The sequence below is a fragment of the Crotalus tigris genome, unplaced genomic scaffold, assembly GCF_016545835.1.
Source record: "Crotalus tigris isolate CLP2741 ecotype Arizona unplaced genomic scaffold, ASM1654583v1 scf7180000024115.3125172, whole genome shotgun sequence".
NCBI lineage: Eukaryota > Metazoa > Chordata > Lepidosauria > Squamata > Viperidae > Crotalus > Crotalus tigris.
The window spans coordinates 1,483,243-1,627,421 of NW_024100392.1; the positions used below are offsets into that span (position 1 = coordinate 1,483,243).

Consider the following 144,179-nt stretch of genomic DNA (forward strand, 5'->3'; position numbering starts at 1 on the left):
GCCCTGGCCTGACGAGCCCGGTGGGCAAGCAAGCAGGCCAGGCATCGGGGCACAGTCCTTGGAAGGCACCAAGGCAAAATAAGGAGAACAGGCTCACATCTCCCTCCAGTCAGGAAACTCATGCTAGTAACCCAGAGCTGAGAAGGTCACAGAGAGCAAAGAAATCTCCTAAGTACCTAAAGGATTATATAACATTGCTGGCAAGGCAAAAGCCAGCAAACAGTGGGAGCACTGGGGAACGGAACATTGTATAGAGTAAATGATTATATGTTGGTAATAGTTTTAGCCCGGGGGAAAGGGGTGTTATGTCCCGAGCCTTGCAAACGGCTCGGGCGTTTGCAGGCAGTCCCGGGCAGGTGCAAAGCTGCCCGGGACCAGACAGGCTGTCGCCAGTGCCATGCACATGCGCGGGTGCTGGCGCGGGAAAAGTATCGCATTTACCCGGGAAATGTCTATATAAGAAGCTGGGAGGTTTTGGGAGCTGCTGAAGCCATCTACTTGTAAGCTGAACGCAGAATAAAGAAAACTGAGAACTCCAACTGCTTCTCGTGTCTGCTTTGCGCCAAGGACTCAACAGTCCATTTTAGAATCAAAAGACAGGAATATGGAGACCACCCCACACAGGAGACAGCCAAGAGAGGAGAAGGGCAAGAAGCAAGGGAATGACCAGTCTTGGTCTGTAATGGCTATAGTCCAGAGTAACCCCAATTTAGCCCTATTGGTAATCCACAGCTGAGAGGCCTAGCTATAGTGTGGAATTATCCTTAGTATTAGAAACTAAATGTATCTACTTCCTCTCTGTAGGGTTTTTTTCCCCAGTTGAAGGTATAAAGTCATTTTAATGAATTTGGAATTACTGTTCAGTGGTGGGATAATGGTTCAACTAATTTTTCTCCCAGGACTCAGAAAGAAATATTGTATCTTGCTAACTCAAAAGTACTTTTGTTATTTTACCTAATTCGACTTGGAAATCTGAAAAGTACTTCTTCCTTGACAAATGGCTCTTTGATTATTTATTTAATTAATTTTAAAGTGTGGCTCTTTATTTTTGATTTTTGTTCTGGCATTCACAGAGTACATGCAGTATATGAAATTAGCAAAAGAAAGCTTCTCATTCAGCTTCCTTACTAACCTTATTACCTCTTGTACAGTTAATAAGGTTTTTTCTTGTCTTCCACTGAAAGGATGCCATAAGCCAAATGTCTTTCTTTTCCCTTTAAGGCTGGCAAATTCAAAAAGCAAGAACCATGGGATTTATAAAATCAATTTTATTGTCAGTAGGCTAAGGTAACAGAATCCTTAAAGCCTGCCAAAGCAGTGTAATTAAAGCAGCATTCCTCTGAGTCCTTTGCTTACATTCCTGCACATAGACTATCATTGTATTGCATCCCCCTACTGATAGTAGATATTGAATTATTATTTATTTGTTAGATTTCTATACTATCATTCATTCAGAAGCTCACTGTAGTGTGCTTCCTAAGCACTATACCACATTGATTCTCATGAATTGTTCCCAGTTTTCAATATGTGTTCTTATCTAACAACAATATTGTCATTCATGCTCCTAGTTTCCAATTATACCATCTCCCAGGGACATTGTGAAGATTATATTGGAAAAAAGTTGAGCTATAAATGTACTAAACAGAACTTCTGCAGCATTGTTTTGTTCATAACTGTTTTTTCTTAATTGACTTACAGTATTTCTCTTTTAAAGTGGTTATTTCAAAATAGTTATTTTATTGCTTTCAACTGATGTAAGAAACAAATCTTAACTTTATGATTTATCTAAACATTAAGTAAACTTTATTTCTAAAATACCAGATACTCTTACGACATTCTTACATGTAGCACAGATTATCCAAATCTAATTGAAACAGCACATTTCTTCAGATGACAAGGTAACATAAAGGTTCTGATCTGTTTGTTCCCTGCATAAAGGACATTCTGTGTTGCTGTGTCAAAGACATGAATGAATACAATTTTGAAATATCTGGCTTTTGTTACAAACCTATTACGCTCTAATTAAAACACTTGAGAGTTTTTTTTCCTTTCATAGAGACATGAACATGAAAGACACTATAATGAAAAAACAAATATCACTTGAAGGAAAACAATTGGACTTTTGGAATGCTTTATTTCTGAAAATTAAAAAGAAAAGCATGAACATTCTTCTCACTAAAACAGTATGTATGTAATTTATAGTCATCACTATTTTTTATGTTAAATGAATCATTTTCCTCCATCCCTTCTTTTTGATGTGTCTTTCAATTCTTTGAAAAAATGCTTGCTTTGACTCACTTCAGTTTTGGTAGATGACATTTAAAGTTCTTTCCATAATAACTGTGATATTTATGTGTAGTGATCATATAGATTGGCATTAAAAATAGTGACCAATATTCCAGAATTATGCAGTATCCCTCTCTACATTATAACTCCCATGAGTCATCAACAACATAAAAACCAATAATTTAAAGAAACATATTTATTTATACATACTTTTATTCATTTGTATCCTGCCCATTTTCATGGATTCAGGGTATAAATAAATAATGCAGTTCATGTAGAACACATTGCAGCAACCAAAGCTGAAGATGATAAGGGCATGAGACACAGTTTAGAAGCTTGCAACTGGTGCACCAGTGAAACCTGGGTGAAAACCATCTATTGCTTGAACGAGACCTCTATATCCAGAAGAATCCTGCCTCCCTGCCAAGACACAGACATATTGTTTTAAAGTAAATTGCCCAGAGCTAAAGAGATTCTGGTTTCAGGAAAAATCAATCATTATAAACTCTATCTTGCTTGGATTTATGCTGAGCTTGTTACAACTTAATGACTCCTTCACAGGCTCTAGACATGTGTCAGAAACCCCATAGCATCTTTAGAATAGCTCGGGATGTCAATTGATTGTCAACATTGATTATGGCTTACCCCTAACTGATGGATAACCTTCCCCAGTGGATTCACATAGATGTTAAATGACATAGAAAAATGGCTGATATCTGTATGAGTCTACGCAGAAACACAGTCATATTTCTCCCCACATACACACTAGTTAGAACCATCCATTTCAGAAAAAAAGTATAAACATTGCAAAATGGTGCCTTCAATATTAAATCATTGCAAGTGGTTCAGCAGGATCATATCCAGCAGGAGGTTCTATGTTTCCATCAGAGGTTATGTATAGAGCAACTTATGCTGTTTCTATCCTGAACCTAGGACCAAACTCCAACTAGAAGGTATCCAAGTAATTCATTTCTTCTTCTAGGATGCTCTATAATTGTAACTCTAAACTCCTTCTTTAATATATTATCAAATGTATTGAATTCAATTTCAGTAACTGTTTAAAAACTCCAATATTCAGATCAAGAAAGAGAAGATTAGTGATTGGTCATATATTAGCAGTCTTTCTTTCATCGTATAACCATACAAAGCTTTGCTTAAGAGTTTTGTGAAAACACAGGGCTGATCTATTCATATTCAATTGTCTTAGTTTTTGTTGTTAATTTTGTTGCTAATGTTAATTTTCATATTTATTATTTTATTGTAAACTGCTCAGAGTTAATTTGGATAGTGAGATTGAGGGCATATAAATTTAATAAATAAATAAATCTTGTTTTTCTGTACAGTAAAATTATCAAGCATTTTTAAATTCCTTGTGGGGGGGAGTGATGTTCATGCTTCTTTTTTTAAAACCTGTGTAGTATTGTGAATAAAGCATGTGAAAAGGAGAATATGAACATATAGTCATAAATTCCTGTCATCCCACTGGATTCCTTCCTTTTATGTAAAGAGTGAAGCAACCAAAGATATAAATGCTGAACATTGCAGTGACAGAAGAAAGGAAGTGTCCTGATAATCAGTATGATAATACAATATGTATGACACAGCTGCTTCTAATCCAAATGATACCAATCATAAACCTAAACTTACATCTGATCTGTTTGCATTTTGTCTTTCATCTGTTGAATCATGATACATTTTGTACTCTAAAATCTGAAAGCACATTTATGGCAGATGTCAGCAAAGAGAGATGAGTGAACTCTGGCCCAGTGGGGACATCTAAAAGAACTTTCCTGTCCTTGCTGCCCTGTGCAAATGTGAAGCAACCAAGATGGGACAGAAACCTGCCTAGAGATATTTAATTTGGAACCTCTGCAAAATAAACCTGTATTTCAGTCTCTCCACATTTTCCCCAATGGACAAAAGCACAGGACAGCATACAGTATTTCCATGTTTTCTCTGAATATTTTCCACTGACAAGATACGGTACATTATTCAATGGTAAAGGAAAGTTCTTCTATACAAAGCACAATCTTTTAGGCAGGTAGAGATGGGGACCTGCTCTGAACAGTTGAGAATAGTAGGATGAGAATAGATCTTGGGAGGGTAGGCTAGATAACCTGGCCAGGTGGACCAAATATCTTTGTCATTGATTCTAAAGGACTGTTGTAAAGTAGCAAGAGATTCTTATACTGAATTTTATTTCTTCTGCATTGGGAAGGTAATTGTTAGAAATTCCTGTGACACATCAATGCAAAAAACAAAACAATAATAACAATAACAACACAACCATCTCTAAAGCAACTGCCTTTAACGAAAATAAAAAGGTATGGAAAATAAAATAATTATTGCATAACTTGCCAGAAAGTGCAATGATGATGATGATTTATTTTTAGAAGGTTACCAAATCATGAAGGCTTTATTTAAAAAAACATATCTTTGCAACAGACTTATGTAAGGTCATATCATAGGTTGACCATATATTTCATTTCATTTTGTTTGCTTGCTTACTTAGAGGCTTCATATGATGGCTCTGAATGGCTTAGGTATTCAGGATGAATAACGATACAGGACATAGTACTAGAGATGAATAAAGCTCTGTATTCATGAAACTCCAGATTACAGGAAGGAGCAGCAACAGCACCCCCAATACATGTTGAAAAATTCAGGTTTTTGATGGCTTTTTGGAAACCCAGCGGCGCAGGTCTATCTTTCATCCTTTTCCCAGACTATGTTGTTTCAGCTGTTTCATGTGGATTTTTCCCATAGTATCTTTAGTCCTTGTACTTTACCTGCAAGAATAATGCAAAGCTTAGCAAAATACATACTTGTTCTTTCATTGCAAGATGTCTGTATTTCTGAACATACAATAGGTAGCCCCAAAAGAGATTATATACTTACAGTGTATTTGGATTTTGTTTTTCATTTTTTCATTTTTGTATTTAGATTTTTTGGAGTGAATTTCTTGATGCTATATGAAAGTGAAAATCATAGACTACCAGATCTGGGCTGGAGAGGGGGAGAGAGAGGCAGAGAGGGGAAGAGTGAGAAGGAAAGAAGGAAGGAAGGAAGGAAGGAAGGAAGGAAGGAAGGAAGGAAGGAAGGAAGGAAGGAAGGAAGGAAGGGTTTCTGTTGCTTCTTGCCAGCTTCCCACAAAGTAATTCTATGGGGAAGCCAGCAGGAAGTCAGAAATAACTCCCAGTCCCACTAATTTTTTCCCCAGTAATGATTCTGTTTAGGTAAAGAAATATCTCTGAAATAATATTAAGTGGGTCATGAGTTGTCAAGTAATGAATAACCTCTTGCAGACTGAAGTATGGCACATCTGCAGGGCCAAATGCTGCTGTCCCCGATTTAGAAAAATTCTGATCCTAAAAAAAAAAAAAAAAAATTCTTCTAGCAGTCTAACTCTGGAAAGCATCCTATGACTTGAAGCCTGAATAGTATTAACTCACCAGCTTCTGAATGAATAATAGATTTCAATTCCCTCATCTTGATTTTTGCCAGGAAAAAATAGTGTATATATAAAAGTGAACATAAAAATAACATTAGCATACTTTGGAGTTTTGTGTAATATATAATTTTATAAGCCTAAAAAACTCCACATCCTGAGTTATTAGTAAATTTAATAATAGCAATTTTATAATAACTTAGTTGTCATAACTATGTCTTCTTAATATTTAACATTAATTAATCTAGATCATCTAACAAAACTACTATTATCTACTTATATCATTTTGAGTTTCGAAATTCAGGCACACATTTTGATTCTAATTGCAATCTTTTCTATCTTGTATTCTTACATTAATTTATTTTATACATCAAACAACTTTGGGGTCAATATGCATCATTGTCTTAATAATCATCCTATTCTGAAGCACTAATTTTCATACGCAATTCTTACAGTAGCTTCTTGTTTGTTGTTAACAACTCTGATAAAAATAGTTATGTCTCCTGTTGCTTTAATATATTTCACATTTTGTGAGTTTTGTCACCAAAAGTGAGTATTAATTTATAAATCTACTTACAGTATAATCTTTTCAGCTTCTTTAACCTTATTTCCCTCTATGAGTTCTTCTCCATGATTATTCTTTATTGTCCCAATGTTAATTATAATATATTATATATATTTTTTGTGATTTCTCTGAAGCTCTAAAAACATTTCTCACTTCCCCTTCCTTGTTATTTTTTCTATTTGTTGATGTTCTTATTTGAAATATTGTCCCATGTTTTTTCTTGCTTGACAACTGAGTTCAGCTGTCGTACATTCTTGTTGCCCAATTTTTCCCCTGGTATTATACTAGTTTGTTCTAAAAGCAACATGTTTTTATTAAATTAAAAACTCTTCAAATTCACATCTCTATAAATTAAAGATTCTGAATTTTTTCTTATATTTATCTGAATATATTTTCTCCAGGTCCAATCTTCAGTCATGTTTTAATTCTGCAAATCTCTTGAAACTTCATTTATAACATATACAATTTTACAATAAATTTCAGTTCATATGATTAGACATTAACTAGCATTCGATTTATGAATTGATACATATTTTGTTCTATTGATACTCTGGATGTTTAAAATGTATGTCAGCTAAGCTGTCACCCACTAACTGCAATTATATGATCATTTTAACTAACTTGAACATGGAAGAGCATTTTTTTGTAAATATTCTCTTTTTTATCCGCTGAAGTAAAAGAGATGCAGCAGAAGTTCCATGTTTCAGAAAGCTTATATCCAGCCATAAAAGTTTTGAATATAAAAATTTTGGTTTAGGAAAACATTATAAAGATTTATGTCTTACTACATTTCCGTCCAACATCAAGAAAATTATAATGACTATATATGTATGTACATACTCTCAGACTTACCTGAGTACTATTTAGGCTATACAAGTCATATCCTTTGCTTCATAAAACATATAAAAGTCAGTTTTTCCCTTGAGCATCTAGCTTGCCAAATTCTTTCAGCAGTAATGCTTCCATTAATGTCCAACATAGTTCAACCATCCCCCGGTAGAATACCTGGGAACCACATCCCTTCCCCAGGCACAACTGTTAGAAAGGGCTTGTGATGACTGATTAATTTAATTGCTTCATAACAGTGAAACGGGTTTGGATTCACATAAGGGGCAAACAGTTGTAGCATTTTCTTCCCATCTCATATAACACTATGGAAGATTCTCAATGTTCACAAAACAGACAATTGACTCCTTTAAAATGCTTCCCAGAAGAGATTTTTTTAAATTAATGTTAGGTGGAACATCTATATGTGACATATGTATGCTTAAAAATGTTTTTGCTGATAGATGATTGTGACATGCTGTGTTTAATTTATAATGTTATTTCCACATTATATAAAATGAGTTCTATTTTTTTAATATATAGTATTCTTTTATTTTATTCTGGCTAAAAGCAACAACTTTCCAAGTCAGATTACAACTATTCATATATCTAAAGAACATAATGAAGCAATCTTGAGAATGTGTCAGTAAACTACATAATCATCCTAGTTAGTGGCATTCAAGTATTTTGAAGATTAAAGTTCTGAGTTTCCCTAGAAGAGAATGATCACATCAGATATTGGTTGCATTGGTGTCTTATTAGCCAAAATACGACAAAAAGGATTGGTACTGCCTTTCTATTATACATGACACTGATGCAACTAATGCTGTAAACATGCCATCTTTATATTATTTAAAAGCATTATATGAAATTATCAACTGACTAAAATTGCAGCAGAAATCAATATCTATAGCGATGATAGTAAGCTATGGAAAATTACATATACAAAGACCATGAATTAAGAATAAAAGAAAAATGGGTATATTAATTGTGTTTGAAAGCAAAAGGGGAATGAAGAAATAGGTGTGAATGAAGGCAGTTTGATTTTATGGAACGAAGTTGGCAAATATATGTGGAAATGAAGATGTAGTTTTTAAAAAAATATTAAATATATGTAAGAAAGGATGAACTGTTATTTTGTAGGATATTATGGATGCATATGAAAATAAGAGGACAGAGCATGCTGATAATTGCAATCATATGTATCATGAATAGTAACAATGAAAAAAAAGAAGGGGTGAAAAGGGGATAAAAGAACGTAGGAAAACTAATTGGGCCATGGAGAAATTCCAGAATGAATGAAAATGGAGACTAATAAGTGACAGCTTAATAAAAAAAACTACGTCAAATATGTAGTTCACGTATGTTTATTCTTATGGCAAATATAATCTAAAACCATAGCTGATTTGATTGTTTAAGATGAAAGAATTTCTGAATATGGTAAAGACGATCTTGACAGTGTCAGAAGTATATCTTGGCAAAAATAGACATGGGGAACAAAAAGGAAAAATGGGAAAGAAACAAAAACAAAAGTAGAATGTTTCCAGGAAGGGAAAGCATGAATCCTACACTTCAAAAGCATTAAAGACGATTTAATCTCCCAAGACAATAAATGGAAAGTAGTTTTAAGAAAGAACTTATGGAAACTGTGTGTGAAAGTAATTACATTATTAACTGCCAAAAAAGTACATGAAGTTACACTAATGGGAAATATGTAAACGTACACTTAATGGAATGATAAAGTGAAAGATCCAAATGAGAAAAATGCCTGTAACAAAATAAATAAAAATGAGAATGAGAAAATAGGTGTGTATGTGGGAAACAATATAGTCAAAGGGAGAGCAAAAAAATCTGTGAATTAAAGCAGGGATAAAAATGTATATAACAATAAAAAAAATTGTTTTGGAAATGACTGAAGATTTGCTGCTTGCTCTTTAGTTTGGATGAAAGAGTGGGTGTTTCTAAGAAATAGAAAGTTCTTGGATTTAGAAAGTCATGATTTGATATTTGTGGCATGGATATGTATAATATGATAAAATTAAGATGATTGTAGACTTTAAAAACCATTAGGTTAGATGGGATATTCTTAGACTATAGAATAAATACAAACTCAGGTTTTGCTTTATGTCTTTCAGCACAAGAAGCATTTTATAGATGGGAAATGATGGTTAACTTATTAAGATGTTTTAGAATTTTCTCAAGGGTATTGTAAAGTGAAATCCAGAGAACATTTGATAATGTAAGCATATTCTTGTCAATTGTTTTCTTATGTACAATTACTAGATAGGTTTAAAATGGACAAAAGATTTTATGGTTTTGAACAAAATAAGATTGAATTTGAAATAGAATTTTGTGCTAATGATAAGCATGTTACTGCTAAAATATGAAATATGAGACATAAGAACAAGTAAAAGAAGAAACAAGTCTGTCACCAGACAAATTATATTTTATTTTATCATGTTTGTGGACATGTAAAATAACAAATACATGTATGTGTATCCAAACATTTTGAATACTCATACATGCATATACAACTCAGAACTGTATGGGTATGTAAATCTGATAAATAAATAAGTTGAAATAATCCACTGTCATCCTTATTGCAAAACCAGTCCAAGACTTTTCTGAACAACAACAATTCAGTTAGTATTATAATAGCACTGTAAATTTAGTTTCACTCTGGTTTGGAAAAAAACAAGTACATATTCAAGTTAGCTATTGACCTAAGAATTAGCTTTTCCAAAGATTGCCTTTTCATACAAAGTAGCAACTGATTTTTTTAACTGTGGATGTTAAATGTTGAAATTATGTAGTTCCATATGTATGACTTAAAAGTAACTTTTAAAGTGTCAGAATCAAGAATTAATTACTTGATCTATTATTTATCATTTTTCCTCACTGGTAGATTCATATAGTTTCATTCATTTAAATATTAAATGTGATGTAGATTTAAATATTTACCTCACTATCATCACTCTACGACAATGTTTACTTTTAATTTCCATTTTGTTAACATTATGGAAAGATTTTCACAAGTGACTAATATATTAATATATATCACTTGCTTCGTTATCAGAACACATTGTACATGTTCCAAGCTGTGCTTCTGGCTGTTGGGACTTTTTTCCAGACAACCCTCTTTTCTAAACCCTGTTGAATATAATGTGATAATTGTAATATTTTATATTTCATTTCTGGGATATGGTTGATATCCATTACATAGAGTAGAAATAATTCAATTTACAACAACACCTGTCCAGTCAAGCTTCACAGCTAATATTTCAGTTCCTGGTTTTAAAAAAACTGACTTTGTTCTTCTAAATCCCAAATCATCTATAGTATTACATGGTCTAATGGAAGACTGAAGTTGAAATAATATTTATGCTAGAAGATGTTAACAAAAGGATGCTGTCACATTCATTTGCTTCTCCAAGCAGTAGCAATTATCGCTTATTCAATGTTGATCCAAACACACAGATTTAATCATAAAGAAAGGGTGTTCCAAACCATTTGGGTTTGATTACACAGCTGGGACCTTTAACACATTCTCAAAACTATTACTTATACCCAGAAAAAAACCCAAAACAAGGGGGCAAACTTTGAATTTGGTGAGCATTGAATTATTTATTATTATTATTAATCATCATCATCATCAAGTTGGAAGGGACCTTGGAGGTCATCTAGTCCAACCCTCTGCTCAGGCAGGAAACCCTATACCATTTCAGACAAATGGCTGTCCAGTCTCTTCTTAAAAACTTCCAGTGTTGGAGCATTCACTGCTTCTGGAGGCAGGTTGTTCCACTGGTTAATTGTTCTAACTGTCAGGAAGTTTCTCCTTAGTTCTAGGTTGCTTCCTCCTTGATTAGTTTCCATCCATTGCTTCTTGTCCTGCCTTCAGGCGCTTTGGAGAATAGCTTGACTCCCTCTTCTTTGTGGCAGCCCCTGAGATATTGGAACACTGCTATCATGTCCCCCCTCGTCCTTCTCTTCATTAAACTAGACATACCCAATTCCAGCAGCTGTTCCTTATATGCTTTAGCCTCCAGTCCCCTAATCATCTTTGTTGCTCTTCTCTGTACTCTTTCTAGAGTCTCAACATCTTTTTTACATCGTGGTGACCAAAACTGGATGTAGTATTCCAAGTGTGGCCTTACCAAGGCATTGTAAAGTGGTATTAATACTTCATGTGATCTTGATTCTATCCCTCTGTTAATGCAGCCCAGCACTGTGTTGGCCTTTTTGGCAGTTGCAGCACACTGCTGGCTCATATTTTAGTGATTATTCACTAGACTCCGAGGTCCCTCTCACAGTTACTACTATTGAGCAAGGTACTCCCTATACTATACCTGTACATTTGGGTTTTTCTTGCCTAAATGTAGAACCTTACTTTTTTCACCATTGAATTTAATTTTGTTAGATAGCGCCCAGTGTTCTAGTCTGTCCAGATCCTCCTGTATCCTGAGCCTGTCTTCTGGAGTGTTGGCTATTCCTGCAGCTTGGTGTTGTCTGCAAATTTGATGATTTCCCCATCTATCCCCTTGTCCAAATCGTTGATGAAGATGTTGAAGAGCACTGGGCCCAGAACAGAGCCCTGGGGTACCCCACTACACACTTCCCTCCATGTAGATGCGGTTCCATTGAGGACCACACGCTGAGTACGGCCGGTCAGCCAGCTATGGATCCATCTGGTGGTGATGCTGTCTAACCCACATTTTTCTATCTTATCAAGTAGTAGGTTGCGATCTACTTTATTAAATGTCTTACTGAAGTCCAAGTAAATTATATCCACAGCATTCCTCTGATCCACTAATTTTGTCACTTGGTCAAAGAATGCAATAAGATTTGTCTGGCATGATCTGTTTTTGACAACCCACGTTGGCTTTTAGTAATGACTTTGTTTGCCTCTAGGTGTTCGCTGATTCGTTGTTTGATTACCTTTTCCAGAATCTTCCCAGGTATCGAGGTCAGGCTGATAAGTCTGTAATTTCCTGGGTCCATTTTTTAATAATATATCTTGGCTAAGAATGAAATGATGGGGTCAAATTGAAATCTATCAAAGCATGCAGAAATATTTTCATAGATTACTGTAAACCAACACCCCACCAATCTATACTGGATCTTCTCAGAATATTTATACAAGAATTGGGCATAAAATATATTTTCCTATATGGTTAACAGGCTTTACAAACATCAGAAAGATAATGTTACATTTTTTGCAATCACTTATAGTTAAAAATAAGAATTTAAAATTTGCTAGATAACCCTTACCTACACCATGATCCCAAATTCCATGATCCCATATCTTTAATCTCTACCTGCACTGACACCAAACAGCACCAATTCAATTGGAACAATACAAAAATCATCAGCCGCACTACCTCCTGCCACTCTCATGAGTTCATAAAAGCCTGGCATTCCACAAACAATTCCATCAACAGACATATTAACCTACAACCAGCCTACGAACCCCTCAGAATCCAAATCAACCAATAGCCAACCAGAGACAACACCGGCCCTCAATCAACCCACTCAAGCCCCCCACCACCAGCACTTCACTTCCCAATGACCCTCAACTGATGTACTCTCCCCATCACAAGACTCTCACTGATGACTCACACCTGACCCATCACAAGATTCACTGACCACATGAAGCCCATATAAACAGAAGAACACTGACTCTGACATCCCCTAAATGAGATATTACCTAGCCTGGTAGCAAAATGTTCAGAAACCAATCCACAAGCTCGGAGAATGAATCTTTACCCTCATCCTACACCTGAGCTATAGATATTCTCCACTATTGCAAACCTTTACCTAACCTGATGCCATTACTTGAATTGGACTTGGGGTGGAGACAGGAGAGGCTATAAAAGGAGGCAGTTTGGGCAGGAGAGGAAGAGAGAAAAAAAGCAGCAGCCTTGGGAGGAAGTGGAGTCAGCTGCACGGAGGAGGAGGAGGAGGAGGAGGAGGAGGAGGAATCAAGCAGGCTGAGATATCAAGCAGGCTGGAGGAGGAGGAGGAGGAATCAAGGAAGCTGGCCATGAGCCGATCTACAACTGCTTTGGCAGCCACCTGTGCTGGCAGCAGCAAACAGGCAAGAAATGCAGCAGGGGGAGGGGTCGCCCTCCAAGAGCAATGAAAAAAGGCAGCAATGGCTGGAGGTGAGGCACGAGGGAGGGAGATGGAGAGTGGAAGGATTCTTATGTGCTTTTGTGACTTTGAAGTTCTGGGATTTGTGCAATGTGGGCTTTGTGTTCTTAAGGAGTGTTTGGCAATTTCTATTTGGCTGATGTCTCATGTTAGCTTCTATTGCTCTGCTGTTAGCTGTAAGTTTTGCTGCAAGGGATTTTGAAGTATTTTTCTCCTGAATGGATTTTGCCTGTAGCATTCTTTACTTATGAATGGAGCCATTTGGGGAGGCTGCCTTAGCCTGCAGCCAGTACTTACATTTTTTTTCTTCCTTAAGTGCTGGCTGTGCTCCTTACTTTCCTTTCTAGCCAGTAGCTAATTCTTAAAGAGGAATGTGCCTTTTTAAGCTAGTTCACTCAGCAGCTTGTCTTTTCTGTCTCTGGAGACCTTTCCTTGTTTGATCAATATATGGAAGAGGGAAAATATGGGGGGGGGTTCAAATTCTTCCTTCAGAAGGAGATGGGAATGAGAAAAAGGGAGGCAGGGAAGGGAGGGAGGAAAGGAAATCCCGCCTTAGCACTTGGCCACCAGCAGCTCTGCTATTGACTTTGCTTGTCAAAAGTTGCAGAAAGGGATCACATGACCCTGGAACACTGTGACCATTATAAATATGAATCAGTTGCCAAGCATCCAAATATAAATCACATGACCCTGGGCATGCTGCAATGGTCATAAGTGTGAAAAATGGTCATAAGTCATTTCAGTGCAATTGCAACTTTGAGCAGGTTTTTTTTTGTCATCAAGTTTTTGACACCTTGCTAGGTGGTACTCAAATATTGCCATATCCTAAAAGTGGTACAAATGGTAAAAAGGTTGAAAAGCCTTGCACTAGATGGCATAAAACTGCTTTTGACATGTTTTAAATTGTAGGACTATGTGAGTCTTTGGTTTAGAATTTCTATTTGAAGTGGATTCAACTGACTTTTGGAACTGAATTGGAAAGTTAAATCAAACTACAGAGTTAATCAATTAATTAAAATTAATGCCTTTGAGTCAAAAGTTTCTGTGCTACATTCCCACTGTCTGGAATTAATATGGATATTAAGGACTGTGAACTTTTCACACATAGATTCATGCCAAAAATTTATTATAGAACCCTGGTATATTTATTGATCGAAATAATAGATTGTTGAAATGTGTTACCTGTCAATACCTATCTGAGGAGGAATTTTAAAAAAATGTTTGTAAAGGGCCACACTATTTTTTTCTTTTGGAGAATAAGAATCAAAAATAATAATAAAAGGCTCTATTAGCCACCATTTTTATTCCTTTTGTACCTCCATACCTTCTTAGAATACCCCAAACCATCAAAATTCATTTTCAAAAATCCCACTGAAATTATATGGCAAAATATTTCAGTTTTTATTTTGCCAAAATATAAAACCAAGATTATTTTATATAACCTATCCCAAACTCCCCCAAATTTCAGAAATGTTCATGGTACCCCAACTGTTACACCATCACAACAGCTCTAAATTCCCTGGAATTCTTGTAAAAGAAATCTATTTTTAAAATGCAGCTTTAGCAACAAGAAGGTTGTTGAACTTTAGAATACAAGGATCTCTCTCTCTTTCTCCCTCTCTCTCTCCCTCTCTCTCTCTCTCTCTCTCTCTCTGTGTGTGTGTGTGTGTGTGTGTGTGTGCATGTGTGCATGTGTGTGTTATATAATTTTCCCATGTATAACTTGTCACATTTCTATTTAGCAACAACTTTTGATTCAGGGCAACTCTTTTATGGCTGCATGAAATTCTGAGCTTTATGTTGGTTATCCCTGATAAAAGGTGATGAAAAACATTCTTACCCATTATTCCTGATGATGGTAATACAATATTGAGTAAAATGAATAGGAGAGGTTCAACACCTGTCTTCCAATTATGACACATTCAATTGTTTTTCTTTATAAAGTTATCTCCTTCCCCTTACTAATTATAGTAGGATGAACTCAGGCAAACTATTTTATTCAAATTTATTTGCTATTAGGAATAGAAGAAATGAAGAATATATCATGGTTTTGAGACCCTCCGAGCCTCGCGATAACCTGCGACTGCTCAAAATCAATTGAAGTTGCTCCGCCGATCAGCTGGCTGTCGCTCCGCCGATTGGCTGGCTGGTGGTGCAGTCGGAAGCCCAGAATCTCTCCTCCAGTCATCAGGAGTCAGCATTGGCTCTCAGAGAGAATATCACGATCTTGGGAATCGGAGCCTTAAGAGCTGCACTAGAAGAAGGGGAGCGTTCAAATGCACGATGGCTCATGCGAAGCCAGTTGCCTGGCTGGGGCAAGCAGCCGCCTGAGAATTTAAAGTAGGATCTTCCTGATAAGGAGTTCCAGTAATTCAATCAATAATGAAAATGTTCAGATAAGGAATTAAGAATATCTATGATATAAGGGCGTACAATTGTCTAATTTTCCTGCTCCAAGAGCTGGATAAATGTGTCTGTAGAGCAAGAGACTAAGTCTAAACTGGGGTGCAGATGGCACAGCAGAGGCAATTCTACACTTCAGACTTAGTCTTATTGGAGCAGGAAGATTAAGACAAACCATCCGTGGATTCTCCATCCAATCATGCTGGAGAACTGCATATACTGTAATAACTTACCTGGAGCCAACAGTTATCTGCAACAGAACAATGAGTTTTTGATTGAATCATTGACATAAAATTCTATTCTGTTCTATTCCATTCAAGCATCAAATGTGGAATCATATCCAATGAACAAAGTATATCTTCCAAAGTATGTCTGCCAAATGTTTATGCCTGAAGACTTCCTGCAAAGGAGACCTCATCTCTTCTTTATATTTGGTCAACTTTTCTAAGTAAAAAAAATAATTGCAGTAATATTGCTTCATCATAAAAATAATGTTAAGAGCTTTTATGAAATTTTTATTTCTATGCATCTTAATATTGGACTAATTTCTCACTGGAACAGCTACATGGGCAGATGTTTTCCCTTGTGCGCTATTCATACCACAATCAGAATAACTGAATCTGAACTATAACTGAAAAGACAAATGTGCTAAATCCATTAGCACATGACAAAGTGCTAAACTTTGGATAATCTTTTGGAAAGAAGCATCAGATGATGGTTGATACTGCTCTTTAATGAACTGTGCTAAAGATGTGAAGGAGAATGACATAGATAGGCAGGCATGGCTTCATGCCATCTGTTTCTATTTTTAAAAAATTCTTACCTTACCTTTTCTTTCCATGTATCTGGGTGTATAGACAAGTTTGCAATGGTATAAATCTATGCAATAATGAAATGCAGTATGTTTTATTTATAAGTAGTTCTAGACAAAATGACATAAACAATTCTTCACAAATTAGAATTTAATTTATATTGTAGAAGATAGTAGTTCCCACAAATAGCACAAGTTCCTCCATTGGGTCATCTGCTGCAATGCACAATGGGGAAATGGTCGGTGAAAAAGATGGCAAAATTGATTTGTCTGATTATAGAAAATACAAGACATTCATTTATTAGTGACTGGAAATGCCTTATAGATTTTTGCTGAAGAAAAAAAATTGTGATTTATGAGTTTGATGGTTGATAGACTATGGAAAAATGGAAAATATGATGTACTATTTTAGAGAGGATAGAATACAAATGCTATTGTTAATAAGATCAACTGCTTATTTATCATTTTTCTTTTCTTTTTTCTCACTTTTTATTTTATATCTATTCAGTATTTTTTCTTTTTTTCCTTTATTTCTTCTCTAAAAGTTGTATTGTTTTTAATCTGTTAAAAATTTACTTAATAAAAACATTATTTCATCTGCAGAACCAGTTTTGCCTAGTGGTTCAGGCATCAGATTAAAAAGTAAAATACTGAGAATTCAAGTCCTGCCTTAGCCATGAAAGCCAGCTGGGTGACTTTGGGCCACTCTCAGCCCAACTCACCTCACAGGGTTGTTATTGTGGGGAAAATAGAAGGAAGGAGATGTGTTGGATATGTTTGCCACCTTGAGTTTCATAAAAATACGGCATTCTAATCATTGCATCACAGGGCTCAGGAAAATATTTCTACATTATAGCCTAAAGTAAATTATACTTCAGTTTGTATTCTGTTGCTGTACTTCTGCTGGCCTCTGTAGACTGGAATATAGAGTTTCACATAGAAATACTTAATTTACAGCGTCCTCATATATGTGCCTTTAAAAAATGCTCCCATTGGTATGTTTTTCCTTTTTTTCTGGTCATTAAATTATGTACTAGTGATTATATCATCACTAATTAACATATTCCATCTACATTTTCCTCTTTCCTCTGCTTTTTTTCAGGTATTTTCTTGTTATCTTACATAATACATTCCAATTTTTTTTTCTCATGTTCTCAACCCTGGTCATCTCTTGTCTGGATTATTGCAATGCACTCTACATGGAGCTTGTTAAGTCCTTCGAACAATGGTGAATGATGAAGACACATCTTGCAGTAAACAGCTCTTTTATTCCTTTTCAGCCAAAACACTAACAACGAGCAAAGGCACACAGGCCTCTTTTTATCTGCCCAGATCCCTGGACAAAATGGCAACAAATGGAGCGTTTTCGCACCTCGTGCATGCGCGCAAGACTGGCGCCACTCAGTCTGGTCCTGGGCAGCTTCTGTAATGCCCGGGACCTTTGCAACGTCCCAAGCCTGCTTTTGCAGGCTCAGGACACAACAGAGCTACTCTTGAAATCCATTTGGAACTTTCAGCTGGTGCAAAGCTTGGCAGCAATACCAGTCTTTGATGTCCCTAGGATGGCCCATATTACACCTCTGCTCCGCAAATGTCATTGGCTACCAGTCTGCTTCTGAGAGCAGTTCAAGGTGTTGGTTATGACTTTTAAAGCCCTTAGTGGGCTACCTTGTCTCACTAATACAGTGGCTCCCAACCTTTTCTATACCCCGCACCCCTAGAATGCTTCTGATATATTCTTGCACCCCTTACAAAAGTTCAAAATAATGGTAACAAATTAGGCATATATACTATAATTTTGAAAACCCAACACCCTCTGGAATATTGTCTCACAACCCCAGGGGGTGCGAGCAGCCCCGATTGGAAACTCCTGCACTAGTACAAGCCTGTCCTACTCATGCTGACAGAAAAGTCCTACTATGAATCCCATCAGTCAAAGAACTCCAATTATCAGTATCCAGGAGGAAAGTCTTCTCTGCTACAGCGCCTGCACATTAGAAAATCCTACTTTCTAGGGTAAGGTCTGCCTCCACTCTCCTATCCTGAAAATCTGGCTCTGCCAATTGATCTGGGGATCAAATGGGGGAGTTCCACACTGGAGGTTGCTGCTGGATTGATGGCAGACTTCAACTCCCCCCCCCACACACACACACTTTGTTTTCTCTTTTCCACCCATCCATCTTCTTAGTTATTATATTGTTGTCTTTTTGCTGCAGGGTTTATTGTTTACTTTATTGTTCTATTTTATTTATGTTCTGTTTAAACTCTTTTTATTTATTTTAATTTTTTACTGTTGTAAGCCACCTGAAATAGCCTCACAGTAAGATAGGCAACAAATAAATTGAATAAATAGATACTTCTAAAAGAGCATGGGTTTAAATACTGTAATGTATGTACTTCTAAATATAATTTATATCTATAAAATTAATATTTTTTTAATAAATTTCTTTATTCATTCATCACATTTCTATACTGCCATCTCACCTAAGTGACTCTTGGCAGTTTACAATAAAAATTTGAAAAAGCTTATTATAGCATCAAATTATAAAAATCATTGCCCAGTTCTATGGGAACAGCTAAAGAACTTGATATGATCAAAATAAACTTGACTATGATGATTTTTTAAATCATTTATTTACTAACCTTAAGTGCATGGAAACAGAGAAGAAAAATTGTATAACAGTAAGGAATCTAGAACATCGCCTCTTTGTTTTTGAGTATGAGATGATTTAAGTTAACATTACAATAATGGTATGATTACATTAAAAAGAAAAACTATTTAGCACAAGTTAAGACAAAGTATAATATGTCCTTAAATCCCCTTTGCAATTATGTACACACGTTACTTACTGCATAACAATAAAAAGAAATGATTTAGAAGGTTTGACAACACAAGAACTTTCCATTCCAATGCTTATTATTTATATTTTGGCGCAATATATAGCATAGATAGACAGATGACAGATTATAGGGGATAGACAGACAGACAGACAGACAGATAGATGGAATATGCATTTGATAAAAAGGTTCATAACAAGAGATTTAGTGACAGCAGCTGGAAGAGCTCTTTAGAGGTCAAAGGAAAAAAAAGGCAGACTTTGTAAACTGAATTACTGTGAAAGAGAAAAATGCATGTTCAATTTACATATCTTATCTGCTTCCATAAAAAAAAGTGATGTGATGCTTTAAAAAAGGATCTGCTCTTGTTTGCTTCTAGTACTAAGTCCAAGTAAGGCTATAAACACTCACAGAAATCTATCTTTTCTTTTGGGAAGCTATCAGTAATCATTTATATTTATAAATATATTCTTATAAATTCATGGTAGCTCCTAATAATTTAAACATTATTTTTAAAGTAAAGAATGGGTAATAATTGGTGGTGTGGGTTCATAGTTATCATTTACAAAGACAGAAAAAATAACAGAAAGGTATGTTATATCATGCATATACATCATGTTTTTCTCTAGTTTTGTGAAGACATTTGTTTTACATATTTGTAAAAGCTATTTCAGGATTATTTTAGGGTTTATAAATCATAGGAAACTCAAATGATGATTTTGGATCTATGACTTAGAGCCATAGGGGGCCTTGCACCACAGGTAGTCCATCTCTGCTCTAAGTGCTCATTGACCACTAAGTGTTGTGGTATATCAATGTCTGTCTGATTGGTTTATCTTCAGTTCTGGATCATTTTTTTTTAAATGGGGCCCATATGTGCTTATCCTCATTCATTCTTAGATAATTTTTAAGTTCTTTTAAAAAAATTAGCCACTCTATAGCATCAATTGTTGACAGCCCTGTAACATCAGCCACAAATTCTTTCAATATCTTGGCATATAATTCACCCATAGAAATTAATGTTAGCAGTTCTGCATAAACACTACTCATCTATCGACATGAGTATAAGCACTATTATATGATCCAAATGCAAGTAGTCCTGCCCATTCTATTTGTAGCTCGAGGATTAGTAGGAGTCAATCTCATACCTTGAATGAGATCACTCCCTGCTTTTGCCCACACATTCGCTAATTGAATGTGTAGTTTGCTAAGTGCACAAGAGGTATTTCAGGGTAGGAAAGGCCATGGGGGGGGCCTAGTGATGGAATAGGCCCCCAAAGCCTTCCCGGCCCACTAAGATACTTTACGCTTCCCCCTCCCTTCCTGTCATGCTGGACTCATTACCTTGCAAAGATCTGTCTCCTCTGTGCCACTGTTTCTTTGCCTTTGAGGGAGAGGAAAGTCAATGGAAGCTCCTGGGCATGAAAAGTGTTTGTGGTGCCTATCTCCTGCTCCTCCTCCCCCCCAACTCATTTCCGCCACCACCAGAAAACGTTTTGCCCAGATGGAGACCTGACGAAGACTGGAAGCTTTATCTGCTTGCAAATGGGACACTTGGAAATGGATGGAAATGGATTTACTCCATTTTCAAGTGTCCCATTTGCACCCAGGTGAGGCTTCCAATCTCCATCAGGTCTCTGCCTGGGCAAAAAGTATTCTGGTGCTGGCAGAAAGGAGTTGGGGGGGGGGAGAAGTAGGAGACAGGCACCACAAATACTTTTCGTCCTGAGAATGAAAGTTTCTGGGATCTGCGATCTCGTGAGAGTTCAGGCACCCACAAGAGGATGGGTGCCTGAACTCTCATGATATTATGACACCCAGGAGCTTCCATCGACTCTCCTCTCCCTCAAAGGCAAAGAAACCGTGGCAGAGAGGAGACATATCTTTGCAAGGTAAGTGAGTCTGGTGTGGCAGGATGGGAGAAAGAAGCAGTTGTGGAGAGTGGGGGAGGGGATAGGGTGAATGTTGCAGAGCATCTGCAGTCATTCCTAAGAGTGAACTGCCCTGTGCTGCAACATTCGTAATTTTGGGACTTGTTCGTAAACATTAGGGGGCGCTTATCACGTAACTTCAAACAGGCTGCCTGTTTTCCCTGAGGGTGAATATAAATAGCCTTGTAGGAGAAGACTGAGATTAGAGTTAATTCATTCTAATTTATCTGAATCACCTGTTGAGTTTCACATCTTACTGAAGGAATGGAGCTTAAGTAGGCATATTTTGAGCCTCTTCTGCCACCTAGAGACCATTACATTTTATAAAAAAGCACTTTCAAACCCAAGTTTATCAAAACCAAAATTACAAATCTTATTAAATTATCATGAGTACAGCATGCAATTTTTTCACATTACCAGTCACAAGGCTGTAACTCAGAAAATTTGTGTCCTAATATAAAAATGGATATTTCTTCTCTTTTCCTCACCTTTGCCTGTCTTTATATCCTTAAAGATTAAACTGCTCAAATATTGTTAAAGATTAGATATGAAATCCTGACTTGGAATTCGTGTAATGGCTTTTGTGGTTGCTGTTTAATGATATTATTGATCATGGTTGAATGTCACCATATGATTAATATTCAGATCTATTTCTGACAAACGCCAGTCAGACTGGATTAGTGAGGTAACTGCTGACATACTGTAGAAGCAGCCTATTTTTAACCTGATGTTGGTCATCAAAGAGGATAAAGAATTTCATCTGACTTTAGAAACCTTATAATATATTTTTCCCCAGACATAGAAGACTTGGAGAAGAGACATAGAAATCCTAAGGAACAAATATTTGTTTGATTTATTCCACAATTTTCATGGCAACTTGATAATTCTTCAGTATCTTCTTTATTTTTTTTTAATTGAAAAGGAAGCAGAACCCCTGTCCCTTGTTCTTCATTCTATTATGCTAGCTGTTTTAGCAATCACTTAATAAGGGCTTAATCTGTTTAAGCCAAAGATCACGGATGACCTAATTGTTCAGGATACTTGGTTTGAAACCACTCTTAATAACATACGGTTGATGTAAAATGACTGGGTCAGAAGGTGAGCAGCAAATTCTTTTATAAGTACTTAATGAAGTCTACTATTCCATACCACAATAAGCCATTCAATTTAAAACCATCTGAGCAAAATGAAGATTTGGTATTTTGAGAAATATTATTAGTTTACTGTATTTAGTGTAATTTCTGGACTAAATTAGGATCTTTTAGATTAAGAGCGATAATCAAAATTACTAAAAATGTATGACATCTAAGGTGATTTGTCTGCTGAGTTGGGTGCTGGCTGAAGACATGGTACTTACACCCAGTCCCTGATGGCTGTTGGAGAAACACTGCTGTCATACCTTTGATCTTCTTCCCATACTTACTATGCAGAGGCAGTTCAACACCACCACCCACTTGCCTATTCCCCCCCTCCCCACCAATCTCTGCTCTTTTGGCCATCTTGCACAGTCCTTGGAAGTGATCCTGAGGCTACGATAGAGGCTCAGGGCCTTCAGCAGTCTCACTCAACCAATGCTGCCCCCCCCCCCAAGCATCTACTTCAGATCTAGTGCTGCTGCTGCCAATGCCAATGCCAAGAAGTGCCATTGTGCAGGGCAGCCAAAAGTACAGAGAGGATGGAGGAGTTGTAAGGCAGGGGGAGTTCAACAGTTACACACATACTGTGTGTGTATGTGTATTTGCTGACAGTTGAATGGCCTCTAGAAATTCAATGTCAGAAGTAACATTTTAACAAGTTTTGATCTTTTCTACATGTCTATTCATTATACTTCAGATTAATATGTTGCATTATTTTTTCCTGGTGATTTTATCTTGTTTTCTTATCCTGTTTTTATCATTCTTATTGCTTTATATTTTATTTCTATTCACTAATATTGTTTATTCAATTATATCCTATATTTCTGTTCAGATAGACTAGAGTGATGCATTTTTATTGTAAATATACTAAGTTTTTACAGATGGTATGGTTTGGCATCTTTAAGAAAGGGGCAACCTAATTCTCAGCCTCCCTTAGATTAAACCTCAGTCAGCCTCAATTTTAAAAATATATATTGAAAGAGGATGAAATAACTTGTTTTAGTCAGAAGAACAAAATTCAATGAAATAATGTGTTTCATAGAATATCTGTCATGCCTGAGAACCAAAATCAGTGTGAGTTAACATTAATAAATTATGTCTGCTATTTAACAAATTAAAATCTATTGTCCAATAGTTTATAGTGGTCACTGTCAAGACTTTGATGTTTTATTGTTTTACCTCAGTGATAGGATTGGCTTCACTGTCCATAGCTTGAAAGACTAAGATAATATTCTGATACCTTTATAATGCATTATGCTTAATAAAGGACCAGCTATTTAATCTTAAAGAACAATATATGTAGGTTCTTCCAGAACATGACAAAAATCATGCAGTTTTTTAAATCACTGAGTATATATTTATAGTTAAGATTTCCAAAATTCTTATTTAATTCATAATAGTAGTAAAGTTGGAAGGGACCTTGGAGGTCATCTAGTCCAACCCCCTGCTCAGGCAGGAAACCCTACACCATTTCAGACAAATGGCTGTCCAGTCTCTTCTTAAAAATTTCCAGTGTTGGAGCATTTACTGCTTCTGGAGGCAGGCTGTTCCACTGATTAATTGTCAGGAAGTTTCTCCTTAGTTCTAGGTTGCTTCTCTCCTTGATTAGTTTCCACCCATTGCTTCTTGTCCTGCCTTCAAGTGCTTTGGAAAATAGCTTGATTCCCTCTTCTTTATGGCAGCCCCTGAGATATTGGAATACTGCTATCATGTCCCCCCTTGTCCTTCTCTTCGTTAAACTAGACATACCCAATTCTAGCAACCGTTCCTTATATGTTTTAGCCTCCAGTCCCCTAATCATTTTGTTGCTCTTCTCTGTACTCTTTCTAGAGTCTCAACATCTTTAGATTTTGTGTTTTGCTTAGCATAAATGGTGTAACACCAGCCAAGGAGCTACATGAATACGATTCAGTGCTTATAATCATGCTACTGTGTAGCAGTGAACACTGCAAACATACCTTGTTGCTTCCATTGGATCCTCAAGTAATCATTCAGCAGAGTTCTTTGGAGACATGAAGGTCTTAAAATCATCTGTTCCACAAAAAACAATGTCAGAGTGTTCAAAACCTGGTATGATTTGTAATGCCCGTTGATGATAAAATTGAATGTTTGTGCTGTTATAAGGCTGCTGTAGATTTATTTTTCATTGAGACAACCGGCGCATCATCTAATATGAGATCACTTTCAGGTTATGAGAACTGATGATATGTACTTTTGCACTTATCTGATTGACAACAGATTTTCTTGATTTCTGTCCATCTTGGCACATTTGATTTAATCCTGGGGGATTAACTGGGTGGATTTGGGAAGTGATGAATCCATCTATGTGTAATAGGATTGGGCTGCCTGTCTTAAAAAAGACAATGGCTCACTGATTCCTGAAATAATTTCTCCGAGGATTTTGCCAACTATTATCCAGTCACAAATATCCCTGTGGGGATAATATGTGTTTGCAGTTCTTAAAAGATAGCAATTATTTCATTTAGTTTGAGTCAGGCCTGTTTCTGTGACAGAATCAACATGATCACTCTGCTGAATTGCCTTGCACAGTAAAGACACAAAGAGAAGGTGATTTTATTAAGCTTGCTTTATCTTTCAGTATTCTTTCAGTTGGAAACACCATGTTATAGTAATTCTATTCCTATTTACATTTGGGTAACTATACTTCTCGCAATGAAGTGCTACAAAGCAATTTCTATCCTTAATATTATTTAATATTGATATGAATTTGCTAAAGATGGGCATTAGGAATTTTGAAACTGGATGCCATCAATATGTAGATCATGCTTAGCTGTACTTTTCCATAAGTTCTTAATTTAAAAATATGTATGTCTCTAACATCAGTATCTAAATGCAGTGATGGAATAGATAAAGGCCAATTAACTGTGATTTAATCCTGACAAGATGGAAATGTTGTGAGTAATAATTCCCTGATTCAGATATTGGGGGGTATACTCATTTTAAATGGAATGAACTTATATCAAGAAAAAACAAAAATCAGGTATATTGTGAGTGGGATGTTCCTAGAGTTATCACTTTTATTGGAGGTCCAAATGATCTCTACAGCTAGAAATGTACAAATTTTGGGGACAATGAAAGGAAAGAATCACAATAGTAATCTCAGATCATTTGAACTTGGATAATACCTATCTGCTGGATCAAATAAATGGAATATTTGAATCTTTAATTCTGGCATATAAAAACTTATTATAAAAAGAACAAGAAAAAAGTATATTGATAAAAACTATATCCCTTTTTTAATGAAAAGTTCTGACAATTGTTGTCATTTACTTTTTTTTAAGAAAATTTTAAATTTGTAGAATATTTTGTTTCTATCTAAAGCTATTTTTCTATTGCACAAGTAGAAAACTAGTGAGCGCACAACTGACAGAAAAGAATAACCTCTAAGATATTTAGTTCTATTTCTATGGATAGCTTGAAAATCAATAATAACACTAGACGGGGAAAGTGGTAAACATTCTTTATTTACAGTATATTCGTATGAATGCAAAATGAATTGACACTGAACTTGTAAAACATAGTTCCAGCATAAGCACTATGAACTATGAGACTGCAAATTTGGGACAGTAATATCAAATAATAATAGCCATTTCTAATTTCTTCAGTCAAGAAGAATTAAGGACAATGAATCAATCCAGTAATTATTAAGATCCATATACCAAAACACCAAACTAAAACATGAACACATTAAAAGTAACTTTACAACCATATCTGTGTCGTCCCTGTAACAACAGTGTTTAGATTTATTTCCTATGAACATTGTATTGGATCCAGCTTTTAAAGCAATTTCCTGAAAAAATAAAGCATTAATTGTTTAAATCCTTGGCAACACTTGTATATCATGATCAAAAGAAGGAAAAGGAGAAAATCTGATATAAAGGAGACTTTATTAAAACTGAATTCAAATATATATTGAAGGATATAGTGTGTCAGAAGACAGAAATAGATATAAAAAGCATACTTACAATACATTAAATATACAGGATTATAGGGATGAACACAAGTACAATACAAATTAAATAATTTAAACCAGTGAGAATTGTGTACAAAGAAAATAGAGAAAGAGAGACAGGAATGGGTATCTGGCTTATAAAGGAAATAATGTAAATCAGTATTAAATGAATGATAAACAAATAGATAATGTCTATCAAAGTGAAATTCTATGTTGCATACAAACTCATGATGACAGAGTAAGCACTGCATGATTCTTGCACTAAAAGAAAAAATAATGCAACCCCTCAAATTAAGCCTAAATTGAAAAATGCAAAAAGTGAAAAAATAAAAAATAATAATATGGAATGAGAATCTCAGTTCCAAGTCTCACAAACAAGAAACTGAACAAAATACTGAGAATAAGAAGGCATCATGAACTGGCAAGAAATAGTATTGTTAAAACGAGAACACAAAGCTAATTTCACTCAGATTTAAAAATCATATAAAAACCATACATTATGCATAGTTAACTAAAACATAGATTTAAAATTAAAAAACACAATAGTATTGGAATTGGACTAGGCTAAACATAACTAAAAAGTGAAGGGAATAGAAAAGAAAATGTAACTTGGAATAACTACAAAACTACACAGAAAAGAAATAAACAATTATATTGAAAATATGACGACATCATAAACTGTCAAGTAATGAATATAAACTCCCACATTTGTCTATAATGTCAATAAAGTCACAATGGAAGTAAAAAAGCGTAGAGCTAGATTACAACAGACGTGTCATCACCACTTTGACATTGTGTTTAGCAACTGATTCCTATGTTGCTTGCCTTTTAAATGCTGTAATGTTTCAGTTGTTTTTCTATTGAAAGAAAATTCATGTTCATGTTCCATAACCAACCAAAGGATATTTTCTTTTGTTACCATATTTCAGTACAAGGATTCACAACAGGCTTCATTTATCTTGAAACTCTGTCCCAGAATGTGGTTTTATGCCAAACTATACAACATTGAAATAATTTCCAGAAAAGTATAACATGAATATTCTTCTGAAAATTATTTCAGTGTTATATAGTTTTAGCATAAAACCACATTCTGGGATAGAGTATCAAGATAAATGAATGTTGTGATTCATTGTACTGAAATTTGGTAAAAGAAAAAAATATTCTTTGGTTGATTATGGAACATTAGTGTCTTAAGTCTTGTTCCAAGAAATTCTTGTAAATACAGCTGAAAATATTTTCCACAATGAATATTTAAAATACCAAACATATCACGATGAACTATACAGTTGTATTTTCTTCAAGATAAATGCAGCTTCCATTTCATTACAATTTGACTTACTGGATGAATCAATAAAGGTTTTTCGTTAATCACTTGATAACTCCATCCTGAAAGGGCAATTCACAAGGCCTTATTTTAAAAGGATATTGCATTTTAATATTCATCATATTTAATAGGAGATGTTTTAACTGAATTTGTATTTAATATGAGAACTAATTCTGAATGAATAAAAAAAGGACCAAAACTTGTAGACTAGTTCTAGACCAATATATTAAATTAATCTGAATTATATTTTAATGAATTACTATCAAAGTTACCAAATATTGGCATTTGAAACAACCACTGGAATGATAAGTATACAAGTTCCAGTGCTCGCAATATTAGATGTCATGTTTTGATTATTGATTGAAAGTTATTTATTTATTACCTGGATGGAGGACTAATTCATAAGATTTATTTCTGATAGTTTTCAAATTTGTATTTTAAGGGGGAAACTACTAGTTATAAATAAGCAAACTGAACAGTCTTAATTGCCTATTTAATATTCTATTTAGCCTTGAACACAGGAGTAGTGGTGAAAGCTGGATATTTATCATATGATTTATTTGGGGGTGGTTGCTTGTTATAGGTAAATGGGATAGGAGATAAGGATGGGTTGGTCTGAGACAGAGAGAACCCAGGGGAGGATCACATTGCAGGAGATACATGAGGACTGGAAGCATTATTGGTACACTGATGGGCAGGAATGGATATGATAGGAAACCTATGAATGGCCTGCCTCAAGGATGCCAGGAATGTTCTTGGAAAGAAATCCCAGCATCTTGCCGTCAATATTTACCCTTGGGACCAATTTAATGGATCCTTGGTGGTCCTGGACTCTGGCTGATGCTTCTGAATGCAAAGTTGGTATGCAGTAAATCTGACCATTATCTTACAATGCATGAGTGCTGACCTAGTGTGCATATGATCTGAAGGGTCCTGAGGAAGGTTCACCTTTTGGAATATACCTACCTTGGTTTTGTGTTTTGTATCAGCAAAGTTCCCAGGGAGGGATGCACAACATACTTTTTCCATCAGCCCTCATGGACAAGCAGATGTAATCACAAAGAGGTAGTCCCTCAAATAATCCAGCCCTATGCCATAAAGGGCTTTAAAGGTTAAAAACAGCACCTTAAATTGGACCAAGAAATAAACTGGCAATCACTGCCAGATGTAAAACAGAGGTGTAATGTGTGCTGTTTTGTGGCACACATAATGGGTCTATGACAATTTGCCATGGCCAACTCGCTATGGCCAATTTGTCATGGCCAACTCACCGCAGCCAACTTGTTGTGGTCAATTTGCTGCAAGACAACTCACCACAGCCAATTTGCTGTAGGACAACTCACCGCAGGACAAGTGTTACACTAATATCAAAGAAGTAATGGAATAGAATCATTGAAAAAAGGATTCAAAAGGAGGGACAGAATGAAATGTGAATGGCAAAAATTAAAATATTTTTTAATTTGTTTTAAATAATTAAATAGAATTGTTAAATTGTCCCGCAGCGAGTTGGCCATGGCGAGTTGGCCGCAGTGAGTTGACTATGGCAAGTTGTTCCATTCCACACATAATTGCCTGTACTATCACATCCTGTATCATCTGAAGCTTTACAATATTCTTCAAGGACAGCTCCATCTAGAGGACATTACAGTAGTCCATGAATTGAATGATCATGAGCAGAGCCTCCTAATTCAGGAATGGGCACAATTGGTGCATAACACAAGCCTGTGCAAAGATCCTCTAGTCATGATGGTCACCTACTCTCTGAGCAGGATTCATGAGCCTAGAAGGACCCAAGATGCACATCCAGGTTCAAAGATGGCGAAGTCCCAAAATTAGCAAAGCCAAAAACCCAAAGCCATTCAGTCCTGCCAGGATTCAGTTGAAGCTTACTGTTCTCCATCCAGATCCCCACCACGTTGAGGCATCAGGATAAAATATCAATGGCATCACTTAATTCATCAGGGACATATATATATAAAAATTGGGTAACACCAATGATACCTCACCCTATAGTGATGGATGAGCTCACCAAATTCCTCATGTATTAAAGAGAGAAAACCATAACCTCAGCACCCCATAGAGTAGGGATCAAAGGCAGAATCACCATCACCACCGACTGGTATTGACTCCAGAGAAAGGAAGAGAACCAGCACAATACAGTGCCACCTACCCCAATTTCCAGAGCCTATTCAGAAAAATATCATGATTGATGGTATCAAAGGCCATAGAGAGATCAAGCAGAGCTAGAATGGATGGACAATCACCACCCCATACATCCCAGAAATCATCTAAAAATGCAATCAAGACCAAATCCTGGGCCTGGGCAACAAAAAATTAGCTACCAATTCTGCCGAACTGGTGTGAACCAGCTGAATCCCACCACTGGGTTGCATTCTAAAAATGTAAAGCATTTTAAAGTGTATGGAGTTTAATTTAATTTAAGCAAAACTGAATAACAATTGAATGAAAATAATTAAATGCAGGTGATATGGTCACACATTATGTACTAAATATTTCTTTTTACTTTTAACAATTACAATTCAAGAGCAATAAAGCACCAAACTCTATAATCAAAGCACTAGAGAGCTGAAGCAGCTCTAGAATCATAACTTAGCCCTGGACTAAAGAAGAAGTGGCTGCATCATATTTAGATGCAAAACACTTGGCTTTCCTTTATTTAAAAATGATAGTTTGTCTTTATTAAATTATTATTTTTAATTTTATATAACTTGCTATTTTTCAGCCCTTTTCTAAAAGCTTTGGACAATTTAGTTCTTTAGGTAGCATAGAAACTAGAGTAGAGTAGAGTAGAGTAGAGTAGAGTAGAATAGAATAGAATAGAATAGAATAGAATAGAATAGAATAGAATAGAATAGAACAACAGAGTTGGAAGGGACCTTAGAGGTCTTCTAGTCCAACCCCCTGCTCAGGCAGGAAACCCTATACCATTTCAGACAAATGGTCCAGTCTCTTCTTAAAAACTTCCAGTATTGGAATATTCACAACTTCTGGAGGCAAGTTGTTACACTGATTAATTGTTCTGTCAGGAAATTTCTTCTTAGTTCTAGGTTGCTTCTCTCTTTGATTAGTTTCCATCCATTGCTTCTTGTCCTGCCTTCAGGCGCTTTGGAGAATAGCTTGACTCTCTCTTCTTTGTGGCAGTCCCTGGGTTTTTGGAATACTGCTATCATGTCACCCTAGTCCTTCTTTTCATTAAACTGGACATACCCAATTCCAGCAACCATTCTTTATATGTTTTAGCCTCTAGTCCCCTGATCAATTAAATGAAACAAAACCCAGAAGCATAATATAAATTTAAACCATCAAAAGGCCGCAGTGAAATTCAACATCAGTACATGCAGTAGACCAATAGAGAGTATGTACAATATAATATAATGTTTTAGCTGTTAATAAAGTAGCCAACAAACATCAAGTAGAATAGTACTCATTTCACTATGGAAAGAAATAAAATTATATTCTTACATGCTTTCTTCTGAGTCAATCATGTTGCATAATAAACAGGTTCAAATAAAGAAAATTATGGAAAAAATACCTAAGTCACATCTGATGTTGTTTTACAAAGTCTGCAAACTGATGATCCTTGGCATAAAGTTCTATAATCCTTATTCTGTCCTGAATCTCCTGTAAAAGTAGGGGGGAAAATCATAGCAACTATACAATAATCCTAAATAAAGCACTATAGTTCACACTATGAGTGTTCTGTACCTATTCAGGATAAAATAACAAAATAGAAAATGCTATATGATATCCTTTTAAAATTGTTTCATTAAATTTGAATCCCACATTTTGACCTGATGTGGGATGCACAAAGTGAAAAATGAAACAAATACAAATTGATAAGCAGTTACATACCTCCTTACTTAATTCTCTGTTATCATAAATATGTTTGATCTCTTCACTGCTATATTCAGTGGAAGTCTCATTGCTTGTGGAACTATATGAAGTTAGCTGTGGACATCTCCGATAATAGTGGCTATATCCAGTGGTATCACTTTCATACATTGGGTTGTATTTGACTGCATATTCAATGGATGAAAGACTGTCTCCTTGCCTATAAAGAAAACAAACTGAACAAATGTCAAACAACACTGTTTGCATAATATTTCCCAAAATTGAGTTGACAGTAGCTATTCTTAGGTAGTCAGAAAAATGAGTGAGGATGTCCTTCACCCCAATTTACATGTGTTGACTGGAAAATCTGAAAACAAAGTATAGCTGAATTTGGATGAGCTACATTCCATTTTCCATCTCATAAATAAATTTCCATGGAAAGCTGTAACTGAATTCATTTGATTGCCATCTCTATAAATTTGTCCCATCAACACTGAAAGACTGGAGGGTGAGGGTGATGTTTAAAAACTGTGCACTGAACCCTATCCTTCACCCTCCAGTCTTTCAGTGTTGATGGGACAAGTTTATAGAGATGGCAATCAAATGAATTCAGTTACAGCTTTCCATGGGAATTTATTTATGAGATGGAAAATGGAATGTAGCTCATCCAAATTCAGCTATACTTTGTTTTCAGATTTTCCAGTTATCCATCATTCTGAGCAATAAATAATCAATATCTGTGCTGGAGAAGGTTCTACAAACTAGAACTCCATAACAAAGCAGAAAAAATAAAACACTGTTTTATTAGGACCTCGAAGTCCTAGTAGACAATCACCTAAATATGAGCCAGCAGTGTGCTGCAGCTGCCAAAAAGGCCAACACGGTGCTAGGCTGCATTAACAGAGGGATAGAATCAAGATCACGTGAAGTATTAATACCACTCTACAATGCCTTGGTAAGGCCACACTTGGAATACTGCATCCAGTTTTGGTCACCACGATGTAAAAAAGATGTTGAGACTCTAGAAAGAGTACAGAGAAGAGCAACAAAGATGATTAGGGACTGGAGGCTAAAACATATAAGGAACGGTTGCTAGAATTGGGTATGTCTAGTTTAACGAAGAGAAGGACAAGAGGGGACATGATAGCAGTATTCCAATATCTCAGGGGTTGCCATAAAGAAGAGGCAATCAAGCTATTTTCCAAAGCACCTGAAGGCAGGTCAAGAAGCAATGGGTGGAAACTAATCAAGGAGAGAAGCAACCTAGAACTAAGGAGAAACTTCCTGACAGTGAGAACAATTAATCAGTGGAACAGTCTTCCTCCAGAAGCAATAAATGCTCCAACACTGGAAGTTTTTAAGAAGAGACTGGACAGCCATTTGTCCGAAATGGTGTAGGGTTTCCTGCCTGAGCAGAGGGTTGGACTAGATGACCTCCAAGGTCCCTTCCAACTTTACTACTATTACTATTACTGTCTCCAGTATTCAAGACGTTCAGCTTTTCCAGTAGTAAATCCATAAAGTTGCCCAACAGTAAGACATAGATTTTCTCCTTCATTTATGAACCCACTATTTATAAACTAACTTATCTTTAGGATTTTATTAATATATAATTTTGTCTAGAGGAACAGTAAGATCCAATTTTTAAAAGGCACTGGTTCAGAAATTTATGCAACATTTATGCTCTGTGTACTGTGTGTTCGCCTGTCCTCTCTTCAGCACTAGTGAGTGATAATATAAAATAACTTCCAACTGATACTTACACAAAGGAGTCCTCAATTTCACTTTTAGTGTTCTGTTCTCGAAGGGTTCTGGCCAGGAAGAAAGTTACAGTACAGGCTATGAGAAGAAAGACAGCAACTGAAGCTATTGCAATTCCCACAACAAGTGGCTCTGAGACATACTCTTCACAACGCTCTCCTCTATACCACCAGTTTTCACCTACACGGCATCTAGCATTTGTTCATGCCAACAGGACAGTGAAAAAGAAAAACAATGATGAGTTAGTTATTCTACTGTCACCAGAAATGACAGAATGTCAAATGGTAGTCTTAGCTAATGCAAGATAACAACAGAACAATTGCTCATATGTTATACAATTATACAATCATAACTAAATTATTGAGACTAGTAGTTGAGGCACCAGACTAGAAACCAGGAAACTGTGAGTTCTAGTCCTGCCTTAGGCGTGAAAGCTGGCTGGGTCACTTTGGTTTAGTCATTCTCTCTCAGCTCAAACCCCTCACAGGGTTATTGTAATGAAAATAGGAGGAGGAAAAAACATTAGGTTTGTTTGCCACCTTCAGTTATTTATAAAAATAATAAACGTGAAATAAAAATCAGTACAATTAAAAAATATAATAGCTGTGATTTTATTCATTTGAAAACCAGTTGAACAACTATGCACTTACCTACATATTGCTCCTTGCCCTGGGATTATGTCACATTTGCCATCATTTTGACAAAAGTTACGTTGCAGAAGACAAATGCTATTACATGGCAATCCATTAATGCTTAGATAACCAGGATAACAAACACACTCAGCTTCTCCACTCCACTGGTTTACCAAACACTCCGAAAACTCATTGCATGCCTGGAACTTGCAAGGGTCAGCCTGGACTCCTGAAAATGATGGGGGGGGGGGGAAATGAATGCATTGAGAATAGCAGAAGAGTATACAACTTTCCCTATAGGAGTGGGGTTTTTTAATGTAAAAAATTTCATTCATATATTTATATTCCTCTATTCTGTTTTGGGACAAATAACTTTATCCAAAGGGAAAATGCGATTAAAAAAATAAATTATAATTTTAAAACTAAAAATCAATCTTTAAAATATAGTTATTAGCTCAAAGAAACTGACACATTAAAAACTTGTTGGGAACATGAGAACAAACTGTGGGTGAGGCAAGTATGCAAGTTAGCCAGATTCTCCTAAGAGGCTCATCAGATACACTTGAGAGGTCTACAAACCAGGCCTCTTTTGTCATTGTAGTTCCCATGCACCAAGTATATAGAAGTAGACTCTCCTGTGCTTTGATGTAGCACCCTATAATCAAAGCTTCATTGCTGCAGTACACTTGTTCTGTATATCAAGCCATTATTTATTCTTGCTAAATGGAACAGTATAAAATTTGCACAACAGCAGTTATATATAGTGCTGATCTTACTTTGTATCATGAGAAGTCTGAGGTCCAAAAAAATTGATATGGAATGATAAGAGCTGTGGTGATGCAATGTGAAGCGGTATATAAATTTAAGTGCTATTGCTATTGCTATAATTGGATACAATGGAGTGAGATGGAAAGGATTTTGATAGCATTCAGTTATCTAAATCTGTTGTATTGTTCTTGCAGTCTTAAAGTGTGTTTGGTAAAAATATTCTGCCTCAGTGAAAATAAGCTAATGGGACAAGCAAAAGTTCTTTTAATACCTGATTCAACATCAAGTGAGTACTTATCAATAGCCAGATTCATAGTTTGATAGGCCGTGTTGCAAAAATCTTCCAGAATCATGTACACAGAATTAGTGACATTGCGAGGCACAGGTCGTGCAAATTTCATTCGGCTGTTAACCACAATACTACCATTCCTGAAGTTCAGAATTTCCAGATTCTGGAAGCCAGTTAGGTTTGATTGCAAATAAGGAACCAGCTATAATGCAGGAAAAACAATATATAAATGAAATATAATGAAATATATCTACAAATATAAATGACATATAAATATAATGCATATATCTACCCATTCATTCTGCATTAACCCATTGCCCTAAACTATAAAGGGGTTCATTGGGTCTGTCTTAATATGATGCATGAGGTTAGCTTATATTGATTGTATATTATAAATTATGTTATGATTTAGTATCATGTGTGAAACAGGCTGCTCAACAAATCAGCAAACATTGGCTTAATATAGTATGAGGATTGATCCATGAGCTGTATGTGATAATGTATATTCCTGGTTAAATATCCCATTAAAAGAATAGCATCCATTAATGTGCCACAGGTGGAAAAAGCTATTTAACTTTATAATTGTGTATATTAATTAATTTTTACTAGTGGCCGATGTAGTGACAAATAAAAAGTACTTTTCCATTATGTCTAAATAAGACATATCAGGATATTCTAGGATAGGGAAGTGATCAATTCAGCATTTTAAAGGACCGCAAAGGGAACAAAATATCATAATTTTTAGGACAGTTAAATTCTTTTGCATGGGCAAAAAAGTAAAGTTAAACCATATAAGGCCAAAATATGTTTTAAACCAATAAGAAATAGATGTGCTCTGCTATGCATGTTTATAAATACCATAACCATCCCAACCCTAGTATCTGCTTCTACAGAGAGATAAAACAATTTTTGCTGAATAAAATTTCCCTTTACCTGCTAACCCTTTTTACTCATTGTTAGTATGCAATGGACATAATGGGCAATGTGCTGTATGTTGATAGTAAACAATAAAGCATATTTCAAAGCTTGAGTTAACCAATTCAACAATCAAAATAAGAATATGTCTGTAACAATTTCAGTTAATGTTAGTTCATTGAGTATCTATAAACAAGCAATATTAAGTTGGATATGAAGAAAGTAAATCTGATTGTTTGTATTTTTTTTAACTTTATAATTCTTTGTCTGTGAATTGTCTGTGAACAGGTTAAAGTGCAAATTAGCCATTGCATATCATTAAGTTAAATGTTACTGTCTTATGAACTGTCCAACAAAAACAGGATCAAGTATGCGCCTCTAACGGTCACATATGCTAAAACAATAGCCACTGGCAAAAATAGTATTTTTTTTCTTACCAGTTCTAGAAATCTTTGCTCCAGGGCTTTATATTCAGGGGAATTTTTGTTAAACAAATCTTCTGAAAAAATCATGTTAGTAACTCGAAGGCTAAAGAATACAACTAAAGCACGTGCAGGGATAGTTACATTGTTGGGATTTTCAGGAGTAATCCCAGATATTTTAACCATTTCAGTAGAATGGACATGGGTTAGTAGTTCTACATGACTGTCGGTCATAATTCCTTCTTCCTGGTTCATTTCATGCGAATAATAAGTTGTGACTTCATAGGTTTGCCCTGTAACTTCCAGTTCTTTTGTGACCAGGTCTTTTTCAAGTTCAGGCAACTGGATCACTGGGCTGTCCACAGTAGAATATGGTGATAAAATTATTTCCGGCTTTTCTGATCCTTTTATTATAATGGCTGTATGTGATTGAGTTTTTGATGACTGTTCTGTTAATACTAGGTCATAGATTTCTGTTGCTTCAGAAATGATTTCATCCTCCTCAGTAGAATGCTCTAATTTTATTGTGCTGTACATTTCAGTAGTTGTCACAACTCTTTCATCTGAGGTGACTTCTGTGTCAATAGATGATTGGGAAATGGTTGTATCTAGAATGTCCTGAATTGTATCATCCTTTGAAAAAACTAATGTAAAATATGTTTCATTATATTCATGCATACCAGATCCTTCAGTTTTCAACCAAGTCTCTACGTTAGCTTGTGGCTGTTGTCCTGAACCAGAACCAGAATAATCAATAGTATCCTTTTCTTTATTTATAGGAGATTGCTGAGTTTCTTCTTTTATAACACTTGTAGGTAATTCTTTCTCAGTGCTAGGCTCTATTGCTAAAACAGAAGCTGATGGAGATGTAAGACTAAGAGGAATTGCAGAATCACTTGTAGGTAGAATTTTCTTTGGCACAATATGAGGGAGAACAGTTGAAGGCACAAGCAAACCTTCCAACTCTTTCTCTTTTTCAAGTCCTAGAAAAAAATCAGTGCATAGTTAAGAATGCATGTTGTGAATGCACCTTATTGGAGTTTGCTTCTTAAGAGACCCAAGGATATTAATTGTTGCTCAGCAAATACTGAAGTTTCTTTAGGTCATACTCATTCTTGTATCAATGACAGAAAAATATATAATTCTTCTCTTTATTCAAAACCTTTAGGATAGTTGTATTAATACCAAATCAAAGTAAATGGAATAAAACTATACAAGGAGTTTTAAAGCATATATCCCTTTCATTTAAAAATGCTTCTAATTTAATTTTGATTATAAAATATACATATGTCTCAATTAATTCTGAAAGCAGCAATCAGTAACAAAATATTGCCATAATATAGAGTGGGGGACATTAAAAAAGCAATTGGAATTGTAACAATAAAAAAGCAAAACAAAATATTAACAAAATTTATATGCCAAAGGAATGGCAAGTCTGTTGACCAAGGTAATTTTTATTTAGCTAGAAACAATTAGTAACCTATGCAAATCAATCAAAATTGCTATAATATGTCTTGTAAATCCTAACAACTGCAATTTGCACCAATTACGTTCACAAGCTTCAGTAAGGATTCCCCTTTCCCCCAAGACAGACCTATGGAATACATTACACTAATCTACTTGTAGAAATTTAGAACATGAATGACTATGGAAGGTTGTTATTCTGAGCAGCTTTATACATCTAAATAAATAAATGTCAGGATTTAGTGGTGGATTTCCTAACATCAGTGTTTCTATTATGTTCTGAGAAATCAAGATTAAAGCAAAGGAATTTATGCAATTATTAAGGAGATATATTATATTATAATAAATTATATCTTTGAGAGAGATGGTCAGTTAAAATATGAAATATATTTCTGCACAGGGCTGCAGTTATAAATGTGACTCCTCTGTCAATGCAATTAAAATATTTTCCATCATAGTGCCAACATATGAGAATGTCTGCCTGATTATGAAAAGCTGTAATTTCAATTCATTCTTGAGGACCAATTTTGAAGTAGCCAATCAAGAACTTTGGCAAAAATACTCTGTCCATAAACATGTCTGAAAAATATACTATCCTAAGTCTTATAATTAACTTACCAATGTCTAATAAAGATAAATTAGAATGACTTTCCAAGTCTATATGAGAATCAGTTCCAAAGAACAGTGGTGTTCCAGGATGTATTTTTTGCTTTTCATCCATAAAAAGCAAATCTTCTGGGGAAATGGTGATATCAGTTTTTGAATTGGTTTTATCCACTCCATCTGGTTTTATCCACTCATTATTGTCAGTATCAAAGATTAAATCTGGTCCTGGCAAGTCAAATGGCAAGTTGTTGCTTGCAGTTGACTTATCGGCTGAAGGCCACTCAGATACTATGGCATGATCCTAAAATATAGACCCATAATGGTTATAAACAGTGATGATAATAATAATAGCTCAAATTACCTTATAGTTCACTCCCACATCACATTAGTTGTACAACTTACAACAAATCTATGAGCAAATGAGAACTCTAAATTTATCATAGGTTGTGACTGGTTAAATATGTCATCAGAGGCATCTGCAGGGATGGGGGGGGGCAAATGACAAAAGTAGTATCATATTAAAGTGGCAGTCTTACAAGGTAGACCAGACTAAGAAACCAGTGCCAGGTAAATCAGGACTTCTTTTACTGTAAGAGCAAATAATAACATAATTTTGCAAGTAGGGATGTGCTTTTCTATCCCTTACTTTATCTTTCTGTGGTCTAGGGAAGGCCTTGTCTGAGAGGTTAGCTTTTCTACTTTGCTACACTGTTTTCAGCTTAGTTTTTAACACCTTCCTGCATCTTGTATTACTTTCAGGAGAAACTACAAGTTGAATGCATCAAATTAAAAAAGAAACAAAAGAAACAAAACACCCTTAAACCCTCTCAGAAAATATTTCTGTACTTAAATGCAATGTTAAGAGAGACTAATCTGGACTAAAAGGCTTCTTTATGCATAACTGTGTTAAGATATTACTAGATTCCTATCCTATAAAGCAGACAAAAGACCTGCTTTTTTGTTAATTTAAATCCTTCTCACATGTTCAGCGATTAGCCCATCAATAATAACTATTTTTTATTCAAAATGCAAGAAATAAGTAATATAATGTAGGAGAACCTAGAGAAAATATGCACAATTATATTTCAAAGTACCGTACCCACAAAGACTGAGGACAATTATTTTCAGTAGAAATATTTGGACCATTTACTTACAACTGTCAAGAATTACAGTTCATTCTTTATTTAAATGCAGAGACATACTGATATTATTCAAAGATTTTCAAATCATTACAAAAATATAATATTTGGGGCATATTTTAGATTCTTTTATTCATATGTGTGTGTGTGTGTGTGTGTGTGTGTGTGTGTGTGTACATATATACATACACACATATACATTTAAAAGACTGTTCTGAAAAAATAAAATATTTTACAAAATCTTTTGCCAGTAAAACAACAAATTCCGTAATCTTTATACTGAATTTGTGTCAAATAAAAAGAATTGAACCTAAAATCTACCATAAATAATTAAACCTGAAGATTAAAAGAGCACGAGAATATTTGGAATATTGTTGACTTTTATCTTATATTGAGTAAATGTACATAATACCAAGAACTTCTAGAACAATTTTTTTACAAACTCTTAAGATATGAAATTTGTAAATTATGTGAATTGTAATCCAATTGGGAAACATTGTGCTGGAACAAGATGGCAATAAAGGAAAATCAACTTACATCATCAATGGGTTTAGCAGTAATCCATGATGGGATTTCAGTCACCATTTCCTTTACTAAGAAGAAAATATTAAAAAGCAGTTATGAAATATGTTGATTTTTAAATTGTTTGCGGTCCTATTTTCTAATCCTCATTAAGGGAGCATATGCAATTTAATACTGCCAGTAAGAATTTGTAGAGTCGGATCTAGAACAGATATACATATGGTAATTCAGTGCATCAAAGAACACAAAGGGGGGTATTGGATATATTAGATCTATGATCAGAGTAAATAGAGCCACTAAAAACTGAATACACAATTTTTTGTGTGCATGTTCTCTAGAATTTCACATAGAATATAAGAATTATACTTATACAGCATTTCTTAAGCACACAGATAAATAACTCAGACTCAAAGAGGTAACAAATGCTGGCAGAATAAGCTGGAACAGAAAGAATAAGTCTAACAATCAATATAAAAAGAATAATAAAAGTAGATACAACATTGTTTGTATGGATCTTTTCATGATGTTTTCAAAGTTGGTCTACTGCAGGGGTGTCAAACTGCTGGCCTGTGGACCGGACACATCATGATGAAACTGTGCCCACCCCATTGCCAGTTCCGATAAGTCGCGCGACGTCACATGATGTCATGAGTTTGACATGTCTGGTCTACTGGTTAAGGCACCAGATTAGAAAGCAGGAGACCATGAGTTCAAACCCTGTCTTAGCCAGGAAAGCCAATTGGGTGGCTTTGGGCCAGTCTGACTGCCGAGCAATAAGACTCTCCGATTTCTAGTCTGGTGTCTTAATTACTAGATCAAACAAACCACTAGATACAAACAATGCTGTATCTATTTTTCTTATCCTCTCTTAGCCCAAACCACCTCACAGAGTTGTTGTTGTTGTGGGGAAAATGGGAGAAGGAAGGTGTGGTAAATGTATTTGCCACTTGAGTTATTTGTAAAAATAATAAAGGTGGGATACAAATAAATAAAATAATAATAGTCTGTTGGTTGTGTCTGAGATGTTATTGATGTATAGCGATCCTTTTCATACCTTGTGTTGCTTGTGCTGTAATGGATTGAATAGTCAGGCACTTTTTGATAAATAAATGAAAGCAGGAGAAATACAAAAAAAGTAGTGGTTGATAAGATGATCAAAATAAAGAGAAATTTTAAGAACGCCAGGCAAGTGATATATGAAAATGGTAGTTGCAAGTAAAGATATAGTGTTGATATGAAGTTGTTTTAGCCATGTTTCCCTTTCTTTTTTATCTCATGTTTTTTATATTGTGCTTACTTTTTCTCCTTTTCTGTTTTTTGCTTAATGTTGCATACCTAAAAGGCAAAATAGTGCAACCCAGGATTTTTTAAAGTTATAAATCCTGAATTAACTCCTTTAAATCTTTCTTCTTTTATAGTCTTACAGTGGAGGTTCAAATATCACTGTTGGGTTTCATCTAAATCCATGAACCCTATAACACAGAAGCAATGGCAAGAACCAGATAGTCATCCATTAAAATAAAATATACTTTTAGAAATTGAAATGAGGTTTTTTAATACTGTAATCTATTAAATTCTTAAAGTTTTTGTTTTTTGCCTATTTTAAGAGTGAAATCATTTGAGTGAACTGAAACAATATTTATATACCATTAATAAGCTGAAGAGAACCAGGATCCAAGGACAATGAAGTATTTTCAAATAGAATGTTCTTATGGAGGATCTCAGCAATATAATGTCTGAAGTCACTATCCATATAAATAACTGTGGAGTTGTCTTCAATTTCTGAAAAGGAGTTCTGTTCCACTTTGTTTGGCTGAAGGTTAATCCAATCCCAGATAATATTGTTCATATCTTCCCTGTCAAAAACCACAGCATACAGGACTTTTACCCTGTTAAAGGGAGAATTAGAAAGATGTGTATTGTCATTTAAACTCTATATTAGCAGTTACAGCTTATGTTTTGTTTATAAGTCATGTAATATATTTCTTTACATCCTTTCTGATAATGACTATTTTTTTGTAATTTAAAGCTTCAGTTTAGATACTATTCTTATTGTATAGGGACAGCAATTACATCAATTATATTGCTTGATATAAAGTGTTTTTTAACCAAGATTCACACATGCACAGATTAGTTTTATATTAACTGTAATTTTCCTGAAAATAACCCTTTCTAAATTGCAATTAGATTCAGAAGAAAGTCCAATTGATACAATTATTAATGGGTTATTTCAATGTATTTAGTAATATAAACCCTTCTAGTGCCAGGATTTTTGTCAATTTTCCAACAAGTATCAGAAACATATTTTAAAGGACTATTTACAAATCCTTGGTTGATTAGTTGAATTCTATCTATTTCACAACATCTACCAAAACACTGAATTTATTACAGAATGCTAAAATTTATTTAAACAACTTTTTGCTGATTCAAGTTGGTTCTAGATATAGGAAATTTTTCTAGAAATAATCTGATTAAAAGAAAACAAGTAACTATCATTATGAAAAAAAGTATTTAGAAATTTTCTTTACCTGTTATCCTGAGTTGACCTAAATGTTAAGGTAAGATAGAGAATACCTGTTATAAATTAGAAATATTGCTCCCCAAATAAAATTTATAAATCAAATCTTCCCATAAAGCAAGAGAAACTGAGATTTAATTAATGGTGTCTATATTGTTTAGAATTTGAAGTTTAGTGTATTAGTCTAAATTTAAAGCAGTTCTTTTGAATTGGAAACGGTGCTTTATATTCAATATTGACTGTTTCAATCATTTTGGAAGTAAAGATTGAAACAGCTCATTTCAGACACAAAACAGCAGCTTTGAATTTGAAACAACTCATTCAACTAAAAAACCAGAGTGTTTTAAATTCAAAATGGTTTGAACGAAGTCTATTGCATACCCCTTTTAATAATGATTCTGATTTCATGCTTACTGAAGGTTTGAAAAAAATATAACTACTATTCTATTCAGTGAACTTTTAAAAACTTTAATGAATAAGGCCCAATCATGCTTTCCTTGCTCTATGATAAGCTTAGAAAGGTTTGAGTTTAGGAGTCCCTTAGTTTCTTTTTTTCTTTTCTTTTTTAGTTTTTTTTTTTCCTGTTCCCATATCCACTCTGACTTGGCTGTTCCCATGAAGTTGGCTCACTTCAAGTTAACTTGGCTTCTAGAAGAGAGGGATCTATGCTGGCTCTTCAAAAATAAATCAGACCTAAAGTATAAGTTGCTTGTTTTTCTACTGCTTTGATCTTGCTCACTGTGGCTTCCAACTCTGGCCATTAGTAAGTTATTCATCCGTGCTTGTTATAATCTAACTATTCTAGGGATGAAATATAGACATAGCTAATTTTCATCCTTTCAGACAGTTTCACAATCCGTATAAAAATAAATCTGTTGGACCTGAGCTTTCCTTTTATCAAAACCAATTCCATTTCTACAAGGAGTAGTAGGATGTAGATAGAGATTTAGAGTCTCCTCCTAGCTTTCGTTCTGCCTGGTCTTTATCTAGGAGGCTTCTAATCTCAGGATCTTGCAACAAACTCTTGTTCTCTTACTGTCCTCCTAATATAATATAGCCAGCTAGGTTCTAGTTTTGCATATTCTGTATTTTCATAAATAAGTCATCTTTCTTTTCAAATTATAACCTTGCTTGATTAATCCTGGCCCAGATTATATTCCTGCTCTTAGGAATGTTTATGCACAGGAATCTACAGAAATGGTTTCAAGCTTCCTCTGGATTAAGCAAGCCACAACCATCTCATGCACATAAGGCTTTTATATTGCAACCAGTGATGATTGCTTAGAGCTTTTGTTAAGATATTTGATTGTAAAAAATATTGCCTTGTTATTCTTTCAATTTGATAGCTAACAGAACATTTTTAACAGAACAAAAGAAATCGTACATTTAGAGCAGGATGACTTTCTCCCATACAATTTTCATATTTTTACAATATATTTTATAATATATTTCAATAGGCATACATTATGGGACCAAATTATGCATCTAATTATTTTGTGTATAATTATTTGAAAATATGTGTAAGAAACCAATATTTAAATAAAACAAATGAACACTGCCCAACATATACAGTAGCATTTAGGAGAGCAAACTAAACCAATTTTGCTTCTTTGATATATTTTTATTTCATTATTGGTAATCATAGCCATATGACTAATACAAATATACAATTGTATACTGTCTATCAACAATGGAGCAAAGATACTGCTGTTATATAATGGTCATACCACATTTTAAGGTTACATCAACTATATTGTATTCATTAACTGTAATGTTCTCAGTATGTTTTTCCAACAAAAAGAGAAAAGATAGGAGAAGAAAGTTTTGATTCAGCAAGGAGGTAAAATATGAATTTTCATATGGACATTGTTAGCAATATTATTGTAAGATGCTTAATTTTCATTGCTTATAAAATTTCATACCTGAATTCAGTTACATGGATATTCTTGTATCCAGGCAGTCCTTCATATGCATTCTGAATCTACATGAAAGATAGAAATATATATCCTCAAACTCTTTTATTTGCAGAACTCACTGTCTAATTAATTCTCTCTCTCTCTTTCTCTCTCTGTGTGTATGTAATAATAATTCAGCTTACTCAATTGTTGTCCAGTTTCCAGTTGTATTCCATCTAGGAATTGCTTTGCCATTTTTTTCCCTCGATCAAACTCCTGAGGGAATGGAATTTATCTACTCAGCATACAAATGTAGCATGAAGTGTAGATATGAAAACATCATAAACACTGTCTGACATAATTAGTAGAACATTAATTTTAGCAATAGAAAATTGTCAACATACTAAGAAACTAAAGTAAGATTTATGGAGGAGGAATTGGATAAAAAAAATAATGTGGACAATTTTGGATTCTTTGCAATGAGAAGCGCCATAGAAATATAATCAATTATTATCTTGAAATGGTCTTGGTAACATAATTATAAGGTCACAGAATTTGTCCCCCATGTGTACACTATTTGCAAATTTTTGAGAAGTTCTATCAGAGCATTGATTTGGAGATTAGCCATTTCTACTTACTAAATATTCCTCAGCAAATATCTATTTCTTTTTTTTTCTTCCAAAGGTGACAAATCCAATCTTTTTCATTTATTAAAATTCTCCAACTTTCATTAATTTCTTGTATGTTTCATTTAAAATTTATATTTTTTAAGCTGAAAACTACTATTTCCTTCTTGTCTAAATCACTTGTTTAACTATCATGTGGTTATTCTTACTCCGAATCCAGCACTCATTATAGTTAAATAAATAAAAATGAAGAAATTATGTAATCCACATCCCACATCAAGAATGTTTCATAGGCAGAAAAACAATTTGACTATCTCAATATTCCTTCTTTCCCAATAAAAAATGTCTGATGTACATATACTCTAGCCATAATTAAAACATTCTGCAGTAGAGAAAGATTGTCTAAGCACTGTAAGACCATGGCAAAAGATGAAGGAAGAAAACTGTAGCCAAGTTGCCTATCTGATCAAGCATTTATATTATGGCATGGCTACTTGGCTGCACAGCTAGAAAATGATGCTGTCTAGCTTAATCGAGCCCTGTTACAGTTACAGTGATTTTCTGTGATTACACTATAAATATTTTTCCCTATATGAAATGCTGTCAGAATACTAAATATGTATATTCATGAGCTTGTAAAAATATTGTAACCATTATTTCATAGATCACTCAACCCATGTTCTATTAAGTTGAACAATGGCACATATAAATCAATCCAGATTAAAAAGTGTATCTGACATTCAGGTTCAGGCCTGGTATAAAAATCTGTTTATACCAATTTTTCTAAAGAGGAAAAGTAAGATCTAAAACCAGTGCCTTCCCCTTTAGCAGATTATAATATAAATAATTGCAGCATTATGACCAAGGCCAGAAAATATGAGGAGTCAAGGACTGTTTATAGTTACAGCAAGAATAACACATAGAGCTGGGGGGGGGGGGGAATCTCTCTTCTTAAATAACTAAGCATGTGTGACCATTATTAATACAAGTCTGGTTTAGGAAAGCTGGATAAAACATACAGTTAATGTTTCTGTTTTTACTTTTTTAAATACCGAAATATGATAAACTTGACTGGTTATCCTGCATTTCTCTATTGGCATTTAACATGCTTATTCTGGATAGGAATAAAACAGGAATCCTTTCATTTCCAAGGCATCTTTCACAGAGCACTTGAAGCAAATATTATGAAGCTTGAACAGCAACAATGAGTGCTAATTGACTAACATTCTTAAATATATTGGGCTGCCATTCTCACTATTCAACTATTAGCTAACTTCAACTGAGTTATCATTTTTTGATTAAGACCTGGAAAAGAGATTGCTTAGACAATCTCTATTTACTCTTGCATATTATGAGATAACAAATGTCCTGCTCTAATCCCAATTAGATAATGATTTCCAATGTTTGTCTTAGCAAAGCAATCCTCACTAATATATAACCTTTTCTTGCTATTGTCTAAAACTAAGCAATTCTGGGGGTAATTGGGAGAGAGAGGTTGAAAGGCTATAAAACATGCCCACCAAATGCAACTCTTTGTAGGTCATGTCCAAGGATTGCCTACCTCACCACAATCCAAACTAATTGTTGTCTTCTGAGGAGAATGAATCTCTGACACTGTAAGTATAGGAACCATTATAATAAATGTTTATTAATGTTAAGAATCCTGGCTTCTTTTCTAATGTTCATCTTTCCTGATCTCTAACCTGCAAGAGCAACTCTTAAAGTGTATAGCAAAAATGTATAGGTGGTATAATTACTTCAGAAATAAATTGTTGAGAGAGTTGTTGATATTCTTCAGTGGAGGGGTCGCTTAGCTCATTGATGTATTTCTCTTCAGGAAGAAGAATACTGAACACAACCAACTGCTCATGAACAGGCTTCATTAGTTTTGTATAATCTCTTGTTATCTCATTACTGACCTGGCAAAGCACACAAGCAAAAGAACAATTTGATTTAATGAATTCTAGTCGTAAACAACCTCCCCACACTATATTTCTATACCCAGAGCCCCTTTGCACCATGTTCCTGAGTCAGATAGGGACTGGGCTTTTTGCTGAAAATAAAAGAAAAAAACTGGAACTGTTTGTACCATGATCCCAGGTAAGACTGGTTCTAGGCTTCACACTGCAGAAAGAAGAGAGAGAGAGAGAGAGAGAGAGAGAGAGAGAGAGAGAGAGAGAGAGAGGGAGGGAGGGAGGGAGGGAGGGAGGGAGGGAGGGAGGGAGGGAGGGAGGAGAGGGAGGGAGGGAGAGAGAGGTGCAAAGAGGCTTTTTAGTACACAGCAGCTCTGAGACTATTTTTTTGTTCTCTCTTTTTTTTTTTTTTTTTTTTGCTTTGAAGGTCAGCCTCAGCTTGCCCCTGCAGTAGTGGGAGCAAGAAGATGGGGAAAGTCAGCTGCAACAGGAGAGTGCAGGTCAGTAGAGGACTTGGGATGCAAGGTGCAGCTTCCTATAATGTGACAAGTAGAGCTGCACATTTCTGGAGCTGCTTGCCACCCTACAAGGCAGGGTGAAGGGTGGCCAAAGAGCAGGGATTGGGGGAAGAAAACTAGGTGGGTGGGAATTGGAGGCAGTCCCTTACCTTACTCAGACTTGGGGCTGGGAGGAACCAAGCCTAATATGGCTTCAATTGAGGTGGGTACTTATTTATTCCATGTTTAACAACAGCAACCAAGACTGTTGTTAAACATGGAATAAATAAGTACCCACCTCAATTGAAGCCATCACTTAGTGACAGCAATCTCAGCAACCAAGACTGCTGAGATTGCTGTCACTAAGTGATGCAGTAAATGACATTTAAAAAAAAAATAAGTGCATTTTTATCTATGGAAATTCCAGTCCAAATTGTGGTCATAAGTCAAGGATTACCTGGAGTAGAGAAACTGTTGTGGAAGGAACTGGCTGTGAATAAAGGAAGACTGCAAAGTTGTGTGAGAATATAGGTTCACAATAGGAAAGGGAAAAGAATATCAATTGGTGACTTCTATGGAGGAAAGGATGTCTCAGAGAGATGAAACTTCACCCAAGATCCAAAACAGGGAGGAGGGAAACAGCTGGTTATGGATATAGCTGAAATCATGGAAGTAGATCGTGATCAGAGAAGAGAACCATGTTTTGTTTTCATTAATGGGCTTATTCTATACCATTGTATATAGAGCTGGATTTTCAATTATTAAATGCGGCAGAAATAAAATAAATTCATTTTAAACAAAACTTGATGAATTCTGAATTTTAAAAAATGTTGAACTACTAGGCAGAGATTTTCAATATTGTTCTAATCTTGGTTAGCCTTTGAAGTAAAAAATAATAAAGGATTTTTTTAAACTTGGATGAAATTATTACTGCTCCAATACATATCAGGCAACATCTATAAAAATTAAAGCAATCTTATATAGCACTTAAGCTTACTTCATGACCTTCTCTTTTTTCAGTTCTCTCCAAATGACTTTCAGTTGAGACCACATCAGGAGGAGGAATAGTGGCAACTATTTCTAAAGAAAATAATAAGTGTCACTTTATTTTTAAATAAACTATTTTGTTAAATAAAGAACAATCCAAGCATGAAAAGATTAAGATCAAGTCAAAACAAAATAAGTCTGATTAAAGTTTTAGTCACATTTAACAATGACCCATTGAAAATTGGAATCTAAGTTATTGCAGCAAAATAAATATTGACTTGGCCCATCACTAGTGCAGCATTTCTTTGCACAGAAAATGTCATTCCTTTTTATAGCTAGGGACCCCAAACCACTTCTATGTACTCTGTTCCCATGCAAAACCTTAATCATCTTGCTCCATCCTTTTCACTAATTCACAAATCAGGCAGTGGACAAATTAAGCAGAACAGACCTCTCAAAGTGGTAGTATCACCAACTGGAGAAGGAGTTGACATCCTAAAATTGAAAAATAAGAAAAACAAAAAGAAGTGTGTCTATGTGTGAGCGAGAAGAAAATAGATTAAATATTTTCTTTCAAAAATAACAGCCCTTATTCCCATGGTTCTTTCAGAAAAGAGAGGTAAATGGATAAATAATCTAATGCTATTTGTAGAATGCTTTTACAACAAATCATGAGTGTATGTGTGCTTGTGTGTCTCACCATTTTTACTGTGATAATCTCACTATTAATGAGGAAAACCTGATCATGTGGAGATCATTAAATCCAGAAATTATCAATTATATTTTCATTGCAATCAGAAGTAACTTTTTATATTTTCTGTCTCAAATCTAGCAAAGATATGCTTGATATTTTCTGGATATGCCTCGCTTTTTCTTTATTGTAAGTTTATATACATGGTGTTTTAAAAAACATATTAATCCATCCCCAAGTCCTTAATATAACATTTCTATGGTGACTTGTACCTAGTTTAAAATGTATATCGTTTTCCAATAATAAGAATAATAACAAAATAGAAAAGAAAGGACCGAAAATAATAAAATACAAAGAAATGCAAACAAAAGTAGAATATCAATGGCAAAAAAGAAAAGAAGAAAAGACAATATTAATAATTATAGGAGCCTTGGGTGCAATCCCAAAACATCTGAGCATCACTTAAAACTTAAAGCAAAAACAAAAGCCAGTATTTGGCATTTTGTTGTATTTAATGCCAAAATTCTCAGAAGAAATCTTCCAGAAATTGAGATAACTAAATGTTATCTATTTATAAATAGATGATTATTCTAAAATCAATGATGGCACCTGAGAATACAAACTGAGCTATTTAACTGCCTCCATTTTTCCCTTAAGAGTTAAGACACTTTACAATTATAAACCTGAGAAATCTTTGTTTATGGTGATTCTCAGTCATCCAAGTCATAGGTGCTTTTTCAAAGGCAACTGGACTGTTTTTCCCCTTCTTCTCTTCTTCTTCCTCAAGGAAAAACAGTCCAGTTGCCTTTGAAAAAGCACCTTTGAGATTGAGAAAACTTTAAGTTCTACAGAATTGCTATTTTTATGAAACCCAAATCGAAGTATAGAGACTTGAATATTCCTGAAAATATCCATGCATAAATACATTATGTAGAAATATCTGTTTGTTTCCATTTATTTGACCTTTAATCTGAACCATTTATCTACAATTTAACAAAAACACAACAAAAAAACCTCTGTGGAATGGAGGATATGATGTGCAGTTACATCTGTGAAAACCAATGATTTCAGTAGAGGAAAAAAGTTTCAGGAGACTAAGATTAATTAATTCAGTCAAGATTTAAATCTAAGCAAACCAAGTGGAATAAAATAAAGCTCTAATATTCGTCATTACTGAAAGATCAAGTGTGACATGTAGTAGATATAATATACTGTAAGCCTGGGTTTGGAATATATTCTTTGACTGCAGAGGAAGGAACTCAAATCACTAGAGGAAATAAAACCTATACAGAAAACCTGCCATTTTACATTTCGTTTGTATATTGGCTTTCGTTTTAGTAATTTCCCAAATTACTATTCATTCATTTTGTTCAAGAAAAACAAAGTCGGATTTTAAAATGAATGTGAAATGAACTGAAAAGATCCTATATTATCAAAGGCATTTTCTCTGAAACAAATATAATTCTGATGTCAAGACTGCTAACATCGTATGTTCTTGCTTGCCATATATGAAGAAGCAAACCTGTTTTATTTAGCCGAGTAGCATTTCTAGAGTTAAGACAGATAGCAGTAGGTTAAGGGGTGGGAAAGTATGCAAGTTAACCATAACAATGTCTGGGCACAGTGTGGCCAAGGTCAGCTCAGCTGCAACGGGAGGGGCACCTCACGGTTCACATTAATTGGAGAATGTGATTGATGACTGTAAAATGAAGGAGTGAGTTATGCTTTGTTACAGATGCTTGGGGGAGGGAGGATTCAGTTTCTGGCTTAACTTTGTTAGTGCCGAAGCTATGCAGAATAATAAAAGATTCTTTTAGAGGAAAAAGCCTCAAAATTCTTTGAAAATCTGCTTTCTTTCGGAACCATGTCATCAAGCCAGAAACCACAAACTTTTAAATTCATTTAGGGGTCCCTTACCCCAGTCACTATCCCTAAGCTAACGGGGACAGCTGACAAAGAGAAGGGGAAGATTTTGCCATGGAAGGGAAAAAAGTGCCTGAGGCTGGCACCCCCCCAGCCGCAGCTTCTCCAGGAGGAACAGCAGCAGCAGCTTCTCCAGGAAGGGAGGGGCCAGCTACCCAGACAGTGGAGAAGAAACTCTGGCAAACTCCACAGCTGGGAGCAAGGCCAAAACTATCAGGAGAGCTGATTTGGTCGTCAGACTGGGAAGAAATAGCTATGGACTTTATAGTGGACCTACCTGAAAGTAGGGGAAACTACAGTACTTGGTACAATGGAAGGGATACCCATTGTCTGAAGCCACCTGGGTGACGTCCAGGGAAGTGAAAGCTGACAGATTGATCAAAAAGTTTCATGTTAAACACCCCAACAAACCGAAAAATAACCCTTGACCTATACTTATGTTTATATTCCAGGGTCTGTTCTTTTTGTAAGGAGGGCCGGATGTCAAGACTGCTAACATCGTATGTTCTTGCTTGCCATATATGAAGAAGCAAACCTGTTTTATTTAGCCGAGTAGCATTTCTAGAGTTAAGACAGATAGCAGTAGGTTAAGGGGTGGGAAAGTATGCAAGTTAACCATAACAATGTCTGGGCACAGTGTGGCCAAGGTCAGCTCAGCTGCAACGGGAGGGGCACCTCACGGTTCACATTAATTGGAGAATGTGATTGATGACTGTAAAATGAAGGAGTGAGTTATGCTTTGTTACAGATGCTTGGGGGAGGGAGGATTCAGTTTCTGGCTTAACTTTGTTAGTGCCGAAGCTATGCAGAATAATAAAAGATTCTTTTAGAGGAAAAAGCCTCAAAATTCTTTGAAAATCTGCTTTCTTTCGGAACCATGTCATCTGCATGACATTCTAAGATGCAGTTCTAGGCTTTAGGAATTACAATGGTTAGGTTGGCATTAATACATAATGCCAATAACTCTTATTATGTGTAGGTGCTACAGCAGTCTTCTTTACAAAGTCCTTATGAAATCATGTTTTAGCCTGTGCGCTTAAAAGCATACTTAACATAATAGCTGCATATACTGTATCTTCATTTTTCACTGTGTGCATGTGGGTAGTATGAAACAATTTTGGTTCAGTGTAAATAAGCTGCTATCCCTTTTTTCTAAAAGAGAAAAAAGGATGTAGAAATAGGAACAAGTGGCATTACAGTTATTTTTTTCTTTTACTGTTTAAATTTTATAACTGCTCTTTGAAAGAAAAAAAACTTTTCCTGTTTAATAGAAAGTACTACAATATCTTAACATATAAATAAATTCTGAGCTCCCTAAATACTATTCCAGTTGACTGTTTCTCAGTATGTCTCAACTTATAAAGAACCCCTGACATTCTTCTATTTTTCTGGGAAGGTAGTATTCAATTTCAATATTTGGGGATATATATTTTATGCTTCAAAAAACTTTATATTATAAAGACCTCTTCTGAAATTACCTGAAATTGTTTGTGGCATATGAACAGTGATTATTTTCAACAAATCTTTGAAATGATCTTGTATTTATCAGGCAGGCCACAATTAGCTCTAATCTTTATAATCAAGACCTAAAACAATCTAGAATTGTTAAGTAAAATGATGCCAAAAAATTGCAAATTGGTTTTAAAATCATAAATGCAGGAGTAAAACTGAAAGCGAAGTCAATGGAGGAAATTGGATTTGCTTAATGACCACATGGTTCACTTAACAATTGCAGTAATTCACTTGCACCATAACACAGCAAAGAGGCCATAAAATCAGTTACAACTGACTTAACAACCGCTTTGTTTAGCAATGGAAATTGTGGTTCCCAATTGTAATTGTAATTCAAGGACTACCTAAACTATAAAATATAGAATAATATAGATACTCACCCATCCATTGCTTCTTTAGTATAGGACAATTTCTAGAAAAATAGAAAACCATATTTTAAATATGGAATTGCATTTTATAAATTTATGTTATATTTTATGTTTTATATATGTGCTTTTTATTATGTGTCCCAAGCATTCTAGATAGCCAAGCCCATTCATTCTTATTTATTCATAAAAACGTTCAAAAGAAAGCCCCCAGTAGGCTGAAGACATATATGTTTACTGAAATAAATGCATCAATTCAATAGATGCTTAAATTTAATAGCCACATTATTAGGGAATAGGGTTATGTAAGACTTCAGATGAAAGGTCCCCATTTAACACATAAAAATGGGTGGGGCTTCAATTGCACTATCATGGCAACATCTTGATTTGTGTTGTCATGCCACCTCATTCACAGATGTCCGGTCACCAGGATTCAAACTTGAATTTCATTCCCAACAACTAATATTTGTTTTAAAAAGTAAAAGGTTTCAGAGAGATGTTTATTTTCTATTTATGCAGGGCACATATAATATAATGTGTTTATTTGAAAGTGAATTGCTTTCATTTTATATTTTTCCTATGTTGATAATTGCCTTAGCTGCTTGGCTAAACTGGAATATAAAACAAATATATGGGAATTATATAGTGTGCTGATTCAGATTAATTTGTACATTTAATTAAAGGAAAATCCATATATGTTATTAGTGTTAAGGCAAACAATGATTAGGCAATCTAACTTTCTTGATTCCAGTTGTTGAAAAATAGATACTGGACACTCTGAATAGTTATTATGATTTCGAAGGCAAATTAGAGAAGGGGAGGAAATTTGAAATATTTAATGTTCTTAAATAAGATTAAGAGTTATTTCTGTTTGCTTCCCAAGCATTCAAAATAGAATAATCAAACTAATGAAGATATTAAGCATAAGCATTGCCAATAAGAAATCATAAAGCAACATTCACATGCATGTCATTTATATTGTTGGGAAAATAGCACTAGTTAGATATATTAGGATGCATTGTTTAGGATATTTTAAAGATTATTTATAATATTATTATTTAGCAGGCATATTTATGAATGGATTCCCTATCTAAACAAAGAAATTCATTGAGAGAAATAAAATGTGTCAATGAGCAGATAAGAGTGCAAGATACCGATATACATATTTGTGGAAAAGTGCCATTTTTATTTTTATTTTTTTACTGGTAGGAGCAGAATTTATAACCAATAATTGAAAATTAATGGGGGAAATTAAAATATTTTTAAAAGAGAAATAACAGTTTAAATTTTCAAATATTGCAATTGAGGTAGCAAATGAGTAATACCTTCTAAATGATTGCATTAATGAAAAATCAGTTAGAAACTATCTGAATGGGGGAAAAGACATACACAGAAATCTGCCCAAATATTAGTCACTGATCAGCATATTTATTTATTTAGAAAATTTATATGGCTGCCCACCTTCGGTGATTCCGAATGGCTTACAAATCTCTCTTCCAGGTACGGAAACCCTTATATTATAGATGGATTCAAACAATGGGATGTAAATGCACATTTAAGGAATAATATACAAACATCACAAAAATTGCAGTGGGAATAGTCATTGTCAGAAATATGGTTGCCTATTTATTGCACATTTTAAATAAACAATTAAGTAAAATGCATAAACTTTGAAGTTTTCCTGAATATTTAGCAATTATTTGTTCATACGATAGCTTAGGTCAGCGGTTCTCAACCTTTGGGTCGGGACCCCATTTGGGGTTGAACGACCATTTCACAGGGGTCGCCAAACAACGCAGTCCGCCATTTTTCCCCCTTTTCCTTAGCTGTGCTACTCCCTTTTATTCTATTGGCTTTTGAAAGCCAATAGAATAGACTCTCTTGAATAGAGTCTAATTCTATTGGCTTTCAAAAGCCAATAGGAATTGTCCAGGATTTCTTTGCCCTGCTGAGCCTGCCAAAAGTCCCATTCTGCAAATGGTGCTGCAAGTTGTCTGCAGCGAAGGCGAGCGGTCTGGAAGTTTCCACCCCTCCCTGCTGAGCAACTACTAAAAATGTAAGTAAAAGAGGGCCAGGGGTGGGAGGTGGGAGGTCGGTGAGCGCAGGGAGGGTTGCTGATGTGCATGGGGCCCAGCGGGTGCCTTACCTCCCTTGGACTGGGCCAGCTGGTGGCCCAGCCAGTGGTCTCTGCAGCTTGCCAGTTACGCCTCGGCCGGCGCAGGGGGCGGCACCACGCATGCGCAGCACTCCCGGGCAGGGAAAGTCCTCAACTTACGACCGGATGGGTAGTCCTCAACTTATGACCAGTTGGGGTCGTGGCATTAAAAAGGTTGAGAACCACTGGCTTAGGTGGTTATCACAATACAATTCTGTGTTTTATCATTTTGTAAACTAACCACTGAATTCATATTCACCAAATATGAAATATCCACTAGTTTTGCAGCTTCTCAATCTTGACAATTTTAAGAGGTGTGGACTTAATTACCCAAACAGCCATGTTGAAGTTAAATTTGCCAAGGTTGAGAAATATTGGATTACAAGGTGCAAACTTGGAAACAGTGGGGGCGGGAGGGGGGACTCTGTTAGCCCAGGACACGTATCTGACTCTAAATCACTTAGGCAGCTGGTCTGATGAAAACCAGCAGGTTTAAAATAACACTTACTGGAAGTGTTTGGGCTAGATGGTAAACATAAGTATGCTGTCACCTTGGATACTGTGGGATTAAGGACTCGCTCCTGGTGTCTGGTTTTAGTATTTGAGCAGATGATTTTTACAGAGACCACAAAACAACTCAAAGAAATATTGATACTCTATTCTGGTCTTGGCAATTTTACTGCTGCATAGTAGGAGTGTAAGACTAAATGCAAATTTAGTCTATCATGGCAGAAAAGTATAACATTACTTTCAACAGCCTGTTATGGTTCTGATATGTTAGAACCATTCCACCTGAGCAAATTGAGATTGCAGAAATGGGTTGCAATTTATAACATTTGTAGTATGCCATACGTTTTTGTTTCTTTAACTTTTTTTTAAAAAACTGGAATAGTCAGCTTCATTAAATAGGTATGTGTTGATTAAATTGCTCCCAGATGCTTCTGAACAAAAACTTAAAATGACACTATTTAAATAGTTTGTTTTTTATTTCATTAAAATATAATCCCAAAACTCATTTAGAAGCCTTTATTAAAGACTCTTTATTTTTTAAAAGTCAAATACTACTAGAAGCATACATTATACAATCATTATATGTGCCTTAGCAAAGATATTACATTTCTCCAACCTTTTCATTTTAAAAAAAAATATTTTACTTGTAACTATCACTGCAGCCTTCACAGATGGTTGTCATAAATATTTCTATAGTTTTATGCAGCTGATTAAAATAACTAATTCCTTAATTAGATTTTTAGGTTTGTACAACTTTTGGAAAAAAAGTTTAGATAAGCATATATTTAATATCACTTTACTAATGTAGTGGATTTCATTTGATATCACACAATTATAATAAGATAATTAATTTGTTGAGTTCCAGCTTTTGTATACTTCCTTGCCACAAAGGATCCTCAGACTCTAACATTTTTATGAACAAAAAAAGAAATCAAAGGAAATGACAATATCACGGCATGGAATTATTTTGGGAAAATGCAGAAAATAACATTAAAATGCAACACTCAATTCAAAGACTAGAATCAGCAATCCATATAATTCATTTAGCCCCAATTGCCCATTGATTAAATCAAATATATTATATCAGAACATCATAGCAGTTTTATTATTGAAAAGTACAGTACTTAAAAAGCTACTTAACATTAGATGATACCAAGCTAATTTCAATTATTTATTCCTTCTGAACATTCAGCTAAATCAAGACTAATTCTAGCTGGCTTGATATTCAATTGCTAAGGGTATATAACAAATCTGCATATTAGCACCTCTTTGATTCAATTTCTGTATAAATGATATGGCAGATAAGTTGTGTTTTGTTTTATGCAAAACTGATGAACAGGTCAAGAAGCCACATTATGGACAGAGCATGGCAAACAAACATTCTGCAGGTAGCAAAGGAATGAGACAAGGATTTATACTCTTCTGTTATTTATTCAATCTATATGTTGAATATATTTGTACCATGGAAATCTGGATTGGAAAAAGATGAGCATGTTTTCTTTTCAACTGGAGGAAGAAACTGCCCAATGTTGACGACATTTTTCTGACAGCAAAAATGCAAAGGGTCTGCATGTGCCAGTAATAAAAATCTAGGAGCATGGTGAAAAAAATGGGACTAAAATTAAGTACAAAGACCAAAAAAATGACAGCAGAAAAAATAACCAGCCTTAAAATGAAATTTTTTTGGGAAGTGTTAGATAGTTTCTGCCCTTTAGCCTCAATCATCAATTGTAAAGGAATAAGCAGCCAAGAAATGCATTGCAGACAAGCACTTGGTACTGTAGCCATTTAAAAATATTCAAATATCTGGATGATCAGTAGCAAAGTGTATAGGCTCAGTTACAATGGCAAGAGGTGAAATATTGGAAGACTCAAAGGACCTGGATAGGGACAGATCATTATGAAGAAAAATGTACTGTATCTGTTTGATTGTTAAGAATAGATGCTGACCTAAAGGTACATACATAGTCAATCAATCAGACCCACTTATAAATCTGATTTGCCATAAACTAGCTCAAATGTTTGCCTTGGTCTATCAACAGCAAAGTTATTATGCTTTAAATACCTGGGCATGGTCCTACAGCTAATGGCATTAAAAGAATTCATTCTAGCTGTTAGACAAAATGTGAGTAAGAGTGCATTCTAGGGGAGGTCAATATATGCCTGCAGCTATTAAAATTTTAGCCTCTGGCTAGCACAATTACTATATAGAAACATACAGTGCTTTAATTATTCATCTTTTGAATAACATTAACAGGATTTACTAGTAAAAAAATATGTGCAATTCCTGCTTTCTAAAATTAATCCTGAGATTACATATTATGTAGCTAGGTTCACATTTATGCTGGTGCTCTCTGAGTTTGGTTGCTTGCTGATGTTTTATTACCCAACTAGGTAACATCACCACTGTGACTGGATAGGGTTTGCTCCCTATTTATATGCAATAGCACTATTGTAAATAAATAGCGAGCACCCCCTACACTTACTCGCACTGATGATGTTACCTTATTGGGTAATGAAATGTCTGCAAAGCTCAGAAAGCACTAAAAACTCTCTGTGTTTAGTTATATTTGCTTTGTGTTGGTTAATGATTGTAATAACAATTAATAATGATTTCTCAGAAATATATTTAAAACTTTTTTTCTTTCACAATTTATTTCCCAACATTTGTTACTTTACATTTGCAAGATGACATTCAAAGTAATTTTAGGCACATCAAATAAATACTAACATTATAAAAATGAAAAACAATAAATTTTTAAGAGATTCTTCAAATTAGATGTCAAGTGCTAATTTCCCATAGCCTGAAAACTCTGAATTTATTTTTATCATGTCCAGTATGACATAGTTAAAGCTACAGCTAACTGGTTTAGTAGACTATTGAATAAAAAAATAGAATAAAATAACAGAATAATTGAAAAGGCAGTTTCAAAAATGCACATCCTTTTCCCATCATATAATATCTTATCTTCACTATAACTGAAACTATGTCCAACTGATATTTTCTTAAACACCATATCTCTTACCTTTGCTATGAAGCTTTGATACTCTTCAGATTGACTAAAATTGGTGCCCATTTCAAATATATTCATAGTTCCTGCCTCACATTCATTTAGCCACTGTTGGTATTCTTGTTGTCCTGGGAGTCTGTCCAAGAAAACTTTGAAGGCTTCCCAAATAGCTTCTTGGCAGACTTTAAAAAAGAAAGAAAGAAAAATCTATTACTGTAAAAGTACCAGTATCACTATTATGTAACAATTATCTTGTTGTATTAGGTCAGAGAGAGAGAGAGAGAGAGAGATGCACAAACACGCTGCTAGATACTGTTGTTGCTACTGCACAAGAACAATCCTGATGGATTAGAATTTAAAAAGAGATACTATTTTCAACTGAATGTTAGAATGTACAAAATGTCTAGACATCCACTAGAAACCATGAAAGAGCTATTCTGTTCATATGGTAGAGGGCTATCTGGTCTGCAAAAATCTGGATGCTATCTCACAGAAGTGAAAAGAGTTGCTTTACTTAAGAATGAAAAAAGGCACAGCTCTTTGTGAGTATAGAGTTTCTGACAGTGTACATCATAATAATAATGATAGTAGTAGTAAAGTTGGAAGGGACCTTGGAGGTCATCTAGTCCAACCCCCTGCTCGGGCAGGAAACCCTACACCATTTCGGACAAATGGCTGTCCAGTCTCTTCTTAAAAACTTCCAGTGTTGGAGCATTTACTGCTTCTGGAGGCAAGCTGTTCCACTGATTAATTGTTCTCACTGTCAGGAAGTTTCTCCTCAGAGAGAAATTGGTAAGTTAATATTATATGAAAAGCTATCAAGATTAAAAGTTAAACAATGACAGAAGAATGTTGAAAATAAATACAATTTTCTAAAGAAAAGGCTAAAAGAATAGTAACAAAAGAGAAATTATTTTCAATTATTTCAATTTATTCTTAAGCTAAATGTGGCTTAAATTGCACTAAGTTTATTGAGTGTATATATTTATAGTTAATTGTTCTATTAGTGTCTTCATGCATTATTACAAGGTAGAATTACACTGCCAGAATGTCACATAATTATGAACCAACTTCAACGAAAATGAAAAATGAATTTCATGATTTCCTGCAAGAAAGAGCTTTAAAGTTAAGATGAAGAAAATAAAATTTCAACATTTGTGCATATAGACAACGATCTTGTTCAGATAAATCACACAGAAGTGATGCCAAGAGAAGCTTTCTTCAACTAAAACTGAATGAAGAGATAAAAGGCCCAATTAGAACATTATTTTCTTCAATCTTCAATCAGCTGTAGAACATGGTTCATTGTCTATTGTTTTTGTTATATTTTGTCTGAAATAAATTTCAAGAAATCATCTATGGCTTGTGATATAGAACTTTTAAACATTCCACTTAGAAAAACCTCATTTTTTGTATAGTTACATACACCACTTTTCCTCCCTCTTTCCAAATGATAAAATAGCTTTAAAACAAATGTATTAAATAAGTTTAAAATATAGAAAATTATATTTCAGTCTACGCCAAGTAGGCAGGTTTTTTTGAGCTCATGTAGCAAATCTATCTGAACAGAATGAATAGTAAGATAAATCTGGTCTATCATAGAAATCAGAATTCCTAAACAATCAATACCATGAATTTTTCAAATGCTAATACTTGAAACTTCTTGTGTAATTCTCCAGAATATTGGATAATTGGATTGTTTATTTTTTGTTTGTTTGTTTCAAATGACCACCCATCTCATATAGATGATTCCTAAGAAAGAATAAAAACTCATTGAATAATTACAAACATAAATAATCTAAAAATAATACCTGAGAAACTCACAGTGTTATATAACGGGCTTATTCATTACAGCCTTCTGCAACCTATTATCTTCCAGATTTATATTTCACAATTTACATTATACTCAGTTTTTACAGCTTAGATGATCAAATTGGCAAAGGCTGAGTTATTGGCTTGTATCATTGACACTTGACAATAACATTTAGTATGATTTCAGTCATGTAAGGGTAGCCTCTATTATTATTTATTTGTTAAATTTATGTGCCATCTATCTTGCTATGGGGGATACTTCAGGGGGCTTACAACAAGAAAATTAAAATTAATTTGTGTCTTAGGAGGATTCAGTGTGAGAACAGTTTTCTTTGGGAATTGTATGTTTTATTTAAACTTTTAAGTGAACAGTCTAACATATTGTATAAATTGTCATAATGCTCTCTATACAATGAGTCTTCCTCACAAAAAGCTTTACTCTTTTCAGGAAGTGTCAGCTAACATTGCAATCAAATGCCTTTTCATCATTACACACAGTAAGATGCTTTAGTCTATTACTTGTCATTCTCCAGAAAGGGATTTGCTGGGGATCAGTGCCTGACTAGTCCTGCTTAGTTACTTGGGGGTTGGAGAGCTTGCTCGGTCATTTATGTAAACCAGCAGTTCCTCAATTTAATCCAATTATAATCCCATTTGTGTTTCTAAAACATTGAACCATGTATAGTATTTTGGCTCAGGCAAACTAAACTTTTAAAATTTAACTCCCAAGTGTCCAACAGTTTGTTACTCAACATGAGAAAATTAGTGAGTTAAAGCCTCAAAGAAGCCTTTCTCTCCTAGAATTTTACACCACTAGCAGTATTATTATTAGGAGCACTTTTGATCAGTGTAGGTCAATCTTATTCTAGATATCAATTCATTCTCTTGTTGGTAGGTAGCCTAGGAGGAGAGAAAGAAAAATGTCATGTCAGTTCACAGCTACTTTGACCATCTGGGCTAAAGAATCCTTGTCATTCCTCACAGAGGCCTTTGGGTGTGACAGCCCTCATCAGGGGATCAAACAACCATCTGTTGTAGGCCTTCCGGAGAATGGAACAGTTCTGCAAAATGCAGATCACATCAAATAAATAACAAATAGAGCAGAAGAAAAATGAAATATTTGAAAAGATTTAATTATATAGTAAACTGCTATTTGGAATTGAAGAAAGAAAGAAAGAAAAAGAAAGAAAGAAAGAAAGAAAGAAAGAAAGAAAGAAAGAAAGAAAGAAAGAAAGAAAGAAAGAGATGGACAAATGGACAGCCATTTGTCTGAAATGGTATAGGGTTTCCTGCCTGAGCAGGGGGTTGGACTAGATAACCTCCAAGATCCCTTCCAACTTTATTATTATTATGAAGGAAGGAAGGAAGGAAGGAAGGAAGGAAGGAAGGAAGGAAGGAAGGAAGGAAGGAAGGAAGGAGACATGAGTATGTGAGAATGTACAGTATGTTGCAGAAATGGCAGGTTACTCAAATGAAACAGAAGAGATGAAACATAAACTGAAGACAGAGAAGGACATTTAATGGCAAGATATTTTATTGGTAAATGGTAAATTGGCAGGATGCAGGAGATATTTGTTTAGGTTTCTGTGCTGTTAATTTGTGTAAGCTCTTTAACATCAGATGCGATATTAAAATATTACCTAATTTCAATCAACATCTACAGCACTACATCTACCACTTCAACCCTTTGGTTTCTAATTTATTTTAAGACAGCATTTAAATGTCTTAAATATAGCCCCCCCCCCCCCCCGCAAATCCCTTTTATTAAGCTTGCCATTCTTAAAGATAGCACTAAAGATAGCAGATACAATTAATTGATTATAAGTATGAAGAAACTTAGAGAGAAGTAGTGAACTCTATATGTAGAGTTAAGAACATTTTGTGGAAAATGACTGTACAGGTTCTTAGGAATATAACCAATCTGTTTGGATATTGAGACATGGAAACTATGGTCAAATTATATAAATTATAGAGGCTAAATGTATAATGGAAATGGACATAAATGGAAGAGAAGGAATGAAGCACTTTCTCCTTTGTCTCAAGATCACAATATTTTTTTTAAAAAGACTATGCTTAGAAGTCTAGAGATACTACACAGCTCATTGTAGGAAAATATAATGCCTTGAAGCTATCTCTCTACATCTTCTTATGGCAACCATGCCTTTTTCTGATCCTGCTTGGCAATGCATAAACTCATGATCTCTGGAAAATTTCTGTCTCTGTGGAATTGAATTTAAGTATTACAAGCTTTATGTTATTCTCATTTGTAATATTCACATAGTCAAGTAAATGATACGTGTGTATATATGTTTCTTCCAAACCCCTACTCTGACTGAGCTGTCATATTTTTTCATATATCACATAATTTTTTAAGCCTGCCTGCACTGAGAAGCAACATAACTTTTCCAAACAAAATTTACATTGCCTTCTTCAATCTCCCATATGTTAGTGGCTATCCCTTGAGGTAACAGAAATAACTTAAATTCTAGTCCTAATATAGTGAGAGGAGAATTTACTTTGCTAATATATAGTGGAAAAGTAGCATAATAATTAAAATACTGAATTAAGATGGGAAAATCTAGGTTCTGGTATCCATGCAGCTTTGAAGCCAATTGCTGTAATTTGGTTAGCATATTAGACCAGGCTGTAGGAGTACTATGTGTATTGTCTTGAGCTATTGCAGGAAATTCATGATTTAAGGTAACAAACAAGTGAAACAAAACAAAAATCCAAATAGACAGCTGTCCTTAATTGTCCTATTATTTGCTGTAATTGTTACTTCAGTTGTAGTTATCTTTACTCAGCCTATATCCTTCATTGGTACAACTTCCTGATGAGTAACAAGAAGACAAGGCAAATTTTAAAAAATGGCAATAGACCCAACATCAGCCCAACGGGGTTGCTTTTCTGAGGGTTTCTAACATTCACATAAATCTCTAAAGAAACAGCAGTTGCCTTGGACTGCTCACTTACCTCTAAGTTTGAAATATTTAAGATGATTGGCAGTAGCCTGTTCTATAGACTCTTCTGGGCATACTTTAATTCCAGTAGGAAAGAAAATGGACCTTTTTGTTCGAAATAAATGCCTGCTGAACTTCCGTGATTCCTTGAAGTCAAGAAAAGGCTTAGAATCCAGAAACTGAGGATGATTTCTATTTGTTCGCCAGGTATCAGGTGAAAGATCCAAAGAAATATCCTTAGGTACTAGTTCCTCTGTTGGTAAACAGAGAACATCACAAAGAAATATCTTTAAGGAGGTACAAATATGCTATAATACTACACTATCTTATAAGTTTCATTAAGAACTATAATCTTTCAGATGTTTCCAGTCTACCTTTCTGTACACATCTGGTAATATGGATGATAACTAAGCAGTGTAGAAGTTAAAATGTTGGACTGAGGCTAAGGAGATCAATATCCTAGTCCACCATTAGTCACCAAAGGCCACTAGGTGACTTTGGGCCAGTCATTCTCTTTCAGTCCAACCCAACTCATACAGTTGTTGATATAAAGAAAAATAAGGAAAGGAAGTCCTATGTACACTGCCTTCAGTTCTTGAACAAAAAGGCAGGATATGACTCTAATAAAAAACTGTATCATAATAATTATAATACCTTTTCCACTAGATAATAATACATTCTTTGTTGTTATAGTATTGCAAATAATAACTCTTAAATATAAATCTTTTGTTATTAAAAACATCATCATGGGATTTTTTGTGATTGGTGAATAATAATCAAGATTTCAAAAGAAAACATGTTTATTATATAGATTTGTGCCACAAAATAAGAAAAATAAGCTTGTTTTACAATTGAAGAAGAAGAACAGCTAGCATTTCTGTTTCCATAGATCTCAAGAAACTCCTATACTATTGTTAAAACATATTTCTGCCTAGGTGATGAGACTGATTTCTATATAGTCCGTATAATCCTTTCTCATATACAGAGACTATATAGAGTATCTCATACGTGTTCTGCATACATCTTACAGAATTTTCCTACCAGATTCAGAGAACTTGCTGTGACTCATTTCTTAAACATTTTCTATTTGTAACAGCCTAACTTGGACAAACAGCATAAAACTTTCAAGCACCATTTATGCATCTAATATGAATGGGCTAATCTAAATCTCTTGATGATGGCTATGTTTTGAGATTAGCTCCTGTTTTATGTTTTTTAATGTGGAAACTAATCAGACTTAGTTCACATATTTTTCTATTTGCATACTGTAAAAATTAACAAGGAGGAAAATGATAAATAGCTGAACAATTCATTGACTATATGAATAATAAAGTATTAGCAATGTTTAAAAATGTTATTTGAAATGAAAAATATATATAACCATTATAAGAAGAGTTACAACATGATATTCTTGCCACTAGCTTGAGGACAAATATGAACAATATTAAGAGAGTAGTTATTTTCTGAGAAAAGCTACTACTGAGTCTACTCTGTAAATATAAAATAGACATATGCTTAGTATTTATTATTATGATATACATATTTCAATAAAAGCAAGCCTTAGGTAATGCTTATACTTATGTTAAAGATAGGGACATTGTAGCCTACAATTAATTTGTCAGTTTCAAGAATTGCAGATAATCATTGGATTCCAGTACAGAAAGACTGATTCTAGCTCCCTATAAACATAAGCTATTCCCTCTCATTTTAATTAAATGAATTTTCATTAATTACAAAAGCATGGAATAACTGTTTAACTAGTAAAATGGCTTATAAATGAATATTAAAGCACATAGACAGAGACACAAATTATTAGGTATATTTTCTTACCTGCAAAAGATGGAAAATCCCTTTTAGCCAAAACAAATACGCATATTCCTAAATATATTTTCCAAGGAAAGTCACACATATTTATCTTTTATTCTATTTTATATTTAAAGTGAAAAGGGAAATAATCAAATCCCTTTTCCACTGGTCCAGCAATCCTGAATGTATTAAGCATCCAATAAGATTGTCTTCCAGGAAAAGCACTGGTGTCGTATATTATTCCTTCTGATCATTAAAAAAAAGAAAGTAATTACTATAGTTTCTTTAACAAAAGCCCAACAAAATATTTAAGATTATTTTCTCTAAGATAAATGATTTCATTTTTCATTTTGGGAGTTACAGAAATGCTAATGGAGAAGCTTCTTGATATTAGTCGTTACAGTGCAGACAAGTTTTTTTTTTTTTTTTAAATTAAGCTGGTCAGCTGAGCCAGCTTTACTGGAGCTTATCATGCCCTTAACTGGCATTCCATACAAGGACAGTACCATTCACACTTAACAAAATAAAAATTTAATCAACTTCTTGGGGAAAAAGTAGGCAATAATGTATGTTAACATAAGTTGTAGACATGTCTAAGAGATTTTCATTCTTGAGTGCTTTTGCTGTAACTCTGGATGGTAACAACACATGCATAATTTAATTTATCACTATGATTCTCCAAGCAAAGCAGGAAAATATTTAGGAAATAGACCAAGAAGAATGTTATTGAATAATATTGTAGTTATTTATAGTTTTAATTTTTATAATGCTATTGCTATCTCCTTTACAAAGAAAATAAACAAAAAACTATGGCTTTTATATATACATATATATGAAAATAATTTTAAAATTGACATACCTGAAAGACCAGTTCACATTGACCTTGATCCCAAAACGTTGATTCTAAAAAGCTAAATTTTCAGACCTAGTTAATATCTAGATATGAGTCAATAAGGTAATCCTAGGATTTCTGACTAGAATCGGGAATTGAAAAATATTTCCCCAAAGATGCCAATCCGTTCTGTATTCTTGCAAAGAAAAATATATGGAAGTGTTCATATAGTACATACAGTTGGTTCCAAAGCTTTACTCTTTACTTACCCAAAGATGTGTTTTGCATAACTGGAATAAAGTATCATAAATGATACATAACATGTGACTTGCATTTTCCTGCTTATTATGTTTTAATCTGGTTTTAATGGATATTTATTTATTTATTTAGTGTGGTTGTTTTAACTAGGTGAGCTGCCCAAAGTCATGAATGTGAGATGGGCTGGTATACAATCAAATCAATCAATAAACATGGCATAATAACAGTACTGGACAAGTAGTGGTTAAAGGCTAAATAGATCTAAATATCTACTGGAACTTTATTCTGGGACACATTACATCATTGTCTGATAAGGGGGCACCAAGGGCTGACCATCATACCATCATCTACAGGAAGCTGTCTCAATCTTTCTGGTAGACCTCACCGACAGGGCCTTTTAGTAGGCAAGCTTCTTCTTGCATGGTCTTCTATATGGCTTTTTTGGTGGCCTCAAACACTGCTCCATTTATAGCTCCAGGACCTCTTTATAGGTTTTACCTGCTAAATTATTGATGAACTTCTTCAAAGTATTCCTCAGATCTTTTTCATCAGAACACACTTGGGTCTCTTCCAGATCTTCTTGATACTGTATATATATCTGCTCCGGTCCTTCTCACTGGAGCTATTCAACTCATGGGAAAAAGCCTTTTCATGAAAAATATGTGTCCTTCCGCATCTTTAAATTGTAGGCGCCACTCCCACAACTTTCATACACAGACACATAAACATTTACATACACATATGGACATATACATATCTATACCTATCTACCTATCTTTCTACAGCTACCTATATACATATACATATGTACACACAAACACACAATATTGTAAATTCCTACTTTTACCTGCATACCTCCATCAGTATAAACAGATGGAGTCATACAAATATGGTGGGGACAGAAAGGGCTTGAAGGCATTTCTTTTCTATCAAGGCAGACTTTCCTTCCACAATGAGCCATGAAAGTGGAGTTTGTTACTGCCATGTACTGAAAACTATTGGATAGCAGACTAACAAAGAGCAGGCTATTTTGTGCACAGAATTTGAGAGTACTGACCACAAAGCAGCTTAAACCACAGTTTGTATAAGCTAATCATCAGCTTACAACCTTTAGAAAGCTGGAATGTTTGAGGAATACAAAAAATGCCAAACACAATTAAATCAAGATGTTCAAGACTGACTATTTGGACAGCTACTGCCAGTGAGTGTAGATAACAGAACTATATAAATCTTTGAAATGGCCTGGTTGCTCCCCTTTGCCCTAATTCAGTCCCATAAAAGGTGAAGAGATGGAGGAATCAGATTCTATAGTCAATTATATATACTTCTGCCTAGATCCATTAACATGAAAATGTATGTTGAAGTAGTTTAATTTTCATGGGCACAATGCAACCCCCACAAGTGAAAGAGTTTTTTTCTTCTCTCCTGGTTGACACAAAGAAATTGGATGAAATAAAAAGGCTGTAAGCTCTCCATCTATGCCATTTGTGCATTGTGCAAGCAATTATGACTTTAAAAAGATAATTCAAAATTACTTTAAAAAAGCAATTGATTGATTTAGGTCTACTTGTCTTTGATGAGATGAATTAGATTTATCTCAGTGTATTTTACACTGTGGAGGTGGCAAGCTTTACTTTGTAAAGCAAAATAATAATAAAAATAATTTTCTTTAATAAAGCACTGTATTGCCTTAAAACATTAGGGAAAGATTGGGAATACTGCTCAAAGAGTGTGTACTTTCTTTTTCTCATGGCTGTATCATTTTTCCTACACAGAGATAACTGATATGCAAAAGGAAAGTATATATCTAGGTAAACATTATATATATATATATTGATACAATTATAATCACAAAACTATATAATTAAAATATATAAGCTACAACTACCCAAATAAATAGCATTTGTTTCTTCTCTGTGCAGTATATATTTCACGTAAGAAAAAATTCATTTGAATTGAATATTTAAAATAATTCTTGATTACAAGGCTTCCAGCATCTGCCAAAGAAACGAACTGATCTGTTGCAAACAACTGTTAAGCCAAAACTTATTTCAACAGAGTAATCATGAGACTTTTATTAAATAAAAAGAACTCATCAAAAACTGTAATAAAATAATAATTTATTCAATAGTAAAATTCCTTCTTTAACATATAACAGCTGCCTTATTCCTTAGGGTTCTTTAGTCCAGTAAAAAAATCTTCTATTAACAGCTTCAATCTCAAATGTAAATACTTGAGGGAATCATAGATATTCAATTTTTCAATATGCATTTTTAAAATAATACAGTATCTCTTTTGATTAAGAAAAGTTTGTTTTATGTCACTTTTAAAAATTATACCTGTAGTTTACTTGGTGATAGAATTTAATGGGGCTTCCACCTAACTGTTAGTCTAGGATTTCAGTCGAAGTGCCTATTAAATACATTTCTACTGATTCCAACCCCAAAATAAATAATTGAAATATTAATAAAATTCCCACCAGGGTGATACATTGCCAGATATAAGCTCCAGCTGTACCCAGTACAGTGAAAACTTGTTTTAAGTGTCTTATCAAATACATAGTATTCATATACAATTTCTGAGCAACAGAATCTGGGCTATGTAACCAAGTTAACATGGAAAACAAATGACACTTATATTTTATAATAACTTTGAAGCATGATTTTACATTGTGTTCTGGCATTTTAAAAATACAGTGTAGAAAGTAATTGTTCGTATGAGTAAGAAAACCCAAATATAGCCAAAATCCAATGGATCAATAACATATCTATTACAGTATATTCAAAAGCAGCTATAGATATATTTTCACTATCCTGTTTACGTATTGAAGTGCTATTTTCAAAAATATTAAATAGAACTTTTAAAATGTATCCATTTTGTAAAGACTTACTTTCTATCTTTTGAAATAAAATTATTTACATTTCGTACGATTAAAGTATTCTTCCATCTTTGCTGTTTGTAATTTTGTTTCTATTTTTCCCATTAAAACAAAATTAGTAATGTAATAACATTTACTTTAAATTACATAATTATAAGTTATAAGGTTTCATTTTCTGCAAATACAGTTCAAATGTAACCCTTAAAATAAATACAGAAATGCATCTCTTTACAAAAGTAAAAGAACAAACAGTGCAGATTAGATTTCTCATACTTCTGGATCTATGCTTTTCATTTTCAAGACCCAGAAGAAAAATCTGCTAGCTTTTGCTGCCACTCTGCTGTTGAAAGTGTAGTTGCAAGATCAAGTCTCTAATCTGTTCTCGCTTTCTTCTCACTAGGTGAGGAGGGAACCATTGCTCCAAGTGTACCGGAAGCTCAAAGTTAACAATAGGATTCTGATGATTTAAAAAAAAGGATTCTATGTAAGTTTTTTTTTAAAGTATTGTTTATCTTGTTAGAAATGTTCTTTGTTACTAGTGTTAATAAAATAAATATATAATTCACATAATAACATCCTATCAATGAGTTGTATCCCAAAAACATAAGCACAAGTTTAAACATGCATTATATTCAGGCTAGAAATCAGGAAACAGGCACAATGCCAGCTGGTAACCGTGGGGCAGTCATTTTCTTTCAAATCTAGGAAGGAAATAATGGCAAACCACACTTGAAAATGTACCAAGAAAATTGCAGGAGTCAAAGGGCACTGAAATAACTAACTAATGAACTAACTAACTTAAGCTAGCTAAATAAATAAATAAATACTGGATCAGCATTGGAAGATCAGATGATCATATAATATGTTGTATCCATATTGATAAACCACAGAGCTATTTGCTTGCTAAAAGCCTTTTCGTGAAATGTAAGATCTGAAAGAGCATTTACTACCCCAACTTGGGCACTCTCAATACATGTGGGAATCATTTTCCCAAATTTCCCAGCCAGTCTAGTTGTTATTAGGAGTTCTAGGAATTGAAATTTACACATACGGATGGGGGCGTGACTGAGGAAGGCTGATGTAGAATATTTCTAGTCATCAGCCAGGGCACTGGAAACAATCTCAGGGTTTATCCAGAAAAAATAAAGGGGCAAGTACAAAGTACATTAAAATTTTGTTGTTACTTGTACCTGAAAAAAAGTTTCCACATACTGCAATAAGTATATTCCACAATCACTGTTATTATTTTGTTTGGGGACTCTTGGACAAAAATCTATCATTGTCGATTTGCTGAACTCACGACAAGTTTTACGTTTAGCTTCCCATTCTGCTTCTAGATATCTGAAATTGAAAAAAGAAGTATATTAAGATGAGTTCAAACTATGTTACCTGCTTTCCAATGCGATAACTTGAAAAATTAATTGCTGTTTATTTAAGTCTCAATAACCTACCATTGATTTACATGGTTTGAATTCAAATCCACCCTCTGTGGATATATGAAAACTAATAATTACTATTAAAGTGATGACTGTATACTTGGTATAGTATTATGTGAAGAGAAAGTTTTCTATACTTCTTCCCTCAAATATTTCAGCTAGTTTTGACTTGATTTGTATACAGCATAGATCAGTGATGGCGAACCTATGGCACGCATGCCAGAGGTGGCATTCGGAGTCCTCTCTGTGGGCACGTGAGCCATTGCCCCAGCCCTGTCTCCCCCCACAACCCGCTCACCAGCAGCCTGCTTGGAAGAAAGTCTCCTCCAGGCACGGCCCATGCAGAGCACTGCAGCCAAGCACATGGCAGCCGGGCAGCAGGGGCAAGACTCCACCCTTGTGCCCCATCACGTGCAAATGATGCTATGGGGTTCGGGTGGAGGATGTGGCCACCAGGGCACTGCAAAGCTGCCTGGGTGATCTGTGGTGAGTGGCCCTGCGGGGGTGCGGAGTGGGGGCAGAGCGGGGGTGGGTCGGGGCCAGGGGGGGTTTTGGGCACTCGTCTCTAAAAGGTTCGCCACCACTGGTGTAGATGTATACAGTAAGGCCTCTGACAGAGAAAACTGATGTGTATGAAGAAGATAAAGTATATTTCTAGCAAGATGAGAAGTAACTGGGGTTCAGCTGAATCCCAATTTTTTATCTTTGTCAAGCTAAGTCCAAGAATGATGTGGAACAATTCAACCACAGTTCAGTTCTTTATTTGCTTACACGTAGCAAAAGAATCTTGGCAGACTAAACCCTTACTTACTACTTCCAGTCTACAAATATATCTGGGAAATTCTATGGAGTGCATAGATATACTATTCTTATTTACTGCTCTAGATAAATGTACATATATTTTTTGTTTAAAAATTGTCTCATGTCTTGAACTTCTTAGATTCTATGCTTTACATACCTCAAAAACGAATAACATGTTAGATATGCGTTCATATACGTGTGGATACAACTATATCTCTTTTATTTTTATTTTATGTTATGTTTCATTCATATTATTAAATATAGATGTTTACAGATTTAGCAAAATAAATACATAGGATGTGAGGGAAATCTGGCAGTGGCACTGATAACATAACTCAAATAAATTTATTGAAATTTTAAACTGTATAGAAACCAAAAAATTCTGATATTTAAGTCTGATATATGTATCTTCTGATTCATATATTATGAAATGTAAAAACAGAATCGAAACACAGTGATACTTACTCTCTCAGGACCTGAACAGTATTTTGTACTGAACTTGCCTTCAGAGAATCTAAGATAAGGATACATGGCCTGAATAAAAAAAAAAGGGGGGGGGTTCCATTACACAGAGCATCTGTCTTGATTTTGAGTATTTCAGGGTAAGATTCAATGAAATAACTTTGTATTTAACTTATGACTATGGAGACAGGATAGTAGCTAAATTATACATAAAAGTATGGTTTACTCTACCAGTAGTAGTTTAACCACCAGGATAATAACTAGGAAACTAAATTCTAGTCCCGCCTAAGGCATGAAAGCCGGCTGGGTGACTTTGGGCCACTCAATCTCTCTCAGTCTAATTCACCTTACAAGCTTGTTAGTGTGAGATAGTGAAAGCAGTATTAGGTATATTCACTGCCTTGCAAACATACAGAATGTATATATGTATGTATGTACGTTCATGTGGGTATATGTGTATATATATTTTTAAAGAATGAAAATAAACAAATGCACTTGCCTACCTTTTACAAATTTTCTTGATTTTTAAAGTGTCTGAGAATTTCTGAAAGACATTCAGAGTATTAACATTAAAAGCAAACCAGAAAAGACAAATCATCTTATAAACGGTTAAATAAATCTGAATTTATACAATTAATTTTGATCGTTAATTTGAAACAGTACAGCAACTTGGCCAAATTCTTAAGTCTAAATTTAAAAGTCAGTTAATGCATACATAATTGATATTCTGAGATTTTTATTTTATAACTTATTTATAACCTTGGCTAACAAGAATGTAAATGGTATCATTTTAGCTCCTGCCTCAGTATATGTAACTTTTTATTCAACATAACAGAATTCTCATATCATGGCAAGCAAGACTGCCACCGATCTTGAATGGTGCATATTTGTTGTAGATTTTATCATTCAATTCAAAATTATTCTACCAATATATTCAACTTCTTATTACTAACCCAGGATTGGCAAATATGCAACTTTTTACGACTCTGTGATATACTGTTTTAATAGCAAGAAATTCCTTTCTGCTTTAATGTAGCTGTTTTTTAAAACAAAAATTGTTAACAGTCCAAGTCAAAAACAAATTTACTTCTCATTATTACAGTTATGTTCCAAAACTATTATGAAATGTATCATTTTCTTTCTTCCCTTTAATTGTGTCTGATTCGTGAAGCTCCATAGAAAAGTCCCTACAAGTTTTCTTGGCAAGGTTTTTCAGAAATGGTTTGCCATTGACTGCTTCCTAGGAATAAGAGAAAATGATTGGCCTAAAGCTGCCCTGCTGGCTTTGTGCCTAAGATGGGACTGAAACTCAAAGTTTCTTGATTTCTAGCCTGATGCCTTAAACACTACACCAAACTGGCTTTGAGAATGTATTATGAATTATTGTATGAAATTGTATTTATCATAATTTCTCTGTGTATTTTGCAGAATCTTACTCTATATGGATTGTATGTAAAAAGGTAATCACAATTCATATTCATATGTATTCTAACATGTCACATTTTTTCATTAGTCCATAATCACAGTTTGATAGAAGTAAGATCGATTAAGGTCAAATATATAGAAAGACTTTCTGTGGAACATATTCTCTCCCTTTTTGATAGAATAGAGGTAGTCTTTGGATTATGAAGACAATTTGGACCAGAATTGCTGCCACTAAGGGACGTGGTTGTAAAGAACAATGTTTGTGATCTCATTGCTTAGTGACAAGAACTCCAGCAGTCCCAATTGCTATCATAACACCAAGACAGATGGATTGTTAAGTGGAAAACAGTGGGAATCCCAGGTAAGGATTGTGAGGGCACAAGAGAAATTCTGGGAGAATTTGGGAGGTCTGGTGCAGGCCATGAGCACAAGAAGATCAAAGTATTAATGGTGCAATGCGATGTGAGCATAGGAAGGGCAGAGAGTAAATGGCATGGTGCAGGCACAGGAAAGAGAAGGGGGATGGCATTGTGTGGTACAAACCAAGAATGCTGTGGGGTGGATGATGTGGTGGGGCAGAAACGCAAGAAAGTCAAAGGGACTTATCATACTGGCTTGTGACCTTCCTCGCTGGCTTTCCCATTAATTTTGGTTAAGGGCAGTTGGCAGGGAATATTGCAAATGGTGATCATGTGATCGTGGGATGCTGCCACCATCATTAAGTGCAAGTTGGTTTCCAAGTGCTCAAATTGCAATCATGTGAACACAAGGGTGTTGTGACGAAGGGAACTTTTGCAGATCAATTGTAAATACCACTTGTTTAGTATTGTCAGAACTTTGAACAGTTGATTTTATTATTTATTTATTTAATAAATTTGTATGCTACCCATCACCCTGATAAGATGGCTCAAGAGTAAACTTTTTTTTCATCTCTATAAAACACTATGAGTAACTGGTTTGGGACAAGTTAGGATATTAACATTTTGAAATTAGTTAATATCTTGGCATCTTCTAAATCAGTTTCTCATGCACAGAATGAAAAGTATTTCCTGGTTTCATTACTAATTCCAAGAAGAAGCATGCACATATAGAAACAACCTTCCAATTGCAAACTCTTATAAGCAGAGACACAATCATATGAATGCAATCAAAATACTTACTTTTGAAACTTTGGAACTAAATTCTGAAGTTATGGTGCCTGGTTGAAAATCTAAAACAAAATAGGTTTAAAGAAAAACAATATTGAGGATGGAAGATGGCTTTGTATTGAAAATGTATATTTATATATTTTATTGATTTTATCTATAGTCTGTCTTTTCAATATGGTTCAACTACACACACACACGTTTTCAGCATTTGTCATAATGAATAGTATTTCAATTAGAGACTGAGACAGGCACATTTATAAGGGTATAGGCCTGGCTGAGTGTAAAGTTACAGTATCACATTAATAGTTCAATGATGGCAACCTAAGATCCCAGGATGGCATTACCTTCCAATTTTTCTTCTTTTCACCAGCAGAAAATTGGAAATAAATTATATAAAAATGTGAAATAAGATCCAGGGTTACCAAACAAATTGCCTATACTTACTCCAGATACCTCTACAGATAGGATAGAATTATTAGCTATGGGGGTATACTGGCACTTGTGAGGTAGGGATATGTAACCCATGAAATCCTGGAAGTCATCATTAATTTTTGAAATAGAATAATCCAGGACTTTCAAAATAGATTTCCCTGAAATGTTATCTGCTCCATGAAAATGTCTCAACTGAAAAGGCAAAGCATGGATTTGTGATTTGTAGTTTAGGAAGCAGCTTATGTATGTTGAGACCCTGACTAATACTGGGACAACTTAGGCTTGTTTGCATGGGTCAACCATGCATGAATATGGAACTAGATTATCAGCATAAAATGTAAAACAAAATGACAAGGTAATTTTATTGTAACTCATGGATAAAAAACCAACAGGAGCTATGAAACTTTTGCTTGTCACTAGATCATCCTTAGTAAGATGCTTGGATTATCTTAATGAGATAGCAAACATGCACTAAAACTTATAGCCAGTTAAGCAGGCTGCAGGGGGAAAAGCACACCAGAGCTTTACATATAGGTCTTTTTTTAAAAAACAAAACAAAAAACAGTACATATTCTTAAATCATTACCTTCATGATGTAAGTTGCTCTTTATATCTCGTTCTTCAGTATCATACCAGATATCACTAAGAACCAAAACACTTTCTTTTCTAATAGTTCCATTGTCACTTTCTGACTGATTTGGAAATTGCTGGAAATCAGATTGTGGCAAATGTTGACTTTCACAATCGTTATATATAACTTTTTCTAACCAAGGGAAGCAAATTACTGCAATATACCAATGAGACCTGGACAAGAAAAGGAAGAGGAAAATCATATCGGCTTCTCTAAGAGGAATGAACAAAAATTTCTGGACTATGAATGACTTTCTCTTTTATTCTTATTTCCACTAAGGCAAGGTATTTATTTGGTATAAAACAATTACTATGCCATTTTCCCTACTGATCTTCGTTTCTTTAGACAGCAACCAAATTATAAGTTATGACTATAAAATTCATATACATTTCTAATTTTATTTCTTGCATTCATTAAAGATGACTCCATGCCATTTTCAAGAACATCTAAACTCTATATATACCAAAGCAGTCACACTGAATATAAACTGACACAGATGTAGATATTATAGCAGAAAACATTAATTGTGTTCCAAAGTATATAGCAAACTTACTCTTCATTTACAGGTACAAAAATGTAATCTTTATTAAAAATGTTTATGTATCGAGTCCATCTTTTTACTCTTCGATGTCTTCTTTGTGCTATTCTGTGTGATTATAAAATAATAATTAATGTTTGTCAAAATAACAATAAATATTGATTTTCCTATCTGGAAAGAATATATAAACTACTTTATATTAGTACTTATCTGACAATAGGCAAATTCGCTTTTTGTGAATCAGCTGGCCAAGACTACAATTACTACAATCACTACAATTATTCAAGCTCCTTCTTATGGAAGGAATCTCAACTGACAGAGTAACCAATGGAACTATACCTTTTCTCCATTCTGTGCTATGCATATAAGAAACTGAGACCTAAGTTGCTAAAAGTAGAGTCCTCATAACTTTCACAGACCTTGGTAATTCAAATGAGTACTTGGCCATTTATAAAAAGGTTTTTCTTCTGCACTCTTCCAGATGTTTTGATTATGTTTGCCCTTATCATTGGCTGTGCATGTTATCTGAGAATTATTGGAATTATAAATAACAATAGTTACTACTATTATTATTCTAAAATGTAAAGATACTGGGTTAGGAAAAAGTATCATGGCAGAAAGAGCATCATCAACAAGAAAAATCAATTAACTTAAGTTTTTTAGGAGAAATATTGTAGATTTTGTTTACATATATATTTTTACAATATTTTTATTAAAATGCACTCCCCCTAAAATTATTACAATCTTGTGATACTAATATAACTTCCTGGATTACAGTTCCTTACAATTCTCTTGATCATATTTAGAATGCAAGAGATTAGCTGTAGCTGTTCAAGTCTAACTCTAAAAAAGATGCACTGTTAAATCGACTAAACCTTATTAGGGAAAAGTGCCACATCTTCCTTTACAATTTTTTATCAAAATCATAGCATTAGATCAGGAATAATTCTTTGAAATAGTTCTATTTCCTTTCTTTTAAGAAATACAAATGTTACTTATTTAAAATCAGCTTACGACAGTTTTGGGTTTTCTTCCGAGTTCTTCTCCGTCCTGGTCAAGCACTTGTAGAAGAAACTGCTAAATATGTGTGACCGATCTGCAAGTTCCTTGGGGGCCTTTTCTAACTGCAGATATCTACCAAACGGACCAAAAAAAAAATGCTGTTCTATTTCTTATATGAAAATGGATTTTTTTTGTTACTCATTTATGTGCATTTTAGCAAAATGTAATGCTCATTATTTTTGTTCTTTAGTTTGCCTGGAGAAAATATCAAAAGCAATAAAGTGACTGGCTATTTATACGATTGATTTCTTTTACACTAAACATTTGAAAGTTGTGTTTTTGACTTTCTAAAATAATTGGGAGTAAACTTAAATAATTAAATTTCCAACAAGCTGACATTTAACCAGTACAAATACAGAAAAATCACTTATAGGTTGATTTAGAGGAAGGAGAAACTTCTTTCAGCATTCCGAATTGTCTCCTATCAAGCAATAACTCTGTCAACTGCAAAGGAACTTATCATCAATTTTACTTACTTAAGATAAAAATCAATGATCACATCATTAAGGAATTCTCCATATTCTAAACACTCCAAATCCTCTTTTGTGACACCAAGTCCTCCCTTTGCAGGTGAAGGAGGATAAACAATCAAGCTGAGAAACAAAAATAAAATGAAATAATTATTATGCAATTATTACTAATGTTCGGCCTGAATAATTTGATTTTTATTTCTTGATAAAAGTAGTTTATTTTTATAAACATAAAATCCAAATTTTATTCTATCATTGGAATCTTAGGGTTTTTTAAAAAAAATCTTAGCTTTGATTTGAAAGACATATACAGCATATATGCATATACATATGTAATTACTGAATAATGGGAAACACAGTGAAAACTTTAAAAAGATACTAAACATTTTATTTCCAATTGGTATTAAGACTTTTCCATTAAATGTGATATCATATTTCAGGAAGGTATATAACTACATTAAGATACACACACAGTTATTTAAGATTGTCTTTAAATTTCTAATCCATGACCAGTGCTGCTATCTAATCGGACATCTAGATAAAAAGTTATTGCCTAGAAAATATGTTGCATATACATGTGGATGGCCTATGTTAGTAGAAATGAAGTCAGCTGTTCTCGTTCCCCTGATTTAGGAAAACTTTTCAGAAGATAATTTAAAGCTCAATGAATTATAAAATATTGTAATGCCTAAGATTTTGGAAGCAGAATGGATGGTTTTTATTCATATAAGTAAGAACTGCTCACATCCCTTCCTCAGGTTGTAGAAAGCTTATCTGATACTGAATTGCATGAAGAGGCACTTCCACTTTGAGGAAGGAGAGGCAGTAAATGATACAAGCTTAAGATACAGGAGGATCTGGACAGACTTTAACACTGGACGCTATCTAACAAAATTAAATTCAATGGTGAAAAAAGTAGGTTCTACATTTAGGCAAGAAAAACCAAATGTACAGGTATAGTATAGGGGGTACCTTGCTCAATAGTAGTAACTGTGAGAGGGACCTCGGAGTCCTAGTGGACAATCACTTAAATATGAGCCAGCAGTGTGCTGCAGCTGCCAAAAAGGCCAACACAGTGCTAGGCTGCATTAACAGAGGGATAGAATCAAGATCACGTGAAGTATTAATACCACTCTTCAATGCCTTGGTAAAGCCACACTTGGAATACTGCATCCAGTTTTGGTCACCACGATGTAAAAAAGATGTTGAGACTCTAGAAAGAGTACAGAGAAGAGCAACAAAGATGATTAGGGGACTGGAGACTAAAGCATATAAGGAAAGGCTGCTGGAATTGGGTATGTCTAGTTTAATGAAGAGAAGGACGAGGGGGAACATGATAGCAGTGTTCCAATATCTCAGGGGCTGCCACAAAGAAAAGGAAGGCAAGCTATTTTCCAAGGCACCTGAGGGCAGGACAAGAAGCAACAGATGGAAACTAATCAAGGAGAGAAGCAACCTAGAACTAAGGAGAAACTTCCTGACAGTTAGAACAATTAACCAGTGGAACAACCTGCCTCCAGAAGCGATGAATGCTCCAACACTGGAAGTTTTTAAGAAGAGACTGGACAGCCATTTATCTGAAATGGTGTAGGGTTTCCTGCCTGAGCAGGGGGTTGGACTAGATGACCTCCAAGGTCCCTTCCAACTTTATTATTATTATTAAGCTAAGTAAGGAATATCTCAAATTGCTGCAATATCGCTTATCCCAGTGCCTTATTGCACTATTCTGGAAGATCATTTGATCCTGAGAAGCAACTTCAGGGAACGGGCTGCAGTGGATGGAAAACTGATAAATCCTGATTTTGCAAGAATAACTTCATTTTTCATTCTTTGGATATAAACCTCCATTTGGCTGGAATATTACTGAGAATAAAATGTTAAACAATAGAAGCAAAATAATGCTATTGTGAGGGATGGTAGCCAGAACATAAATGCCATATGAATGTAATATGTTCCTATAGGGAAACAAATACCTACTGAGATAAACCGACCAAAATTTATTTCTACTGTGACTTTTTTGAACAAGAAAGCTTTACCGGTTGGAAAGGTAGACACCTAAGAATGAAATTACACATTTTAAACTATAATTTTATTTTTACATGCTATGTTATATTCAATTATCAATCTAGTACACAAAAAGTAAAGTTGTTAGTAAATAGAGGCCTGTGTCATTAGTTGGATGTTTCAGTATTACACAAAACTGTCATACATACTTCTTCATAGGTCCAATCTCCTGCAACTCCTTCCATTCATTTCCTTTCCCAGAAGAAATAGAAAAGGAGTGCTGTCCATTATGTTGTTTCTGCAGCAAGGTATAATTGGGCTTGATGAGGTTTGATTTGCATTCCTGGCAAAAAAAAAAAGTTCTATATTAGAGCAGATTAAGTGTATGATGGGACAGCAGTACCCAAACATTTAAATTGGCTGCAAAAAAAATAGCACATAGTATTGCTTTCAGAATTAAAAGCCATTTCATATTCTTAACCAAACTTATCATCTGGACTTAGATCCAGATATTTAAACTTTTTGTTATAGATTTTCCTCCCATCAGGGATGTCTCAATTTAAATATTGCAAGTAGGAGGAAATATTTTTATTCTGCAGTTATGATTCCATAACAAAATTATGGAAGTACTGTAGCAATAAGAAAATGCTATAATGTTCTACATTAGTTTAGGTACCCATAAATGAATGAGCTTCAGGAAAAATATAATTGTTTTGCTTTAAAATTTACAGAAAAATTCAAATTCTACAAATTATTTGTTTCAGAACAATGTATTTACCTCAAGGGGTTGCTCTGCTGAAACTGAAGTTCTGTTCCTTTCTAAGTGCTTCTGAAATGTTTCATAGCAATAGTGCATAAAAGAATTTTCTTCACATGACATTTCTTCAATGGCTTGCTGCCAAGGTAAAAAGTCGGTAAGATCTGCAGAATGAATCTTAGTGCTTATTTCTGCAATTATCCTGTTCAGCATTACCTGCTCCTTTTCTGTGAGCATCTGAGATAACTGAATAAAAATAAATTTGCTTCCTTTAACTGTAAGAAATAATGAAAAAAACGTATTAGGACCACAAAATTAGCACCATCACCAACTAATTCTAACTTTAAAAACTGAATTAACAATTTAGATTGCAATGTTAAAAATGTACTGAAATGGTAAATCAAAAATATGAAAATTACAACAGCACCAGCTGGTGAAAAAAGTCATAATGAGTAAGAACTGAATAAGTAAGAACTGCTAGTAGAGGGCAGGAAAGAATATTTTCTGCATAGGTTTGCAGCCACGCTTTTGTTTCCCAGAAACCCACAAGGAGGATTCAATGATTATGTCTGAATCTAATTAAGATAAATGACAACACAGGTTACATTTGTTTTATAGCTTCCCTATATTTTCTTGAATTTCTGGTTTACAAGTTTTACATACCATGAAGTTAAAATATTTATATCTTCCAGAGTTGCATGAAAGCCAAAAATTCAAGATTACAAATGTATGTTAAATGTTAATCAGCAGTATTCAGGATTAATCAGAAATGGCTCTCTTGACAGAATAGTATCCAGAAAGATCAGGAATTAATTAATTTAATTAATTAAATTTAATGCATTCAATTAGACACTGCCCAACTCCACAGTGATTCTGGGCAAACAGAACAGAAAAGGCAATACAATAATTATAAAAAAAATAATAAAAATCAAAACCTGATGATGAGCCTGGCTAATCACACCCTGTCTCTTAAACAACTGCACTCCTTAAAATTTCCAACCTATATTTATATTGCAACCCATATCTATACATACCTTGCTTATTTAATATAATTCTTCCTAGTTGATTTTCAACTTGTTCCATATAATCTAATGACAGCCAAAGGAAAATGATAGCACTATTCCCAAAATCTGATGAATCTTTATTTGTCCACAGTCCAAATCTTTTTAAGTGCATGGAATCTATTGAGAGTACAATTTTCTTGTTCACTGCAACTGTAGAGAAAATAATTTAACACATATCAATGAGATAGCAGATCTGCTCTGGACCTATAGAAAAATATGCAGTGGTAATCTTTCTGCCACTGGCTGTCTCAAAATAATGTGGTCTAGAAAGGGACAGAGGCAGGCTTTAGATTTGACAGATACATAGGGCTTTGGGATCTCTGTAAGATCTATTTATGCTCATTATTTATGCTTAGCTCACTTTTTTGACAATCATATTTATAACTGTTTTAAAATGAAAACAGTACTGGCAAAATAATATTTTTTATTTGATCAATAGAAGTCAGAAGGTTTTTAGAATAGGGATTAGAACCATGATTTCAGTGAAAAGGTATATATATTAAATTTTTAGAACTGATCAAATAGCTCTTTTTATTGTATAGGAAAGTAATGATACCAAAAGAAAGAAATTAATTGGGTACTAATTTAGTTATGAATTTGAGTAAGGTTCTTGTAAGGTTTAGTCAATCCCTTGCTTAGGAAATACAAGAAAGGAATATAGAATCTTACCTTCAAATGGGATTGTAAAGCAACTGATTGTAAACTTCAAATAAAAAAAGCAGAAATAGAAAATTAAACTTTCTTAATAGAAGGAATTAGAAATATAGTCTTTGATTATAATTTTATGGTAAGAAAATTTTATGGTAAGAAAATAGATCACAATATTTCAAACAATATTTTAACTATCTAATGTGTTTCCAGAAAGTTCTGTTAACAGTTTTAAAATTTTAAAATCCTAAAATACACCTAAGAATTTTATGACAACTTGTATTTTTTGTTTAAATTCATGTCAGTCGTAAAGCATCCCCTCAACTGTAAAATTTAATAAAATTACTTTTAAGTAAATAGCCAATTTTCCTTTCATAAAGTTCCAAAGAGACATTCAAATAAAAAGAGCATACCAGTAGGAACTAAATGGAGGATTTAGGAAAATCTGGTGAAAACTGTTGAATTGTTAAAGGGGTAACAGCTATAATGAGGAACAAATTGAAACAATTATTCAAACTGATAGTAATATTATATATAATAGAAAGTTTTAATAGAATATATCAAGTTTTTAAAAAGTAGTACCAGTTTTCAAATGATTCACATATTACTTTTTAAAATATTACTACTTCTTTGAAGACTATATCTAAAATTTATTTTCCATCTTTTCTAGTTTTCTAGAACAAGAAGAAAGATGGATTCTTTGTTTGAAAGTGAGTATCTATTCTCAGTTAATCAAAGAATACATTAGAAGGATGGGATTTCTGAAGGATTATTCCAAGTTATTTCTTTTATTTTAACAATTCCTTGAATATTCAGCTGTATAACAAATGCATATAACAAACCCATGCCAAAATCTTGCATATTTTAACAGTGCCTACATGTCAGTTATTTCAGTAATTTGTAGTTGCAAGCAAGATTATGACCCTAAAACAAAATAGGTTAATCTTTATCTATTTATTGGGATTGTGGAGAGGAAATCTAGATTCCAAGGCCAAATTAATTATGAGCAAGCGTAGGCACACACACAATCCTTGAAAACATATTATCGGGTTTAAAGTATTCTTGGCTCGGTGCACCCCTACATTCACCGTGAATCAGTCTGTTTTGATCTGAATCTCTCCAGAGCCGAACTATTCTTCCAATGTCACATTCACAAATTTCTTTAGATTTTTTAAAATTCAGTTTTAAAAGTAGATTTCTGCAGAGGAAGATGCCTGGCTTCAATTAATAACATAAACTTACTCTAGCACATCCTGCTGCTGCTCCTTTATATTTTCCAAAATACAGCCTTTCAAACTTTATATCTAAGGCAAGGGGCATGTGTTCATTGATGGTGCTGTGATCTGCAGAGGAATGAAGAATAAGTGGATCAGCTGATACCTATGAAAAAAAAAATGCACAAATTAATTGACCATTCTAACAAGCCATTCAGCTAGTTATTTTAAAATAGCTTCTCCGAATTCCAAATGCTTATTATGATTTCAGAATTTTTATTAGCAATCATAAACAGAAGCAAAAGATAATGTATTTTACTCATGTACTGAATATCTGATATACAAGAATCACATGAAGAAGCCAATTATACAATCACTAAGCATTTAGTACCTTTCTGAGTCTCTCTCTCTCAAATCCATATATATTAAAAGCAGACTGTGTAAATGTGATTACAATTAATATGCTTCTTTGATATCTACATGATTGATGAGAGAATAAATATGTAAGGTTATTACTTCTGCATAGTGAAGTAAGGTGTGAATTCTAACATATAATTAATAAAGCAACATTTATTACTTGTTTAGTTTTGCTTTTAGTCTCAGACTGTGACGGATCTTCTGATAAATGTAGAACATTTTTCTGTTCTTTATCATTATTCTCCATTTCATGGCCTTTCTCAGTCTGGAAATATGTCTCAGGATCCTGTAGCTCAGAAAGATCTTCTTCATCACTAGAAAGGACAACTGAAATAAAATAAAAGCAAAATAAATATGATGTAAACCCTGAATGTTCCTATAATTCAGCAGCCCTCAGCCTTTTGGGCACAAGGGACCAGTTCCGTGGAGAGAGGCTTTTCCATGGACTGGAGGGGGCATGGTTTCATATGCTGCCTGCATCCCGTGGATGGGGCTTCGCTTGTCTGCCTAGTGCCAGTCCATGGACTGGGGGTTGGGGACCCCTGCTATAACTGATGAAATTAGTATAGCTTATTTGTGTAAACTCATTTGTGTCTACCTAACCAGTGGTTCTCAACCTTTCTAATGCCGCGACCCCATAATACAGTTCCCCATGTTGTGGTGACCCCCAACTACTTATACATCACCGGGTGCCAGGGGCGTGGCCAAAGAAAAGGGGGAAAAAAATGGCAGACAGCCTTGTTTGGCGACCCCCGTGAAATGGTCGTTCGACCCCAAATGGGGTCCCGACCCACAGGTTGAGAACCGCTGACCTAACCCAATTTTTAAAAAGTTATAAACACTTACTTGGCTCTGATGACTCAGCAGTCCCCTTATTCATTTCAGATTTATTCAATGGATTTTTCAGTGGGGAGGTTGTATTCACTTCTTCCTTCACAGAAGAGCTGACTACAGACAAAATTGATTTATCCTCATCATTTGAATTATTTTTACTTGGACAGCATCCAGTAATGCCTAGATCAGTGGTATTTAATGTTTCATTAAAATCTGATTCCAAAGGCTGATGAATATTTTCTTCCTGTAGATTGTGCGTAAGATTCTGGTGGTTCTCACTTGAATCTGGGTCGTCAGGGGATTGAACTGATTCTGTCTTGTGTTCTTTCTGTAACAATATTAAGAATTGAACTTTCATCAAGCCTTAGAAGGTATTTCATCCTGACTCCAAATGCCTTTGTTTTTGTAGCATCTGTAGATTGCTGTTATGTTCTCTCTTACTTAACAAAAAGTGCTTGCTACTCTGAATCATATGAGTATTGTCACCAATCAAATGATTAACTTAGCAGCCTGTGTCTGCTTTCTCTCTCCTTCCACAGATGAACAGTTAAGAATGATATACTACCAGAAGGTACAAAGACTTATAAAGATTCATAAAGAATGAATTGGCAGCATGAGTTTATAAATATAAATGTATGCCCTGCCCCAGACCCAGTTTTACTGGCCTCAAATCTTCCATTTTTTTCATATCCACTATGAATCCAGAGAATTTCCACTAAGATAATGCAGATCTTGAAAAACTTTTCCATCCCTCTTTTTATGAATTCATGTACATGTAATATATATATATATATACTTGCCAGTAGTGATTTTTTGGGAGAAGCTTCCTTCCAGTGGCTACGGAAAACACCTCTTCTTTTTCTGCTTTCATTATTCTGACAGCTTGACTTCCTCAAAGGAGAAAGATTTTTGAAGTCCTCTTGCTTTTTCTCTGTCTTGTGTTCACTTTTATTATTGATGCTGCAGTCTTTATTTAAAATAATGAAATATTGAAAAGACAAATGGAAATACATTTTTATTCATACTTCCATTCAAGCCCATTTAATTCCAGAAAACAACCACTCTATTTCTGCACTTTGTACATGCTACTCATGGTATGCAAAGAGAAACCAAAAGCTAATATGGCAATAGTATGCAACTAAGTGGCTACTGGATGTTTTGGCAAAACTACAATCCTCAACTGCTAGGCTAATGGTATGAAGTCTAAAATATCTAGTTTGCCAATCTCTACATTAATAGTTGGAAGAATATATGAAAGATACTGTATCATTTAAAAATCTTACTAAACAAACTGATAGTTCTAGATGCACAGTTACTACAACAGAAAAAAAATCATTCCAAATATAACACACTTCAAAATTGTTCTTTGTGACCAATTTTTAGATATCTCTAAGAAGGTTGCAAAATATTTATCAATAGCTTACTGAAGCTGTCGGATGCCTCTACATATTACTAATAATTTCAAGCCTGCCCTATAATCACTGTGTGTGTGTGTTTTATGCTTATTTGATTTATTTTTAATTACTATTTAATTATCATTTCTTCAATTATTAGAAAATGAAGAAAATATCCATTCTGTTTCATCCTAAACTATATTAAAATGAAGGCAGTTTTGATGTCTGGCATTATGATATTTGTGAGTATTACGTTCTATAGCAGGGGTGTCAAACTGCCAGCCCGCAGGCCGGATGCTTTACGCCAAAACCATGCCCACCCCATTGCCGGCAATGGGAAAAAAGTTGCGATACGTCGCAACACGTCACATGATGTCATGAGTTTGAAACCCATGTTCTATAGCATTTGGTGCAGCATGATTTTCAAATAATTGCTTCAAAAACTTTCATACAGAACTATAATGCAAGTTGTGCACATATTTGTGAGATGTGATATGCCATGTAAATGAACAGAATGACTTTGTGGATGAAATTATCAATCAAACTGATTTGTATTTTATGATAAAACAATATGTATAAAATATACTTCAATAATACAAAAAAAACACAATGACTGTGCTGACTTTAGATCAGAGATAACTCTATTCTGGCCAACTTTATGTTCTATCTAAATATTACAAAGGACTAAAAATATATTATTTACAAACCTTCTAGCAATACATCACATTTTCTTAAAGTCTGCAAAGCACTATTAAGTTCTGTATCTTTAGATTGTTTCTTTTCATGTGATCTTTTTGGATAACTTTCATATCTGGGAAGAAACAGCATTATTAATTAACAAAACAAAAATCAAGTAAAAAACACCCCCCAAAGTGTAGATGAACTCCTGAATTTGGCTTAATCCCTACTGATGGTTAGGTTTTATTTGCAACAGTATTGAGATAGATTGCCACTGCTTTCTTTGGGATGACTTTTACTTTCTAATCTTGTCTATAGACCAAACTAATAATAATAATAACAACAACAACAACAACAACAACTTATTCAAATCCTACCCAGGCTCTGCTTAATCCTGCTCACTTTTGAGCTAGATTGCCATATGCTATGTAACAGATAAGAGTTTTGCTAAATTAATATATATTCCTCAAAACGGATCTCAATAAAACTGCCAATAATAATAATTCAATGAAGAATATTTGTAGTTCTTGGTTGAAATAAGGGGTTTTTGGTGCTCTCTGAGCTTGTTTTCTTGCAGACATTTCATTACCCTAACTAGGTAACATCATCAGTGCTAGTATGGAGTGCTGCTTGCTGTCAGTTTATATTCTGGTGTCTTGCCTATCTGGGTGGGTGGGGACGGTTTTAGGAATTCTTTGATTTGGCTGTTTACTAATGGCTCTTTGGCAGTTTCTTGATTGGGTATTGCTTACTTGACTGTTGGTCTGAAGTTGACCTTGGAGTTCATCTATGCTGATCTGAGTGCTGATTACTGGTGGAGAGGTGCTGGAGTCTTTTCTCCTTTTGGGCTGGTTGATTGTTTCTTTTGCATAGTCTATAGATGTTATTAATGTCTATGTGTCTATTGATGGCTGATTTGTCAGAGTGCTTCTAGAAATTCCCTGGAACTTTTGGATTTGACCTGGTCTAGGATTGTCACATTTTCCCAATTGAAACTATGATTAAATCTCTCTATAAGTTGTGAAATTAAAGATTGTTCATCATGCCTTTTGACTGCCAGTTGGTGTTCATGGATGCGTTCTGCCAGTCTTCTGCCTGTTTGTCCTACATAGTGGTTGTTCAGTTCTTCAGTATGTTGTAGATGACTCCTGTTTTTTTCTTCTGGGGTTGCTGGGTCTTTTGGTTTGCTTAGGATGTTTTGAAGGGCTTTAGTTGGCTTGTGTTCATTGCTGATTCCATGTGGTTGTAGTAGAATAATAATTCAATATCCATGGAAAACAATCCTCTTTGGTAAACCTTATACAGTAGCTCTATTGGTTGTAGATGATCAGAGCACTAAATACTGTGTTTACCTTTTATGGCTTATTGTTTTTAAAAATCTACCCTAATACTCACAGTATTTGAAAATAAAGTTTAGATCAATATTAGCGCTGGCTGAATGATAGGTAGTGGGATGGCATATTTGTAGGCTTGCCAGAGTAGCAGGAAATGCAGGATTCAGTAAATCATCTTGTCATGCCCACTTTAAGGGGTTTTCTGAGATAAAAGTTTTCTCAGTGTTCAAATGAAAAAGCTTGGAGCGTGGTAGAGATTTATGAACAGAATCCGAAGTTGAATTTCCATTTCTAAATTGTCCCAGACCCATAGGATTATAGACTCTTATAATTACAAGATTATATAACTTGGTTCTATCAATCAAAATCTGATTTAAAAACATTTGTCTCACTACTGATATAAAAATCCACAAATCAAACTCTCACTGAAATCGTAAAGCAGTATCTCAGTTGTTCAAGACTACAAATAGTTCACAGGATTGAAGGCCCCTGGGAAAAAATCCTAGCCTCAGCTCAACTCAGCTCAACAATAATGACAATGGTGATTATGATGATGTTGATGCCACCAAGCCCTTCGTTCAGAAAACTAGAAGTGAAAAAATGAATTTGTTGAGGAATGATTTATTTTATGTTACTACTGATACTTGGAATGCTGGTCCATTTCCTGGGACTAACAACCTGAAGAAAACCTATCATCATCATCATCATCATCATCATTATCATCATCATCATCTCTAAATGGAAAAAGCTCCAAAACAGAACATATAAGATTGGAGCTTTATTTATTTCCATGTCATGCTACTACTATAAGCTACTTTATATGGGATTACTTTTGTAAAATATTCAGAAGTTTTAAACTATAAAAAATGTAATTGCTTGGGTATACTGGAACATACTGCTTATTCTATGCAACACAAAGTTAGGCCTACAAGCTAATTAAATAATAAAACGCAATAACATTACATTTTTATAAATAATTTTCTTATTATCCGCATCATAGTACTTTTAAGGAAGTGAGTAACATAACTCAGAAGAGCTTTCTTATAACAAGTGAATAAAGACAAAAGTTATTACAATAATTCTGTGGAAACAAAATAACATTAGAAAAAGGAATAGCTTTAAATAAACTTATTAAAACTGACTGTTAACCAATTTGATATTGTTGTTTTATTAAATAAATTTTGTCAGACCTACATGAGACATTGAAGTATGAAAACTGAAATGTACATTGAATATGCTTGTTTACATTCAAAATAAAAAAATCCTAATCTCAAGAAAAATAAGAGATTTTTAAGATAGTGGTACAATTAAAAATAATTCCATTTAACTGAAATCCTAGAATAAGTATAATTATATATATAATAGTTTAAAACTATTTTGAAAACACCTCAACAATTGCAATTCATCAGTATTTACAACCCTCAATAAAATATATATTTTATAAGATGAATAATACAGTATCTCTTTTTAGAAGACAAAGACAGAAAAAATGACAATTATACAGAAAAAATAACAATTCAAATTCTATGGTTTGAATATATTAAGATAAGCTACTTGTTCTTTATCTTCAAAAAAATGTTTTGAATTCAGGCCTTATTTTTTGAATGAAGTTTGAAGATTTCCACTGTATATCAATGTTAAAACATGCATCTATTAAGAAAATTATGTTTGTCAACATGGAAGTCCTCCCAGTAGAATATATTATAACGGAACTTTCAGTCTATATACATTTTAATCTTTTCCAATGATTTCCTATGTCATCCATAGAGCAATCCTCCAGGGAATGCCTTAAAATCAAACCAATAAACTGAAAAAAAAGTTCAATGATCATACAGATGTTCTTCATAAGCAGTTATGAAAAAAAGATGCAATATAACCAAAATAAACTTTCTACTTATATAAATTAATAACTAAAGCATGCATGAACTTGTTCTAACTGAACTCACTTTGGCATAATTTGTGTTTTGTTGTTTTACTGCAACTTCAAATATATATTCCCATATGCGTTAGTTTGAAACTATTTTTAGTGATAAAGAGGAACACAATCATTGAAACATTGTTTTGAATGACATACCTTTTAGGTAAAATACAGCTCTGTTGAGAACTTATTGTCTGACATGATTTTAGGCTGGAAATAGATAAGGAGGGTTGTTCATCTGATTGCAGCTTGTTAGCATCAGATAATTTAGCATCAGTTAAAAGTTGCTTTTGCATGTATTTTCTTCCTGTTTTTGTCCTCAGAATATTCGTCAAGATAACTTTAGGTTGCCTGCTATACATATAATAATTAATAATCTTCAATGCATCAAAATGATGAATCATTATAGTGTTAACTGTCTAAATAATCTCAAATTTTCATTCATCATAGCTCCCCCCCAAAATGTTCAAAAATGAATAAAAAGAGATAACAGAAAGTGAGTGAAGTATTCCAAAAGAAACATTCAGATATGATCAGTTAAAAATGCTATTGATGGTTTCATTAACTTTGGTACTTTAGCTGTTGACACTGGTATTAATGTCATAAAAAATCAGTATGCATTACAATGCAGTAAATAAAATGAGAAAATCCATTTTGAACGGAGAAAAATATTCATCACAATGAAACAATCAAATGGATGTAAAAAATCAATAAAAAATCCTAATTACATTTCCATCAGTTTAGTAAGCTATTGACTGGTGTTTGGGGTTACAAGAAATATTTGCAGCAATACACACACACACACACACACTTACTTCTTTCTGAACTCTGTATGTAAGATTATCTATAGAAACTATTCCTAAACAAGAATATATTTTCAATCTGACTGTTTAGTTTGGAATCATATATTATGGTGAAATTACCATGGGAAGAAAATGGAAGGGAAGGTTTGGCATATTAAAGGGATCTGTTGCACAACGCCAATGAGCACTAAGACATCTGTTGATCCACAAAAAGGCATTTGCAGACATTCTGCATTTTCAATGTTTTAAAAAAGGAGTCTTCTGCTGGGATGCTAAAGTTCTATGCAACATCAAGGGATCTACAAAGGAAGAAGCATGCTGCTATTCTTAAAGTCTTCTTTGGAAATAGAATTGAAGAACTAGTTTAATGAACACTCAAGGAAAAGGTTAAAGGAAAAACAGCTGGGGGGAAAGAGGGAAAAGAAACTGAATTTTCTTCCAGATATTAAGCTTAAATTAATTCTTCCCAGATATGAACTGTCAAAGAGATGTATCTTTACAAATTCCCTATCAAATGAAACAATTCTAAATGGAAATTATATGGATGCCTCAGGAAGCTTTAGTGAAGATATTAAAAGTGAATAAAAATGTTCTATGGATTGCTTATTCATGAAGCACAATTGCATACAATTATTTTAATAACATGTTGTGTTATGTCTAAGACAGACTTAATAAGACATACCTTTCTGATAAAAAGGGGGATTGGTGAAGAGGATTTAATATGTGCCATATCTCTAGAGTGTCAACAGATGATGAGGTTTGTTGATTTGACTGCAACTTGATAGCATGAGATAAATTAGCATCAGTTATAAACTGTGTCTTTATATATTTTCTTCCTAATTCCGTCTTCAGGACATTCGTCAAGATAACTTTGGGTTGCCTGCCATACATATAATAATAATGATAGCAAATAAGGAAGTCTAATTAGGATACATGAATTCAACCAAGTGTCCTGTCATAATCCAAATAATTTCAGCTAAGGTTATTATTTATTCTACTCTACAGAGGGAAATTGTTTCTACTTTTTCCTCTTTGACATAGCTTTATTTGCTATACATTTGCTTGGCCACTGTAGTCTTCTTTGTCTTCGGATCAGTAATGACTGAAATCTTTATCAAAGTTTGCATTAGAAACATATTTTGTAATAGTATGCAGGTCATTGTCATTGTGCCTAAACGGCAGAATTGAATGTCTTGTTTGAAAGATTCTGAAACTACTATAGGAATATCCATGATCTAACTTTACAAGTTGTCAATACAGAAATGGTCACAGAATAACAATGAAAATTCAATACCTAAAACTGGAAAGAGAAGGAACTATCCAAAATCTGAATCACAATTTCCACTTAATTACAGATGTATCTTCTTGGCACAGTTTTGACATTAGCTTAGTCTTCGCTCTTGATCTTTTTCAATTAGATTCATAAATTCAGTTGATGAATTAGGGCTGTTTAGTAATACTGAACTGACATACATTCAGCCACTTATAATTGTAATCCAGAGATAAATTTCAAACTCTAGAAGTTATGAATTTTACACATATATGAAACCCAGGTCTATAACTAGACATATCTATGTTCATAGTGATCATAGTTATAGATATGATTCCACCAAAAACAAATCAGCAAATGGAGAACACTTAGATTACAGGTGATAAAATCAAATTTTTCTTTCTATATTCTACACATTTGGGCAAAAGCAAAGCAAAGCAGCTGGGCATAAAAAGCACAGCAAAGACACTTAAGAGTACTTTCTGAAATAGATATGCAAGCCTGGAAAAAGATTCATCAACATTAATCATTTAGAAAGACACTTTGTGCATTACAGGTTTTTTCAAAGTATTGACACTGTATTAGGACATACAATTATTTATAATATCAACAGTAAAGAGCTGCTAATCCCAAGTATTTTCTAGTTTGTCACTCTCTGTGAAGTCCATCTTGCCAGAATGGAAGAACTGCATCATGTAAAAAAACGAAGAAAGCAGATTTCCAAGGGCCTTGATTACTATTAGGGCTCTACGAAAATTCAGAAAGTAGCTTTGAATGCACTCAGCTATGGATATAGATGGGTGTACCTTCCAAAGCAGTTTTGTGCACCTTGCAAAAAGTTTCTGCTTTAAGAATTTGAAAAAATATTTTCATATATGTTCCTGCACATTGTAAATTACCTCTTTTGACTGCTTTGTGTAACTCCATTTAAACCAGCTATATAATATTTTCTTTGTCAGCAGAGACATCATTCAACCAAGAATGAAATATTAATACTAGCCTTATTATTTTCAACAATAACTGAAAGTATAAAATAAAAATATCATTAGAATCTCTGTGCAAAGCTAAACTGTAGTCTGATGAAAAGGTGGATAACTTGGCCACATATGTCCCTCAAAGTCTAGAGTGCAGTTTCCAGGTTCCACTAAAAGTTAATTGAAATGTGACAGAAGATATTACCTGCAACTGAAAAGTTGCTGATTGAGATAAATTGGAGATTTAGAACAAAGTCTACTGGTATGCTAACTCAACATTTCTTTTTCATGAGATTCATATGAAACAGTAGAATTGATGAACTCCCTGTTCATGATAATGGACTGGATGATGTTTAACAAATCAAAGTTGACATTAGCTGAAGCAGAGATGCTACTAATGGTTTGTTCATTTGTCCAGGTGAGTGTTCTGGATGGAACTTCTACTCCTTTCCTCAAGGATCAGTTTCACAGATCAGGACTGATTCTGAAACCATTCTTGTCTTTAAATACAAAATTGAACTCTGTATCCTAGTTATAGTAGTCCATGCCTGTAACCTCTTTAGATTATTGCAAAATGCTGTATCAAGAGTATTGCCTGAAACTGGGTGATAAGAACACCTATCAGTTTGTTATGATCTTCATGTGGCTCCAAACCACATTTGGTCCCAGTTCAAAGTGTTGGTTTTAACCTATAAAACTCTTCATGGCTTGGGATCACCATATATGAACAAATGCTTCTTCTCATGTTCTGACTCACACTGTATGTAACCTTTCAAGGATCTGCTCCATATGCTCCCTCTTACTGAGACTACCCAAGAGTGGGCTTTTCAATCATAGCACCCCAATGTTGGAATTCTCTCCCCAATGTGTACCTGGCATGTTTTTAATAATTTTTTAGTACCAGCAAAATAATTTTTATTCTCTTAGGACTTTCAAATATATGTTAATCCTACAATGGTTTTAATTTCTATTGTTATTTTTGTAGTACTTATTATTAGTAATCCTCACAAAAACAAATTGTTCACTTTTTTCAAGGATATAAGAAGGAAAAAAAGATTCCTTCCCTCCTTTGTGGTGCATCTCTCTTTCCCTCTCACTTTCTCTCAGTCACTGCTGGATGTTTCCAGTTTAAAACCATATTTGGCAACTATGTCAACTTTAAAATGTGTGGATTTTAACTTCCAGAATTCCCCAGCCAGCATTATGGGAGTTCTGGGAATTGAACTCCATTTCAAAGAAGCCAATGTTCAGAAATAATGTATTGTTTACAAAGTGGAAGGGCGTAGTTCACTTATTCTTGTAGATATTAGATCAAAAATAAGGAACGGCTTGCACTGCTTGCTAAAAGGACAAAGCAAATTTAAAAGTTTTGGAGCTGCTTCAAAAGTTTCAGAAAGTTTACATTTCCATTGACAGGGGGCCATAATCTAAAACCATATGGAAATTTCTTAAAGTTGGTACAGGCTGTCTGAAAATGTTGTAAAACGGATATCCATCTCCAAACTGCCAAGTGCTAAACACATATGATTTTACTTTTAATATACTGTTTTGTTTATTACTGATTTCAGTATTTGTTTTGGTATTTGTGTTACCTCACTTTAGTACAGATAAAAACAAAATGCTTTATTTATGAAATGGGTTTGCCACCTAACTCACCACAAGGTTAGACTTCATGGTAATACAAATTTGGTAGGAAGCAGGTAAACAAATAGAATGTCTAAATAGACATGCATACAACTGATTTAAGTCGCAATCTGATACATTTTTTAATCCAATAAAACTATAGTTTTACAGTAGTATACTTCAATTTTAATCTGCTCTGGGAAAACTATTTTTTCAGGTGATGCATACATCACCTCAGGCATTGTTTACCCTGCTTTTCTTTTCTTTTTTTAATGTGAGAGAAAATAGAGATCTGTCAAGCCCATTTTTATCAGTGACAAATACTTTTTATAATAGATCTATTACATTACAAACAAGGCATCAATATTTCATAGGCCTTATCCACTGCAATTAATGTACATACTGAGAATCTTAGCTTTTAAAATACAAGCCCAAAACTGATTTTGGATTATCCTCAAATTGGCTTACGTGCCACTATATACGATAATACTTTGTAAAAGTATTTCCACGTACTTTGAATAAACTCATCCAAAAGGTAGCTGGCTCATCTCATGGACTAAACTGACTCATGGATAAGCCAACTGTGAAAATTAAAACAAATGAAAATTTCAAAGTCTGGCTTGGCTTATCAGAGGTAGCACATTTTTCATAGTATTTTCATTAAAAATTTGAGGATCAGATTATCTGCAGAAGGTCTTATCCACCAGAATATACAGTAATAGATTATGGCATGGATTTATGAAAAATCATCAGCTCACCCCAATACTGATCCTTCATCACCAATGCTTTTCCTCTTCCAGTTTGACTGAAACCTTTTCTTCTTTGATCCTGTTGCCCACTGAAATATTTAAAATATTTAACGAAAACTGAGCACAAGATACATTTTGAAAAATCACCAAACATATAACATAAATTGATATACAAATTTTTTTTGTCTAATAAATACACTGTTGAATAAGATTTTGATTGTAGAACTATAATTTCCAATAGATTAGTTTCCAATGGATGGAACTAATCAAGGTATGGATGAGAAACTTCTTAACAGTGAGGACAATTAACCAGTGGAACAGCTTGCTGTCAGAAGTTGTAGGTGCTTCATCACTGGAAGTTTTTAAGAAGAGACTGGACAGTCACTTTTTGAAATGGTATAGGGTCTTCTGCTTGTGCAGGGGGTTGTAATAGAAGACCTCCAAAGTCCCTTCCAGGTCTATTCTGATTGATTGATTGATTGATTGATTGATTGGACTGATTGACTGACTATAACATCTGGAGAATTGAATTTGATATTTTCATTCCCACATCAAATCAGGAAGTTTGAATTAGTAGAATCACATTGAAATGCAAAGTAAATATCAATCAACAAGCAAACAGTACAAGTTCAGCGGGAGCTTTTTTTGCATAACAATATGCCCTTATTCAGTTTTAATCAAAAATTCCTCAAATAATTCAAAACTTGCTCTAAGTGAATCTACTTAACCTCCATTTAAGCTGACAGAATTTTGCTTACAATTAAAGACATTTAATTATCAAAAATAAAACTGGCAAATTACTAATTCTCAGAGACTATTAGTGGAGATAGACAAAGTTATCAAATTCAAATTAAATATAGCCATTCCTCTTCTATCAAAGTGCTTAAGGTATCACAGTCAAGCAAAACCAAAACAGATGCATCTGTCACTCTCAGCAGAATTTCCTCCAAATCCATCTTAATATAATGAACTGATGTTCAGACCTAATGAAAAGCTATACACAACAGAAATTAAATGCATACAGGCATGATCAAAGTAGGTTGCTGAGTGCCCTGCAGGGGGGAATGGAGAAGCATTCATGTAGTCAGATGGACTTGCTGATATTCAGTGCATTTCACCTATAGGTGGTACCCTACATCAGTTAAGAGAAGAGGAAATGCTAGCATTTTATTTAATCTTTCCAGGAATGGTACACCGTTCAATGGAATAAGACAGTGATGGCGAACCTTTTAGAGCCTGAGTGCCCAAACTGCAACACAAAACCCACTAATTTATTGCCGGGTGGGTGTGGCCCACTGGGTGGTCATGGCTGTGGTCATGGCAGACTGGGTGGGTGTGGCCAAGGTGGGCATAGTCACCTCTATGTTCTTCGTGGGGAGGGACCTCTATGGGGACGGGGCAGGGTTAGGGGAGATCCAGGGGGTCTCTGGCAGGTGGGGCAGTGGGCAGGATAGTTGTCCTGTGGAGTGAAGTGAGGCAGGGTGGAGGTGCCATTGCCGTGGGGCAAGGCGAGGCAGGGGCTGGGGCAGCTGCTGCCTGACACCATTGGCCCCTGCACACAGAGGCCAGCGAGCACATGGGGGCTGACAGTGTCCATCAGCAGCCACAGCCTGCCAGCCCCTCAACTGGCACATTCTGGGGCTCCGCAGCCCACCGCCAGCACTTCAGAGAAGCCACCTCTGAGCTGGACGGCTGGCCAACAGCTGAGGAGGTGATGCAGTGGGTTGTGCCCAGGAAAAAGAGAGCATGTGAGGCCAGGAGGGATGGGATGGGGGGGGGATGGAAACCAGCCATGCTGGGATACACCTGGCCACATGGGAGCTCGGTGAGTTAATAGGCGGCTGGTTGAAGAGGAACGGTTGCCATCTCCAGGGTATGGTGCGCATGCCCACAGGGAGGGCTCTGAGTGCCGCTTCTGGTACGCATGCCATAGGTTTGCCACCACTGGAATAGGACTTCTGTTTTGTCTGCACTGGGATTCAGGATTTTCATAACTTTCTTGGTATCAGTTGAACGGACAGATAGTGAGCTTAATAAGTACAGGCAGTCCTTGCATAATGACAGTAGTTGGAACTGGAATTTATATCACTAAGTGATGCAGTTAGAAAATGTGACATCACTCACAAAACCACACTGCTTAGCAACAGCAATTCTGGCAGTCCCCAGTTATGGGACCAGGTGGTCCATTAAGTTAGCACCTCACATAACCATGACTTTCAGTTTCCTGCCGGCTTCCCCTTTGACTCTGCTCATAGGAAGCTGGCAGGGAAAGTCACAAATTGCAATATGTGACTATGAGACACTGGAATGGTAGAAAATCAAGATCCATTGCTGAAAGCGTGGATTGGGATCATGTGACCATGAAGGCACTGTGACGCCTGGAACTTCAAAGACTGGTATAAGTACAACTCATTCAGCCCTGTCACAAATTAGTTTCTGAATGAGTAGTTGTTAACCAAGGACCACCTCTACACTGATCAGGCATAGCTGAAAATACCAGACCAACTCAACCAGCTCATGTAGATGTTAAACAGCAGAGAAACAAGACAGAATTTGTTCTATTATATTCCTAAAAAATAAAAGCTGAAGGATTGATCAACCTATTTCCTATAAATTTTCACACTGGCTATTATGGCAATTATGAGAATTGAAGGGCATTTACTTAGGTATGCTGTTCTAAAATTATGAAGGTAAGATCAGTTCTAGAATTATGAATTTAAGTTCCAGGTTTATCTGAAAATAAGCACCTCAAGATATTCTCTTGAATAACTGGTTTGTTCTTGAACATCAAATATTGCACTCATACAATTATAAAATTACACTTTTTAAGTGATTATCAAATATCTAATTTTAAAAGTATGGCTAACAGACTTATCCAAGAGTAGTTAAATTCTCCAAAATATTGAAAAAGAAAAAGACTATTACTTACCCCTTGAAATGAATGTTGCCATTGGTGAATTAATTCCAATCTTGACAATGGAGATTGAATATGGTCATCGTCTGGCTGTGTGTTTGATCTTTTCTTTGGTATTCGATACTGATAAAAAAAAATTGCATTCACAGTTGCAGATCAAAAGAAAACAAAGGAATATTTAACAGCATAAGAATGTCTATGGAGATTCTCAATCACCCAGGTCATGATTATCCCAAAGGTAACTGGACTTTCTTGTTTTTCTTTGAATACATTTTGTTTCTCATCCAAGAAGCTTCTTCAGCTCTGACTGAATGGTGGTGAATGGAAGGATTTATATTCCTTGCAGACAGCTGGTCATTTGCATTTTTTTAGAGAGTTGTTGAGGCCACTTGGAGGTTGTCTGTGTCCTCAGGGTCATCTAATAAAAACTTTTGCAAGTGGGTGTGGAGCCTGCTCCACAACAGTCAGTTCAGCAGTTCCAAGAAGGCTCCACACCCATTTGCGCTACTCAGAGTACCTTGAGGACACAGATAAACCTCCATGTGGCCTAAGGACTCTCTAAAAGAATGCAAATGACCAGCTGTCTGCAAGGAATATAAATTCTTTCATTCCCCAACATTCAATCAGAGCTGAAGAAACTTCTTGGATGAGAAGTAAAAGAGCTTCAAAGAAAAACAAGAAAGTCCAGTTGACTCTTGAAAAAGACCCTTTGGGACAACAGCACAAGAAGAAAAAAGGTTAAAGGATGAACTTGCTGCAAAGCATTATATATAGATTAATATATCTTTTACAAAGTCAGTACACATTTCAGAATATTCGTTATATATAGAATTTTAATTTGCCTTAAACAGTGACATTATGCTTTTTCTTGCATTGTAATGCATTAAATAATTCACTGGTTGTTATTTATTTTATGTGCATTTATTTTCCATCCTAAGCGATGTACCAAATTGCCAAACTCAAATGAAAACTTACATTTTGTGGATATGAAGATGATTTTCCAGATCCTTCCATAGTTGTAGCTGCATAAGACAGACAGAAAACAATACCTTAATGTATCATGTCATAATTAGCATTTCCAAAAAGAGCTAATTAAGATTCACACAGTAAATGCTAGGGGACATTATCTATTTCCCACATGTTAAAAGATGTATATCTCTTGTGAATAAGTAACCTACTCTAATGATTACTTTTTTTCTAAAACAGTTTATAGCTCCACGGTAACTGCAGATCATAAGCTTGTCAAGATATAATGTAGAGATACTTATTTAAGTTGGGCTGATAAACAAATTTCTTCAATGATTCTCATCGTATTTCTAGTCTCAGTTCAGATCATCACTTGCCATAATACCAAATCTAAATCTGCAACATTGTCCCTTGTAAGGCAAATGTGAATTACCGCATGATATTTCTGATGCCATGCCAAGCAAACACATTTTTATTCTTCTAGATATCATATTATATACATTTTAACATTAACTCTTATCCTTGCTATTTTTTTTTTTCTTCCATTCAATTGTGTCGGATTCTTCCAGACTGCCTGGATAAGCCCCTGCAGTTTTCTTGGTAAGGTTTTCCAGACGTAGTTTGCCATTGCCTCTTCCTGTGTCTGAAAGAAAGTGACTGGCTCAAACTCACCCAGCTGGCTCCATGCCCAGAGGGGACTAGAACTAAAGATCTCCTGGTTTCTAGCCTGATATCTTATTCATCACACCATACTTGCTCTAACCTTGCCATAGATATTTTTACTAAATCTTATTTCTTCTATTTTACTGGTTCAGACTTAATTTTTGTAAATCATGCATTTTATCCGCTCTTTAAAGTTTTTAAACTTGTGATTTCAAATTTGCTGCTGATAAAATCTGTTTCTAAATGTTTAAAGTCTGAAACGAAAACAAAATGACTTACAAATTCTACAAGTATGGTCATCCAAATGGATTTTCAGAAAGACAACCAAATGAGTGATACTGGTGTTACTCATGACAATGACTTTTTATGCCAAGAAGTGACATGCACTGCTGTACAGTTTTTAATCATATATAAAATGAACATTAATTATTAGTAGGTAGGATTTGTCTATAGTATCAAGATCATGAGAAGTGACAGTATGGCTTTATACCACACTAGTGAGGCCACACTTAGAATACTATGTGTGTAGTTCTGATTACTATATAAAAAAGATGTTGAGATCCTGGAAAGTTTGCAGAGAACAGCAATAAAGATGATAAAGGATCTGGAGGCTAGGAATGTCTAGCCTATCAAAGAGAAAGTGTGATGGTTCTGTCAGATAACAACTCCGATGAGGAGACTGAGCGAGGTCGGGGATCATCAGAAAGGGGTGATATGGGGCATCAGGTGGTTTTGGAGTTCAGTGGTTGAAAGAAAGGCATTCCTGGGAACATTGGGAAGTGGAGTGAGTGACTGGACAAGCAGACACCCATGCAAGCAGAAGATGGAGATGCATGACTGCCACCAGTCAGCTTGGAAAAGTGATCTGTGAGAAGACCAGCCGATGAGACAAAACAGCAATGAGTCTACTCTGATGAGAAACAGTTGCCACCCCTGCCCAATCCATGGATGAGAGGAGCTGAACACTGAGAGGCACAGCAGAGCTCAGTGAGGCTACTCATGAGGAGGCAGCCTTACTCCTCCTAATGAGAAGCACCAGTTGGGTTGATTTAAGCAGATAGAGGGGTTGGGTGGTTGTCAGAGACAATCATTTGTTTTTTCAGTGTGACATCTTCAGCTTCTTGCCTTGTTCTTTTGCTTCATCTCAGTGCTTTGTTCCTGGGCCATGGTTCATGCATTTAGTTTGAGGAAGACTTCATTGCCTTGACCTGGTATCTGGGACGTGTGTTTGAACCAGGACTTTCTTGGGGAGACCTGTTCTTCGCTTCATTGTCCTTCAGACTACTGAAGCCAAATCGTTGATATTCTTTTTGGTTTGCTTGCTGTCAATTTGCCTTCCTTCACTTCACACTTGAGCCTTGCTACTTTGTGCCCAGCCAGTCACCTCATTGTTGCCTCCATTAGTCAGACTCCATTGATGGACTCATGTTCTCCTTGATGGAAGATGTCCAGTCACCGAGGTCACTACAGACTGTGGGAAATTGCATTGGGGTTTGGGGGAATGCTATATCGTAGTTAGTTGTGAAATAAACAAATAAATCCTTCTCAAGTGCTACTTGTGTGATGTGGGACAGGATAGAAGGATTAGGAGGACATGATATCTGTCTTCCAGTACTTGAGGGGTTGTCACAGAGAAAAGACCATTGACTTATTCTCCATAGTATCAGAGGGCAGGACAAAAAGTAATGGGTGGAAGCTTATTAAAGAAGGAGAAATTTTCTGAAAGCAAGATTAATCAGTGGAATATCTTGCCTCCTAGTGTTGTGGGTGCTTCATTACTGGAGGTTTTCAAAAATAGACTGGACAATATTTGACAGGGATCGTATGAGGCTCCTATATTCGACAATATAGGTAGTTTTTGACTTACAACCTCGATTGAGCCCAAAATTTATGTTGCTGAGATGTTTGTTAAGTGAGTTTTGCCCCATTTTACAACTTTGCTTGCCACAGTTGATAAGTGGATCACTGCAGTTGTTAAGTTAGTAACATGGTTGTTAATTTAATCTGATTTACCCATTGACTTTGCTTGTCACAAAAGGTGATTCCAGGATACTGTAACTGTCATAAATATGAATCAGTTGCTAAGCATCTGAATTTTGATCCCATGACCGTAAGGATTCTGCAATGATCCTAAGTGTGAAAAATAGTCATAAGTCACTTTTTTCAGTGATGTTGTATGGTCAGTAACTGAACTGCTGTAAGTTGAGGACTACCTGTATAACCCTTGATAACACTGAAGCATCACCTGGAAAAATATTCTACAGAGTAGCATTGTCAGACCACGCATAATCAAAGAGGAAAAAAGTTAATATGCCTCATATTGACAAATAGTTTGGCAGAAAAAGCAAGTGACACACAAGATTAATATTGGTGAAAGATAACTACAATCCTTAAATATTGCTAAAGGAATATTTAGCATGTAACAAAGGATCATTTGCAATATACAACAAGCATTAAAAATATATGCAATTGCTAGTTAACATAGTACAACTTGTACAGCACCACCAAAGAGTGTAGTCCCTGCATTTCATGGCCCCTCTGTCTTAACGTCAATATTTTTGTCCACCCTTTTATATAGTGCCAGATGGGGAATAATATACACGCATCAAAAACACGTCTAACTCACGCCAAGTGTTGATACAATAAAGAACCTATTAAAAGATTCTGCTTTCACTGCAGCCAACTTACATGAAGTCCCTTATAAAAAAAGCCGAATCACCTAAGGAAACGAACAGTACGAGACTAACGGCGGCAGCATACACCTATAATGTAATAAAACCGTACACCGTGGTCCTCGGGAAGTGTTTCTTTCTGAATATAGAAAATGCACAAAAATCCGATCCGGAAGGAACAGAACGGGATTAATGCTCATAAAAACACGACAGTAACTGCACTGTTGTTACCATCTCTCTAGCAAGATACACTATTAGCCTGCCCACCTCGCCATTTAAGGGGCGTACCATATTGCCCTGCCAAATGCTTTAAAGCCCTCTGCAGAGCTTCCTCCAAGGCTTCCCCGCAGAACCTACCATTCCTCCCAAAGGAAGGCCCTCGATTCTTGTTCCAGGGAAAACTAACCCTGAAACAGCTGTAATTACGATCGATCAGCCTGTCGATGTTTCTTTTTCCTCTCACCTGATCCGATGAAGCCACACTATCCCTCCAACTACTCTCGCCTTTGTTGATTCGGATCGCCACCGGCAGATTGTTGCGCTGCCTCGCGTAGCATTTCGCGCCCACTTCCGGTAGAGGCACCGCCTTTTTGGAGCAATGTTAGTGTGAAAACCATACCGAGGGATTGAAAGCCAGCCGTGGCTGGTCCAGTTTTGGGTCCTGGCGCATCTGCCGGCAGGGTTGCTGCACAGATGTTTTGCGTTTCAGAGCGCTTCGATTACGCGCTCGTTCTCTGCCATCCAAGGACGTTGTGTAAGTCCTCTCAAGGAAGCGTCACTTTGCAATTCGCCAAAGCCGGAATTCTGTCCTAGCTTATTTTAAAACTATTTCCAATTAAGGAGAATTGAAAGATGGGGTTAATCCGTTAAAGAGAAAGTTGGGGGGGGGATAACTTAAAAACCCACGTGAGCTGTGAATTGGAAAATAAACTCATCCGCAATACCGGTCTAAAAACCAAGCGACTTTGTATGACCTGCATTTGGAGTAGAGGTATTCTGTAAATGGGTCATAAAAGTCTTGTCAATTTTAAGAGTAAATTATATTTATTGCACTAGACTTTACAGAGACAGTTGTGTATAGAATCGTGGTCCAAAAGACTGAGTTAAGCTTTGAAAATAGTTGAGTCTAAGAATTAGCTATTGTTCTCTTTTGAGAATATTATTACCTTCAACCCAGTATCCCATTTACCTAACCATAAGAAATTGTGCTTTATTCGTATTGATTTTCTTCAGAAAAAGCAACCACTGTCTTATAGATTGCTCTTGTAAATATGAGTTGGTAAAAATGCAAATCAAGGTAATCAATACAGCAATTCCATAAAAAGTAACCATCTAGCTTTTACCAGAAATGAATCCAGAACATCTGCTCTTAGTTCAAATCTCTAATTCTGATGCTTCTAGATCAGTTGTTCTCAACCTTTCTAATGCCGCGACCCTTTAATACAGTTCCTCATGTTGTGGTGACCCCCAACCCCCCATCCATCTGGCCGGGGGGTATCAAAAACTTGACCCCCCCAAAAAAGGAAAAAAATGGGAAAGTATAGGTAGTCCTCGACTTACAACAATTCGCTTAGTGACTGTTTGAAGTTACAACAGCACTGAAAAAGCGAATTATGATCATTTTTCACACTTATGATTGTTACAGCATCCCCAGGGTCATGTGATTTACATTCGGATGCTTGACAACTGATTCATACTTATGACGTTCAGTGTCCAAGGGTCACGTGATCAATGGCCAGGGGGCGTGGCCAGTTGATCACTCAGGTTGCAGAGTGCCTGTGGGGAGGAATCTGTGGGTCTCTGGGATGGGACTGGGTGGGTGTCTGCCTTTCTTCCCTCCCTTCATTCCCCTTGTCCCTTCCTTCCTTTCCTTCACCTCCCTCTTAGTCTCTTCCTCCTTCCCTCCCTCTTTCCCATTGTCCCTTCCTTCTTTCCTTCCTTTCCTTCACCTCCTTCTTAGTCTTTTCCTCCTTCCCTCCCTCTCTCCCATTGTCCTTTCCTTCCTTTCCTTTGTTTCCTTCACCTCCCTTAGTCTCTTCCTTCTTCCCTCTCTTTCCCATTGTCCCTTCCTTCCTTTCCTTCTCCTTCTTAGTCTCTTCCTCCTTCCCTCCCTCTCTCCCATTGTCCCTTCCTTCCTTCTTTCCTTCCTTTCCTTCATCTCCCTTAGTCTCTTCCTCCTTCCCTCCCTCTTTCCCATTGTCCCTCCCTTCTTTCCTTCCTTTCCTTCACTTCCTTCTCTGGTTCCAGCTAGCAGAGGCTTGGCAGCCCGGCTGCCGAGGAACAGAAGAGCGCAAAGCCAAGGAGAAGAAGATGGGCTTCTTTTCTCCACCCCTTCCCTGGGTTTGTGGGGAATTTCTCGTCACCAACGCTGACAGGTGCTCCTTTGAGCCTGCCGTGAGCTTTCTCGCCTCCTTTGCTTCTCCCCCCTCCCCCGCTTTTGTGAGGATTGTGGCGCCCTTGGGAAGCCGATCGTGCTTTGAAGCTTAGGGGGGGAGGAGGAGTCCCTTCCTCCTTCCCCCGTCTCTCCCTGTCAAGCCCCGATGGGCTCGACATGAACGGGCGGAGGAGGAGTTGAGGATGGGCTGGGTGGCAAAGGAGATCGGCGGCCGTCGCCAGACCTCCCTGCTGACAAGCGCAAGTTCGGGGGTCGCCAGCTGACAGGCACAGGAGTTGGGTGCTGCGGCGGCCTCCCCTTCGCTGACCTGTGTGCACGAGAAGAAGTCAATCTGGTTGCTGCACAATGAGTCTCTGGGGAGGGGAGGGGCCTTGCTCTGCGCCTGCGCTCTTCATGTGCCCCCTGCAGGGCACATTTGGTAGAATTCATGCAGACTGCCGCCAAGCAGCATATTTTCCACAAACAAGTGAGGTGGAGCGGAGGGGGGGAGGGAGAGAAGGCGGTTGACAAGCCCTGCCTAAGACCATCGGAAATATGTGTTTTCCAATGGTCTTAGGCGACCCCTGTGAAAGGCTCATGTGACCCCCCAAAAGGGTCGCGACCCACAGGTTGAGAACTGCTGTTCTAGATGAATAAGCTTTGATATTACTGATAAATGGGCTTTAGTCTCACTAGAGCTTTATTCAATTATTGCTGTATTGGGGCAGTTGTAATAAATAGGCATTATTTCTCTGTAACAACAGTTAAGTGTCACTGTAAAACACTACTGGGAAATTATTGTTTAGCTAATCTATCATTGCTAACATGTTTAGGGGAAAGGAAAAAGTATAAGAAATAAATCAGAAATGGAAAACTTGTAAATGGAAGATGACATTTTTGGGCTTGTATTCTTCCCTTTGTGAGCCAAAGCAATTATAAAATAAAATAACCCATGAAAGCACTCAACTTTTCTTAAACTTTTTAAATCCCAATTTTAAGTTATTTTTCCAGATTTAATAATTAACGATTATTACTGAAGTGATTTGGTTGCACTTTTCAGCTAGTTGTGCAGTCTCTTATGGCTGGCTCTAGATTTTTTTTTTTTTCCATTGCCTCTCTTCACTGCCCTGGAAGGTATAATTTTCTTAGCAACTATAAATTCTAAATTGTGCACATGCATTCTTGAAATAATATCTATGCCTTTTCCAGATAGATGTGTTTAAATACACATTTTAGATACATACAGATTTATAGCCCTTAATTCAGAAGTACCCTTGAAATGTTCTACATAAAATACATTAAAATAGTAGATAAATGTAGGCAAGAGTTTCCATTTTTATGGATTATTAAAGTACATTTTTATATTTCAACAAAGCTGACAAATGCAATAGTTTAGTTAATTAAGGAGTGGTTTAAAAATTATATCATGATTACTATATTTTAAACATGAGGCAGATAAAAATAATTGTCTCAATACAATAATTTTAAGTCTACTTCAGTATAACACTGTTTTTAAGTGTAAACATGTTACACAGATCGTTAAAAATGTGCTTTGATTTTAAAAAGGAATACCAGTGTAAAAAACTATAATAGCTTCTGTCACTGCAGTCTAAGTAGTATTGGAAAACAATAGAGTTCTACAACTTATCACTCTGGCTTTAGAGAGATTCCTGAAATAATAGACAGAAGTATCCAGAAGTCTTTGGCATTATTCAAGCAAGATGAGTGTGAGTATGGTTTGCACATAAATTCAAGTTTATGCAAATCGTCTTAGAATATAATAGTAACTAGAATATATTATGTATTTTCTACAATGTATTTTCTAAGCTTAAATAATAACAGCTATTTAGATACTCTGAAGAATATTGCTAGCTGGTGCAACATATCTTTTTACATTATAGTTCGGCATATATGGTCTATGTTTCCTGAGCCACTTTTGCATGTAGTTAATTAAACTCTAGTGAAATATTAATAAAGTGATGAGTAGAGAGCATGTGAGGGGCCAATAAAAATTAATAATATGACAAATTATATTCCTGAAAAATATCTCCCATCTATATTAACATACATTTAATTCATAATATAGTTTAATGTATTTGGGCATAGTGGGATAATTGTTACAGCCTATCATATGCAAGTGATGCTATAATAGTTTGTCCAAACAATTAAAAATACTGAATTAATATCAAAAGCAATAACTTCTTGCTTAAGAAAGATAACAAAGTTTTAGGATTTGATGATTAGATTTGTTATGACTATAGAAAGATTGGGTGTTTCTATTATTATGAGATATTTTATATTGTATATTTTTAAGGTTTATATTTAAACTTAAAATAAGTGGTTATTTTGTTATATAATTTTAGTTTTTTATTGTTTATTATTTATGTGATGTTTTTGTTTTAATTTAGTGTTAAGAGGTTATTTTATTATACTCTCTGAGCTTGATTATTTGCCTACAGGCATTTTATTACCCAGAAAGGTATCATCTTCAATGGATAACACTAATAATATCTGATGTTACATCTGAAACCTAATGCATTTAGATCTAGCCAACTGAAAGTAGTTCTGCTTTGAGTTTCTTGAAGTAGGGCAAAAATAAAGGACATGTTCTAACCAAAGGTAGTATATGTAATTTTGAGTCATGGTGATTTCAATAGATGAGAGATAATTGCTTGTTTAACTCTTCCCCTTGGGTCAATATGATTGATGTATCACTTTTCACATTTCAAAATCATATTCCTAGAGCTTGTAGTTCAAATATAATTTTTACTGTTTTATGACAATATATGAAAAGCAATATTGTGTATACCATCTCTACATTTTTAATAAAGGTACATGTTTTTTTTTATAAAATTGTTAGAGAAACTTGAAAACTTTTAAGTGAAATATGTTTTAATACAATTTCTTTATAGTGGTTACAAATGATTGAAGATGTGATCTTCAGGAAAATAATAAATAATTCAGAGTGCCCAGAAAAACTTAAATATGACTTTAACAAAAATGGTGAGCTTAAGCATGTAGATACTAATGAACCTTTTGTTTTTAATTATCAGAATTCATATAAAGATAATCACAAACGTTACCAAATTCTTGGACAGTTAATAACTCAGTATGTTTATGAGCTCCTTGAAAAAACCTGCAGTCTGCAGAAGATTTACATCCCAACATATGTAGCAGACAGTAAAATTTGTAGTTTCTTTTTCATGAGTGAGAATGCATTGAAAAATAGTTCAACTTTACTTGTACTTCTTCAAGATCAGGGGACATTTCGTGCAGGCCAGTGGGCACAGAGGACAATAATACATGAAGGCCTTCAACATGGATCTCAGATACTTTTCATTACAATGGCTCTACAGTACTCTTGGGGAGTGATTGTTTTAAATCCTAATGAGAATTTTGTAGATCTGAAAATAGAACCAGAATGTTTAAGTCTTTTGGAGAATGAGGCTATTTGTCCTTTAAATTTATCATGGGCAGTCCCAAAGAGAAACAGCAGTAACCCCGAAGAACATACGACCTATGTTTGGGATCACTTCATTTCAAAGACTGCATCTAGAAATGTAGCCTTCATTGCCCACGGCTATGGGGGATTGATTTTTATCAACTTACTCATGCAAAGAACTTTGGAAGTGATGAACAAAGTGTATGCTGTTGCACTTATTGACTCTAAGCATCACATGAATGTGGGATTAATTGCACAAATATGTCCATGGGCATGCTCCCACAAGGTCCTTGAGATAACAAACGGACTGCTCCAGACACAGGATACATTCATCAACCATTTGGACAGAGTCTGATAAGAACACCTGCATAGCCTTGCATATGGAGAGTGTCTGTTATTTGATACATTGTAACCACCCCTATATACATCTTTTGCTTACGCTGTGTGATGTAAAAACTATAGTAACAATAAAAGAGGGTGTTGGAGTCAGCTCTGGGCTCCCATCCCGAGATACCTGCGTGCGTGTCTCATTCTCCATGGGAGACCACCACATCTGGTGACCCCGACGTGATCCACTGATGGATGCGTCCCTGCCGACCCTTACTTATCGCCTGGAATAGGCTTGGTGCACCCGACGAAGTTGCTGGCAACTGACTCCTCTTCGTAAGTATGGGGGGTGGAATGTCTCACACTCAAAAGCAGCATGTGGAAGAGCTGAGGCTACTTGGCAGGAAAAAATATCTTACTGATCAGGAACAGAAATTAACCCGTCACCTTTCTAAATCTGAGGCTGTTAAATTGCTTGCTTACGTATGGGCTAACTGCTCATCCTATCTGGAGTCTGGATCTTTAAAAGTAGATACATGGAGGAAAATCGGCGCCGTCCTCCATCAGTCTCCGAGAGCCCCCCCAGAGATTTTGTGCCTTTGGAAAATTGCCTATACCCTGATTCAAACTCATGCTGACTCGCCTCATCAGCCTTTATTAGACCCTCTACCGTATAAAAGTCCGTCTGTTATGTTGGCCACTCCCTTGCCCCCTGGAGCTGGTTTTAACCTCCTTCTGCCCCTGCAAATTTTATGGATCCTGATAAACAACAAACAGCGTCTCCTGTTCCTGCCACGTTGCCGCCTGTCTCCTGGCCCGGAATCATCCGTGGTGCTTTTCAAAAGGCTTTAAACAATGGTGATTTAAGCGTTTCTGAACTATCCGAGACAGAGTTGTTCCCTGTTACTTACCAACAGACTGCAGCAGGCATAGTGGTTGATTGGGAAGCACTTCCCTTGGCTATGATCCGAGAATTGAAAAAGGCTACAAAAGATTATGGCATAACCAGTCCCTATACTAGAGGACTGATACACTCAGTTGCTAGTGCATATCGAATGTTGCCTCAAGATTGGAAAGATCTGTTCCGCATGCTTCTTAACGGAACGCAATACGTAGTTTTTGAATCTGAATATAAAAGAGAGGCACAAAACAGAGCTAATCACCCAGGTTCACAATGGACAGCAGAACAACTCTTCGGAGAAGGCAATTTTGCTACCCTTAATGCTCAGGCTCAAACTTTTACTCCCTTTGCATTTCCAATCATTAATACTTGTGTTCTTTCTGCCATGGCTCGTGTTGATGAGTCTGGCACCCCGATTCAATCTTTTTCTGCCATTCGCCAAACTGCAACTGAATCCTATGCAGACTTTGTGAATCGCCTGCAAGTTGCCATTGAGCGTCAAATTTCAAACAGAGATGCAGCAAATGAAATCCTCATAAAATTGGCTTATGAACATGCAAATGCAGACTGCCAGTCCATTCTTAAACCACTTGTTTCCAGTCTCACGGCCACCCTAGCAGACTTTCTTAAAGCCTGCCGCATTGTGGGAACCAATGCTTTTCAAATGGACACTCTTGCAGCTGCAATCCAAAAGGGGAATCAACCCCAAGGCACTTGCTTCAATTGTACTCTTCAGATGTATTGCAACTTTCTCTTGTTGACTGGGTAGGATCTGTTTCCTGTCATATTCCCTCTGACCCTCGCTTCCAACTCTTTAATAATGTTTCAATTTCTCTGCATTCTCCCATTTCCTCCTCTCCCATTCCTAACGCTGTCACCCTGTATGTTGATGGCAGCAAAACTTATGGTTCATGTGTATGGAAGGAGGGTGAACAATGGCACACAAAAATTACTCCTCCTCAAACTTCTGCTCAGCGTGCTGAACTTGCCACTACAATTCTGGCCTTACAAACTTTTTCTTCTGAACCTTTTAATCTTATTTTAGATAGTCTTTATGTATATAAAGTTCTCACTTCTTTATCTGATTCATATGTGTCACCCTCACTGGATGACTCTCTCCTCAGTCTATTTCTCACACTCCAATCCCTTCTTCATTCCCGCTCTACTTGTTTTTTTCCTGCTCATATTAGAAGTCACCAACCTTTCCCTGGTATTATCTCCGAAGGCAATGCCAAGGCGGATGCTGCCGCTTCGGCCGCCTCCACTCACCAGGACGTTTCTGTCCTTGTTTTATCTCCCATAACCCCATGGGACAGCCATTCATATTTTCATCAAAATAAGAAGGCTTTAATGAAACAATTTTCTTTAACAGCTACGGAGGCTGCGGCTATCATACAACAATGTCCCACCTGCAGCCTCCAAGCACACTCTGTTCCTCAAGGGGTCAACCCAAGAGGGACGCAGAGCTGTCAACTTTGGCAAATGGGTGTTACGCAATATTTGCCATTTGCCCCCTGGAAATATTTGCATGTTTCCATTGACAGCTATTCAGGTTTTAGTATGGCCACCCCTCAAAGGGGTGAATCTGCTAAACATGTTATTAATCATTGTATTCGTACCTTTTCTACCCTGGGCAATCCAAAAGAAATTAAAACTGACAACGCTCCTGCTTATACCAGCACCTCCTTTGCGCAGTTTTGCTCTCGCTGGTCTATTGTTCATAAATTTGGCATTCCATATAACTCCACTGGTCAAGCGATCGTGGAACGAGCCAATCAGACCATAAAAAGGGCTCTAGACATGCATGCAAAAAAGAAAGGGGAAAATACCCCCGGCTTGCCTGGGATACAAAACACTCTTAATCTTGTACTTTTTACCTTAAACTTTTTGAATGTTTCTGGCACCCCTGGCTCAACTGCCGCAAGCAGGCATTTTTCTGCTTCTCCCACAGATTCTTCACGCCCCCAGGTATACTATCGACGTTTGCCTGATCCCACCTGGAAAGGGCCTGCCTCCCTCATTACCTGGGGTCGAGGCTATGCTGCAATAGACGACCATCGCGAGATCATTTGGACTCCAGCTCGTTGTGTTCGTCCTTATATGGCTCAACGTACACCACCTCAGCCAGGCATATGAGGATCAGGGACTGTGGGCTTTTAATGCTTTTGTACGGGATGCCAGGCGCACTGCTCTTACACTTAATGTCACGAACTGTTGGATTTGCATGCAAATTCCTGGTGACAGTCGTGGTGGCCTTATTTTCCATGCCATCCCGTTCAATGAAACAGGATGGAAGCAGCTGTGGGACATAATTACAGAGACATTGAATATGACATATGCTGTTGGCGCTCGTATAATGGAACCTGCCAGATTTTGTTTTTATAGCACAGGACTATTCCGTACTGCCATTTATTTGGGAACTTATAGTAATTGTCAACAAGTTATTATATGGAATTCAGCAAAGAAATGCAAATCCATCAAAAGCAACCTTACTAAGATAAATGACACTTATCGAAGCAATCAATGGACAAACATCAGTACCTACATGGCTTGCCTTGACATGGAATCCATAATAACATTTGCTAATGAGTCTCACCAGGGTTATTATGAGTTACCCGATATGTGGCTACTATGTGGCCGTAGAGCCTATCGCCAGGTGCCTAAGGATTGGAAAGGCACCTGTACACTGGGCCTTTTGACCCCTGCTGTATATGCCTTGCCTCATCTCCCTGATGGACGCCTGCGGAACAAACATGATACTGGTTCCTCGGATCCACCCCTAACATTGGGTGGTAGTTTAGAGACTCAAATCACCAGAGGAATATTACCCAATCTAGGAGTTGCCATGAACTATAGGGACCTTCATTTGCTTAACAATTGGACTGTTCATATGTTTAATGAAACAATCAACAGTATTAAAATGATTAATCAAGAAATGGGGGAAATAAGGGAAGTAGTTTTGCAAAATCGGTATGCTTTAGATATTATTTTAGCAGCAAAAGGCGGTGTATGTGCCTTAATTCATTCTCATTGTTGTATGTATATACATGATTTTCAACCTAATATTTCTGCTACAGCCAGGAAAATGGAAATTATGCTCCAAAATAATCCCTTACGCAGTGATGGATCAGGCACCGTGGATATTTGGGGTGCCCTTTGGTCCTGGCTACCAGATGGATCCTGGCTACGATCTTTGATTTCTATTATAGTAACCATTTTGATATTAATTGTATTGCTATGTTGTTGCATTGAATGTATTCCCTCCCTCCTGCAAATGTGCAAAAATGTTACGCCCTCCACTAGGAAGGACGCCTTAATCAGTGAATCAAGATCCCTTCTGGAACTGGAAGTGAGTAACATTAAAAAAACACAAAACGAGGAGATGTGGGATTAATTGCACAAATATGTCCATGGGCATGCTCCCACAAGGTCCTTGAGATAACAAACGGACTGCTCCAGACACAGGATACATTCATCAACCATTTGGACAGAGTCTGATAAGAACACCTGCATAGCCTTGCATATGGAGAGTGTCTGTTATTTGATACATTGTAACCACCCCTATATACATCTTTTGCTTACGCTGTGTGATGTAAAAACTATAGTAACAATAAAAGAGGGTGTTGGAGTCAGCTCTGGGCTCCCATCCCGAGATACCTGCGTGCATGTCTCATTCTCCATGGGAGACCACCACACATGAAACATCAGACACAAGGCAATTTTGAGGTAGAAACATGGATATGTAAGCACTGTCAAGAGTGGGTATCAAATAGTAAGCCTATAGATAGGTCAGTAGGCTACCTTGTGAAAATGGATTGTCCTATAGTCTCCACCGGATCTGAAAAGTACAGTATGGCTCCATCCTCTAGCCTGCAGTCCATCTTCAAATATCTAAAGAGTGCACTGAAAGCTAGTATTAAAGACAATTTCAGTCGATCACCTATTGCAACAAGGAGCAAAAATGCCATGAAAAAAAATTAATATGTTTCTCATAGTTTCTTCTGTCAGAAAAAAAATGTACTTAATGCAAATGCCTAGGCACACTCTTGAGGTAAACTATTTTATATAATAGATTATTTCTTCACTTTTGGCTGAAGCTGTTATCATTATGTTATGTAAGGTGCAAGTTTGAATTCGATGGTTAGGCTTTATTTTAGTTTTTGAAAGGATACTTTGTACAAATTTGTAATTTAGTGACAGTTTTTTCTTTCAATGTCTTACAAATAAATTCTTTGATAAAGCTTTTTAAAAACTCATTTAATCCGAACTATCAGTAAAACCATGAAAATGTAAATAAGATAAACATATATCAGAAATAGGTTTAAAATCTTGTTTAAAATATTAGTCAATTACCTGTACTTCAGATTAGCATAATTTTGAATGTTTTAAACCTCACATTTATAGTATATCTATTCAAATCAGCAGAGAAATGTTCAACATTTCACAAAAATTACTGTTTAAAATTGTATTTATCTGATAGTACCACATCAAATTAGATTGATCTTATCTACTGTTAATATTAAGACTTTTTTTAAAAATTACTTTTAAAAAATCCGTTTTCTCTCGATTATTATCTACATTTTCAGTTCCATTTTACTTGAATAGTGTACTTTTTAAATGGTTCAGATTGAATTTAAATTACAATTTCAGTCATGAGCCAACATCAAAACAAAGTAACATATTAAAATAAACATAAATCTCATATAAAAATTTCAACTTTCAAAAAAGTATGAAAAACCAGGTTGAAAAGATGGGACATTATAGTGTTTTTACAGGACTGTAAAAAATGTAGACTGAATATCTACAGAAAATGCATTCTACAACTTAAAGATGACAGAATCCCAATTCATCACCAGGTGATTGGTATATTGAAAAATGAACTGACAATCTTAGAAGCAAGAATCATACATACACTCAGACAACTTGAGCCTAGATGATTTAGGGTTACTGGTGATAATCAGCATGTTATATGTCCTCTAGAAACTGGCAGACAGTGCAGCCAATTCCCAGAGGAACAGACATAAATGCTACCTCCAAATAGTCTTTGAACAATCTTCTGCTGCATTTTGAACATGCAGAAGTTTCTGAGCTACTATAAAGCAGTCCAATATAGAATACATTGAAGCAGTGTAGTCTGAAAGTTACCAGATATGCTACAGTGTGATTTTATTTTCAAGGAACAGATAGAGCTGCTTTTTTTGGTTAGTGAAAAGCACTATTGGTCAAAGCTTTAACCTGAGGAAACAGGATGTGACCAGGATCTAGGAGGGTTCTCAAACTGTGCTATTTTTTTTTTCTGGACAATACAGCCCTGTCCTGGAGTTAAAAGTGTGTTATGGTTTTGATTGATAGTATAGTTGGTTTATGTTAGTTAGATTATGTTTGTTTATTTTATTTTTTACCCTGTAGTCAGCTCTGGGAAGTGGGGGAGGGGGGAAGGGGTGGGGGGGGGTTATATTGTAATAAATTTATAAAACTTTTAAATAAAAAAAATACAGCCCTGTCCTCTAGATCAGGGATCCCCAACCCCCTGTCCGTGGACCGCATGGCAAAAACTGGTTCATGCAAACAAGCAAAGCCCCATCCATGGGATGCAGGCAGCACAGGAAATCATGCCCCCTCCGGTCCATGGAAAAACCTCTCTTCACAGAACCAGTCCCTAGTGCCCAAAAGGTTGGGGGTCACTGCTCTAGATCATGATCCTTCAAAATAAAGATTTCCACTTTGTCTGATTTTAATTTCATTTTATTATCCTGCATCCAGCCCCTGTGGACATACATTTTAAAAAATATTGCCCCTTCTTGTGACTGAAATAGAGAAAAAGATTTGAGCATCATCAACCCATCTGTAATGCCTGGCACCAAACTTTAGAACTAACACAGTCTGATAGTCTTACAGAAAGGATTGATAAATCATCTATTAGACTAAGGCTATCTTCAAATTAGTTTGAAATATGTATAGATAATCTTTCTTGAAGCTGGTTAGCCACAACCTCTTTATAACTTTTCCCAAATACAGGAGACTAACCTACAATTTAAGAGATATATGGTAGATTTATTAATGTCTAAACATTCTGTCCTTTCTCAATGAAGTATTAGCTAGGCCACAGTGAATTCAGCCACATTGGGCAAGAATCCAAATAGGCAGTGAATTGTACCATTCAAAGCAGCTTGGCCATATCCTCCAAAAGCACAAATTTATCCAATATTAATCTTATAAATTACTGGACAACACATTACTGTAATTGACTCTGCAAAAATACTGAAATTTAAATTTTCTCAGCTGCAAAGGCTTTCTGCAAAAATCCATTAAAATATCAAAGTAAGTCATAGCTTCTTACAGCAAATTTGAAACAGCTTTAACTATCTGGGAAAATTTTGCTGGATAGAAGCAGGTTGTGCCTTATGCCCAGAATAAAATTGCTTATTTGTTGTACATATAGTATAGTACTAGTTTGCTATGCCTTAGTAATTTATGATTAATCCTCTTCTGTGTTCTAGTTATTTACCTTGTCTGTATACTATAAGCTAATTTTGAAGAGAACTAGAGGTTATTTAGGAGTGATCCTATCTCTCACTCTAAAGAGTTCCCTATTCCAAGGGCAATTGACAAAATCACCTTCATAAGCAACGGTAAAATGGTAAAACTCTAACGGCCATCACCCTTGTGTTTTGAGCAAAAGACCAGATCCAGCATGAAAACAGCAATGTGACTCAGCAATGGAATAAATAGGATAGAGTTATATTGGTTTTGGCAGCTATGAATTCCAGGAACGCACCAAATAGCATCAGAAATGTATTCTGGGATTTGCCACCAAGATTTGCATCTATATGAAATCTCTTGGAAAGATAACCTGTTGGTTCAGGATAGTTTCACCAATACAATGATATCCAGTTATACAGCTTTGCCACAGGCCCAATGGGAGATACTGTAAATTTCCCATGTTGGTGCCTGAAGGCTGTCAACGAAAAACACACTCAAACTTCACTCTATATTACAGAATGGCTGTTAAATCATAAGTTTTCTGATTCCAGGATTGTATCATCTTTTGACTCTTTACTGGCTATGCTGCCCATAATGCAAATTTGAAACCTCGAGTCTTTCTGAATAATCAGCTCCCACACACAGCATGGTCAGGAGGGCTTTTGTCTGATAAACCAGTTGCAACTCAAAATTGTTTTTTCAAGAGGCAACTGGACTTTCTTGGGTTTTTTTTGAAGACGTTTCGCATCTCATCCAAAAAGCTTCTTCAGCTCTGACTGGATGGATTTTGCAACCTTATTTAGAATATAATATTCTGAGGACAATCACATATGTCTTTGTCTTCTGATTAGATTAATATGGGGCTGCCCTTGAACACTCCCCAAAAGTTTCAGGTGGTCCAAATTGCAGCAATCCAGTCTGGTCTAATGGTTAAGGCATCTGGATAGAAAGCGGGCCACAGTTCAAGTCCCACCTTACCTTAAAAGCCAGTTGGCTGACTTTTGGATCAGTCACTTTCACAGTCCTACTCACTTCACAGGGTTGTTGTAGGGAACATAGGAGGGTGTGTTGGACGTGTTTGCAGCCAAGGCAGGATACAAATAAATAAATAAACCAATGTGCTCAATGGTCAATCTTGATACTGCAGAGTTGAATTGGTTGGAGTCCATTTCCAAGTGAGCTGGTCACCAGCTTTAAAGCCCTATATGGCCTGAATATTTAAGAGACTTGTCTTTCCCAAATATACTGTCTCATCTAGATGAGCAGTATCTACAAAGGATCCTGACCTATCAGTCATTGTGGCAGAAAGGTGGCCTAATATCAGGTATTTTGCTCTTATGGAATAGTTTGTCCCAAGCTGAATATGTCCCTCCTTGTAGCAACCTTGGAAGCTAGTAAGAACATGGCTTTTCAGGCAGCTTTGGGGGATTGATTCTAGAGCTATATATGCATCTATATACTGTATGTATGTCTCTGTATAGAAATCTATGCATTTTTTCTTATTGATGTTTTAAAATAGATTTGCACAAATAGATAAACTAGCAACTCCATAATCAGTCATACTATTTTATGAAATCTATTAGCGAAAGGACCATACACATAAAATTCTCACCTTATCCTGGAGTTCTGAAGAAAAGAAAAGAAGGATAAAAATCTGTTCTCTCCAGGCATCCTGGTAAAAAATACCTATCTATTTTTAGGAACCATAGCTATAATCTGCTCTCCCAACATTCCGGAATCCACTTCACAATAGAAACAGAAGACAGAGTTCACCTTTTCTCATAGCCAGGTCTCAATTTTATCCACAATAATCAAATCATAAATAATGCTATTTTTGCTCTAAAATGACCTGCATCTACAGAGAAGATTAAATTATCCAGTTAGAATTGTTCCCTATTTGTCAGCAGTTCTATTCCCCACAACTAGAATAATTGCTCCTACTTTACAGAACAATTCTGCTATTCCTCCCTCAACCATTCTATAATCAGTCTGTTTGAAACCATGAAAACAGACATTAAACAGCTCCCCCAAAGAACTCAGGTAGTAAGTTTGAGGGTGGACAGAAGGCAGGCTATCTACTGACAGCTGTATATAAGGCATGATTCCATCTTTAAAAGTCAAAGATTTTAGTACCACATATCTCATGTGGACTCCAAATTCTGGTTGATAAAATAGTTTTAGAGCTAAAACCTATCAGGATAAGCAGGACAAAGGCAAAAATATTTACAATTTTTTTCACTATCTCTAGGTCAAAAGGAAAAGGCAAAACAAACTTAGACTGATTTCTATGGCTGGGTTCACATATGCTAAGTTGTGATTTAATTGTAACTGTTAAGCTATCACATGATTTATTTGGTTTTGTCTTTCTATCATGTGTGAAAAAGTTTCTATTTTTGTTTATAGTCCAAGGCATTTGTTTGCTTTAGATCAGGTTCCTTTATTTAAAAATTTAAGAGAAAAATGTAGGCTATAAGCTAATAACAATAGCAATTCAGCAACTTGATGACATACATAACTTTAAGGAAAATAATGACAGAAAATCTGTCTGTTTTAATATTGACCAATATGATCATGCAAAGATTAAGATTACTTCTTTTTGCTGGCTTAGTTGGGACACGTGTTCAAATAGGCCATGGCATAATCAGTCTTAGGATGTGCCCATTCCAACTTTCATTTATTTCTAGAAAGGACATTTAAATGTCTTTGTAGAGAAGTTCATACTTCGGAATATTCTTTGGATCAATTGGGCTTCGTACAATGAGTTTTCCACGCATCGCTCCACGATAGATCACTTCAATCAAATCTATGAAGTCTTGTTTTGTTTTGAAACTTCCCACAAATTTGGTATGATCTGGAGATCTATTTAGGAAAAGAAATATGAAGCCAATTTTAAACAACAATGTTATAGTTGAAATTCAAAAATACAAGTACGGTAGTTCAAAATCTGAATCTACCAAGCCCCTTACTTTTACAAAATATATTTGTTACTGTTTTATATAACCTTGCAAGATCAAATTAAAAGTTCGTCCAGTCTCGTGTATCTCTCAAGAATCTTCATAAATGGGTAATGAAACTTATAGTTCCAGGACCTATGACAGGAGTTTCTATTTAGACATTATGGCTAGCAATCAGTGACAGAGGATTACCTATTTCTGACAGAAAGCTGATTTACAAGATGTGCTTCACAATATAAAATTAACTGTAACCGTATTTTATGATAGAACTATTTACATACAGATTCAATATGCCTGGTAATATGTTTTTATCATTTGTAATAGGATTTCATTTTCAGAAATCCAGCTTGGGAATCTATGATCCATAGTTTTCAACATTAATTTCTTAACACTTTTGTGAATTGATACCATTTATCATAATAAACAATCTGTCAGTGATTGAATTAATGCACTGCCTCATGCCATAGTTTGCTGAATACAACTGCATGCAGTTGTTTAGACTCCTCTGATTGAACTGTATATTTCTAACTAAATAGAAGTTGTCACAATCACTATATGACACAGGGCAACTCTTAATGCACTTCATTTAACTATTTCACCAACTTGCCATCCCCATAAGCCTTGTGTATAAGTCATGCCAACCTATTTCTCTGACATTCAACTCACTGCTTACATATTCTGCATACAAATCCTACCTATCCAAATTAATAGGCAAAAAGTGTGACAGAAAATACTTCCGGGCTTCCTGCATTCTTGTCTGATTTTGCCTTGGCATATTCTGTGACCTAATTAAATCAGAGTAATTCAAGCAAAAATAACTATATAATGGCTCTGCATAATAAATATACTAAGTCACAGAAAATAAAATTAATATCAACAAACATGATCACATTTAGGCTACATGCAAATCAACTTACCCATAATCCACTTTTATGTGTTGCCCATTGAAAAAGAAGACAGTTGATGGAATATAACTAATATCAAAATACTGGGTGTACACTGGAACCTTGCTTACATTCACTAAATAAATTGCAGCCATTTTACTCAAATCATGAGATGTTTTTGCAAGCTGTCAAGAAACCAAAGTTATGTGATATACTGGATGCATGAAGAGTCAAAGCTTTTAATAGTAATAGCAATCAAAAACAGAATAATTTAAATCTCAATGTACTGAGATTCTTTGTGATTGAAAAGACATAAAAGCTGGATTATAATTACATGTTCTTTTCAAAATACACTAGCAATAATTGTAGCTTGGATAGCAAGGATAACAAAACTAAACAATCCCTCCATTTAAATTGAGAGGCTTTGCTGCAGATTCTACTAGCATCAGATATGTGTCTGATAAAAATATAGATGACAGTTTTGTTCACTATGGAATATGCTAGCTCAGGAAATCTGACTTCCTTTGGCACCAAATGAAAATATTTTAGATTTGGGTCTTTGGTGCTCTCTGAGCTTGCTTGTTTTCTTGCACACGTTTCATTACCCAAACTAGGTAACATCATCAGTGCTAGTCTCGTTTAGGTAATTAAAAAAATCTGGAAGAAAACAGCCAAGCTCAGAGAGCACCAAAGATCCCTCGTTTCAACCCTGAGCTACAAATGTTCCCCTTTATTTTAAGATCAGCAGACGTTTTGTAATGTACGCCGCTTAGATTTGGGAACTGCAAATAAATAAAAAGCAAATGCCGGCTTACAATGTTATCCAATTGCAGACAGACATAATCTTCATCTCTACCAAAGCGAAGAACTAGGACTTTCTCCGCCACGGTCTTAATCACCTCATCCACTTCCTTTTTGCTTTTTAACTGAGGCAGCAAGAAACTCATGCCGGCTGACGAGACAGGAGGTTAGCAGTATCTCGCGATAGCTAACACGCACGCGCATAAACTTGTTTTTGCGTGGGGGGGGCGGGAAGGAAACTGTCATGATGCCCAATGAATGACAAGGACCTTCTCCAATCAATGGCAACTACTGCTACAGAACTTGTTTTCGCTGACGGAACCATCTGTAAGAGTCTATGGTTTCTGATGGGATATATTTAGGGGATGGACTCATTCCGGAGCGGCCAGGCATGCTTAGATGTTCGTGTTGGTAAGTATGCGACATATTAAAAAGTAAGATTGTTCATTAAAACATGAAACCTAATAAATTCAGTCCATTTCACCACCTAAGAAAGTGGACTATTAACTATAATAGATTTAGTTTTATAAAATTAGTATTGCTGCCCCTCCCCTCGAAATTCTTCAGTAGATAGTACTCGTTTTAAATATGGGAAGGAGGTGATGGCTGTTTTAATGTTGCCGCGTTTGTCCGTCAATGAAATAGAAAAAGAATGAAGAAATTCATTGTATTGTTTCTGACTCTAATTAGGCATACTTGCAATGAAACTTGGATTTATCTATCAGAAGGAAATTGCACTGAATTCAGTGTGATTTCTTCTATACAATAACTAGTCAGCCTTATCTGATTTCGGAAAACCATAGCAGTAAAGCTTTAGTATTTAGACTAGAAACCACCTGAAATATCTGCGTTGTAGATTAGACTAAGAAAATAGTGAAAACATAGAATAAGGAGGTAGCAAACAGATATTATTGCCAAGAGAACTATGTGGTGGTGTAGTCACCAATAATTGTGCTCAGATCAGATGAGTCTTTAACAACTGGCCTGTATCTCACTGAAAATAATGTGGTTTATTGTAATAGACCTGGTGGGAGATGGCCACTTCTCAGTAATAATAGTGTGGGGGTTTCACATGTGTATATATTACAATTCTAATATTAAAATCAGATTTTTGTACACATGGCTAAAATACTAAATCTCTTTGGGCATGCTTTATAATAAGGAGAAAAGTAATAAGTTCATTGTCTGTTTTTCATGTTTTGTCAATGATGTCATTACCTTCCATATTTTGGGAAGGGAATTTTTCTGGCATAAGCCTTTTTTCTATATGATCTTTTTTAATAATTTTATTAAACATTACAGTGAAAAAGAATACAAAAAACTGCACAAAATATCTTGCCTACTTTTTCATCAGGATTTCAGACAGAAACAACATTCTTGCCTTTTTGAATGATCTCTGACAAAGGTGAGATGACAATTGTGCATCCATCCTTGCTCTGCTTGACTTCTCTTTTCATACCATTGATTATGGTATCAGGATTGATTCAGGGAATTGGAGAAAGGCTGCATGATGTTGTTCGGATTTGGCTCCTTTCTCCAGGGTTGATTGCAGTTGGTGATTGGGGAAGAGATTCCACTACTAACTCCTATGGCTCATCTATTGCCATAGGATGAGATATCATCCTTATGCTGATGATACCCAATTATACATCTCTTGTCTTAACATAATAAATGCCTAGAAGTTGTGAGAGTCTGAATGGGATGTTAATGCTTTAACTGAAATCAAGCATAAACCAGTTTTAAGTTTCTAAAAGCTGTTTTTCTTCTCTAGAACTTCAGAGGTGTGTTACTAAATACAAATATATCAAGTGACAAAATATTTAAAAAATAAAAGGTAATATAATTTTATAAAATACATTCTACCATACCTGTATCTCTATATTTTACAATATATAAATACTTTCATTTCTTCTTCATTCTCTATACTTTTTCATTACTTTTTATTTCTCCTGACATTCCCAGCTCCTACAGCCATACAGCAAAGTTGCCTGAAGCATATATTTCAGTGAGGGGAAAAGTATTGGTTCCCCTGCTGAATTTGTACATTTGCCCACTGACAAAGAAATGATCAGTCTATAATTTTAATGATAGGTTTATTTTAACTGTGAGAGACAGAATAACAAAAAAAAATCCAGAAAAACACATTTCAAAAAATAAATAAATTGATTTGCATTTTAATGAGTGAAGTAAGTATTTGACCCCTTCTCAAAACATGACTTAGTACTTGGTGGCAACACCCTTGTTGGCAATCACAGAGGTCAGATGTTTTTTGTAGTTTGCACACATCTCAGGAGGGATTTTATTCCATTCCTCTTTGCAGATCCTCTCCAAGTCAATAAGATTTCGGGGCTAACATTTGGCAGTTCGAACTATCAGCTCCCTCCACAGATTTTCTATGGGATTAAGGTTTGTAGGCTGGCTAGGCCACTCCAGGACCTTAACGTGCTTCTTCTTGAGTCACTTCTTTGTTGCCTTGGCTGTGGTTTTTGGGTCATTGCCATGCTGGAATACCCATTCACGACCCATTTTCAATACCCTGGCTGAGGGAAGGAGGTTCTCACCCAAGATTTGGCAGTACATGATACAGATTTGATACAGTGAAGTTGTCCTGTCCCCTTTGCAGAAAAACACCCCCAAAGCATAATGTTTCCAAATCCATGTTTGGTGGTGGGGATGATGTTCTTCGGGTCACAGGCAGCATTCTTCTGCCTCCAAACACGGCAAGTTGAGTTGACACCAAAGAGCTCGATTTTGGTCTCATCTGACCCCAAAACTTTCATCCAGTTCTCCTCTGAATCATTCAGATGTTCATTAGCAAACTTCAGACGGGCCTCTATATGTGCTTTCTTGAGCAGGAAGATCTTGCTTGCGCTGCAGGATTTCAGTCCTTCATGGTGGGTGTGTTACCAATTGTTTTCTTGGTAACTATGGTCCCAGCTGCCTTGAGATCATTGACAAGATCCTCCCATGTAGTTCTGGGCTGATTCCTCACCATTATCATAATCATTGAAACTCCACAAGATGAGATCTTGCAGGGAGCCCCAGATCGAGGGAGATTGGCAGTTATTTTGTGTTTCTTCCATTTGCGAATAATCACACCAACTGTTGTCACCTTCTCCACCAAGCTGCTTGGCAATAGTCTTGTAGCCTATTCCAGCCCAATCTTGTCTCTGACATCCTTGGACAGCTCTTTGGCCTTAGCCATGGTGGAGAGTTTGGAATCTGATTGATTGCTTCTGTGGACAGGTGTCTTTTATACAGCTAACAAACAGATTAGGAGCACTCCATTTAAGAGAGTGCTCCTAATCTCAGCTTGTTATCTGTATAAGACACCTGGGAGCCAGAAATCTTGCTAATTGATAGGGGATCAAATACTTATTTCACTCATTAAAATGCAAATCAATTTATAACTTTTTTGAAATGCATTTTTCTGGATTTTTTTTGTTATTATTCTGGCTCTCACTGTTAAAATAAACCTATCATTAAAATTATAGACTGATCATTTCTTTATCAGTGGGCAAACATACAAAATCAGCAGGGGATCAAATATTTTTCCCTCATTGTACATAGTTTATTTCAATATTCTTTTCTTGCAACAAATCACATCCTATCTCTTGCTTTGTACTGTCCTTTGCACATCTTAAACTTGTAACAAATATTTCAGATTTTCAGTAACCACATGGGATTGCTTACATTTAAAATATACATCTCAAACAATACAATTTTAACATTTTCAGAAGTATTCTTTATATATCTAGCAATAAAGTAATTAGAAATACATCATATCTTTATCTTACTTCCTTGTAAGTGTGGAAGCATCACATGCTTTTATGTTTTCATACATTATTTTTACCACATTGAGCAATGATTTACACAAATCATTTCTTATTTCAAATTTCCTATTCATTTTGTTGTGTGCTGTCTCAGAATTGACTATTATACATTAAAATTTTACTTCTCACATTCATAGATTTCTCAATGACTTGCTGAAGGTAAAAATCACATCTATATATCCTATGTCTAAAAAGCCGTAGGTTGTTTTTTGAGATAAGAGCTATACAAATTTGATAAATAAATAAGGCTAGACTGTACTTACCATTTTTTCTTACTGTCATCACTCATAATTTTTCAAACAGAAATCCACCATACATATTCCCTGGCACACTTAACAAATTAATTTTAGTTTTTGTATATGCTTTTGCTACTTTCCATTACTACAATAATAGTACAGTACTCTGCCAATTTTCATATGTAATCTTCATCTACATATTAAACAACTCATGCATCTACTCCATAAGCAAACTCCATATACATGTTAAGATTTTATTCACATCGAAATCATTGTTTTCATAGTTTTGCAGCAGTCATTCTTATATTTCTTTTTTTATTGACAGCTTCTTTTACTTTCACCATTCCACTAAGAATCTTTTTAATACTACTTTTTAATGTAACTTCATAAGGTTGTGTCTTACTCATTAACATAGTTCTTTTATTTTTGTTTCTAGCAGTTTCCATATAATTTTCCTTACATGCACTTTTTATTCTGTTGTGAGATCAATCTTTTAGTTTTCCATGCAGTAGTCCTATCATATAAAATAGTCATTCTCTTTTACTTTCCACTTTCAGTCTAACTTTCTTTCAGAATATCTCCTTACTCTTGTAGATTTTATTACCCTCACAGCATCATATACAATTAAATCAATTGTGAATTTTATTTTTCCCTTTTCTACTTTAACTGTGCTTTTAAAATTCCTATACTATTTCTTATTCTCTTTTGCATTGTTCATGTCTGTCTTTTTCTTTAAATGGATAACCAGGAATTCCACTATTCCATGACTCATGAATCCCTTGGCTACATTTCCTAGAGCAGTTTCTAAACCAAGCACATTGGCAGCTTTTTTTTTTTTTTTGCCATTTCAAGAGGAGAAATGCAAAAACTGTGCCCTGAGCTTTAAAATACTCTTAATATATATACATATATACATACATAATATATATTATGTAAAAACTGTGCCATGAGCTTTAAAATACTCCTAATATACATTTATATACTTTTTAAAAAGTAGGCTTGACAGTTCTGTCTACTTTGCATCACTGACTTGCTCAATAGGAACCTCAGCTTTTCCAAAAGGTTACTTTTCTCAATTTAAAATGTCTCTCTGATTTTAATACTTTTATTTTCAGTCCTTATGTGTCACTGCAGTATTTTGCAATCTATTCAGAATCATAAGAAATGGGTAGAATAAAAATGCAATAAATAAAATGAGTTTGTATTGCTGATGTTTATAACAATTATGATGAAGAACAATTTCAGGTTTGTTTTTCTAAAATATCTTTTCTGTATATGTGTAATTGCAGGTATATATTGGACATCACAACTCTCAATTCTGATCTTTTTCAACATGCATTTATTGAATTTGATTAGAAGATCAGCCTTCAAATTGATTGCACCGAAAATGACAACATATGGGTTTTTTTTAACAATGCCCAGTAAAATCAGTACTTGTGGAACATTGAGGATGATTTATTTAAACAAAAATATTTCAAAAAGTGCTGATGAGAACATAAATCTAGATGAATGGAAATTGGTTGTGCTTTCTGGCTTGGAAAAAGAAGCATTTGAAAAAGCATCGCCTGAAGAAGAGCCTAATATAGCAGCTATTAAGGAATATATTGACATGTCTAGGCGTTTAGGAAAAGCTGCTCCAGAAAATATTACTGAAGAACAGTTAAAGAAGTTGATTGAATATCCTTCTGTTACTTCAAGAAATAAGTATTTGGCCTTTTTGGCTTCAAAAGAAATGAGAAAGAATGCCGATAAATTAAAAAAAAAAAGACAACAGGAAGAAAGGGAGGAACTTAGAAAAACAATGGACAATGAAGAGCTAATACCAAAAAGTAGATTGTTACGTGCCATTTGGGATTCCTCAATGGATGTTTTGTACAACTGGAAAGCTGCTCAGGCTATGAGTTTTGGCCAGCCTCTGGTATTTGACATGGATTACAATGATATGTCAGAGAGAGAGATGCAGAATACAGTGAAACAGATGATGGAATGTGAAGGAGCCAATCGTAAAGCTGTAGAACCATTTCATTTATATTACTGTAATTTTAAAGAAGATGGTCCATACCACAACGAATTCCTCAAGCGTTATGGAGATGCATGGGACAATTTGTTTGTGACAGTGACAGAAAAGTCTTATGCTGAAATATTTCCAAGAGATCAGATTGTCTACTTAACTGCTGATTCTCCCAATGTAATGGAAACATTTGACCATAATAAAATCTATATAATTGGATCCCTAGTTGATAAGACGATAAAGAAGGGAGTCTCTCTTGCTCGTGCAAAGCGCTTGAAGTTGGCAACAGCACAACTTCCTCTAGAAAGATACTTTCATTGGAAAACTGGAGCCAAAGTTCTTACTCTGGATCAAATGATGAATATCTTACTAACTCTGAAAAATACTGGAAATTGGAAGGAAGCTCTAGAGTTTGTTCCAAAAAGAAAACACGAAGGTTTTTTAGATCCATCTTTGCAACACTATATTCATAGACAAAAGAATAAAAAAATCTATGAGCAAAACTTTAAAAAAAAGCTATTGGTAGAGGAGCTCTCCAAGAAACGTTTGTGGAATGGATTGTGGGAAGAATAGTGTGTAAATCACCCAGTTATGATTGGTATACATTTTCATGTAAAATAACATTCGTCCTCAGAAAGCTTTCAACTTCTATAGACTAAAGAACCTGATAATGATAAAACATGTAGCTTTATCATAGGAGGACTCTGTAAATATATAGGAATCATCGCTTCTGACTACTGAGAAAACGTCTGTAATGGGGCTGAAAAAACAGATGTCAGGTTAAAGACAACAGTAATTGTTAATGCTTCAGGTCTGTCGCTAACCCCAGTGTAATATAATATATGCTTTTTCTCTGCTTTCCATTACATTGTCTCATACAACAAAGTTATGTAAATGTAGTTTCCCAATTTTGATACAGGGGAATATGTGATTACAGTATTGTGAATTTTGATAAACAACCAGGAGCTCAAATTACTGTAAATGTTCTGATTTTATTCAGGAATTAATACTATGTGAGGAAAGTAACTATTAAAAAAAGTGAATTGTGTGTATGATCTTTTTATTTTAGAGGGGAAAAGTTGGATAATATTCAATTGTATCTTTGTCTCAATTATTCAGGCATTATTTAAAAAGTTAGACTTGTTAAATAGAAAGGGCTACTTACTAAAATATGTTTTAAATGTTTTTGATCTAATTATTTTATAATTGCATATATCTTGTCTTTTGATCAAATGATCTAAAAGGAAATGGTGATTTGCCACAGTTTTAAACACATCAAACGTAAGGTGCAAAAATATTAACAATGTTTAAAATATAGCAACATTGTGATTATTCCATCCCAGGATTCCATCTCCAAAATTTAAGCTTCTTTTGATGTTTCTGTAGTCACCAGAGATAAAAAGGATTTGTGCAAAAGGGAGAAGTGCAAAACATTTTATGAATGGACCATTCTCTGCACAAAATCACCAGTTTGTTATGATCTATATTCGGTCCAACATATGTTCATATTTACAGGTCACCACAGGGCCCCGTTGCAGCTAAGAAAAAGGAAGATGTTAAGAACATCAGAATAAAGAGTAAAAGGCTGGTAGAATGTGCCAGGTTTCATGGGCAGTGGCAGTGGCAGTGCTTATTGGAAGAAAGGTGCTGATGGAAAATCAATTCCTTTTATCCGGTGAAAATACATCGACAAGCGAGAATATGTTTATTTTAGCTCCTTAATGGCTGTTGCTAGGAGCAGATGCCAATGCCATAAACATGGTAATTAACTTGTATTCATGCGTAATACAAGCAAATTCATGATGTGTATTGTTTGGCTAAATTGTTCACATTACATGGAATATAGGAATCTTAAAAAGTTAGAAATGTAAGTTGTACACACTGATTTTTCCTATTTATTACCTATTTGTTCTTTGTGTCTATGTGACTGGTTTACTTAATTATAATTGTGTTGGGCCTATTTTCTAACAGTGCTATTTTACATTTGTATGCAGAACTAGAAAAATCAAATGGTGGATGATGCATAAATCATGCAGGGAAAATGGAGTGGGGAAAACAGTCCCATCAGCTTTGCCCTATAACCCCATGTAAAACCTCTGAGTTTGTCTCTGTTAAGACCAGCAAACAAAATAGTCCAGCTGGCTGAACTGTCGCTGTTCAGTTGAACTTTTGAGCCAAAATACATTTATTTCATGCACAAAATAATTTTTTATGCAAGTCCTTGTCTTTAAAAAAAATTGTATTAATGAAAATACCAAAAATCTCAAAATGAAACAAAAATCTATCTATACAGATAGTCCTCAAATTACAACCACAATTGAGCCCAAAATTTGTTGTTAAATGAGATATTTGTTTAGTGAGTTTCGCTTATTTTTACAACATCTCTTGCCACAGTTGATAAGTGAATCACTGCAATTGTTAACATGGTTAAGTGAATCTTGTTTCCCAATTGACTTTGTTTGTCAGCAAGTTGCAAAGGGTGATCACATGACTCTGGGACACTGCAACTGTCATAAATATGAATCCGTTGCCAAGGGTCTGAATTTTGATCACATAACCACGAAGATGCCATAGTAGTCATAAGTGTGAAAAATGGTCATAAGTCACTTCTTTTTGTTGTAACTTTGAACAGTCACTAAATGAACTGTTGTAAGTTGACTACCTATATACGGTGCTCGAGTCAAACTAAAGTTTGGCCACACAGGATCATACCATGACTCCCCGAAAGTAAGACGTACCCCCAAAATAAGTCCTAGTTTGGTTTGGGGGGGCTAATATAAGCCCTACCCCCAAAATCCCTAGTTTTGTGGCGAGGCGCATGCCTAAAAGTCAGGCTAACGCAGGGATAGGGTGATAGAGCTACCCCACACTCCACACCCACTTAACTGGTAGAACCGCTGCAAGCAGGCCTCCTATGCCCCAACATTTGTGCTGTGTGGCTCATCATGCTGTTGCCGCTCCTGGCAGCAGGAGGTTGCATGGTGCTTCAGGCCAGTGCTGCCAGTTGTGGCAGGATGCCATGAGGTGCTTCAGGCCGGTGCTGCTGGTCATGGCAGGACGCTATGTGGCACTGTGGGCCATTGCCACCGGTTGCAGCAGGATGCCACATGGTGCTTCAGGCCATTGCCACTGAAGCACCATATGGCCTCTTGCAGAGAGCCTAAAGAGCTGTGCAGCGCCTTGCTGTGATTGATGGCAACAGCCCAAAGTGTCATGCGGCGTTCCACCATGAGTGGCGGTAACGGCCTGAAGCACCATGCAGCCTCCTGCAAATGGCCCAAAGCGCTGTGCAGCGCCTTGCTGTGACCAGTGGCAATGGCCTGAAGCACTATGCGGCCTCCTGCAAACGGACTGAAGCGCCATGCAGTGCCTTGCTATGATCGGCGGCAACGGCCTGAAGCACCATGCAGCCTCCTGCAAATGGCCTGAAGCGCTGTGCGGTGCCTTGCTATGATCAGCGGCAACGGCCCAAAGCACCATGCAGCCTCCTGCAAACGGCCTGAAGTGCCACACAGATCCTGCCATGTCCAGCAGCACTGGTGCAATGCGCCACGTGGTGTCTTGCTACAAGTGCCAACAAGTGGCCACTGAAGAAGTCAAGCAGCGGCACGACAGGTGTTGGGGCGTGGGTGGCCCGGCTGCAGCAGTCCTAAGGTAAAATATCCCCCGGAAAATAAGACCTAGTGCCTCTTTTTGAGGTTAAAAAAAATATAAGATCGGGTCTTATTTTTGGGGAAACACAGTATAGCTTTCTATGACATCAAGTGAAGGTGTGCAAGTTCCGTCTATTTTGACCAGATATTAATGTTTGCTGAAGTAGTTTTAGCTACTGACTTTGTGCTACAAATTCAATAAGTTATACTTCAGTAGCTTGCAAATTGATCATTTACACTCAACCCGTAATTGATTGGGTCAGCTTTTCAAGATACCATCTTATCAGATTCAACAATGATAGAACTTTTAATGTCTTGCCTTCACTGGAAAAGCATTTGCTTTAAAATAGTCCACATTGAACTGTGTAGCATAGTGAAACATCAGGAGTTGGTCACAGAAAATATTTTATGTTTTATAGTCTGTTCAGCAATGTCAGGTTTGTAGTACTACACTTCCTTTCCGGTAACTTCTTGTATTATGAAACAGACATTTTTCAACGATAATTACAAATACATTTCTTGAACCTAATCGGTTTGTCTATGCCATTGCGATAGAAACTATATAGCGATGTCGTGTCCAGAGGACCGTCGAGCAAATCAAATGTTTGCCGCAGCTGTTTAACGGCCGCCTTTACAACTGAAAACTACAGGTTTCCTAAAAAAAAAAAAAAAAAAAAAAACCTAGCAGAAGCGGACAAAGCACTAAGAACAAGTTCAGCGTTAGGAAAAGAAGCTCCTCTAGCCTCCTCTTGACTTTCCCGGATGGATCGTGGGAGGACCAATTCACTGCGCATGCTCACAGCGCAGTAGCGACGGGGCAGGGAGGGAGGAGGAGAAAAAATGGCGGACGAGAAAGGAGGCGATGTGAAGCTGAAACGACCGCGGCTTGACGGAGGTGAACATATTGCGCTCATATTCCTCTTCCGCACCTGTTTTTTTTTTCATCCAAGGTTTTAATTTAAAACATGAAAATTTTCTTAGGGCTGGGGGTCGAGGGATAGTTCTGTGTGGACATGTTTTTCCTTTCTCGAGAGTCCGTGCGAAGACTGGCTCTCGTAATGCCTGTTCATCGGCTTTAATTAAGCTTAGACTTTTTCACTAAGAAACTCGCGATCTAATCTGCAGGCAATTTGTGACGATCTAGTCCATGTCAGAGCCCCGCAGTGTTCTGTAGGTTCGCCCAGATCCCTGTAGACAGGCCAGCTTGTACCTTTGTAGACTAGTAGCTCCTTGCATGTATTGCGCGATTGGAAGAATATCTGGCCGTCACTCTCATGCAAGAGGGTTGCAGATAAAGCTTGGCGTGGATATTGCTCTTTTCAGTAACTTCAGAATGCAAGTTATTCGCTGTAGAATGTGATCAGTATTCTTTTATAGTTATTATGAGATAAAAGGTCCATAAAATGGCCCCACAGGAATTCCATGGATGCTTATCTGGGCATTAGTAGCATACTTAAATACTAACTAGACCATATATAAATATGATGCATGATGCATAATGATTTGTTTCCTTCAGGAACAACCTTCTTGAATTTAGTGATTCTAGATATGCTGAACTACAAGACCCATAAAACTCTGCCAGGTCTGCAAAGATACACACATTTGCTGGTCTTATGGAACTAATAGTTATCTGCATATAAATAACATGCTAAAGAAAGAATATACTGGAACATATGATTATGTAGTGTTAACAGTGTTTCATTTTCACTGATCTATCTCAATCCTGTATTTCTGTGGTAAGAGATGCAGAGATGAATGAATTGCATCCATGCTAATAACAATAAGTGCAACTAGTTTGGTTTGTAGACCAAGCTTCTGTAACAAATTAGTACTGCTCAAAGTCAACTTCTCAAATGTTTATTCAAGTGGCATTGTTGCAGACTTTTGCATCAACTTGGAAATATCCGAATTATGGAACTGAAAAGATAATCTATGTTTTCCAGTGAAAAAACAGAAGGTGGATTAGTCTTAGAGGTGGGAAAAGCAGCATAGCAACATGCAATCTGTCCAATTTAAAACAAGAATTACTAGTTGGATCTCCCTCTACACTTATTGACAAAATGATGCTGGCAAAAACTGAAGGATACATAGTGGGTTTTTCAGTACACAGTGGAATGGGGGTGAGTATTGGTAGAGGAATAAGAATTGTGAATTCACGCCCATTCCACTATATACTGCAAAACCCAGTATCCTTCAGTTTAGCTCCTAGGACAGTGGTGGTGAACCTGTGGCACAGGTGCCAGAGGCAGCACTCGGAGCCCTCTCTGTGGGCACACGTGCCGTTGCCCCAGCCTTGCCTCCCCCCGCAACCCCCTCCTCACCAGCAGCCCCCCTGGAGAGTCGCCCCTGAGCGTGGCCCACGCAGAGCAGTGCAGCCAAGGACATGGCAGCCAGACAGCGTAGACAATCTGCCCTCACACCCCATCGCGCACAGTTGATACTGCGGGGCGTGGGCAGAGGGAGTGGACGCCACGGCGCTGCTGGGCGATCTGCAGTGGGCCCTGGAGGCGGTGAGTGACCCTGCAGGCAGGCGGGGTGGGGGTGGAGCAGGGGGTGGAGTGGGGGCAGGGCCAGTTTTTGGGCATTAAGTCTCTAAAAGGTTCGCCACCACTGTCCTAGGATTTGACAAGGTACTGATCCTCATTATGTCCTCTTTACTCACACAGAAGATGGCATTCCCAAGCAGTCTACTTGGGCCTTCAAAAGTGATAGTCTGCAAAGCATAGTTATAGACATTCCTGAACCAGCTAATGGAGAACAGAGGTTACCCAGATCAGGTGATAAAGGAGAGGCAGTTACTTTAATTCTAGAAGCCTATCAGATTAATTCTGCTCTTCCTACCCTCTGCAGATTTGTGATCCTCATATTTATGTGATAAATGAAGAATAAGATTTCTATGAAGGAGAGGATCATAAGATAGATTGAAATCTATTCCTTTTGGAATTCAGAAGAAGGCACATTTTCAGATCATAACTTCATTCAGTTTGTAGTTTGCATCAGAGACTACTTAATCTTGACCTACTTATGACACTAAATACTCAGCAAAAATGCTTAACTGAAATTGGGCCCCAGCAATCTTACATCTATTACTCCTAAGAATTTGTGACATTCTGCAGGATCTTGCATAAATATAAATGCTGTTTGAATTAGCTAGCAATGCATAGCATAATGAACTGATAGCAGACATAATTCCAAATTAGTAGTCCCAAGAGAACAGAGGTGTTCACAGACTCAAATGAATAAAGGATAAACAGAAGCCAAATCCCTAAGGACAACAAATTAGTTACAGTGCATTCATAAAGTATTCAGACTTGACTTTATTTTTGTCAATTTAGTTATGCTGCAGCCTGATTCTACAGTTGTTGAAATTTGTTTTTTTCTCATTAATCTACACTCAGTACCCCATAATGACAAAGTGAAAACAGAATTTTAGCATTTAATAAAAAGAAAAAAATTCTGACATGTTGCTACATCTTGACTAGAGTCAACCTGTGGTAAATTAAATTGATTGGACATGATTTGGAAAGGCATATACCTCTCTATGTGCCTCACAGCTGATAATACATACTGTAGCAGAGCAAAAGCCATGAGGTTAAAGGAATTGCCCACACAGTTCAGAGATAGGATTGTTGCAAAGCACAGATCTGGGAAAACTACAATAAAATTTCTACACTAAAGGTTACTAAAACCACAGTGGCCTCCATAATTCTCAAATGGAAGAGTGTGGCACCACCAGGACTCTTCCAAGAGCTGGTCTCCCAGTCAAACTGAGCAATTGGGGAAGAAGGGCCTTAGAGAGGTGACCAAGAACCCAATAGTCACTCTGACTGAACTGCAGAGATCCTGTGTGGAGATGGAACAGAGTTCCAGAAGGACAACCGTCACTGTAGCCCTTCACCGATCTGGGCTCTATGGCAGAGTGGCTAAGCAGAAACCTCAGTGCAAAACACATGAAAGCTTGTAGTTTACAAAAAAGGACCTGATGGACTTTCAGACTGTGAGGAACAAAATTCTCTGGTCTGATGAAACCAAGATTGAACCGTTTGGCCTCAATTCTAAAAATTATGTCTAGAGGAAACCAGGCACCGCTCATCACCTGCCCAGTACCATCCCAATAGTGAAGCATGGTAGCAGCAGCATGGGGTGTTTTTCAACAGCATGGATTGGGAGACTGGTCAAGGTTAAAGGAAAGCTGAATGGAGCAAAGAACAGGGATATCCTCAGTGAAAGCCTGTTCCCCAGCTCTTAGGACCTCAGATTAGGCTGACAACATTCCTAAGCACATAGCCAAGACAACACAGAAGTGGCTTAGGGACAACTCTGTGAATGTCTTAGAGTGGGCCAGCTAGAGCCCTGACTTGAACCTCTTGAACATCTCTGGAGGGACGTGAAAATGGCTGTCCACTAATGGTCACCATCCAACCTGACTGAACTTGAGAGGATTTGTAAGGAAGAATGGGAGAAAATCCCCCAATCAGGTGTGCAAAGCTTGTCGCGTCATACCCAAAAAGACTTGAAGCTGTAATTGCTGCCAAAGGTGCTTCAACAAAATATTGAGTGAAGGATCTGAATATTTACACCAATGTGATATTTCACTTTTTTTTTTAATAAATTTACAGACATTTGTAAAATTCTATTTTCACATTGTCATTATGGGATACTGAATGTAGATTAATGAGGAAAAAAATGAATTTCAACAACTAGAATCAGGCTGCAGCATAACAAAATTGACAACAATAAAAGGGGTCTGAATATTTTATGAATAACTGGATATTTCAAGGAATGTAAACAGAAAAAAAATATCAAAACTTACCAGCAGCAGTTATGCAATTGAACAAAGTGATTAGTTTGTTTGGAGTGCATGCATATCTTGGGCAAATTCGTGGTTGATAAAAAGGAAATGTACTGTCATGTTGGACTTAATTCATCATGGCTTCACAGATACATTCATATTTTTTTTGCCAACAGTGTCGACATGATTGGTTATTGCTTTACTTCAGTGTGTATTTCAGCTTCACAGTATAGTCTATAATTCTGGAATTTCCTGGTGCCCTTCCATGCCAATAGTGACCAGTCCAGCTTTGCTAAGTTTTGGGAGAAATCATCTAAACTCCAGTCAGCAACAACTACAATGTTTAAAAACTAGCTAAATAAAATCTCACATTGCTAAATTTCACCTAGCCAATGGCAAAGTTTGTTTTTGCTGCAGTAAACCAACCTTAAGCGTTATGACAATTTTTAGTTTTAAGAATTGTGGCATAAATATTCGTGGTTTAAATGTTAGAATTTTCAATTTTATGATCTTTTTATATTTCTGTAATTCAAGACAGCATAAATCGATATTTTCAAAGTTATATATTTCAATTACCTCCGTGGATTTATTCTGTCTTGACGTGAAATGACTCTTACAGTTTTCATAGGGATGACATGCGGATGCATGATTTTAAAAATATATTTACATATATATTTTTATTCTGCATTAGCCGAGTGATAGGAGCTCCCTTCACTATATGTCTATGTCCTTACAGTGTGCTCTGTATAAACAGTTGTGGAGGTGCTGACACTGTAAGTGCAAAAGTCGCCTCTGAATAACAGTGCTTTATGAGGTTGCTGCTCCCATCAGTCCACTCAGTAAAAATAGCTCATCTTGGTAAGTTGTTTCGACTTCACCAGGACCTGAAGAAGAGGCAGAAAAACCTGTGAAAACTAAGACTGTTTCTTCCAGTAATGGAGGGGAAAGCTCGAGTGCTAGTTTGGAGAAACGTGCAGCTGATGAAGATGCTGAAGACTTCTCAACAAAGCCTGCTCCTGCCAAAATGTCCAAGTTTGGGTTTGCCATTGGCTCACAGCTTTCAAAGAAACCATCTGCAATATCCATCAAACTTGGAGCAAATGTAAGCTGTTAAAAATGTTTTGAATTTGCAATATTTGGTATTTGTTTGAATGGATAAATATTAATTTGACATTAATAATAGTCCTGAAATATTGATTTCATCTTAATTAAGCCATGTGTATTATAAATGGTTTTTATTGTCATGTTTTATGAACAATTATGTCAAGGGACATGGAATTCGTATAATAATTTCTATTCTAGTGTTTCCTGTAGTATGGTGCTGAATGCATAACTTAGTAATGTTATATACTGACAAAAATAAATAGAAATTACTAATTTTTAATACTGCAGCCTTGATTAAAGATATAGGAATTCATTTATAAGAATATAATTAGTAGCTTAGAGAGCCAGCATTGGTTAAGGCACCAGGGTAGAAATCAGGAGGCCATGATTTCTAGTCCTGTCTTAGGCATAAAGTCAACTAGATGACATTGGGCCAGTCGTAGTCTCATAGCCATAGGAAGAAGGCAGTAGCAAAAAACATTGCCAAGAAAGCTGCATGGGTTCTAGGCATTCGCCAGAAGTCAATGATGACTGGAAGCTAAAAAAAAAAAAAAAAAGCAAATTAGTCTTACTCAAGAGGCTGACCTATTATCATTACTATTGTTTTTATTATTACAAAAACCTTGTAGAAATACTTTTCACTTTAGGGGTAGTCACCTTTTCTATGAAGGCTTGCAAAAAGTAATTTGAGTTGCTGTGTGGATGACAAGTATAATAAATACATAAGTACACATTTGCATACATACGTTGTCAATAAAAATATTTACAGAAGTTCGAAACCATTTAAACTTTATATATATATTTTTGAAAAGTTGAAATTGCAAAAGTTACTTGGCCAAGTCGCCAAATTAACAGTAAAATAAGCAGAGGGGGAAATCTGTCTCAGCAAAGCATTTTATAGTAAAGGTTTCATAGTCAAGCTCTCTCCAATAGCCACATTCTGGTGATATACATACAGTTGGAGATAGATCTTGATGGTGCAGCAAATAATTCAGGAAAAATAATTAAAAATATATTTGTTTCATAAAGTATATAGACTTTATTTGTTCTTATTTATTTTCTTCCAGTAGCTGAATTTAGTACAGTGGAGATAATCCATGGTCCATTGAATCATCCTTATAGAGATATTTCCTTACCAGATTCCTCAATCCCTTCAACAATGACAGAACTTACATACTCCCAACTAGAAAAGTTGGGATACATTTAGATATGTATCTGTCTTGAAAATAGCACAAATTAAACTATATAGCACATTCAAACATCAGCACAAAATGTTTTATGACATTTTGCATTATGTTACAAAACTGTTTTATAATATTTATATCACAAAATGTTTCATAAAATTTGCCAAATTTCAATTCTGTGAGAGTCGTGGGTCCTGGATGTTGAACACATTTTGTAAGTTAGTCCATTTGAGGTAAATGTTGGTTCAAACATTGTTGCCCTACAATGCATTCTTTCACCCTGTTAAAAGTTACAGGAATGAGAGTTTTAGTTGTATATAAATTCAGCTGTCTTGTTTTGGAAACAATTTCCCATGTAATGTAGGGTTAAGGAAAGGTAGCGTTCTAGTAAAATGTCAGTCTGTTTAGTAAAGTAGTTTACTTAAGGTTATAGCATGCTTTTAATTACTATTGTATTGATTTCTTCCATCTATAAAATTCTGTCTTTGTTCTCTTTCAGAAACCTAAAGAACCTGCTCCAACTTTAGCTCCAAAAACACTCTCTGTAGCAGCAGTTTTTAATGAAGATGAAGATGTAAGTAACTGAGAAAAGTGCAGGAATGTGAATGTAGTCCAGGTCTATAGCTTGTTAAATACTCACCCTGCTGGTTGTTCTAGAGACCTTGAAGACCTAGCCTTTGGTGAGGGTAATTGGGTAGTGTGGGACTGCTTCTTGTTCTTCCCCATCTTATGTTCCTTGTTTTTACTATATTGTTTTTCTGATTTTTTTTTTTTTTAAAAAATTGGGAACTGGTTAGAGTAGTTGGTAGTTGAGCCATGTACAAATTTAATTGTAAGAATATAGTAAATAAACAAAAAAGCTGTGCCTTTATCAACAATCACACAGTTGCCAATCCTGAGGAAAATATGTTTGGTTTAAAGGCTTTTAGATAAATACTGTAGCCTTAGAAGTGCAAAGCATCTTTTTGCCTTTCAATCTAAATTTCCACATAGCTCTAAATGTTAATGATTGTGTAGGCTAGGGGCAGTATGTTGCCTTAACTACAAGAGCTGCATTATGTCTTTCTGGTATTAATACAAGATTTTAAACAATAAACTTTAGGTTGGATGAGATTATTAATAATAAATTATTAAGTTTGAACATAACAAAATATATGATTGATTTGTGTGCTAGGAGCTGATGTTCAAGATCAGCATAAAGTAACAAATATGTCCACATAGATAAACTCTCTATAATATAAACAAAATAATTGTGTTCATGTTGACTTTTTACTTAGAGTGAACCTGAAGAGATGCCTCCAGAAGCCAAAATGCGTATGAAGAACATTGGAAGGTAACATATCTTTCATAGTAATATTGTAGGAAAATGGTAGAACAATATTCATTATATTAGTATATTGGCTATGTGTTCAAGCTAAATCTTATGTAGTTCTTCTAGAATTATTTCCAAATAAGTCAGGGACTGTAATTTGGAATTTATACAGCAGTTGAAAATATTTTTGTGTTTACCTTCTGCCATAAGAAAGCGTGTCCAAATTTTTGGATTTCAGGATTATAAACATACTGCTGCCAACTGCATATAGATATGGTGTTCTCACTTTCTAATAGTAGCCTCTGTAAATATTTTGAACTAAAGTACTGAATTAGTAAAGGTAAACCAATTGCTTTTGTTCATTTGCAGAGATACTCCTACTTCAGCAGGACCAAATTCTTTCAACAAAGGAAAGCACGGGTTTTCTGACAACCAGAAATTATGGGAACGTAATATGAAATCTCACCTTGGAAATGTTCGTGAACAGGATGACTAGTTGTCTATTTTGATCTGGGTGTTGGGAAATGGGAGAATACAATATTAAAGGAATAGTGCCCTTTTTTAGAATGGTATACAGCTATTTTGGGTACCACTTTTAAAAGTTTGTAGTGGTACAACAACAAAAAAATGAGTTTAAAAGTAGAGGTAACTTATGTTTTGTATACAAATTTCAAAGCAATTGCTAATTTTGTAGCTTCATGCATTTAATTTCACAAGGTTATGAAAAATAAAAGCATTGGAAGTGGTACATTTTAAAGGAATTTTTTTTTTTACAATTATTCTTATATGAAGATAGAAAAGTCACTCTGTCTTTAATCAGTTTTAAGTTAAATGCTGCTGTATTCAAAAATCCAGATCCTGTTCTGTGATAGGTTATCGTTGTTTATTCCTTTAGGCTACTTTTATAGAGGTTCAGTACATCAAGTCTTGCTAGACTGTTTTAATCCACATAATTCTGTAAAATAAACTATTGCAAAATAATTTTACTACATTTCAATCTAAGATTTTTGACTGTGGTAGACTAGTAGTACAATCCTGTTCTCGAACATTGTATAATCCCTCTGTAGCCTGTTTCCCTCTTAAGAAATGGGTCTTGCATGTATATACATATTAGGAAAGTATAACAAACATTCATAACAAAGGTAAATCAGTATTTTTTGACATTTCAACTCTTGAGCCTTGACCAGTGCTTGTCAATGTATGTCAGTTTGAGGTAGATTCATTAATAGGCTATCAAAGTAAAAGGAATTTTCAGAAGGAGATTATGCTTTATCATGTTTTAAGTGCCAGGGTCTTTTTTAATATAATTTCCTATAGGAATAGGAATTACACATATTTAAATTAGCAATTGCTTACTAACATGCAGAAATTTGCAGTTTACTTCCATATTTTGATGGTATATTGTGCTAGAACTTTGGTACCAAAAGTGAACTCATCCTTACTCTGATGACAGTGAATCATGTTTTGTTTTTTTGTTGTTGTTTGCTTTTGGGGTTTATTTTGCATTCATATTTAAGCAGATGCAACTCCCCCTCCCCCCATTTTTAGCTTTTCTTGTTCAGACTTCATTTCTTCATGGAAATATCCTTTCCTTCATTTTTTTTTAGAACTTTATAATTTCTTAAATAAAAGAAGAGAACACCATATTTCTGATTGGTGTGGCTTTCATGATTTGCTTAGCATAGCTTGATCTGCTTGGCATAATGTCCAAAGCTCACCTGCTATGTGATTGCAGAATATATATGTAGGTTAGCATCTGGAGCCAAAAGCTCCAGTTGGATTGGAGGTCTTTGCTCAGTATAAAGCTTCAACAGGGTCACTGTTTCATTAAAACCATGGCCTGGGAAAATTGCACCACATGCTTGGATATTTCCAACTTCCTGTTTGTTTGTATCTTTGTTTAGACTTAGGAAATTAAAAACATCCTTCTAAGATATCACCAGCTGAATGCAAAGATGTAGCTGTTAAATAGACACAGAAAATTACAAGCATTGTTCTGGAAAACCACCAGTAATGGCAAAATATAATGGATGCAGCTTTCAAAATGACAGGAAGAATTATGAATAAAGGAAGTTTCTTTCTACAAAGAAGTCTTTTCCATATTCTCTGATTAGGAAAGACTTTCCTGGATTGTGATCTTCAATTTTGCTTCATTTCTTTTATCCCTCTTTATTTTTTTGAAGTAGCTAATTACCAATATTGTTAACCAGGTGGGTCATAAACTGGGTAGACATTCTCTCCACTCACCTATTTTCTAACTTAAAGACAGCATCAAGCAAGAGGATGGAACTGATTGAATATATTTATGACAGCCTTGTGGGGCAGATCAGATGAGCTAGTTCTACTTTATTATACATAAACAGCATCTTGCAAGTTTGAAAGTATGTTTCTCCTTTTCCCATCCTATTTACAGCCCAAGAAACCAGGGAGGTTCCTTCCTGAGTTACTTGCCCAGCCCACATTCCTCTTAACATTGAGCTCTCATACCTCACCCTCAAGGTTTTACATTTATTGATTTATGGAAGACTTAACATAAATTTTAGAATGTTACACAAACAGAAAAACAGATCAGTTTATCTATCCAATTAACCTAAGGGGAAGTAGGTCTGACAGCATTATTATACAGATAGTCCTCAACTTAAACAGCTCATTAAGTGACCATTCGTAGTTACAACAATGCTGAAAAAAGGGACTTACCAACCCTTTTTCACACAACATTGCAGCATCCCTGTAGTCACAGGATCAGAATTCAAATGCTTGGCAACCGGTTCATATTTAGGGCGGTTACTGTGTCCCAAGGTCATGTGATACCCTTTTGCAACCTTCTGACAAGCAAAATCAATGGGGAAACCAGATTCACTTAACAACCATGTTACTAAATTAAAAACTGCAACTGTTCACTTAATTATAGTAAAAAAAGGTCATAAAATGGGGCAAAACTCTCTTAAATGTTTCTCTTAGCAACATAAATTTTGGACTCAATTGTGGTCAAAAGTTGAGGACTATCTGTACTCCATTTGTAGTTAAGCAATCTGCCACATTTTAATTTGGTCATATGAAGATTTGGCTGGAAGGTTAACCAATGCTTTTCACAATCAAGATGGTTCTAGAGAGGCATCTCAAAATAGGGTCTTTCCAGGTCCTTCTTTTCTGTAGTAATATAGAGCCTGATCACAATAGCATGACTTTTTCATTTTATTATTTGCTCCAGTGGAAAAAGAATAAAGTTTCCTTTATAAAAACTGGGAGGAATAATAACATGACTGATAAATAATTGAATGAGACATCCCCCATTGTGTATTGTTGATGAATGGAACAATGAATGAATATACATTTAAATGGATTTTCCTGGGTCAACAAAGTTTCCTCGTATTTCTGGACGTGCTCATTCAGCATTACTATTTAAAATGTAATTGAGAGACTGGGACATGGTTTGTTTTAGTTCCCATTAGATCTTTGTTCCCATGAAAATATTACTATATGGGGTTCATGTTTTTCAGGATATGCTGATTGAATTTGGAGCTAAATTTAGAGAGAACTCAGTACTGATGACCATATCAGGAGTCATTTGACTGTTATGGATATTGGGCAGCTCTAGATTAGGCTACTGGTTTTCCTCCTTTGGTACCAAAAATACCCATCTGCAAACCTCATGCCATAGATTTCTTAATGGGAGTAAAGCTTTAGCATTTCTCCTTTGCAGCTGATCACGGATAATTAAGAAAGCTAGAACGCTGAGCTTTTGAGATTCCTTTGTACTACTACTATTATGTAGAAAAACATTTTCCCTTTTGTCCTCACTAATAAAACTGTAGCTCCATTTGGGTCTTGTACTTACATTTAATTATAAATCTGTCCATTTCAAGCTCACTTCATTCTCAACAAATTACTTCTAGACTTATAGAGTTACATTCAAAGAGCCCAGAAATTTATTCATTTGCTTGTCTTTCAATTTCTTTGCAAAACAATCCAACATAACTTATTTTACAGATTTATAGAGAATGGTCTCCTGTGAACCTTTATCAATCAGCCTTCAGTTATTCAATATGTAGAGGTCATTATAGTAAAATGTTAGGGCTTATTTTTCAAAAGAGTATTTTCTAACACGTCAGACCACAAGGACAACAGTTATGATGACACTACTGTGTGCTGTTAACCTAAAACTGAGGATTTCACATTTTGATATTTAATCATAACCATTAATCATCAATCACCTAGCCGTTTTAGTGGTTTCCACTGCTGTCTAACATGGCATAGTCAATAACAGAGTTCGTTAGGTTCACCCAAATCTGAACCAAAGTTATTGCCTTGAAGGATTCCCTCAGTACTGAGGGCTGCCACCAACTGACCTTAGAAATCACACTATCAAGATCAAGTACACCCAATATTTATGCACAACTTTATTGTAACTTTCTATCCATAAATCTTCGTAGTATTGAATCTTAGAACCGGCAATGCCATTATCATGACAATCATAAACAACGAAGAGAATATAATCCTGCCTTTTTTTACTGAAATGGAGTCTTGACACATGTAGTAACTTTAGTATAGCATCAGTACAAATGTTTAAATTGCAGACTCCTCAATTGTTGGAGATAGTTTCCCTGCAATACATTTCTTGTATAAACAAAAGGTTAAGATTCTTTTACAAGTTCCACATATCTAATCCAGTGTAGTTCAGCATAGTACTGTAACCCATGTTGATAAATATAAAGTTTTACACCTGCTTCACCATACATAGCTGGGAATAAAGTAATTCTGATGTAGACTCCTTTGTTCAAGGCTTCTATTGTCATATATGTTAATTTCAACTGAAAACTGATTTTTGTAAGCCTCAATCACTTGATCTTTTCCACAATATTCCAAAAATAAAGTGGCTTCTTCTTTCATATCATACAGACTGTCTAAGCATATTTCTCTTTGATAACAAACCTCAGTACAGAACAAAACAAAACAAAAGAATTTTCACAAAGCAAATAAGGCAAGATTCCGATAAAGGAGATTAGTGCTGATCATGTTGCCTAGTTTGGCCCAAAGATGCTTTTTTCAAAAAGCAGCTGGGCTGTTTTTCCTTGAAGATTTTTTGCTTCTCATCCAAGAAGCTTCTTCAGTTCAGAACTGAGTAGCACCTTTGGAACAACCATGACCTGGATGGCTGAAAATCTCTATAGACATTTACCTAGTTTGGATAATAAAATGCTTGCAAGAAAACAACCAAGCTGAGAGAAGCACCAAGGACTCCTTGACAAGATTCTTTTTTATTCGCCTGAAGGGCAGAATTTAGAAGGTAATATATGATGCTGAATGAGGCATATTTTGGAAATATTGTCTATTTTTGTAATTTTTTATTGTAATCCTCAGCAATATGGAGTACTGTC

The 144,179-nt window shown here is 35.5% G+C and overlaps 6 protein-coding genes across 22 annotated transcripts; 3 read left to right on the plus strand and 3 right to left on the minus strand.

Annotated features, from left to right (window-relative positions):
- Nucleotides 1-30,853: 30,853 nt before the first annotated feature.
- IMPG2 (interphotoreceptor matrix proteoglycan 2) lies at nt 30,854-65,643 on the minus strand. 3 transcript variants are annotated; one of them, XM_039322483.1, is made up of 18 exons: nt 65,266-65,643; nt 63,449-63,688; nt 58,679-58,845; nt 53,003-53,034; nt 48,948-48,991; nt 48,507-48,589; nt 46,857-47,018; nt 44,501-44,559; nt 42,589-42,606; nt 41,708-41,949; nt 40,076-40,131; nt 38,412-38,700; nt 36,345-37,312; nt 34,975-35,194; nt 33,954-34,164; nt 33,306-33,494; nt 31,564-31,762; nt 30,854-31,332 (listed from the first exon to the last, which is right to left on the minus strand). In XM_039322483.1, exons 1-18 carry the CDS (start codon nt 65,342-65,344, stop codon nt 31,249-31,251), a joined length of 3,342 nt encoding a protein of 1,113 aa, XP_039178417.1. In that variant the 5' UTR covers nt 65,345-65,643; the 3' UTR covers nt 30,854-31,248. The 3 variants fall into 3 exon arrangements, with proteins under 3 accessions (XP_039178417.1, XP_039178416.1, XP_039178418.1); XM_039322482.1 differs by having other exon boundaries at nt 30,854-31,762; XM_039322484.1 differs by lacking the exon at nt 63,449-63,688 and having other exon boundaries at nt 30,854-31,762.
- A 2,788-nt stretch (nt 65,644-68,431) lies between these two features.
- SENP7 (SUMO specific peptidase 7) lies at nt 68,432-103,093 on the minus strand. Of its 8 annotated transcripts, XM_039322398.1 has the most exons (25): nt 102,974-103,093; nt 99,185-99,231; nt 98,225-98,332; nt 95,305-95,384; nt 91,362-91,559; nt 90,033-90,230; nt 86,654-86,757; nt 85,353-85,519; nt 84,565-84,880; nt 83,879-84,045; nt 83,330-83,467; nt 82,109-82,142; nt 81,410-81,589; nt 80,592-80,650; nt 80,397-80,513; nt 79,828-79,961; nt 77,621-77,737; nt 77,097-77,216; nt 76,098-76,190; nt 75,500-75,717; nt 74,494-74,543; nt 72,412-72,452; nt 71,912-71,980; nt 70,400-70,550; nt 68,432-69,666 (listed from the first exon to the last, which is right to left on the minus strand). In XM_039322398.1, exons 2-25 carry the CDS (start codon nt 99,221-99,223, stop codon nt 69,529-69,531), a joined length of 3,036 nt encoding a protein of 1,011 aa, XP_039178332.1. In that variant the 5' UTR covers nt 99,224-99,231; nt 102,974-103,093; the 3' UTR covers nt 68,432-69,528. The 8 variants fall into 8 exon arrangements, with proteins under 8 accessions (XP_039178332.1, XP_039178333.1, XP_039178331.1 ...); XM_039322399.1 differs by having other exon boundaries at nt 80,397-80,650; nt 90,033-90,086; XM_039322397.1 differs by having other exon boundaries at nt 80,397-80,650; nt 90,033-90,227.
- Nucleotides 103,094-103,124: 31 nt separating this feature from the next.
- LOC120298553 (putative protein FAM172B) lies at nt 103,125-114,975 on the plus strand. 3 transcript variants are annotated; one of them, XM_039322402.1, is made up of 3 exons: nt 103,125-103,264; nt 106,547-106,611; nt 107,797-108,687. In XM_039322402.1, exons 2-3 carry the CDS (start codon nt 106,606-106,608, stop codon nt 108,679-108,681), a joined length of 891 nt encoding a protein of 296 aa, XP_039178336.1. In that variant the 5' UTR covers nt 103,125-103,264; nt 106,547-106,605; the 3' UTR covers nt 108,682-108,687. The 3 variants fall into 3 exon arrangements, with proteins under 3 accessions (XP_039178336.1, XP_039178338.1, XP_039178337.1); XM_039322404.1 differs by lacking the exon at nt 103,125-103,264 and adding an exon at nt 113,251-114,975 and having other exon boundaries at nt 105,413-106,611; nt 107,797-108,561; XM_039322403.1 differs by lacking the exon at nt 103,125-103,264 and having other exon boundaries at nt 105,413-107,224; nt 107,302-108,687.
- Nucleotides 114,976-118,449: 3,474 nt separating this feature from the next.
- TXNL4B (thioredoxin like 4B) lies at nt 118,450-120,865 on the minus strand. The gene is made up of 3 exons (XM_039322422.1): nt 120,691-120,865; nt 119,909-120,060; nt 118,450-118,896 (listed from the first exon to the last, which is right to left on the minus strand). Exons 1-3 carry the CDS (start codon nt 120,820-120,822, stop codon nt 118,731-118,733), a joined length of 450 nt encoding a protein of 149 aa, XP_039178356.1. The 5' UTR covers nt 120,823-120,865; the 3' UTR covers nt 118,450-118,730.
- A 120-nt stretch (nt 120,866-120,985) lies between these two features.
- TRMT10C (tRNA methyltransferase 10C, mitochondrial RNase P subunit) lies at nt 120,986-127,804 on the plus strand. Of its 6 annotated transcripts, none has more exons than XM_039322418.1 (4): nt 121,054-121,087; nt 121,979-122,081; nt 122,448-122,510; nt 126,035-127,804. In XM_039322418.1, exon 4 carries the CDS (start codon nt 126,079-126,081, stop codon nt 127,327-127,329), a length of 1,251 nt encoding a protein of 416 aa, XP_039178352.1. In that variant the 5' UTR covers nt 121,054-121,087; nt 121,979-122,081; nt 122,448-122,510; nt 126,035-126,078; the 3' UTR covers nt 127,330-127,804. The 6 variants fall into 6 exon arrangements, with proteins under 6 accessions (XP_039178349.1, XP_039178354.1, XP_039178350.1 ...); XM_039322419.1 differs by having other exon boundaries at nt 121,059-121,087; nt 122,031-122,081; XM_039322420.1 differs by lacking the exon at nt 121,979-122,081 and having other exon boundaries at nt 121,009-121,087.
- Nucleotides 127,805-131,199: 3,395 nt separating this feature from the next.
- LOC120298551 (PEST proteolytic signal containing nuclear protein) lies at nt 131,200-143,697 on the plus strand. The gene is made up of 5 exons (XM_039322393.1): nt 131,200-131,304; nt 136,083-136,303; nt 137,989-138,063; nt 138,767-138,822; nt 139,171-143,697. The coding sequence occupies exons 1-5, from the start codon at nt 131,250-131,252 to the stop codon at nt 139,295-139,297; spliced, it is 534 nt and encodes a 177-aa protein (XP_039178327.1). The 5' UTR covers nt 131,200-131,249; the 3' UTR covers nt 139,298-143,697.
- Nucleotides 143,698-144,179: the final 482 nt, after the last annotated feature.

Excerpts from the sequence above, each read along its gene's own strand:
- IMPG2 (XM_039322482.1), bottom strand. The coding sequence starts at position 65,344 with ATGTGTGACTTTCCTTGGAAAATATATTTAGGAATATGCGTATTTGTT. Across the intron at positions 47,019-48,506 it reads AAAAAAGAGAAGGTCATGAA|GTCAGTAATGAGATAACAAG; the intron begins GTAAGCTTAAGT and ends GTGCTTTGCCAG. Across the intron at positions 35,195-36,344 it reads AGCAAAGATTTCTAGAACTG|CTGGTTCCTTATTTGCAATC; the intron begins GTAAGAAAAAAA and ends CCTGCATTATAG.
- SENP7 (XM_039322394.1), bottom strand. The coding sequence starts at position 99,223 with ATGGAAGGATCTGGAAAATCATCTTCATATCCACAAAAT. Across the intron at positions 71,981-72,411 it reads ATCAAGAAAATTTGTAAAAG|GCCATGTATCCTTATCTTAG; the intron begins GTAGGCAAGTGC and ends TTTTTTATTCAG. Across the intron at positions 70,551-71,911 it reads ACTGTTCAGGTCCTGAGAGA|ATATCTAGAAGCAGAATGGG; the intron begins GTAAGTATCACT and ends TTTCAATTTCAG.
- LOC120298553 (XM_039322404.1), top strand. Across the intron at positions 108,562-113,250 it reads TTATTGACTCTAAGCATCAC|ATGAAACATCAGACACAAGG; the intron begins ATGAATGTGGGA and ends AGACCACCACAC.
- TXNL4B (XM_039322422.1), bottom strand. The coding sequence starts at position 120,822 with ATGAGTTTCTTGCTGCCTCAGTTAAAAAGCAAAAAGGAAGTGGATGAG. Across the intron at positions 120,061-120,690 it reads GTCTGCAATTGGATAACATT|CTTGCAAAAACATCTCATGA; the intron begins GTAAGCCGGCAT and ends GTTTCTTGACAG. Across the intron at positions 118,897-119,908 it reads CACATAAAAGTGGATTATGG|ATCTCCAGATCATACCAAAT; the intron begins GTAAGTTGATTT and ends TTTCCTAAATAG.
- TRMT10C (XM_039322415.1), top strand. The coding sequence starts at position 121,042 with ATGGACTCATTCCGGAGCGGCCAGGCATGCTTAGATGTTCGTGTTG. Across the intron at positions 121,088-126,034 it reads ATGCTTAGATGTTCGTGTTG|GTATATATTGGACATCACAA; the intron begins GTAAGTATGCGA and ends GTGTAATTGCAG.
- LOC120298551 (XM_039322393.1), top strand. The coding sequence starts at position 131,250 with ATGGCGGACGAGAAAGGAGGCGATGTGAAGCTGAAACGACCGCGGCTT. Across the intron at positions 131,305-136,082 it reads ACGACCGCGGCTTGACGGAG|GACCTGAAGAAGAGGCAGAA; the intron begins GTGAACATATTG and ends CGACTTCACCAG. Across the intron at positions 136,304-137,988 it reads CCATCAAACTTGGAGCAAAT|AAACCTAAAGAACCTGCTCC; the intron begins GTAAGCTGTTAA and ends GTTCTCTTTCAG.